Genomic DNA, 144,179 nt, shown 5'->3' with positions numbered 1-144,179 from the left:
AACCACACAATCACATTTTTGTGGCCTCCTGTGATAAAAGGTGTCCATATCTGCAGTAAATCCAGAGTGTTTTTGTATTTTAAGATCAATATTATTTAAATATCGTCCATACTTCTTGTCTTACTCTAATTGTTATACTCAAGTCGGCACCTTTTCATTTTGGTATGCATGCTTAGAGGTGAAACGATGACTGTGCTTTATGTGCTGTGTACATGATAATAAACATCTTAAACTACTTAATAATGTTTACCAGATGGATTCTTTATTTTTTCAAGTTGAAAGTGTAAAAGTATTTTGAGTGTAACTTGTATTAGATTTGAACCATGGTTTTACTAGCAAAGGGTGATGAGTGTTGAAATAAACCAGTTATGGTGAAATCTGCTTTTCTGTATTGTCCTTAATGCTGATATGAAGTAACACAGAGTCTCTGAGATAAACTGCTCAGATGATTTAGTGATTACATTTAGGATGAGCAGACCTTTTCCTGTCTGTTAATCGTTGCAGGTAAATGATGTAAGGAGATCTTCAGGGTCAGCTTGTGCTGGAGCCCATCTGTGTGTGTGTTTCTGTGTGTGTGTTTCTGTGTGTGCGTGCGCGTGAACTCTTGCCCAGTCCTATTGACAGCTCTCACATGATGTCCGCCTTCTGTAAATCAGCTCATCCATTACAGTGAAATACTCCATCAGCAGGCACTCAGTGAGTTTTATAACTCCAGTAAAAATGAAAGACTTTTACAGCATTATTGTTTTCAGCTAACAGCGTAGGTGAGCAAGTATTTTATAGGTACTTTATGAGGAATCTGATGGTTACAAATATAATAAAGAAACAGACTCTCACGCAATATGCTGTGACCTGAACTGACTTGAGGACACTGAGGACCTCCACTTCATAAATGTGGTACGATTAGATCGCAAATGAGCTTAATTGGTCGATAAAAACCTGAATGAGAGAGCCAGAAATACTTAAAGTACCGGTCAAAAGTTTGGACATGAATTCAATGGGACAATGTTTCCAAACTTGTGTGGTAAAGACAGCTTTGCTCCACAAGGCCTCAATAAGAAAACAACTTAGCTAACAGGTTCAGGTTGGTCAACAATATTTTGTAAAATAACTAGCTAATGTCTTCTTTTAGAATGATGGATAAAGAACAAATCTGTTCCTGTCAAAAATCACTAAATGTGCAAAATAGAACCAAATCATCCTTTAAAACATGTTTGATATTCCTTTGAATTGTCATCAAGTGTTTTCAGGTGAAAAGGAAACTTCATGAACATTTTTTTGCACAAATAAAACCTGAATAGCTGTCCTGGACTCAAGCGGACTGGGGCCAATTTTAACGGAGAAAATAACTATGGGCAAGTCAAGAATAAAGTCAAAATGTAGAGATTGAAGTTGAAATTTCTGGAATAAAGTTGAAATTTCAAAAATACAATATTGTAATAAAAGGCAAAGGTTTGCTAACGAAGTCAAATCTACGGAAGCTGATGGGGGCCAATTCACCATATGACAACATACAACAAATCGTGGCCGTCTACAAAACGCTGTGTATAGATTAATGCGTTAAACTATACTTCAAAGTTGGGTTTAATAACAAAGAGATTATTTCTCTTTTAGCTCATTAATACAATGTTGTAATCTCTTTAAAGCTGCAGTTTGTAGAATCCTCTCTCGGCTCCGTTTTGGAACCAAAACCAAAACTCCCTTACCGGTATGTTTTGTGAATGCTCTTAGTGACTTTTTTCTCAATAGAGACTCGTGACAAATGTAGGGACATTATCAGTTTTCTGATGTTTTAGAGACTCTATCATGAATGCACGTAGCACTGTAGGTACTGTCCAAAGTAGCAGCTGCTGCCGTTGGCTCGTCCCTGCCGCAAGCTCACACAGGTGGCTGTGATCCCAGCAGCTCTAAGCGGCAGCCGCCGCAGATTGACAACCATCACTACTAGGGGTTGAACGACTGCATAATCTTAAAGCTCGACTCTATGTGCATACTAGTTGAGTCGATGTCGGATGACGTCACCAAGAGCCGAAGCCGAGCCGAGTGGCAGCCGAGTACTGGTGTTGTGCCAAAATCTGACACTTACTCCCCCTTAAACACGTTTGTAATTCTTCTCCAGTCACTTCACTCAACGGAACGTCATGTTTAAGGGGGAATAAATAGCTTCTTAATAGCTAAGAAGAGGTTTAGCACTCTTCTTCTCTACCATCGAGAAACCGCAGCGGTCACAGATTTTTTCGGGTCACAGACTTTGGCACAACACCGGCAGCCCCTGGAACACAGGACATGCTATCGAAGCTAGGTAAACCCAGGAACACTGCTGCTTCGCCTACCGTGAGTCTACGGTAACTGTTAAGCCCCAAGGCTTCCTCAAAGCTGGGAGTTTAGACTTTGTTTGGGCTTTTTTTATGGTAGCTTCAGGTTCCTTCACCGAAGACGATGTTGTGCCAAAATCTGTGACCTGAAAAAATCTGTGACCGCTGTGCCTTCTCGGCACAGCTATTCAGGAGATATTTACTCCCCCTTATACATGACACTCTGGTGGGTGAAGTAAATGCAGACTGGAGAAGAATTACAAATGCCGCAGGGGTTGGAATTGTTGCCATCTCAGGTCACAGATTTTTTTCGGGTCCCCGATTTTGGCACAACAGCGGTCTTCCCCCGCTAACGGCGCCCCCGTCCTGCGCTGCTGATATTTTCCAGATCTGCTTAATACACAGACATGTTACCGCTTTAGCTAACGTTAGCATGTATATTAGCCGTAGTATCTGTCTACCAGCTGCAGTTTGAGGAAAAACACTTGATGTTGTGCTGCCTTGCCTGCAGGGGTTCTAGGACCCTTGTTTGCTGTATTGCACCGCCATCTTGGGCAGACTCGCGAGACAACACTAAAGTCGACTAGTCTGTTCAACCTCTAATCACTACGCATCCAGACTGTAAAATGAATTCACCGTGAATAAGCCGTCTGTTATAGCTCTCCCTCTGACACCAGTACATGCGGCGGAACCTGTACAGTCACGGAGGTCCGCGAGAACTCAAAGCGGTGCGTTCCTCCTCAGTACGTTTGTGACTTTACTCTGTTGCTTCTCCACCTCGGTCTGCCTTTTTCCGCTTGATTTGCCGTGTAACTGTTGTGCTTAACGCTGTGATGGAGACTTTGCACCTATACTACCGAGGGTACGTTAACGCACCGAACTTCACTCGAGAAGCCAATAGAAATGCCCAAAACAGTCCATGGAGCACATGTTTGTAGAAAGATCTCTGATTGGCTGACATCCAGCGTCACGCCCCTGGATTTATAAATGTAATTTACAGAGCCAGGAGAAGGAGAATAGATTCACTGTCCACTCAGAACACTTTGTATTACAATATGCTCAAAGGTGATAGTGGATTTTTGACCAAATGATGCAACAAAAAAAACAACTTACAAACTGCAGCTTTAAGGACTTTGAAGAGATATTGCCAAAAACGTCATCTGTTCAGAAGGAAAAACCAGTCAAGTTTTGATAAGGTGGAGCATTCAGTCCATCTGTGGCTATTGAGGAGATATGGAAGAGAATTAGGGCTAGTTTGGATGGAGACTGATTTTACTTTAATAGCAAACCTTCAACATTTGACTTCATCTTGTCATAAAATTTCAACTTTAATTTCAATGTTTTGACTTTATTCTTGATTTGCCAAAAATTATTTTATCAATCAAAAATGGCCCTAAGTCTCTTCCGTAGCCATGTGCAGTATTTTTTTTGCTGTTTTGTGACTTTTGTGTTTTTGTGTGTTACTTTTTAAATCATTTTGTGTGTCTTTGTTCTTTTGAAGGCTTTTGGAGTCACACCTGTGTATTCATTTAATCTTTTTGTGCATTTTTCTTGTGTGTTTTTGTTGTTGTTGTTTTTTTTCCCATTCCAGAAATATGGAACCTTGATGATGATTTCCCTCTTCTGATCATTAAGTTATCAGACTAATTATTCTTGTCCATCCCTCTTGACTTTATTTTTGACAACATGTTATGATCTCACTTCAGATACATTATAACCAACATTATTATTGGACACTTTAAATAATCATGTTAAATTCACAATGTCACACAAAACAATCCATTTGAAGAAATGTAAATACTAGTACTATTAAATTATTATTATTATTATTATTATTATTATTATTATTATTATTATTATTATTATTATTATTCATTTTAAAACCTTTTTTTCTGACAGTCTGTGCAGCAGCTGCCTCACATTCCCTAAATCACTATAAACTCCAAATAATCCATAATCCACGAGTTGATTAAACATTACTAAAGGATTTTATAACTTCTGCCTTAATAACAGGGATAAATATTTTTGAGTTTTAAGATGGGAAAAGGTGATTTTACACACACACACACACACACACACACACACACACACACACACACACACACACACACACACACACACACACACACACACACACACACACGGGTAAATAACTGGTTGAAATCTGCATGAATTAATCACAGCCATCAACTGCTCGCAGTCCAATGAAAGGGAATTAATTAATCACTATTAATTATTAATTTATATTCATTTAAATTGATGATGAAAGTCTTTTAGTGATTTCAGCTCACCAGAGAAATCTATAAATAAACTCAAAGAAGATCAAATAATTACATTTACAGTGTTTGTTAATCACAAACAGGCTCTGTGATGTTTTAGGAAGACTTTTACTGTGAAAATCTCTCTCTCTCACACACACACTCACACACACACACACACACACACACACACACACACACACACACACACACACACACACACACACACAGAGAGAAGAAGAGTTGGACTCTACCGCCCCCTGTTGGTGGTAAAGGTAATTTATTTATTTATTAAAATTATTTTAATTGTGTGTGTCATATATTAGAACAAATGTGTATTTTACTGTAGTCTGGGAGGTTTTTTTTTATATTTAGGACACAATGCTGAATAATCACATTTTGGACATTTCTTTGGTTGATCATGTGACACGAAGTCCCTCCAAACTAAAGAACAGAGTGTTATGGATCTGTAGGAGCTGAGGAGAAACAATCCATGTGATCGTAATCACAGCTTTAATGTCTTCATGTCAGGTTTTGTCTGTTAACACTGATCCAGATTCAGACAGAGATGAAACCACAAACAGATTCCACAGCACTCCTCTGCACCAGGTACTGTATATACTGTAAAGCTAATGGACAAGGCTTGTGATTTTTGTCTCACAACCAGTGGAGGACTGGGACAAAAATTCAACCCTGACCTTTTCTGTCCAGACCAGCCCACTACATTGTCAGTGACACCATGTAGAAGCTGTTATTAGGTCAGTGATACACAGCAGGTGGCTTTTCATGTCATAATTTTAATTATTATTCCCCCAGAGAACCTTAAAAGGGGGAACTTTTAAACCCCTCTTTGCCTATTTCCTTTCGCCATTTTGCAACTTCCTTTGTCCCATTTTTGCCCCTTTTCATAAAGTTCTAACACTATTTTTTGTCCATTTTTGAAAGTTCTTTTTGACACTTTTATCACATTTTTGGGCCATTTTTCATCCAAATAAGCTCACTTTTTTCCATTATACTGTATACCACTTGTTTCCTTTCATTTAGCCTCTTTTTGTTCCACATTTTTGCCCTTTTTCACTATTGTTTATCTTATTTTGCCCATTATAAAGCTACCCTTTGCCATTACAAACCACCTGGTTTCTCTTTATTTGCCAATTTTTTGGCCCATTTTATTAACTTTTGACTCTTTTCTTGCCATTTTTGGACCATTTTTGGCCACCTGTTACCATGTCTGCCTCCACTCGCTCATTCAAAAAAACCGCCAGTGTCACGGTCTGAGTTTACCTCCGTACTGAGATTATAACTCTAACTCTAACCCAAACATAATCCAATAAACAAACAAAACATGTGTCCGTTGACTTTGAAAACAAAAATAAACAAAATGTATTTATTTTTTTTAAGCAAATATTCATTTTTCGGTAGTGTGCATGTGTGCGCATGCGCATATATGCACATATACAATCTCAGTACAATGTGAACTCAGTTCATGACACAGGCCCACTTTGGGTCGACGGCCCACCAGGATGATGCCTGGTATGCCACACGTCCAGCCCACCCCTGCTCACAACCTCTTGTTCCTTCTTGCAATGTCGTGTCTAACAATATTATGTATAATGTACAATATCTTGTCTAATCTCACAATGTTCTGTCCTAAATCCTGTTTTGTCTTGTCTTGCCAACACATTAATTCTTGTCTTTTCCTAAAATGTCTCATCATGTCTTCACTTGTCTCTTATCCACAATATCTTGTGTTTTCTGAAAACATCTTGGCTCATCAGGGTAAAGGAGAGACATTATTTTGTTTGTTAGCAGGATTACTCCAAAGCACTCAATAGTTTTAGTCACAATTTTAACCAAAGATAAACCTTATGCTACAAAAGACTTAATTACATTTGCCAGGGTCAATATACTGATTCTGGATCAAAAATATCTCAATATCGGGGAAATTTCAGAAATTCAAAATACCAATACTTGCGAAAATTGGCTCAGTTATGTCGGGCTGGTTCCTCAAATTGCCTCACCAAGTCTCATCTGGATTGGATCCAGATTGCACATTTCACTGCAATTTTTGGGGGAAAAAATGTCCATACATTTGGATCTACTGTATGGTTATTAATCACTGATCCAGATAACTACCATGTTTGTCACTTGGTGGAGGTTTGTGTTCTCTGAGTGCTCTGGTTTCTAATTTTATAATGTCTAAAAAAAAAAACTTATCTTTTCCTTACATTGTCTTAACTTGTCTTGCAATGTCTTGTCGTCTCTTTCAATGTAATGATTTGTCTCCTGTAGTCTTGTTCTCGCCTAAAATATCTTGTTTCTTTATATTCTAGTTTATAGTTTGAAATTAACAAATCAGTTGTTTAATAATTCCTGTAATCCTTACTGGTAGTAATATATGCTTCATTAATTTTAAAGAGGGGATTTTTAAGTAGTTTATTGCCCGACTTCACTTTATAGTGAGAACATAAAAATACTTTTTTTAATTCTAAATTCATTTATTGCATTTTTGCTTTTGCATTTTGGTCATTAGTGTGGTTTTGTTTGTTGCCTCTTTGTTTTTGTTTTGTTTTTTTTAACTTTTTTCTTTTTCTTTTTAAGTTTTTAGAAAAAGTGATGAACATGAAAATGCAAAAAATGAAGCATTTTTAAACACATTTTAATAATCAAAGTTTTATTTTGTTGTCATCTCGATTTTCTTTGTTATCTGATTGGTTGTGTTTGATTGTAATAATGGATCATTGATTGTTTTTTTTTTCTTTTCGTTTCAACACATCACACGAGGTTTCTGTGAACTGAAAGCAGGACGACCATGGAAGGAGGAGGAGAAGAAGAGGGAGAAGATGTGGCGTCAGAGCGAGTGGCGACATGTGTTATTTATTTCCCCGTGTAAACAGAGCGCGAGCGCAGACATAATCAATAGGAAACTGCAGATTGTAAATAGATGCTCTAATAGTCTAAACACTGACCACTGCAATTCCACTCACAGTGAGGAACGCATCTGCCTTATTTACCAATAAAGACTCCTAATGAGAAGATAAACACGGAGGAGACAGTCTGAAGGAGGGAAGTCTGAGCTCAGATCTTACACGAGTTGAGGGAGAAGATGTGAGAACTCAGACTGAAGCAAGAAACACATCACATGAACCAGAAATACCTTTAAAAACTCTTTAAAATGTTAAATAATGCTGTATTATCACCTCGTTCACATCACTTTCCTACAACATTGGCCACGGTTACATGATGTTTTTTAAATTCGGAATTAATTGTTCTGAATTGATGTGTTTTGCTTCATGTATTTACATGGAAATAGTAATTCCAAATTGAGGTGTACATGGAAAACAGGTTTATTCGTCTTTATTGAATTCTCTGGGGGTCGGGAAGGGTTCTGATTGGACAGGGGGCAAACGTGACGTATCACGTCTATTGCAAAAAAAAAACACACAACAAACATTTTCTTTACTGCTACAACATAGAAGACCACATGAGAACTGTTTTCACTTTTATTTTCGTTGTAGTTTTGAAGCAGCAGCTCAACAATAACACACGGTTTCACTTTGATCAGCGGAGCAGGAGAAGAGATATAAAAGTCCGTACTTTGGCCGTTCAAAAACCAGCGATTAGTGCAACAGCTGCTCTACCTCCACTATACAGGACGTTGAGTGAAAAATTCACTTGATAATAATCCACATGTCAATAGTGAAACTCTGGTACTTCATTTCCCAATGAAGCCTGTTCCGCTTGCTGATGTCCGTATGTGTAATAAGTCTGTGTCCATGTGAACGTCTGCATTTTTTATGCTTCTGTCCAGGCAACGTTTACATGGGAGCCTTAATTCCCCTTTAATTCAGAATAAAAGTTAATCCTCTTTAAACTGACCCTGTAAACACTTAATTCCAAATGAAAATGGCCATTCTGATTTAACTTAAATCTGAATTACGTGGCTTGTTAATTCCTCGATCTTGTAAACGTTTAATTCCACTTAAATTTTCATTTTTAATTTTTTGTTGCATGTTTTGTTATTGCAATTAAATAATTAATTTTATTGCATAATTGTGACCATCACCAGCCCTCCCTGAGGTAAGAACCACTTTATTATAGGGAGGATATAAAAAGAGAGGGCACCGTTCCTTTTTAATCCCACTTTAAATTAATTCAGGTCATGCTTGGCCTGTAGCGATGACGCGCTGGTGACGACATAATCCAAGATGGCCGCCCAAAGCAAGCATTGGACTCGAGCCGAGACAATTTATTTAATAAGAGCCTTAAAAGATATGGATATAATGAAAAGAGTGAATGGACAGACGCATAAACATGCAACATTTACGCGGACATGTTACACACACACACACGGACAGCAGGAAACTGAACAAGCATCATTTGGGGACATGAATCCCTCCACCAGGACACAGAACTTCACTAATGTTGGGCGGGTCGTTTGAAAATTCTCCTTTCACTCATCGTTTGCACTAACCGCTGGCTTAGATTGGCCAAAGTACGGACTTCTATCTTTCTTCTCCTGCTGTGCTGACCAAAGTGAATCTGTGTATTATTGTGGAGCTGCTTCTTCAAAACTACGATCAAAATAAAAGTGAAAATAGTTTTTATTATGTGGTCGTCTATGTTGTAGCCGAAAATAAACGGTTTGTTGTGTGTTTTTTTCTGGATACATAGATGTGATACATTACGTTCACCCCCTGTCCAATCAGAACCCTTCCCAACCCCCAGACCTAAAGCGGAATTCAATAAAGGCGAATAAATCTGTTTTCCATGTAAACCTCAATTCGGAATTACTATTTCCATGTAAACACAAAGCAGAACACTTTAACTATGAATAATTTAATTCGGAATAATTAATTCTGAATAAAAAACATAATGTAATCGTAGCCATTCACACTTTGTGGCTGCATTCACACAGCGTGTTCCCAACATTCACAGTGTTTTTACTGCTTTCACGTCACAATTGACAGGTTTTGCAGGACGCTAACGCTAGTCCTCTCTGCGTTCTCATAAAGCTCGCTGCAGTCGCACCAGATCAACACTGCATTCCCACTGTTTGCACCACATTCTCAAAGCGTGAACGCTCTACTTTTGGTGAGATTTATCAAGAAACTTTAAGACTGAGATTATTTAGCACAGAGATGTCAAACTTGTTTTAGTTCAGGGGCCAAATACAGAGCAGTTTGATCTCAAGTGGGACACAGATTTTATGCAAGAAAAGTAATTCCAACATTATTGTGCCATAGTTTGCACTTCTACGTACACATAAAATACTGAATATGTAAGAAACCGACCTTATCCAAACAATAAGTAATAGATAGGAGTCAAGACAAGATCTATACTTAAAATTTCCTAGATTTTGTGACCTATTAATTAAGGGAAACATTTAGTCATAATTTGAGGAAAATTGAAGGAGTTTGTAGACATTTTTGTGTTTTTTTTGCACTCTTTAACATAAAAAAAATTACTTTAATCATGTGATATAAGCACTGGGAAAACTGTGAGCCCCTGCAAATATTGCTGAGTTTCATTTACACTATGACTCATGTTTTCTCTGTCATTTTAACTATTTCCTGTTGGCCGAATGGGATGCTCCAAAGGGCTGGATTTGGCCCCCGGGCCATGAGTTGACATGTTATTTTAACAGCTTAAAATTAATGATGTAGTATCACTACTTTGTGTCTTGTTGCTTGTGTCAATCTTCAAAGAATGATGTTGGTTTAAAGATACAGAGCAGAAAACCCAATATACAGTATATACTGTATACTGTATATATACTGTATATATACATATGATTTAGATTAGTTTGCTTTGTTTTTTAATCATCATAGACAAAAGTATGTATTTAATGTGTATGAAACAAAAAACATCCAGTCATTTTATTTCCTTTTGCATCCTAAATATAATTCAGTCTTACTTACATCTCGTCTGAAAAGTGAAACAGGAGAAGTCTGACTTTATTTCTTGAGATTACTGCTCTTTTCTTGGTGTGATTTGTGAGGAAACGACCACGGATGTGTGTGTGTGTGTGTGTGTGTGTGCGTGTGTGTGTGTGTGTGTGTGTGTGTGGGTGCGTGTGCGTGTGCGCGTGTGCGTGTGCGTGTACGTGCGTGTGCGTGTCAGGAGTCATCAGTCTGAGGCGACCCTATGACCTCCATCACAGATTACAGATCAGACCTCCAATTCCTCTGCTGCAGCTCATAAAGACAGGCTGAGGATAATCACAGCTGAAGGAAGAAAAACTCGCTGTGAAACAGAAACCAGCAAACACACACAAAGTTACCAGCACGTAGTTTAACTTAAGCCCAGCTTTGCTTGGTTGTAGTTTCTGTTCGTCTTTAGGTTGAAACTAGTGATGGACAATACATGACTAAATGCTAAAATCATCCTTTATGGTACATTTAACAAAGAAAAGAGAATTGCATTGATGACAGACATTTCCTACATATATTGTCAGGCTTTTACTGACCGTCTATGCTGCTGCTGTTTCATATTACTTTCTAACTCTTGATTGCATCTTTTCAGGTGATGAGGAAACTTAAATGTAAAGGGTCATTCCATATCATTTCAACAAAAGGCCCACGCACTTTAGTTTAAAACAATTCTGAAAATGTTAGTAATTGTTCGATGATCGTATGAATGCTTTTTAAGATATGGACAATTTAGTGAGTGTTTTGAGCGTCCTTATTTTTCTTCCATTTTCAGCTTCCAATATCTCAGGAACTACATAACTTACAGTACAAAACTGAAATTTGGTATATTAATACAGCTCCACCTACTCTCTCAGAATATACAACAATATCTGCTATACATTCTAGCTGGTGGACATACCGGCACCTCAAGATTGGGCAAACGTTTGTGTGGGTTTGGGGCTGGAACATGTTTGGGCCTTCAGTAAACAACTTAGCATATGCCTCAGCTCCCTGTAATTTGATCTGTTTACATCACTAATCATTAGTCAGATATGTATGTTGGTTCTTGGGTGAGAGTCTCTTGAAATCTGAAAAAATCTGATCTCTGTTTTAATTTATTGTATAAAGGTTACTCTTTCTTGGGATATAAAACAATTTTTCTTTATGCGAAAAATGAATTTTCATTTTGGAACCCAACTTTGGGTTATTTCACCACTTATCTCCAAATATTGGAAATCCTTTAAATGAGGCCATTGTAGCTTTCTTCTGTGTCTTATAATCATTCAGTGTTTATTAGTTTTTCACTAGTAACATTCCAAAAACATTGCATCAGAATTTTTTTTTTTTAAATCACAAAATTTCTTCTGAACACATTTCTAATGTTCTCCATTTTCTCTTTTTTGTGGTGCATTGCTGGGACGTCCTCAACATTTGTTGAAATGACATGGAATGACCCTATAGCAGGGGTCACCAACACGGTGCTCGTGGACACCAAGTAGCCTGCATGGACCATGTGAGGGGCCCTCAGGAGGTCTAGCCACCAATGGGCTCCACCTAAAATATGATTTACTTTCCAAGATTCAAACTGACCAAGATGAATACATATGGGAGATGTAGTATGTACTTAGTACAGTTAAATACTGCTGATGAAGTTTTAGTTTTAAATAAACCATCTTTAAATGTTTATTTTCACTGAAACATTGTGACAAATGCTTTTAAGTGTTGCAAATCTGGTATTAGATCAGTGGTATGTTATTTTTCCATGATATATACTGTATAAGATGTTTTTCTTTTTTAAAACGCATGGTGGATTTTCTATCAAATTGAATGAAAATGAAACAATTGCATAAATTAAGAAAAACAATCTGTTTCATGTTGTAATTTAAACATTTCCTACCTTTTTAAGTTACTGCTAGCCTTCTTTAATATATCACCCTCGAATTAAATGGAAACCATGAAAATATAGTACTTAAGAAATGATTTTCTAACTGGTAGCCCTTTGGACTATACGGCATAGGCGGAGTTTGAAAAATAGAATTAAATATATAGACAGTCTTGAGGTGTGCCACAATGTGTGTGACATATACAACAATGCAAAAATGCGTTGTTTAATGTAAATTCCTGATAAAATAAGCCCGGCGGCCACTTTTTGCTTAATTTTTGCTGCAGTACCACACATGAACTGCAGGGCGCAGTGTCGCTTCACCATCTACATTGTGAAAGAGTTGATTACTGTAAAGTGAGATGTGAAGTTGTAGGCGTGAGGCTTAACTATAATGGTGGTGGCTGTGGACAGAGGGAAGGAGTGAGTGGTAATACCTGAAACAGGTATTTGGGATCAATGTGTCTAAAGTTAAGCCCACTACAAGTTTTATCCCACAGTCCAAGGCATTCTAGTGCATCGTAGACCAATGTATGTGCAAGATACTGCTACTGTAAACCCAAGCGCTGCCCCGGACTCGAGGACGCAGCCAGAATAGCAGAAAGAGCGGGGCCAGGGAGCCCAGGCAACCCCCCCCCGGCTGAGCAGGCCCCCCAGACGCCCCCAAGACACCAAGCCGAGAGGCAGCTACCGCCCCCCACATACACCCCCCCCGAAAGCACCTAGAAGCCGAGGAACCGGCGCACTCCGCCACTGCCCCCAACCCCCCAACCCCAAGGCCCCCCACTGACAACCACCCCACCACCCCCACCCCCACACCCAATCCCCCGAGGGGAGGGCCCAGAGAGCCCCCGCAGAGACCCCATCAGAGGGGCCAAGGCCCACGCCCAGCAGACGGCCAGAACCGCGACGAACGGGCAGCCGGCGGGCACCCGTCAGTGGGCCCAGAGCCAGCAGGCCAGAAGGACCCGGAATAGAAGCAGCACCGGGAGCAGCACGCCCGAGGACAACGACCACACCCCCGGCCGCCCTGGGCAACGAGGGGACACACTTTTGACCACTAAGGGGGGGGGCAATGCTCCCCCTGCCCCCCCAAAAACTCCGTATATGCTATACGGTACCTATGAAGTAGCTCACAGTTTCAGAAAAGTTGGTGACCCCTGCCCTATAGCATTCACTGTGACCCCTTGACAGGGTGTCACGTGATCTGTCACCTCATCTATTAAATCACTGTGTAAATAATTACCAGAACTGAAATTAAATATGCAAAATCAAATTTTCTGCATGAGCTTTGACATTATAACACAAGCATTTTACATCAAAATCTCACTGTAGCCCCACGCACGCACACGCACACGCACGCACGCACACGCGCACGCACGCACACGCGCACGCACGCACACACACACACACGCACACACACACACACACAGCTCTATATATGAGCTCTTCACATTGTCCAGACGGCCAACGTCAGGCAGCCAAATGAATGGCTGTTTATATTATCAGGCTGGTTTAATGAATTAAACACAGAGAACAGACTCAGAAACACACACACACGCTGTGAGCCGCCTGATTGGGTCCTTTGAGACGCCCGACGGCGCCCCCTCAGGACGGCCTGCTTATTTACAGAGGACGTCTGGAGGACTGTGTATACACACACACTATGTAACAAATATATAAACCAGTGACGTGCAGTCAGCAGAGCAGAGCCTCCATCATGGAAAGAAAAAAATCTAATAATAGTAAAATCGTTCAGCTTAGTTTTATATTTGACAAAGACAATCACATCACAGTTAGCTAACGCCTAATCTGCATCTGCAGTCCCAACTAAATGTCAAGATAGAAATAAAAAATGCAATTACCCAAACTAAAGCTACAAAATACAAGAATAACCACATAATCACAACCTAAAACTGCAGGTGACGATCCGTAACTTGTAAGAAAAAAATGTAGGCCTACCTGTATTTCATCCAAAAGTTGTCATTCACTACTTAAGCCAATGTGCCTCAAAACGCAGCTAAAGGGACATTTCTGGTGTTTTATTGGAATGAAAGTTGTGCCAAAACAATGGAAGATGTTGATTTTGTGGTTTTGCTAATCATTGTCTTCCTTGTCTAGTGAAAAGACAAGAAACTACAGTGAGAATGATGTAAAAACATCAGAAATGTATCCTGTAAAATTCTATCATAAATTCAGCGTAATAATGTTACGCATTTCATAAAAGTGGTGGTCATACCAGCCTGTCAGTGCCCGATCCCGTTAGATTTGGGAAGCTAAGCAGGTCTGGGCCTGGTTAGTAGTTGGATGGGAGACCACTGACAATTCCAGGTGCCACAGTGGGGGACAGTCACCCCAGTGGTATCTGTCATTGTGTCCTTGGGCAAGGCACTTCACCCACAATGCAGCCAAGATGTTGTGTTTTGTCCCAGCTGTGACTGTCCAGAGGTGATCGTCCTCCTCCATGTAGTCTTTGAAAGGCAACTTTGGTAATCCACTGTTGGGCCATGAAAAGGACGTGTCCAATAGTCTTCCCTTGCTCCAATATCTGATCCTGCTTTTGTTTTTTTTTAATTCTCAGAAGATAGATCGCTTCTTCGTGTTGCTTTGTATCATTCTCTTGTCCTTCTGAGCCGTATGACATAATGGACTTGACGTAACTCTTGTAGATGTAGGTCTACGTATGTAGCTGATTGATGTTACGTTCACCCCCAAGTTTATTTTTGGTTATAAATCTTGCCATATAGTAAACATCTCATGTATAAACTTAAAAAGGAAGTGACCAAATCTTGCACAAACGTGATGTCACAACATACGGGCATTTCCTGACTCGGTGCCATTGCTGTGGGCAGCTGAAACGAGTTAGCCTCTGTTTACAGCCAAAAGAGCACAATATGGTAGTTTTGTGTTGGGTGAATGGTGCACTAATTGCCACGATAGTTCAGTTAAACGTGGATTCTTTAGTAAGGGAAATCAGCAAGTTAGATCCGTAACTTCGGGATAAGGATTGGCTCTTAGGGCTGGGCTCGTGCCGCGGCTATAGTCTATGGGCTGGAGGAGCAGCCACCACCGAAACACTCTTCTCCCCGCCGCCGGAGACCTGGTGCTTGGTCCGCATTGATGGCGCCTCCCCACTATTCCCTGGCCTTGCCTCTGTTGTCGGCCCCTTTCGCCGAGGGTCGGAAGGGACGGGCGGCCATCGCCCTGACCCCCGCCGCTGCGCCGACTCCCAGCAAACAGGGCCGATGACTGCGGCAAGGCCGGGGAGTGGGGGGGGGGCTCCACCGACATGGCGAGAAAGGCCAAGCACTGGGACTCCAGCGGCGAGGAGAGGAGGGCGGCGGTGGCGGCTGCTCCTCCAGCCCATAGACTGTAGCCGTGGCGCAAGCCCCGCCCCACTTCGCACCCCAGCCCTTAGAGCCAATCCTTATCCCGAAGTTACAGGTCAACTACTGTCTGCGTACACAAACAAAAGACAAGGGAGGCTGGCCCGACTGACTGTTTGTTGATTTTTGCGACAGTGCTGTGGCGCTTGTGGCCACTAGGGGCTGCTTGCGTGAAAGTTACCAGTCTAGCGCCCCTAGTAGCCAAACGTTACACAGTGTGCCTTTAAGTATAGCTACATTTATGAACTCTAAAACTGAGAAAATAACCAGCATTCAATGCTGTTTTGGCGCAGTGCATTACGTTTAATCTGATTGGTCGGCTATGATGTGATGCATTTGATTGTTGTCTAGTCATTTCATTTTTTGTAGTTTCATAATGGCAGATGATCGTTTTAAAACAAGACATGAAAATTTACTCAGTAACGGTTGGGTGTAAAAATGTAACAATTTACTTAATTTACATTAAATCGTACATAAGTACAAGTAAAATGACTGATTTAGAAATATACTCAAAAAAGTACAATTACCCATAAAATCAACTCAATGACAGTAATGTGAGTACTTGTAATCCATTACTTTCACCTCTGACTGTAGATTACTCTGCTCTCAGAATCTGAACAAACTGACATTTTGAATTGAAAAGAGAATACCATATAACACAATTCCCTCGTGTTACTGCTGCTACTCAAACAACAACAAGTCAGGAAAATAACCATAAACGGTTAGAATTTTATTTTGATTGAACTGATTCACTCTGAGAATCTTGGAAATACCATGAACCAGAGATTACAAGTACTCACGTTACAGTAATTAAGTTGCTTTTCTGGGTACTTGTACTTTTTTTGAGTATATTTGTAAAGCAGTAATTTTACTTGTACTTAAGTACTTTTTAAAAGAAGTAAAGTAATTTGTTACATTTATACACTCAACAATTAGTGATTAAAATTATTTTTTGTTTTAAAATGATCAACGGACACTATAAAACTACAAAAAATTTAATGACCAGACAAAAATCAAATGCATCACATCATAGTCGACCAATCAGATTAAACGTAATGCACGGTGCCAAAACACCATTTAAAGCTGGTTATTTTCCCGGTTTTTAGAGTTTATAAATGTATCTATACTTAGAGCCTGAGAAGAGTTTTATTTTGAATTGAATTCATTGGTGTTATTTTATTTAAGAAAAAATGATAATAAAATTATACATTTTGACAAACCTTTTATTTTATACAGATGCCTTTGTGCGGAAAAAATGAAGTTTCAATTGTAAGATTTGTTCTCTTCCTTTTTTTAGTTTATACATGAGATGTTTACTGTACGCAAGGGAAAATAAACGCAGGGGTTTAAAGTAACTAGTAACTTTTGTTTTATGTGCTATTTAATTAAGCTATTTTTTACTTGTACTTGAGTATTTCATGTATGACTTACTTGTACTTGAACTTGGATAGGATATATCTGTACTCTTTACACCTCTGGTATTAATCAGAAACACCCAGGACTCACATATTCAGAAGGTGGACGTATGGATTTTTGCACAAAAAAGCATCTTCTCAAGACTGTTTACTTGTCACTGATATTTTGTTGTAACAAATATTTTTTTTTTTTTTTCTTTTTAAATCAAACCTCTCCAGTGCTTCTATGTATGTTCGTAAACCTGTTTCTGAAAGTCAGTGAACCTCACCACACGTCCGTCCTCATCTCCATCATCTGAGCCGCTGATGCTCAGCCTGAGGACAGACATGACCAACAGATGGTGAAGAGGAGGATGAGACTGATCCCCAACATGTCCAGATATCAGGAGAACCTCCTACACTTCACAATCACCAGTTTGAATATGATGCAGTGTCACACTCACTTTACATCAATTTGAACTAAAGTGGTTCAGATCTGAAAAAATCACAACATAATGACCTATAAATTATGACTTTTTACATTTCAGTACAAATCATTTAAAGTATATTCTAAAAAGGTTTACATTTATTGTCTTTTTTAATATATATGGTTGAAATGCACATGTTGCATATAAGATAAGACTGAACTCAAGATAACACATTTTAGCCAGATTTTATTGGTATTTTCTCCTTATTGATTTAATTATTCTTGTTAATTTTACTTTTTACTTTTTTCAAGTAATTATTTTTTTTAAATTAATTTTAAGACAGCTCTTTTCAAAATATGCTCTCACTACATTTGTTATTTCATGTGAACGCTGCAACATTATTCATGGTCTATTGTGCCAATGCAATGCCTTTTTGCTAGAGTTGAAACTAATAGATTACAAGTTACTGCAACTGAGTCATTTTCTGGCCACTTTTACCTTTTTGGGTATATTTCTAAATCAGTAAATTTACTTCTACTTAAGTACATTTTAAAAGAAGTGAAGTAATTGATTACATTTATACACCCAACCGTTACTGAGTAAATTATATGAAAAATGATACCTTAAACCACAGTACTGTACTGATTTCAGGTCAGCAGTTTATGAATCCATATGGTAGTCATGCTATTTCTGATCAAAGCCCAGCCACTCTCTTGGGTTCAGGTTGGGGTTTCTACCTATTATGTTGGTACCCACATGGTGCATTAGGCATGGCACAGTTTTAGAATTCAGTAAATGTAGCTATACATGAGTTTTTTTTTAATTAATGTATTTGGCAATTGGAAATTGCTAAGTTCTTATTTTTCTTCCGCAACTCGTGGAACTCCTCCTCAGCTACAGTATTAACGCAGCACTAATGACATGTCATCTAATAGGGGCAATGGTCCAAACGCTGTGGTTTTAAAGGAGTCTTTCAGGCAGAAGGTGAACGTGCTGTCTGACAGACACCTTTAATGCTTAGGCTGATGTTAAAATCTTTTTTTTGTTTTGTGTAAATCCTACAAAGTAGAGTTTTCTGCTCAGATAAGATCATGTTGATTAAATATCCTGTTTGTGATTATTTAAGACATGAGACAAAAGAAAAGGTTACAAAGCACTGAGCTCGATAACTTTCTCCCTTTGAGGCCTGAAAGTAAAACTTTCTTTCCACGCTCCGAAACAAAAAGCACTGAAAACCAAAGATGAAACTATAAACCACGGATCGTTTTTAGCGCTCGTCTCCTCTCGCTTTCTTTTGTCGTATCCGTCTCTGCCACTTGTCCTCGTCTCTAATTGGCTCAGCATGCAGCAGCGCGGTCAACTCTGCGGAATTGCTTTTGTCCCCTTTGTGTGTGTCAGAGTGTGTATGTGTGTGTGTGTATATCAGTTTGTGTGATTGCTGTAATCATGAAGTGCTACCTCTTCATTAAACACTCAGTTGGTGCTCTGCTTTACAGCATTTAGCCGTCAATTAAAGCAGCGCAGGCTATTAACATTAGCCACATTAGCTAGCAGAGTCCGCCAAGGAGAAAAGAAGATGTGGCGATCATTTTAGGTGCCGACCGATGGGTCCAATCACTGCGGGAAACAAACGAGAAGCGGAGCCACTGTGAATGGCTGTGATTATAATACGATGTGTCTGAAAATGGAGATTGCTCTGTTAAAGAGAAAAAAATGAGGGGGAGGAGGGAGGGTTAAGTTTTGTGGTTGCTTGTCATTATCTATGCATGATTCATGAGCGTAGCAGGATTTGGTGACAATAGGACTTCAGGATGTAATTAGGAAGTGACACTTTGTGTCTCAAACTTTATGGCATCGTCAGGGACGACTTTTTACTTTAACCCCAAACATCTGGATTCACATGAGGTTCTTACATGTAAACAGGGTCTGTTTTACCAGAACAAAAAAGGTGCTTTTGGTTCTGGTTCCCAGGATCAAAATACCTTTAACAAACTCGCTTGACCGGAATCATTAACCAGATTATCTAAACCAGAATGGCCACGGTGACATGATGTTTTTTTAATTTGCAATTAATTATTCCAAATTACATTATTCGTAATTAAAGTGTTCTGCTTCGTGTGTACATGGAAATTGTATTTCTGAATTGAAGTTAACATGTAAAACAGGTTTATTTGGCTTTATTCAATTCTGCTTTAGGTCTGGGGGGTTGTGAAGGGTTCTGATTGGACAGGGGGAGTCCAATCAGGGGGTGTTTTTTCCCGATAGATGTATCACGTCAGGTAATTCTTCTCCAGTCTGCATTTACTTCACCCACCGGAGAGTCATGTTTAAGTGGGAGTAAATAGCTCCTCAATAGCTACAGAGAGGTTTAGCACTCGCACAACACCGGCTTCGGTGAAGGCAGCCAAAGCTGCTATAAAAACCGCTCAAACAAAGTCTAAACGCCCGGCTCTGTGGAAGCCTTGGGGCTTAACAGTTAGCGTAAACCCACGGTAGGCGAAGCAGCAGTATTCCTGGGTTTGCTTAGCTTCTATAGCATGTCCCATGTTCCAGGGGCTGACGGTGTTGTGCCAAAATCTGTGACCCGAAAAAATCTGTGACTTCTGCGGCTTCTCGGTGGTAGAAAAGAAGAGTGCTTCGTCAACTGCATGAACCTCTTCGTAGCTATTAAGGAGCTATTTACTCCCCTTAAACAAGACACTCTGGTGGGTGAAGTAAATGCAGACTGGAGAAGAATTACAAATGTGTTTAAGGGGGAGTAAATGTCCGCCGCCGAGAAGCCGCAGGGGTTGGAACTGTCGCCACCTGCGTTCACAGATTTTGGCACTTTTTTTTTTTTTTCCACTCGGCTCGGCTTGGCTTCGGCTCTTGGTGACGTCATCGACGAGTCGACATCGACTTAACTACTGCTCCGGTCTACTAGGTAGACCTTGGGAACTGGACCAGAGCCACAAGGAAAAGAAAACCCAACACCATGAACATGAACAATATGAACTAGAATGCTCTGACCTAAAGGAAACCCAGAACAGCCTGAACATGAACGTATTGAACCAATAAAGCACTCACTGCATTATGGAGGCATGAACCTAAATGGCCTTCACCAGAACCAAAACTTAAACCAGAAGGAACTGATCCAGAACTCCCTGAACCAAAATGTTCTGATCCTGAAGTAAATCGCACTGAATCTAAACTGATTGAAGCAAAATACTGTGAATTGTACCTCAGATCATTGTGATTTGTTCCTGCTGACCAGTTATTGACTATATACTAAGGGTGTAACCATTAATCATTAGATTGATAAATGGATTTATATTCCTACGATTCAACTACATCAATCTGTGCTCACCAAGTTGTCCGGATGACATTAATCAATCTAAAATTGTTTTAAAAGGTAATCAATCAATTGTATCGATATAAGAAAACACCGCATTAGATTTAAGCACAGCAGATTTTATATGAATATGTTTTAGACATTACGGCCGACTCTGTCAGCATACTGTGACGTCACGCGGCGTGCACTGGGAGACAACAAACAAAATGGAGAAGCCATTGGTTTAACCAATGCTCATTTAACCTGATCAGATCTTGGTTGCATTGATTATTTATATTAATATTGTATTGTGAGCAGAAGAGTCAGGTAAACCTAATAAGTGAAGTGTTGGTTGGACTTTACTCAAATAAAATGTGAACACATTTGTCATTAAATGGTGTTTACATATTTGTTTATGTCCATAAGTAATTTATAGACAATTCCCTTACAAGAAGCATCAAGAATCTATGAAACCTGACCTGTACTGTCCAGTATCCAGGGTTGTTTTTTTTCACAGTCACACTGGTTGAATTATTATTTTGGCTAAAAGGTTAACAGAATCAATTCAGATCGAATTATTCAAAATTAACCAATATCATCTATAAATCGGCAACAGTGAACAGTGATTCGAATTAAAGCTTTGCTAAAACGAATCAGCTACATGCTGTCCTACATGCACTGGTTTCTGACCAGTCTTTAACGCTGAGATGAACATGATACGGCTGGTTATGTTGCATTTCATCAACTGAACACTGTAAAACATTGTCTTTATAAATATTTATTGATGATCACCTTCTCTATGACTTCTTGAATGAATGTAAAGAAGAAAATACACAAAGAGTGAGAATTCTGTTAAAAACACGGACTGAACATTCAGAAGCATGTCAGCCAGCATTTAGCAAGTAAAAACCAAATCAGAGTTTTTTCCAATGTAACTTTTCCATTAAGGTATCCCTCTGAGCCGTATTTAATACCTCGCGTCCGATAATGTGTGCACTGTAATTGTTCTCCAGCAGAGGATGAAGCATGCGGCGCCGTTGTCTGTCTGCCTTTTGTAGTTAGTTAAAAGGCAGATAAATAAGATGCAATTTAGAGACTTTTAAGAGGTGTGTTTTCCTTAATCACTGTGAAATTACCTCTGGGTGAGGGCTGTCATTAAGATACAAGAAGCACTCACTCTGTGTGAGCGCGGAGCACTAATCGCACCGCGGCGAGAAGCTGCTTATAGCTTTAACTGAGAACTTCCTCTGTTGCTCGGGATGAAGAAACAGTGTGATGTAGAAAAAGTTCTGCTGGGAAACATCGGTTCGACCAGGATATGGAAGTTTAGAAACCGATCAATAAACTCATCATTTACAACTTCTATAGCTGGACGCTAATTATGTTTAGAAATTTATTTTCTCCCTGAATTCTGGCGTTTCTAGAATATTTACAGAGTTCTGAGGCATGTGTTTGGTTCAAAACCTGTAACGGTTGAATCAGTTTTCTTTTCAGGAAAAAAGGGAAAAAAGAAAGAAAAAAGGGGAAAAGGAAATAGCTAAGAAAAAAAGGGAAAGTGAAAAATTTAAATTGAAAAAAAAAAAACAAAGACAGAAAAAGGAAAAAATAGGGGAAAAGAAAAAAAAAGAAAAAAGGGGGAAGATTCAGAAAAAAGGGGAACAAAGAAAAAAAGAGAACAAGAGAAAATCATTTTAAAAAATCAGTCAATATTTTTGACGTTATAGATTTTGTTATTGGGCAACCCTCATCTTTTGAAATTGTCATGCATTTCCAAAAATTACCAACAATCTTCAAAAGCACGGGAATCAACAATGAGAAAATGGACACCGCCCCATTAGGGTGACATGTTATAGCGTATGTAGCGACCGATACGAACCTCGACAGTCACATGTCATGTGTTGGAGAGGAGACAAAACGAAAACGCTTTTCATTTAAACGGGTAATTGTGTGTACACTGTGTCCACATGAAAAAAGCAGAAAACGCTGTAGTAAACATACAAGGCCTATATGTGGCGCTGTAATGCTGCGCCGTAATGCTGCGATGTAACGCTGCGATGTAACGTTGTGATGTAACGCTGCGATGTAACGCTGCGATGTAACGCTGCGATGTAACGCTGCGATGTAACGCTGCGATGTAACGCTGTGTTAAAAGAAAGTGAGTATATGCCTTCCACACAGAGGAGTAAAGAGTACTGACATATCCTACTCAAGTAGACGCACTGTTACTTAATTTAAATTGTACTAAAGTACATGTACAAGTAAGTCATACATAAAATACTCAAGTACAAGTAAAAAGTAGCTCAATTAAATAGTACTCAAAGTAAAAGTTACTAGTTACTTTCACCCCCAAGATTTATTTTTGGTAATAAATCTTACCACAGCTCCCTTACATACAGTAAACATCTCATGTACAAACTTAAAAAGGAAGAAACCAAATCTTGCACTTTTTTCCACAAAGGCATCTGTATAAAATGAAGGTTTGTGAAAATGTATATTTTTCTAATAACACCAATGAATTCTAAATGTAAAAAATGATCAGGTTACATTTATGAACTCTAAAACTGAGAAACTAACCGGCCTTCTTTTATCTAGACTATACTATACTATAATGTGATGCATTTGATTGTTGTCTGGTCATTTAATTTTTTGTAGTTTCCCATTGTCTGTTGCTCATTTTAAAATAAAAAAAATAATAATTTACTCAGTAACGATTGGGTGTAGAAAAGTTATGAATTACTTTACTTCTTTTAAAATGTACTTAAGTAGAAGTAAGATTCCTGATTTAGAAATATACTCAAAAAAATACAAGTACCCATAAAACCAACTCAATTACAGTAACGCGAGTACTTGTAATATGTTATTTTCACCCCTGCCGGTGGTTGGCGTTTACAGACTCCGTTTCCCACTCCAGGACCCGATTTCAGAAGTTCTCGTATTCAGTTTTCAAATTGCTGCTGCCGTGTTGATTCAAGGCGTCAACGATAAAAAAAAACTCCACCATTTACATCAAAACCAGTCTCCATGTGGGCGGGGCCAAAGACAAGGCTCGGCAAAGACGAATCGCTCATTATTCCGTAGGAATGGGAAGAACCACGTCTAAGGATGTTTTTCAGCAACGCCCCGTGTCACTATAATAGATAAATATTTGTTGCCAGTGGCCCTCAGTCTGATTCTTTATTGGTAGCATAGTTAACCCCTGCTCTGACCTTCGTGTCCAGTTGTCTGAACGAAGCTACCAGAATCAATATGACCTGGACGAGTGAGAACCTTGACAGACAAAGACGGTTCTTTTTCTTTTTGAGGCGTTCACAGCAGAAGTGGGTCCTGTGCTCGTCCCTCAGGGCCCCTCCAGGCTGAAGGAGCTGAAGTGACGTGACCAACCACCCCCAGATGTTGTGCTGCATTAGTGGCTGACAGCCTGTCGTGTCCCTCCCACGCCTCAACACAGTCCATCAGTTCCATCTGCTGCAGACGTCTCCTCGGGGAGAGGCGGAGGCTCCACAAACACATCACACTGCTGTGGAGCAGCTTCCAAAGCCACCATCAACCTCTTACTGACAAGCTGAGACCCAAACCCAAGTATTATTTTAGGTTCTAGCAAACAGTTACACACAAACACATAAAATATGAATCATAAGATCTCTGTCCATCACATAAGCAGCTGTGCAATAAACTTTGTAGGATTTACTGATAGCACTGTTACTAAGAAAAGAACCAACATTGCACTATGGAGAAAAATCTGTATTTATGTATATATTCTAAATATATACATTTTCAGTTCCACATTGTGTTACAATTTTTAATTTAAGGTACTAAAAATAACTTTGTTGACTTAATATTCTCAGGCCTCAATAAACCCCAGGGAGCTATAGCACCCCTCTGTGGCAGGTGGGACACAACATTAAGAACCACTGTATTAAAGTGTGCTACACTAAAAATAAAAAAAGTGAAAAAAACAATGGACCACAAATCTTTTTTAAACATCCAAATAGGCACTCCACAGGGCTCTATACCGGGACCATTGCTGTTTAGTCTCTTCATAAATGAATTGCTCCTAATCTGCCCCGGTGTCAGCTGCCAACTTTACGCGAATGATGAAGTTTTTTATGCACCCACTAAGTCACCTTTAGCAACTTGTGCTTTCTCAAACTAACATTCAAATGTATCAATTAATGCTCAACGATTAACCTTAATCGCATCGATTTTTACGACTGCGATAACCTAACCTCAGATGCTGAGGTTTTTTCTTCTGTCTCCATCATTTGAATGATATATATTTTCACCAATCAGAATTGCCAATAACTGCCTTCCTGGGCTGCTGGCCAATCAAAGATGGTTACAGGACACAAGCTTGTATGCCTGCAGCAAGTCTCAGTCAGTGCGCTAACAACAACTACACTAGGGCCCTATAAAATCCATGTTAACGGAATCGCGGACGGAATCACGGAATCAATCAATGAAAACGGAATCTACTGTTGAATGAGGAAATGGACAGAATCGGGATGAAACGCCGTCACCATGAGGCAAAGAACGTTTTTTTATGGGGAAATGTTTCTGGGGACCGCTTATTAGATCCACCACCCTCCCCTCTCTCGTCCTGGCCGCTTCAAACACCACCTAAACCACCCAAAACACTGTCTAATCTAAAAAAAACTCTGCGAATCATCACTGACTCCTAAATCAGAGGCAACCAGTACCCGCTTAACTTTACTGTGTCTGTGAAGCTCCATCCGTTTCTCGTCAAGCGCAGCGGCGCTCCATGACAACATGAGTCAGCTTTAATTAGCTTTACCTGCTCACAATGTTTGATCAACATCTCATCAGAGCTACAGAAGATCTGTGGGAAAAGTTGTTTTGTTGTTGTGGACGAGACCATCGATTATAGTCTTAAACATCGTAGATTAATGATAACTTCTAATACTTTTAAATATTCTGGACCCGAGTGGTGAAACAACTGACGCATCCTTGTGTCCATGTATTTTTGTTTAATAATTATGGTCTGGAATGATGTCATCAGGATCAGTTGATCAAAACTTAATCAATAAACCTGCTCAGATTCAGTAAACCATTGATCCCTGAGGGGAAATTGGGTGACATTAATGCTGCTCTCATACATCTTTATATGACATGAATAATTAAAAAGGAGCAGTCAGAATAATCCATGTCATTACAACTTATATATACCTTTTAATTGTATCTTACTCATTATTTTAAATTACATTTTTATTTTTGAGATACATTTTTGTTTAATTATGTTTTTATTTATTTATTAGTATTTATTTTGTTTCCTCAATAGAGTTAAAAAGTAATATTTTTTGGAAAAAATTGATTAATATTTTTGAAAAAAACAAAATTTTAAAATGTGTGAAAACACGGAATTTGAAAAAAACAAAACAAAAAAAAATGCATATGCATTTAAATTTATTAAAAAAAAATAAAAAGTTGTAAATTGAATCGCAATTGCAACATCTGTCAGAAAAATCGCAATTAGGCTTTTGGTCAACTTTGTGCAGCCCTGGCATCAATAACCTAGTACCTGAACCACTCAGTTCTTTTATCCAGAGATAAAGTGGCAATAACAGAGTCACCAGAGCTTCCTTCAATCATAATGTCAGATCCCACACTGCAGGACTTCATTTGGTCAGTCTGCATTCATCTATGAAACTGCCAAGCTGTGGAATCCACTACCAACAGAACTCATAACCATAGCCGTTTTTAAAATGTTCACCTCTAGGTTTAAGTCTTGGCTGAAAGAAAACAAAATTACACCCATCTCAAACGCCTCTAAACAAGATTTCTGAACTGCAGCAGAACCAGACTCATCAAAGCACTACGGAAGCAGATTAGGGCCTATTTTGATGGAGAAAATAATTTTGGGCAAATCAAGAATAAAGTCAAAATGCTGTGTATCAATGAATGCGTTAAACTATACTTCAAAGTTAGTTTAACGCAGAACAGAAACCAACTTCGGCTTTGCTCATTTGTTTGTCAGGTAGAGGTGAAATTGGTTCATTCTGGATTTACTCACTGACATGTAGCGCACGCTTTTCCACGATCGGACTTTTTTGAGTCTTTCTTTGGGCTTTGCTTGTTGTGCTCGCAGATCTCGATGTGGGTTTAGGACAAATAGTTGGGACAGGTGAGGGTAGAATCACCCTCCGTTAATACACATTCAATCCCAAACTTTCCTTTTTCTGAGCCACTTAATTGAAGCAATTTTCCTCGAAATCAAAGCGTCTGATGCGTCCATTTATCGATCGTGTCGGTTCACTTGCGTGGTTCACTGATAGCGTCGTCTTTCGGAAATGTGAACATGATTACTGCGTCTGCGGCACGACGAGAAACAAAACAACAGAATATCAACAAAAAATGTAGCGTAAGAAATGGAATACTATATGCATTTACTGTGTGACAAAGAACATGTTCTCATCGTGACGTCTCCCTGTCAACATTCAAGCATGTACTGCATCTAAAGAAGTCATGGCAAAAATAATCAGATTGACATGAATACTGTAATAGCGTCATTTAACCTCTGATATGCAGCTCTTTAACTGGAATGAATGAAGGACGTTTCTGATCATATGAAACATCAGCATTATTTGTTAATTAATTGTTATAAACTAAAAATCAATTTCATTGTTTCCTCTTACAGTCCTTTTTGTAATTTCTAAATCTACTTGTTTATTAACATTACATTAACATGTTTTATTCAATATAGGTTGCTCATGTGGCCTTTTATAATATCCTTTAAAGTGCCATGTTTTCTCTGAATGATTTTTTTTTTTTAAATCTGGCAGTGGTTCCAAATATCTTAATGTTTTAGCTCCCCCTGCTGGAGGATCAAAGCAATATAATGAAACATGATGGTTTAATGTTAACTAGTACAGTGACCGTCGGAAGTATGCATCCATATAGAGGGAGGAGCTTAAGTAGAGTTGTCAATTATGGCCAAATGAGTATGAGGTTGGATGTACAAAGAGGTGTACACACTCTTTACTCTGTAGTGTTATAAAGTGGTTCATTTGCAGGTGCAAAGTAAAATAGCGTGTGCGATTTCCCTGGTTTAATTCTATGAGACATGCACATGATAAATGTGTTTGTTATTTTTGTTATTATAATGTTATTTTCTGTAATGTATGTTTTTTGGAGTCATATTGTGTATTTTTGGAGCCTTTTTTATATTTTTGTGCATTTCTGTTGTCAATTTGTGTATTTTTTGTATAAATATCTGGTTTTGTGTATTTTGAGGCTTTTTCATATTTTTGTTGTTGTTCGGTGTATTTTTTGTAATGCATGTTTTTTGGAGCCTTTTTGTATATTTTTGTGCATTTCTGTTGTTGTTTTGTGTACTTTTTGAAAAAATATTGTTTAGTTTTTTTTTTTTGTTTTATTTCACCCATTTGCAACACCAAATTACTCCAAAATAGCGTCTGGGAGATATTCGCTCCACACACACACACACGCGCACACACACAGAACACCAGAACATTCTTGCTTTTATAGGTAGAAGGTAAATAGGTAGATTGAGGGATAAAGATAATAGTTAATGCAGTTTTTGAAGGGGTGAGTGTATGAGCCTTCATATTATAAATACCTGTCTAATAATATGTTTCCATTAAAGAAAAACACAAAGAATTTACGGAAACTTTAAAAAAAAAAATTGATTTACTAAACATATATTATGACAGTAATGACTACTATATTATGAACTCATTAAAGTAACATACATAATGTATACATAAAATCCAGAGTCCTCCACATTGCACCAAATAGGTATATAAAATACCAATGTCCTTAGGGAAATCACCAAAAACAAATAGTTACTTTATTTATATGGATTTATTTTTTATAAAAAGCTTAGTCGCACAAAAACACAAGATTCAGATTTGGTTATATTAATCTAGGTCACAGCGTAGACATAATGAAATGAAGAAACACACTAAATAACACAAAGTTTGGATTCAGAAAAGATCACTTTATTAAGTCAGCAGTAAACACTGTTTTTTTTTTTTTTTTTTAATTTATTTTTTTAGCTTGGAACATTTATCATGTAGGAAACACTGTAAATTTTCAAAATAAAAGCAAGGTCCAGTTAATATCCGTAGCTTTTTAAACCCCTTTTCAATAAATATCTTTATTTGGTGGTTGTGTTTTCAACATTTCTTTTTAAATTCAAAAACATAATTACAGAGAACGGTTAGGGACATAATTCTTTATCAACAGTTAGCGATGTTAGCAGTGTTAGCACAAATGTTGCTGATTAAACCGTAACAACCTAAAACTGCTTCACGAGTGTCTCACACACGTTCGTCCACATCAATACGATGTTAGTGTGTCTCGGCACATTTAAAGTACGACCGATTTGACTTCCAATAACATCAAACAAAGAGGATTAGCTAGAGGTTAAAAGTCCAACATGATCCTAAACACAAGTCTTCAAAAAATATATCATTTGTTACTTTAAAACCATTTTAACGCTTTTAATTTAAAGTGTCTCACCAGTGCCGTCACTAAGAAAGCTAGCAAAGCTTAGCTAGTCCTCTGCTGTCATTAGCATTCACAGCACTAATGCTAATAGAACCTTATCCTTCACTGGCTGAGTTTGTTTAAATATGAAGGTATGAATGGAAACTAAATATTAGTTTGCTCTGAATGGCTTCAATGTGTGACCGGGTTTCATTGTGTAGCTTTAGCATTAGCCAAAAAAAAAAAAAAAAAACATCTGTATTGGTGACTATTTTCAAGGAAAATGCACAATGTTGATCTTTAAAAGGTCCCAGATAATGTAATTTCTTCATATTACCAAATAGTGTCAATGTAACTCATTAAATTAAAATAGAATAAATACAAATATGTTAACGTAACAGTCTGAAAACCTTAGTTGAACCTGATCTTCTACAGTCCAGCTAAAAGGTTTTCCTGTCGTCAAAAAATGAAATAAATAAACAAACGTTAGTCTAAAAAAAGAAAACAGAAATCATGCTGTAATTTAAATTGTTTTTCACCACTGTTGTTTCTCAGAGTGAACTGTCATTGGTATTCACATTATTTTAAACAACATATTTGTTCTGTGGCTAAGTTGGAAAAAATGATGAAGATCTGAACTAAAATGCAGATATAAAAGTGTTTTGTTTGGAAGCTCTTCATTGACTGTCTTTTGTTGTGTCTATTATTAGCTGTTAGCGATGTCAGGTAGAGGTTTAAAGTCCAACCTAATACCAAGTTAAAACATGTTCCTTGACCATAAAAGACATTGTAGCTAACTATTTTGAGTCTCAATTTAGCATTTTTCAGCCCTACTCTGCTCAGAATAAGCAAACAAAACTAAAATCTTATTTTAAGTTGCAAGTTGTATGTATTTTTTATGCTTTTATTTTAGGAAACCTACTCGTGTTTCTAAACTACTAATGTAGTCCTGGTGTAATTAAGAATGTGGTGGATAAAATTGGTTATAGTCGTTTGCTTCTATTAGCATTCACAGCGCTAATGCTAACTCGACAAATCTATTATTTTTTGGCTAAGTTTCTAAAATTTTGTAAAATGTGAACTAAAACACAAGCAGAATGTGTTTTATGAGAACACTGATATTTTTAGGTTAAATGTAAATGACATATGACAAATAAATATCTCAGACTTAAATCTAAAATAAGGAAAAGACTTAAAACACTTTAGACTTATTTTGGGATTTTGGGATGAATCCATTTATGGAAGTAAAAAAACACTTTTTTGTTGTTATCATTTCATGATTTGATAATGATGTGGTTCTTTTTTTTATTGGCTGAGTTTTGATAATTCTCACTAAAATAAAACCTTTCTGACTAACATTAAGTTAGGATAATATTTTCCAATGTTTGTATTTAAACCTGACATTTTATAAAGTATTAAATGTAAATTTAAACACAAATATAGTTTAATTTGCACAAAATAAATACAAATTTACCTGCAATGTATTGGGTAAGATAAAAGAAATGTTCTCTTATTATTTGTCATCGTCTCATATGGTTTGTGACATTAACTAAGAAATTTAAGGACATATTTGGTTTCTAAAGTGTCTGTACACGTATCAGCTGACTGTTTAACACGTTCACATTCCATTCACTTACACTCATTCATTCCATTTCACATAACGAGAACCTGCATCTGCCTCCACAGCCAACAAACAACCACCACCTGTTCCAAACCCGTACACAGTCCATCTGCCCTCAAGTATTTACCACACATTTTAACAAAAGAAAATCTAAATGTTCTTTACTTGGTCAGTTTTTCCCTTTTTTCCATCCTTTCAACAACTTAAATCAGCAAAACCGAAAGCATGTCCTCAAAGATTTGAGCCAAACATGGAACTTCTGCGTTCATTCCTTTACAGACTAAAGCTAAACTAAGACTAAATTAAAGAGACTAAATATTTACGAGTTGTGAAGTTTGAAAACAATTACAGGAAAAAGGTAGAAGAAGAAATCCCATGTACAGTATTCATAGCCTTTTCCTATAACTCTCATCCTTGAGAGTTTTTAGCATCTTTGGAGTCGATTTTTGGACATTCGTGGAAATTTGAAGAAAGGACAATTGCTCACCGCTAAAATATTTACTAACCGTGTCCATAGCCCTAACTGTAATCACAAATAAAAGTTATTTATGTATAATGTAAGCTTAATTGTTATACAGAATATACAGTCATGGCCATAAATATTGGCACCCCTGCACATCTATCAGATAATGCACTACTTTGGTCGCATCTGTCCACAGGACGTTCTTCCAGAAGGATTTTGGCTTCCTCAGGTAAGTTTTGGCAAACTCCAGTCTGGCTTTTTGGTAAAGTACATCATTGTACTGTTTAGACAAAACCAAACGAGGCCTTCAAAGAAAGGAACAAGGTCCCTGCGGTCAAACATGGAGGAGCTCCACTGATATTTTGGGGTTGCTTTGCTGCTTCTGGCACCGGATGCGTTGACTGTGTACATGGCATCATGAAATCTGAAGACTACCAAAGACTTTTGGGGCACAATGTAGGGCACAGTGTCAGAAAGCTGGGTCTCTGTCAGAGGTCATGGGTCCTCCAGCAGGACAATGCCCCAAAGCACACTTCAAAAAGCACCCAGAAATGGCTTAAGACAAAGCGCTGGAGAGTTCTGATGTGTCTAGCAATGAGTCTAGAACTAAATCCCATAGAACACCTGTGGAGAGATCTCAAAACAGCAGTTGGGAGAAAGCACCCTTCAAATCAAAGGGACTTGGAGCAGTTGGGAAAAGAAGAGTGGTCCAAAATTCCAGAAGAGGTGTAAGAACCTCATTGATGAACGCTATTGATTTCAGTTATTTCTTCCAAAGGCTGTGCTACCAAATATTAAGTTGAGGGTGCCAATAATGGTGTCCTGTCCATTTTTGGAGTTCTGTGTAGAATGATATCAGATTTGGCTTTTTTCCTCTAGCTTTTTGTGTTGTTCCAGTGTAAACAAAAGAAATAAACAGGCGAATACCAATGCATTTGTAATTTCAACAATGGCTGAGCCCCCCTTTAAACACAAAGCCCAAAAAGATGAGGGACAGAGAAAGGTCACTGACCAAGAGCAAAGAAAGGTTATAGGAAAGAAGAGAATTGAGAGCAAAAGAGAAGAAAAGAGGAACTTAAGAGAGGAAGTAAGGAAGAGAATAAGGAAAGTGTAGAAAGGAAAGATAGCGGAGGAGTTTAAGAAAAATTGAAACCGACAAACACAAACAGGAAAGCACCAAAAATTAGAGACAGAAGAGGGAAAACCAAAGGTAGGTGGAGTAAAGACCCCACGACGTGATCCAACGAGCCTGAGGAAGGCCGAAACGTTGCCTGTCCTCTTTGACCGATTATCAAGTCTAATTTCTTTAACCTTCACCACCTTTGGATGCTGGGATTACTTGCAGTCTGGAAGGACCGGAACTGGAACCTCCATAGGAGCACTGTCAGGAAGTCCGGCTTATGTCACAGATGACGTTAGCGGTAGTAAATAAATGGGCACCATTTTGAAATGGAGGAAAATTACTCGTCCGTGTCCAGTATGTTCGATGACAAAACCAGCTTTATTTAAATACAGTAAACCCTCGCTAAAACACGGTTCACCTTTCGCGCCTCGGTGTTTCGTGGATTTTTTTTTAAACTGCAATTTTGCAAGCATTTTTTTTTTTTTTTTACTGTGTATGAACGCGCATTGTGTTCTGCGACCTGATTGGCTGCTGCGTTCACACCGGATGCGTCACGAAATGTCCATACGTCCAGATTACATACAAAGTTAATGGATAGATGCGGCCCAGATGCGAAATCTTTCCTATCTTTCCAATCCGCTTGTCATTTGTTGACGATGATGTCAGGCCGTCAACACGGACGCTGGTCTGTTCACCCATTCAACCATGGATTAGAAGCTGTGTGTGACCACCTGGAGCTGTATGACACGGCCTTTATAACCGGGACCGGACTAGGAAGAATTTGGCGTGGAGGAAAATTAGCGAGGAGGTGGTAGTAGCAGGTAAAAGTTCTCTCTGTAGCACTAAGCTAGGATAGCAGTAGCCGCTAATCACACCGGCTTTTTTCACTGGTGGTTTATGTTCATGAGAGGAGAAAAAGGAGAGCAGCTCCTTGTTTCAGCAGGCAGTCAAACTCACCGAGTTGGATGTGTCGCTGGCGGGCGGTGCTTTGCTTGAAACTCGCATATGAAGCGAATGGGGACATGTTTTTTATTCTGCGCAATCTGAAGTGCTGTATGTTTGCAAGTTTTCTCCCCGACAAAACCCACAATGTCGACGTCTGTCTGAGAAAAGTGTATAAAGTGTATGGTGAGGGGTTTTACAGCCTTAAAACATGTATAATAATTGTAAAAAATAAAGCTGACTACTTCGCGGATTTTGCCTATTGCGGGTTATTTTTTGAACATAACCCCTGTGATAAACATGGGACTACTGTACAGGAGTGACTTATAAAATGACATACAATTATGAAGACACACTACCAAAAAAGGCCAGCAGACGAGATAAGGTCAAGTTATTAGCAGCTGGGTTTCCATTGCAGAGTTTTGCAAAATAAAAGCAATATTTCTATATGTGGACAAAGTATAGTTGTGCTTTCAATGTGTTTCCATTGAACGTTGCTTTGGGCTGGAGCCTCATAAATCCTGTGAAATCTCATCCTGTGAGACTTTGCTGCAGAAAGACAGACGCTCAAAACCTCCTTATAACACTCTGTATTCCTTTGTTGTTTCACGTCTAATCGGACAGTAATAATTTTTAAGTATAATGCTAATGTCCTGGTCTCCTCTTCTCTCCACACGTACCGCGTCATGTTTTCTCAGAGAGAAATGGTCATGTGACCAGGAACGTCACGTTCTGTGATGTGTATTTGCGGAAAAAGTGTTTCCATGGCGCTTTTACGACACATTTCAATATCAAAACGTCTAAAATATCTCCTCATGAAAGCATCAAAACTTTTTAGCGATATTTGAGTGTTTTTTTGAAATTCCGGTGTTTCCATTACCAGTTTTTATTGTGCTATTTAGATTTTGGACATTTCCAAGGATAATGAAAATACAGCTAGTGCTAGCAATATCTGAGTGCCCATACAAAATCCCAGCCAACACTTGGATAAACAATCCATTGGTTCATGTTCACCAACCCAGATCTTTACAATTACTTCATAAATAAACCCAAAGTTATTCTGATTACCAGTACGTCATGGAGTATAGAAACTTAGTCAAAAACATATTTGTGTATGTAGCGCTATGATTTTCTTTTATGAAATATCATGCAGTAAAATCCTCTTATTCACAGTGTACTTTTATAACAGATATAAATCCAACATATTGCTATCTAGAATGAAAACTAAAGCCAACGAGATGCCCCTAAAATCTCAATCCTCATTTCAGATCATAACTGTTCATGTAGAAAGCATGACGCATAGTAATGGGACGTTTTTGGAGACCAGTTTTTTACCAAGCCAGCGTTTCCTGCAATTGTTCTCATTTGGAATTTAAAAAAACTTTATATCGGAATTATTTTTGCCATTGGACGAACAGCCAAACACACAGCAGCTCTTCTGCATGATGAAACCTCTTCTGTTACAATGGGAGACAACACGTTGTAATACCCCAAACAAAAATGATGACAGGCATTGGGGGGGCAGAAACTACTACTACTTACCCAGATGCCCGACTTCCCGAATGCTAACCCTTGGATTTACCAGGTTTTACTTTGAGCAACGCATTAGTGGTGGACAAATGTCCCTTTGTTTCCCATTGTCCTGTCTGGTGGACAAACGTCTGAGCAATGGAGTCATCATGTGGTGATGGCACACACCTGTCGATGTCTATATGAGGTCCAATGGTTGAAAACAGACACCAAGCAATGAAGTCCATGGTCTGCAGACCTCTGATACAAAATTGTCTCAAGGTAGACATTTTCCGCTGCTTTGAAACTCCCAGTAAGACCAGTGGCCTCCATCATCTGCAAATAGAAATACTGTGAGACTTTTCCTTGGAACTTAAACCGAGCAATCAAAGAGAAGGAAGGGCCTCAGTTATGTTAGGAAGGGGGTCAAGAACCCGTTGGTCACTCTCTCAGAGCTCCATAGAAACTCTGTGGAGAAGAGAACCTTCCAACTGTAACATTCCACCATCAGGTCTGTATGGGAGTGACAGCCTGACGAATGTTTGCCAAAAAACCCCTGAAGGAATGACTTTGAGGCTGTTTTAGTTGTCAAAGATGGACCAACAAAGAATAATAAGCAAAGGCTGTGAACACTTTAGTACATGAGATCTCATAGATTTCTGTTTTTAATAATTTTACAAACTTAAAAAAATAAATAAATTCATGTAAATATGTACATAAGCATCTTGCATTCAGTTGAAAAAAAAATCTGTTTTTTTCTGAACAAGTTTTTTTATTTTTTCATTTTTTGTCATGCTATTTTTTTTTTTGGAACATGCCAGATCTGTCCAACTCATCCTGGAGAAACGTCACTATGTCTCGCAGATCTAAATGGGCTTTCCTTCTGAACAACCGCAAAGTTCTCAGGTGCCTGATGCGTAAAGTTCATAGAATAATTGTAATGCCATCAATATTATGACTTTAAGAAAATAGAACTATCTCCCACTGTCTTAAAAATAAATGCATCTGTTGTTTCAAATGCCAAAAAATGCACGAAAAACAGAACAAAATGTGTCCAAAAATCATTAAAAAATTGCTTGAAAAACTGAAAAAAAATTACTCCAAAAAACAGAAGAAAAAAAAAGGAAAAATAGCCCAAAAACAAACCAAATAAATGATTCAGAAAAAACTGATTTTTTTTTTCAAAGTGAAAGCAATATGCTTCTGTGAATATGAAATGTTGAAAAGAATGAATATATTATATATATATTTTTTTTTTTTCTGCATGCAAACTAAAATTAATCAGTGGCTAATTTTGACTAAATGTCAATGAATTGAAACAAAAACAAATTAAAATTTTGACAATGAAAGTAAGACAAGTTATTTAATTCTTATTTTTCGACTATTACTATTAGATTGTAATTTAAAGGGACTTTTTAACTTTGTACTCATTGGAAATGGCAAGAAATTAAAAAAAATCTTTACTTCTACATTTAAAAAACAAAACAAAACTATTAATCAACAAAAAAAAATTCCCCAAAACATGTACAAATGATCATGACCTCTGTACATGCAATTAAATTAAACATTACATTTTAATAATAAAAAAAACATTCTGATTTCAAGTTTTTACATTTATTTTACAAAAACCTTTTTAAAGTGGCTAATATGGAGATAAAGTTACAGGTTTAAAAACTTACTTAGGCTTAGAATAAAAACTTTACGTCTCGTTTCAGTGGTTCAACTCTTGATGTGATTGGCTCTCGGCAGAAATTTGAACGGATCATGCGTCATTGAAAGCGGGAGGGCTTAATAAATAGTTCTGGCTCATTTATTTAATAAATAGAAGGATTTATCAGAAGTTCCATGGCTGAAGAGAGTAATACTAATAAAAATAAAAATCATATTCAAAACCTTACATTCCTAAAATTCTTTTTTGACTGAAGTCAGTCCTTTAGGTGGATTTATTACTGATAGACACTTTGTTTATAACAATAACATATTCATCATTGTGAAAACTTTAGAATTCATCATGTTCTTTGGTTTGGGTTAAAGCTCGTTTCTAAACCCTGACAATAAACGTTGACTTTTAATTTATCCCTGAATCCAGGTCATTAAAATATTCTGGTGGGTCTTTAAAAAGTTTATTTCACATAAAACACATTAAAACAAACTACTTTGAATCATCATGAATGGAGCTTAAATAAGCAGCTAAAACTCAGTCTTCCTGTAGTTTAGTGTCTGTGTCATTAGAGGGCGCTCTTTACTAGAATATTCTGTACCTGTTGTTATTCAGTAGTTTAAATTCTCCTCGTCTTGGTTAACGTGTTAAGATTAGTTTCACACCAACAACAAGAAGCACAAAAATTACAAAACTTTAGTTCTCGCAAACTTTCAGGACTTCTTTTCCCTGTAAAATAGTCAAATATCCAAAATGCTAAAAAGTTGGACTTTTCAGGTCATTCAGACTCGGAACGGTAACGTTTTCCTACATGGAAACTTTTGACGGTGTCTTTTAACAGACTTTGAATAAATGACCATTTGAGAAAAGTCAACCAAACTCGACATGAACTGAAGTTCGTTTGGATCGTTGACGACGTTCAGACTCTGAACGGGACTTTTTTCCGATACGAGAACTGCTCGACATTTTTTTAGGGATGGAATAACCTGCGTCTACATCAGACGGATTGTTCCTGTGACTCCTTCATAAACTGTAACAGACTGTAAATAACCATATTCTCATATCCGCCCGTTTCCGTGCGTGCTGCCGCGGCGCACAGCGTGAGACGCGGAGGAGGAGTAGTGCAGCTCTGCGTTAGTGAGGGTGGAGGAAGAGGAAGAGGAGGAGGATGAAGGTGTGAGTCCACAGGCCTCGCAGGCCAACGCTAACTGCCTCAGGGCGTCCAGGGAATCCATCTTGGCTCCACGCAGCAGATCAGTTTGACCCTGAGAGCAAAAAATAAAACCCATCAAAAACATCAAACCGCGCAGACATCTTTAACGTACTGACGCATCCATAAGAGATTACCTATTTTTTTGTGCTATAACTGACAATTTTACCAAAATTTTGACTTTGAAAAAGTATCCCCGAAATATTTTAGCAACACCCTTTTCACATAACAAATGATAAAGTAAATCTACTGTAGTATGCAAAAAAACCCAGAATGTAGATTCACAAAAAAAGAGAACAAATAGTGACAGAAAAAAAATGTATCAGTAATAGTAACATAAAAATAAACATATTTATGAAAAACAAAAAAGGGAATACGCTCAAAACATTTTAACATAGAACCATCAACTCATTCATGCCTGTTTCTTTTTTTTTTTTTTACAGTATTTATTTTTGGATTTAGCAAAATGTCAGTTTGACAGTTTGTCTTTGCAGGGGCTATTTCATATTCCTCGCAATGACGTCTACATAAGTAAGGGATCAATCTTAAAGATCAGAAAGTATGCAAATACCAGTCAATGAGTTATCAGACTCATCTCTACGCTGTATCGCTATCCAACAGTTTTTATTTTGCTACTAATTTTGCTCAAAAATTGCAATGTAATTTACAGAAGATTCACAATTTAATGAAAGATAGCACTTTTTTAGGAATTTGCTAACTATTACAGCAATCACTTGACTGCCCTTATGTTTTGGTTAGCCCAGCACATAGCGGCTCTGGCGGAGCAGGAAGGAAAAGAGCTATTACTTGGTGGTACTTTCTAGTGATGCTTGAATCTTTTAAAAATGCAGTTTTTACCCTCAATTACAAAATGTATGTCGGGAAGTAGGTAGTTACTGTTTATAGGCTGCAAGTATCTTTATTGTTTTTATTGAAAATTGTAATGAATAAATATGATGTTTAACATAAAGTCTGTGTAAAGCAGAAATAAATTTGTGTTATGAAACATGAGTCATTCACCGCTGAGCCAAATTTGAAAGATGAAAAAAATCACAAGTATATAAAATTAGGTCTCAAAATCGTGGAAAAACAAGGACTCCGAATACACAATCGTGGTGCAAAAAAGTGCTAATTTCATGGAGAATGTGGCATCAGCAGATGCGTTTTATTCCCCCAAGTCCAAATACAATATGTGGTTTGTTTTTGGCTAGGAGCCGAATTGCACCCACTGGAGGTCAGGGTCAGGTTAATGCTAATGATGGCTCTGTTACGTAACGCAGCAATGATTTCTGACCCGCCCATTAAATCCTGAACACAGAAATTTGAAAAGCAGTTTATGAAACCAAGCTCCACAATTAAATTATAAATGGTTGAATGGCTTTTTACAGGTTTTCAGGAACACAAAATGTGTTTAGAAGAAAATGGCTGAATTTGCTTTACACAGACTTTAAAGTATTGTTCTTACTTTGTACAAGCAATGATGGCCAACAAGATAAAAAGTGCAGAATAATTCTGGGTGTTAATTCCACTACAGAAACTAAACGATCTCTAAACATCGGTATCGTTATAGGCCAAATGAGATGTAAAATATTGGCGTATTAGTCACCAATCCTACATCGTGTATCCCTAGTACCTTCAGCACGGTGATGTTCCAGGTGAAACTCTCCACAGCTTTGTTCAGCTTTCGTCCTTTTAATCCTTCCTTTTCTCCAAGCCGTGAGAGCTCCTCGTGGAAGTCCATCCCTACAAAAACAACATCGGCATTATTATTATTGTTTTCATATATTATTGTATTTGGCAATTGAAAATTAATTAATATACTGTTCTCGTAGGAGTTCATATTATTTTTCTCCCACAGCTCCTTTGTCGTGGAACTCCTCTTTGGCTATTATTGCGGCACAAATGACACGTATGTCAAGGTCAAGGTCATGTCAAGCGTAAAAAAACAAAATTTTCCATATCTCTACGAATATTTATTGTACAAGTTCGATTTATGAAAAGCTCATCTCAAGTGGAGTGTTTTATTTAATTGGACAAAAGCTGTACGACCTGTCAGTAAAAAGATCAGTAGGGGTCAAAGTTTGTGACGTCACATAAAAAACTATTATATATATATATATATATATATATATATATATACTTTTTTCCCTATAACTTGGCCGCTGGTACCATTGAACAACATTTCCTTTCAATGTGTGACCTTGGCCTTCAGTCAAGGTCATATAAAACAAACAACACTTTTTTCCCTATAACTTGGCTACACATTGAGATACAGTACTCAGACTGGTATCATAGAACAATATTTCTTTTCAATATGTGCCCTTGACCTTTGCTCAAGGACATATTTAAGGTCAGGGTCAGTGTTCTGTTTTTCCTGCATTATTACTTTCAATTGCATTAGTAAAACCAACAAACTTGTCAACAAATCCAGATACAGGTTGTTATTTTTGCCAATTTTCGATTAACAAATACGTACTTGCCTTGCGAATACAGGTCTCGCCTAGTTATTACCCACGCCAAAAGCAAAGCAACACTTTGCGCAAGTGAAGAGCAGTAAGGTTATGTTTTACTCTCCGTTTGTCTGTCAATCATAATGTTAGCAAAACAACTTGAAAAGTTATGAACAGATTTGGATGAAATTTTCAGGAAAATTGATAAATTGGACAAGAACAGGTGATTACATTTTGGTGATGTTCTTGCTATCAAAAGAAAAAATAAAGAAATATATATATATCCCATTCATTTTCATATCCTTTTTCCGAGTTTACCATGTTACCGTGACCGGAGCGTGTTCGCTGAGATCTGTGCAGTCCGAGTGCTTTTCTAGTTATTGTTTCTTTAATTTTCTTTATATGCAGCTTCCTGCCTTTCTGATTACCCCACGGGGATAAATAAAGTTTTTTTGAATATATAATTATATATCAAATTATGAATATAAATATCCAAAAATAAAATAACCAATATTCTCAAAGATAGAAATGTTTTTGCACCTTTTTATTAACATTTATTCTATTACAGGGTTTCAAAAAATCTTCTAATTTAAAACCAATAAATGAAACTACGGAACAGTTTAGATACTCAGATAGTACTGAATTCCACCAAAAACATATGTGGTCACTCTGTTAAAAAAAACTCATTTTAGTTGAATTTCTAACAAAAAACAACAACAATAGCAGTTTTATCTGCAAACTCACAGTAAATGCCACAACACACAATTGAAACATTGGTTAGAAAGTAATACATTTGTGCTAATTCTACCTTCTCGCTGCACCTGAGCGATCTTCTCCTGCACACCGTCTGCATTCTCAATCAACTGTTTCTGTGCTGCCATCATCTGAAAAGAGGAATAATATACTGTTTGCTTGATTTATGTAAAATAAATCTACACTAGTGTTGCAACAATACAATTCTTTTTAAACTAATACAAAAACCAATCATTTTTCGATTCTAAAACCAAGAGCTGGGAAAAGAAACAATATCTACCCCCATTTTCTAGTCAATAAAAAATGTCTAATATATTTATTTTGTTAGTTCGGTTTATTATTCTAACAATATAACATGAATACACAGACGAGCTTCTGTGTGTTTACTGACCGTGTCATAGGCTGACAGCAGCTTCCTGGTGGTCTCTGATAGGCCGGCCTGGGGCTGCAGACAGGGGTACCCGTCCTTCAGCACCAATGAGGCCCCCATGGTCCCCTCAGGACTCTGCAGGCGGGGGGCCAGGCTCTGGATGCACTGCTTCAGTGTGGCCACAGGGGGGAGCCCACACTGCTCCTTGAAGCTGGCTATGGTGCTCTGAAAGTTCAAACACAACACATGGAATATCATCTTTTTAGGTGTGGGATAAGAACACTGGATAAAAACAGTCATTTTGTGCTGAATAGTCTTTTAGATACAGTACTGCAGATATGTGCAACTGGCAGCCCCAAAGTGAATGCACACATTTACTTAAAAAAACAAAAAAAAAGCACATGAAACAACAACAAAAACATGCAAAATGAGAGAAAAATATACAAAACGGGAACAAAAATGACTCTAGTATAGGGTGTGCATTGCCATGAATCTGACAATCCAATTCACGATTTGCTGTCACGATATAATATATCCCGATACTAAACAATACAATATATATCGAGATAGATTGCGATATCAATAATTACAAATTTCACCTTTACAAGTACAAATTAAAAACTTGCGAGAACAAGTAAACGGTAACTAATATAAAAAACAAGTGGTATGTTCATCAAACTGTCATTACGTTTTCAAAAAAGTTTAACTTTTGCTTCTACACCAGACTCTAAGTTCTTATTTTCTTAAAATAAAGTTACCACAAACATCTATAAAAGTGTCCAGTATTTTTTATGAAAATAAAGTCCAATCAACTTCCAATCTAAAATGCATTGAGGGGTGAGGTAGTTTAACAAGGTCTGATGTGGTTCACTGACACCCAGTGACCGGACGTTTATGTACAACGCATATGTTGGCACAATCAAATATTTTTTTCCATTAAAAACATGATTAAAAAAAACGATTTGGACATTTTTTGGATCGATGTGATAATTGTGCGGTGAAATACTGCGATATGTCGACGAATCGATTTTTTCTTACACCCTTACTTCAATAACACATTACAAAAAAAACACAAACAAAAGTTAAAAACATACAAGTAAAGTAAAAACACACAAAACCCTATGTTCTTTCTTGTATTAACGCACAGATTTGTCATTACTGTAAATGCTGACCTGAATGTTAATCATGTGACCCTCAAATCAGACAATCACTTTTTTGTAGAGTACTGAAATTGTATTCTTTGCATTAAAGTGGTTTATTCACATGAATGAAGAGACTGCACTTCCTGTCTCACCTGGGCGTCCTCCCGCAGGTCTGCAGCCTCTCTGATTGGACCACTGGCCTGTTTAAAGGCCTCGTCCACAGCTTTGATGCTGGTGTTCCTCAGAGAGACGTAGTCCCTCCCTCTCCGTACCCTCCGCACTGACAGGCCGCGACGCTGAGCCTTTCCACCTCCTCTGCGGTTTGTGACGGTCACGTGCACCAGCAGGCCGGCGTGGGGTAAGGAATCTCCCGCCAGGCCCAGCAGGGGCACGTTACGGTAACCAGGCTGAAGGCACTCAAAGGCCACGCTGTACTGACCGATGAAGTCGTCTCCGATGTAGTCGTCGTCCAAAACCACGAAGCGGAGCAGAGCCAGCTCAGGCATGTTGACCTGAACACAACAAAAGCCATTAGATTTTAGATTAGATGTTAGATCTCAGATTAGTCCTTAGATCATAGATCAGTGAATAGATCTTAGATCAGACTTTAAATCTTAGATTGCTGTTAAATTTTAAGATTAGCGTTAGATCTTAGATTGGACTTAAGATCTTAGATCAGTCATTAGATCTTAGATCTGCTGTTAGATCTTAGATTTTGCCTTAGTCCTTAGATTAGACTTGAGATTTTAGATCGGCCGTCAGATCTCAAGATTGGTCGTTAGATTTTAGATTAGTTTTAAATTTGACTTTAGATTTTAGATTGGACTTTAGATCTTGCATTAGTCGTTAGAGTTTAGTTCAGCCAATCTTACAGAAACACACGAAAGGTAAATGTGCATGATTGTTATGGTAACTTCTAAATGTAATGACGGCTAATGTCTCATTTTTTTTAAATGCACCCCTTTGACCCTGCTTTGCCAGCATACGGCAGACTGAGGTAACCAAAACATATTCAACTTGTCAGTGGTATTTAGTTCCTTTGCGGTCTCAGCAGAACACATTTACAGTCTGCAATACATGGAACGCAAAGATTCACAGAGGAAAAACATCTTCCCGCTTCCTTTTTATTTGTAGACCCTGAGTGAACCTGCCACAATCTCCATCAAATTCACAAAATCCTGTAAGAAACCTATTGAAAGCTGGAAGGAGATCTTCCAGTCTCACCTGAAACTCAAAGGTCTCGTCAAACAGAGGGTCATCCTGGTTCTGTGCAGCGGTTCGTGTTCGCTGCTCTGCGCAGTCTGCTGGAACGCCGTGAAGCTCCAGGACTACATAGGGATCGATGACCTCTCCTTTTGCTCCTGAACCCTGAGGTTTGGGCAGGTTGTGAGCACTGATGACCTGCAGGGGGCGCACAAACATTGACTTGTATTTGTACTGCATTATGCGTGACTAAAGTCACTGAGATGGAGTGGGGAAACAAATAACACTAATATTTCAATATTTGGGTGACAGACTTTGAGTGTTGGTATATGAACTGTGTGGACTTTAGGACCTTGATGCGTAGCATTTGTGGCGGGACTCCTGGTACACAGCCTTGAGTGTGAGCACTGAAATACGACACCTCATCTCTCATCACGGTGGGTCGCAGGACGTAACCACACCCGCCATTCTGCATGAAGCGACCCCGGTGAAGGTCCAGCATGGCCCCAGGAGTCTGATGGTTCAGGGCCACCAGCTGGACCCCTCCCTTCCAGTACCCCTGAGGGTTTGGGTTGCTGGAGTCCAGTCGCACCGAGCTGGGTCGCACACGGGTCAGCGTGCGTTTGGTGAACGCCACCAAGTCCTCGGGATTCTCGTTGCTCAGCCGGCCAGCCTCACCCTCACCCAGCGAACATAGTGTCCAGTAAGGCAGCTCAGGGGGGTTGGGGGTCCCTGGGGAAGTCGGGGTGGTGGGAGGGGATGGGGGCGGACCAGGCCGGCAGCTTGCTCTTTGAGCATAGAAGCTGCGGCTGGCAGTGCGAGCGATGGCCACCAGGTCGGAAAGCTCTTTGTGCAGACAAAGCCTCCTCGGTTGGGGGGGTGGGGGCACTACCAGAACAACGCCCAGCTCCTCCTCCCCAGGAATGGTCATCCTCCTCCCAGCCAGGGGGCCCCCACCCCCAATCTCCTCATCCTCCTCTGATACCTCTCCTTCGGAGCCATCTTGGTCTGGAGGAAGCTTCTTCCCAACGATGAGGATTCGACCCTTCAGCTGCTCAGGGGAGGGCAGCGTCGGTGTTCGGCCCCCGAGGCCGAACGTGTATAGCCGAGAGCCCAACACCTCCTTCAGGATCTTGGCCATGGTGCGTTGCTGGGCGGGGGAGCAGCGCTGACAAAGGTAGACTAGCAGAGGGCACTGTGAGGTCAGAAAGGCCAACTTGTTGATCGTCTCCAGAGCAGATTTAAAGCTGACTGGACCATGAGATGTGTTGTGATGGTGGTGGTGGTGGTTGTGTCGGGAAACATCCGGACAGTAGTCCACTCCCAACAGGGGCTCGCCCTCCGGACCATCGGTGACTCCCAGTTCCAAACACCGACAACCGGCCTGCAGTGCCCGGACCAATCCGCCCAGGTCGGCCCGGCCATGGACCTGATCATCCAGCAGGTAGGAGCGATACGAAGTACTAAGAGAGGAAAGAGAAACACTAATCATTCAAAAGGAATTTTAGTAAAATCAGAAAACCACTGAACTTTAAAGCTTTTTTAAAGCAGTATCTGTATGGCATCCAAAAGTTGTTCTCATCCTCTCCTGATGCAAGTGTGAACCAAAAAACTTGATCAAAGTGACATTTCTGATGTTTTCACGGATTGAAAGTTGTTGACAAAACAATGGTCGATGTTGATATTGTGGCTTTCACGAAAACACTGCAATATCGCAGAAATTGAAGTGATCACATATTACGGTAACCATGTTGAACAAAAATGACCAAATACAAGATCAAGCAAATCACTGTCATCTTCTATGATGAAGAAACACAAGAAATCACAGTGAGAATTAAGTAAGAACACTTGTTAAAGAAACTTTTCCGCTTTAGCGCAGTCTTCGCCTTCCTCAACGGGACTCAAAACCCCACATTGCAATGAATGAGACTTTTCTAAAGTTCAAGGCACATAGCCAATTGTCTGCAACTCATTTGTTTATGGTGTAGACAACAAAAACTTTTGAACAGAAACCTGTTGTAGTTGTGTAGAGGCTCTCGGACTGAATGATGTAGTAAGCTGGACAACCTTGGTCGACCTGGCAAAGTAGTGTGGAGCTATCCGACATGATGTAGTAGTGTTGAGTTGTGTGACTGACTTGAGTAATAAGGTGTAACTCCCTGACGCACATGGTGTAGTCCAATGGATCTCTGTGACGTGATAGTAGTATGGATCACTCTGATCTGGTGCAGTACTATGGATCTCTCAAGACCTGGTGTAGTCCTATGGATCTTTGTGATCTGATAGTACTATGGATCTCTTTGACCTAGTGTAGTCCTATGGATCTCTCATACCTGGTGTAGTACTATAGACCTCTCTGACCTGGTAGTACTTTGGATCTCTGTGAACTGGTGAAGTACCATGGACCTCTCTGACCCGATGTAGTAAGTGGGAACTCTAACCTGATGTAGTAGTGCGACAGCGGCTGGTTCATGTCCTGACACACTCCCTGATGTTCAGGATCCATCAGCGAGCACTCGTTGGACTGCAGGTATCTGGTGAAGCCGTCCAGGCCCAGCATTCCTCGCTCTCGGCCTGCGGCCGACGGCTCAAAGCGCCGTAGAAGCTCCAGGCAGCCGTCGGCAGTGGCCAGAGGCAGGCCCTGCTCCGTCTCCAGGAAGAGACGCAGGTCCTGGGCGTCAAGGCACTCATGGTCTTTGGAGAGCTGCACCAGCAAAAAGTAGACATCCGGCCGGGTGCAGAGCACGCAGTAGGCCTCCCTAAACTCCTCCAGTGTCACATGGGACGTCAGCTTCTCCTTACTGCGCTGAACTTCCTTAAAACGCAGACGAACCTGGACAAGTAACAAAAAAGACCTTGAAGCCGAGCACATGATCTGCAGACACATTTTCAGTGGCAGGTGGGTTTATGTCTGGGCCCAATGCTGCAGAGTTCTGATTCTGCACAATTAAAAGGTTCTATAGTTTCCATATTATAAGTCTCTACTTTTGATGATGTTCATAGAAAACATTTTAACACATTTAACGAGTGGAAGGCAGCAGTGGCTGAACCAGTTCGGCCGAACAGAAACACAAACAGAACATGAAGGTAAGTGACTCAATGTTGGCACTGTTTTATAGATTTTTCCTTCTGTAAAACAATAATAAAATACACTCATACTGACTGGGTTCTGGGTTAGTTTAAAGCTTTGAAATGCTCAGTTTGAATGCAAACCAAGACAAATCAAAGCAGCCTAACATTGGAGAATATAGATAATAGCCAAGAACAACTTAACTGTCAATTTATACAAGAAAATCATACATGTTGTGTCAGGCGACTGATATACAGGTGCGACTTATAGTCTGGACACAAGATGGTTTAAGTTTAAGTCGGTGGAGAAAATTTTTTTTCGTCAGATGAAAACAGTGTAGGTCTCAGAGATGAATACATTGAATACAATTTGCTCAAAAAAAGATGTAAAAGGTTGAAAATTCTGCTCGAAAGTTTGTTTTCATCTCCACTGCAAACACTCTCCCGTTGACATTGTCTGAAAAGTTTTGTGCATTGCATTGTGGGATGTGGAGTCCAATGAAAGATGAATTGTGTTTTTACTTAATTCTTTCTGATTCTTTGTGTTTGTTCTCCATACAAAGAGGACAGTGATCACCCTGACTCCATATTTGTTTTAGTTTGTTGATATCACCTCACTCCGTGAGACATTCAATGTTGGCCAGATTCAGATCGTTCTGTTTAATCCCTAAAATAAACATCCAGCATTGTTTTGCCACAACTTTCAGTTTTTGAAAACACAAGACATATGTTGGCAAGTCACTTTGGCAGAGTTTTTTTTGGGGGCAAACATGAGAAAAAATGAAGTACAAACAACTCTATTCTACAGGACACCACATCCCACAATGCAATGTGCAAACATTTTCAGACAATGTTAGGATAAGCATATGTTGCTAATTTAGGGATTTGTTGATAAAAGATACTTTGAGCAAAGTTTTTGTCTAGGTTCAGTCATTGAAGTTACTTATTTAGTTAATTCAGTGATATTTATTTCATTCAAAGGAGCAGTTTAGAAACAGGTTTAAGACACTGCTGAACAGAAACCTCATACTGAAATGTTTGCTCCTTACTTTGCCCTCCTTGATGCCTGGACACAGTTTACAGATGGTGCTGACGGCCACGTTCTCTGTCACAATGCCGTATCCGTCCTCGTCCACCTTAGAGAACTCCTCCGTCAGCCACTCGCTCCTCATCCTGCTGCCCACACTGCCCTCCATGGTCAGCCCTCCTCCTTCACTCAGTCCTCCTCCTCCTCCTCCACCGAGCAACGACGGGTGAGCGAGCAGGTAGCGCAGCCCCGTCACCCAGATGTTAGCCACATCTGCCGACAGCGCCACCAGGTCTAAGGACTGAGAGCAGGGAGAAGGCTGTGTTATAATATTCAAAACATCAGCCCTATATTCAGAGGTGAAAGTAATGGATTACAAGAAAGGGTACTCACGTTACTGTAATTGAGTTGCTTTTTAGGGTACTTGAACTTTTTATATTTCTAAATCAGTACTTTGACTTGTACTTAAGTGCATTTTAAAAGAAGTAAAGTAATTCGTTACATTTCTACACCCAAACGTTACTGAGTAAATTATATTTTTTTGTTTTAAAATGATCAACGGACATTGTGAAACTACAAAAATTAAATGACCAGACAACAATCAAATGCCGACCAATCAGATTCAACGTAATGCATGACACCAAAACAGCATTGAATGCAGGTTATTTTCTAAATTTTAGAGATAATTTAGCTATATTTAAAGCCTGAGAATTGTTTTTATTTTGAATTTAATTGATTGGTGTTATTTTATTAAAAAATAAAAAATAAATACAAATTTTGACTAACCTTTTATTTTCTACAGATGCCTTTGTAGAAAATAAAATAGGTTCCAATTGTGCAAGATTTGGTCTCTTCCTTTTTAAGTTTATACATGAGATGTTTACTGTATGCAAGGAAACAGTGGCAAGATTTATTACCAAGTATAAACATGGAGGGCTGAAAGTAACTAGTAACTTTTACTTTGAGTACTATTTAATTGAGCTACTTTTTACTTGTACTTGAGTATATTATGTATGACTTACTTGTACTGGTACTTGAGTACATCTACTTGAGTAGGGTACATCAGTACTTTTTACACCTCTGCCTATATTACGTGGTGATGTTATTAGCACTAATATTAGCACAATATATGATACATGTCGACATCAGGTTTCCTGCTGATAATGATTAACTCATAAAATAATGCCTGGACCTGAAGTTTAGTACAGAATCTTAAAATAAGTGTTGAACAGCATCAGAAAAAAATTAAATATTAAACAGCACACTTTAAAAGTGATCTGATTTTTTAAAATTTTTATTTTAAGCATGTAACAATAATATTTTTTACGATTTGTTTATGTTATGTAACACACAAACAAAGTAGAGAATAGAAATAGAGAATAACTTAAAAAGGTCTCCAATCATGACATTTATATATCTCATTAAAAACACAGACCCTTTAACTTGTCCTGAAGCACTATTTTTCACTGAACTATTGTAGACAACCTTGTTTACTAATGGTATTATGAAAAGACCAACTTTTCTTCATCTAAAGACCAACTACGGTACTCACACTAACTAAACATCCTGTGATTGGTTACTGACAGAAGTGTCTCACTCAACTCATTAGTTTTTAGCTGTCTGTGTGAAAACAAAGTGATAAGTTTAACTCTAAATGAGTATAACACTACAATAAATTTAAAATGAAAAACAAATTTAATGAGTATTTAAATGCAAAAGTGCATTTTTATAGCACTTTTCAAAGATATTTGACACAAATGGCTTCAGTGTTGAACGCAGTACAAACAAAAAATTATAGTGATGCCCAACTACAAAAAGGCAGCAATAACAAGAGAAGTCTTTAGCTGCTTTTTGAAAGATCCAGTAGTTTGATGTCCAGGAAGAACCACCAGACTTTGGTCAACTGAAGGATGCTCTGCCAGAGTAGACAGTGATACTTTCAAAGTAACACCATTTACAACCTTAAAGTGTTCCTGTAGTTAATTTTAATTGGAAGCTCTATTAAAAGGTGAAATGTAATAGTAGAGGTTTAGTCTGGTTTTCTTTAAAAGTATCTTTTGAGAAGCCAGGAGCAGCCTCGACACTACCACAGACCATCTGATCAACAGCACCATCTCTATAAGGATTGGCAGGGGAGCGGGCAGCAGCCAAGACAAACACAGGCGCATTCTTACCTTTATTTAGTTAAACTTAAAAGACGTTATTGAGGCTAAAGTGCAGTTTGAAATCAGTCAGACTTGATTATTCTCAGGATTTAAAAAAACAAAAGTGTAACCTCTATATCTGTAACAGAGCTACCATTAATAAAAACAACAATAATAATAATAATAATAATAATAATAATAATAATAGGAAATTTTTTAAAAAAAGATATGAAACTGGAAGAAATATATATTTAAAGATCCAGTATGATGCTATCTCAGTTTGTTCTAAGAACCCCAACAACATAGTATTTGAGGTTTATTTTCCCAAACTCACCTGTTTTCTGGAGTTTTAACCCTCTGAAAAGTCACTTTCATGGCGCTTCTAAAAACAGGCTGTTTTGGGGCCTTCATGCATATGCATGAGTGGGCGTGTCTGTAGACACTGAGAGGGTGATCACCATAGTGATTTTCTTTTGCTATCCACACACTCTTGTTATTGTTTTCAACCAAAAAAACATGAATAAAGGATATCTTACCTCATTTTAAAAACTGCACATTACAGTAAAGCACATGGCTAATTAAGCGGCTATTGTGATTTTGAGTCAGACAAACACTGCTCCAGGGTGTGTGTGCAGCAGCAGGAGCAGCGGTGTCAGTCAGCTGTTTCAAACACTCACCGGGGTGTTAAGCTGCCAAGTTGCTCTCTTGTCATCGTCACATCTCCTAACCACAGGAATAGTGCATTTAACTCATTCACTGCCAGCCATTTTCAGAGCAGCCAACCCCATATTGCCAAGCGTTTCAGATGACGATCTGAAAGCTGAAACCAGATTCTGAAAGATTGGACTCTCTACTTTCATAAGAACTTTGTTTTTGTTTTTAGCTTGTTTCATTCTTCCATAATGAGCAGTTGAAGAGAGGCAAGTTTCACACAAATCGCAAGTTTGTGACAAAAAACCGAAAAAAAACCTGTCAGTGACATTGAAGCAATTTTTTGTGTGTTAGTGACACCTCAACATTGGTTTCCTTCGATAAAACTACAAAAGCAACATATTTTGCTATCTGGGTCAGAAGTGAATGGTTTGCTTACTGTATTTTGGCCTTCCTCCAAGTCTCTCTCCTCATCATTCTCCACACACGCAACTTCCTCCTCCTCCCAGACATGCCCAGTGTCACCAATTGCCCCGTTTTTTTTTTTATTGTTTTCTCTCACCATCGTGACACTCAATAGTTCACTTAGTTCCACACATGCTCTGGTCGAGTGTGCGCTGCTGTGAGCTGCTGTGAACTTCAGCATCAACTCTCATAGCACCATTTTCTGTCTTGTAAACTGTTTTCCTCTCCCTCTGAGCTCTGCCCATCACGGGTGATCTCTCATCCGCTGCTGCCACCTATATGTCGCCAGTTGGTCACTATATCATGGTACAAGCTTGATATTCACAAGAGAGTTTCGTCACACGGTCTCCTAGCAACCCCAGCCGAAAAACACAATTGACCGTCTTTAGACGTCTTTGGCAGTCAATGAGTTAAGGTGATAATCATTTGTTTTGTCCAACCGCTGTGTCACATTGGGTCACAGAAACGTCAGATCATGTCAAATGCGATACAATGCAATATAACGGCTACTAAAAGTGGAACCGTGAGAGCTCATGCTGCCCTTCGGATTATCTATATGATTCTCTATATACTGGTTTATCTATATATTGAACGTAAATATATTATCTGTGGATACAGGGACTATTGGTTAAGGGAGGAGGCTTGTAATGGTAGGCTCATTGTTTCTAATCTCCCTGGTCCATCACTGTGGGATGTTGATCAGTCCCTTATATTAACCCTAACTGCTCCCTGGGTGCTACACCGTGGCTGCCCACTGCTCCTCAGGGAGGAGTTAAATGTACAGAACGCATTTTGTGTATGTAGCTTTACATATATGACAACAAAGTATAATGTATATTCTATATTAAACCACAGTGTTTGTTTTACCTGGGAGGTATTTTGAGAGGGAGGAGCTCACATTCTTATAAGGTAGAAGGAAGCAGGACTGTCAGGAGGAGGAGTTTCTGTGTTGTGACATCACAATGCGAGAAAAATCCAACTCGCCCATTTGGATTTAACTTTTTACAAAATGTGAAATAACGAGAGGAAGGAAACAGAACTTTTCAACTTAGGCCCTCTGAATGAGACTAAAGGAATGTATATCACTGTAGCAAAACAGCAATGTGATTTTTTCATAATACTGCCTCTTTAAATACAAAATAACTCAATTAAATAATGAAGACATGAATCATCACATTTATTAGAAAACTAATAGATACACACTGACTGTTAGTTATGACACAATCAGTGTGTACATTTGCTTTGTGTGTCTCTCTGTGAACACGTTGTGTGTGTGTGTACCTGGTAGTCGTCCCCATGGATAATGGAGAATGAAGCCTCCTCAGCCAGCTGTTCACACAGAGGTCCGTTATGGAGGAACGTCTCTGTGCTCTTGCCCGTGCGGACCTCTCTGATGGTGGACACATCCAGCCGTGCTCGCTCCCCATCCTTCTTAGATGGTTCCCAGTGTAAGCAGCTCAGGTCCTGGTCCAGAGTGTAGAAGCGACAGTAAACTCTTGAGCTGGGGCGGATCTTCTTCAGCTCACAGCCTCCCTGCATGAAGGCCAGGCAGTCGGCAGCACTGCTCACCTGTAGCGCACACAGTTTATTACGGTTTTTTATGGTTATAGCATTTATTGTATCTAAAAATATATATATATATATATATATATATATTAAATGTTGCAACAAACAATAAGTCATGACAAAAACAAAAACAATATAAATGATACACAGACATAGTACAGTTCAATGAGACAGTAGATGAGGAGTGGATATTTACAAATGTATGTGTGTGTGTAACCCGGTGCCCAGACAAACATAGGGGCCCATCCAGAACCTAATTGCACGGGGGTTGGGGGATCGTGGGATCCAGCTGCTCCTTGTTTCCTAATCTTTTGTTTATTTATTTTTTATTTATCTATTTTCTCTTTTCGCCCTTTTTTTTTCTTTTGTACTTCCCTGTCCATGTGCCTTGGGCTGCCTTCAGACTTATTTAGGGAAAAACTAGCCCAGCGCCGTTTAAACCCCCACATGGATGCAGCTACCAGACCTGATTGGGAGGAAGCCTGCCCTCCATGTTTATGATGAACCCAGACCAAGAAATGCCCAAGATTTAATCGTGAGAGGTCAGCCAAGCCCCTCCTATCTATCTATCTATCTATCTATCTATCTATCTATCTATCTATCTATAGACCTATCTATCTACAGACCTATCCATCTAGCTATCTATCTATAGACCTATCTATCTATAGACCTATCCATCTATAGACCTATCCATCTATAGACCTATCCATCTATCTATCTATCTATCTATCTACAGACCTATCCATCTATCTATCTATCTATCTATCTATCTATCTATCTATCTACAGACCTATCCATCTATCTATCTATCTATCTATCTATCTATCTATCTATCTACAGACCTATCCATCTATCTGTCTATCTACAGACCTATCTGTCTGTCTATCTACCTATGTGTCTGTCTGTCTATCTATCTATCTGTCTGTCTATCTATCTATCTATCTATCTATCTATCTATCTATCTATAGACCTCTCTATATATCTATCTATCCATCTATCTATCGACCTATCTATCTGTCCATCTATCTATCGACCTCTCTATCTATCCATCTATCTATAGACCTCTCTAGCTATCCATCTATCTATAGACCAATCCATCTATCTATCATTTATCTATCTATAGACCTATCTATCTATATATAGACCTATCTATCTATATATCTATTGACCTATCTCTCGAGCTATCTATCTATCTATAGACCTATCTAGCTATCTATCTATCTATCTATAGACCTATCCATCTAGCTACAGACCTATCCATCTATCTACAGACCAATCCATCTATCTACAGACCTATCTATCTATAGACATATCCATCTATCTACAGGCCTATCCATCTATCTATAGACCTATCCATCTATCTAAGGACCTACCAATCTATCTATAGATCTATCCATCTATTCAATTAAATGCAATTCAATTCAACTTTATTTATTTAGCGCAAAATACAACAAAGTAATCTCAAAGCATTGAACAAAATATACAGTCCATAGTAAAAAAGAAGAAAGAACCCAACAAGATCCACATGAACAAGCATTTAGTGACAGTGGGAAGAAATCTCCAGCGGAACCATCTATCTATCTATAGACCTCTCTATCCATCTATCTACAGACCTATCCATCTATCTATCTACAGACCTATCCATCTATCTATCTACAGACCTATCCATCTATCTCTCTCTCTCTCTCTCTCTCTCGCTCTCTCTCTCTCTCTATCTATCATCTATCCATCTATCCATCTATCCATCAATCCATCTATCAATCCATCTATCTAGAGACCTATCCATCTATCTATAGACCTATCCATCTATCTATAGACCTATCCATCTATCTATAGACCTATCCATCTATCTATAGACCTATCCATCTATCTATAGACCTATCCATCTATCTATCCATCAATCTATCTACAGACCTATCCATCTATCTATTGACCTATCCATCTGTCTATAGACCTATCCATCTATCTACAGACCTATCCATCTATCTATCGACAGACCTATCCATCTATCTATCTACAGACCAATCATCTATCTATCTACAGACCTATCCATCTATCTATTGACCTATCTATCTGTCTATAGACCTATCCATCTATCTACAGACCGATCCATCTATCTATCTACAGACCAATCATCTATCTATCTACAGACCAATCTATCTATCTATCTACAGACCAATCTATCTATCTATCTACACACCTATCCATCTATCTATCTACAGACCTATCCATCTATATATCCATCTACAGACCAATCCATCTATCTACCGACCTATCCATCTATCTACACACCTATCCATCTATCTACAGACCTATCCATCTATCTACCGACCTATCCATCTAAATATCCATCTACAGACCAATCCATCTATCTACCGACCTATCCATCTATCTACACACCTATCCATCTATCTACAGACCTATCCATCTATCTACGACCTATCCATCTATCTACAGATCTATCCATCTATCTATCTATCTATCTATATACCTATTCATCTATCTACAGACCTATCTATCCATCTATCTACAGACCTACCCATCTATCTATCTATCTACATTTTTATCTATAGACCTACCAATGTATCTATATACTTATCTATCTATAGACCTACCAATCTATCTATAGACATATCTATCTATCTATCTATAGACATATCTATCTCTATCTATAGACATATCTATCTATCTATCTATATACTTATCTATCTATCTATCTATAGACCTATCCATCTATCTATTGACCTCTCTATCTATATCTATATTTTACTACATACTTATCCATCATCTTAATACAGTGTGAATTAATGATAAATTGTATCAGCTTGGTACTGTATCAAACATATATATATATCAAACTGAAGCTTTGAAGCTAAACTTCAAACAAGTCCAGTTTATTTTGTCTTCTATAAATAAAGTGACCAGGACAACAGTTCATAAACCCCACAAAGGCTTTTTATCAGACAGGAACACTGTGAACTCTGCTTTAGTCAGAGGTGAGAACTCATCCTACCTTCTTCTCTGATGGCATGCTGCTGAAGGAAACCGTCTTCTTCCTGCCTCCTCCTAGCTTGTGCATCGAAGGATCCTGGAAAACAAAGAGTAGATATTAAATACACAACTCCATAAAGCAGTGGTTCTCACACATTTTGGCTCTAGAACCTCTCTCTTACTTTTTACTCATGAAAGTACCCCTTTATGTCCGGCTGTTACATTTTGCTGAGAATAATATGAAAAAACAACTATAGAGCATAATGATGTAATGAATAAATGATAAAACATATCTTAAATAATCTCATTTTGTAAATAAATGGAATGAAACAGTATTTAGTGTCTCCTGAATAGATTTATTTCCACAACTTTTGATTATTTCCACAGTCATCTCGCTCCTGTTGTGGGACCAAGACAGTCCCTTGTATTTTAAGTTCATGTTCTCATCGAAATAACTTATATCATCATTTTGTGTGTTTGTGTATTTTGTTGTTTGTCTGTTCTTTTTATTATTCAGTATATTTTTCTCTCATTTTGTGTGTTTTTGTTGTCGTTTTTGTGAGTTGTTGGTATTATTTAAAATATTCTCTTCGTGTGTGTGTTTTTGGTGTTGTTTAGTTGTTTCTTATGTTGTTTTGTATGTTTTTCGTTATCTTTGTGTTGTTTGTAATGATCTTGTCTGTTTTTCTCTCATTTAGTGTGTCTTTTGTTGTCCTTTTGTTGCATGTTGCTGGAGGGTATTTCATTAAACCCAGCTCAGGGTTAAGTCCAGGTTTAATCTGAGAGTCCTGCTCCATTAAACCAGGCTCTAACTGGAACAGCGGTTTCATCAACGAGAAAACACCTTAGTTACCATAGTAACAGAGTCCGTGGGTCAAACCTGCTCCTGACCAGGTTTAAGCAGCAGGCTTGGCTTAAGCTGCAGACGCACTCTCATGAAACCATGTCATCATTATTAAAGAAGTCATTTAGTGATGCTTTAAAACACTCAATAAAGATCTACAAAAGGAAAAAGAAGTCAAAAAGACTTTTTTTTTTAAACACAGCTTTAATACGGCATTTTAAAAGGAAATTGAACATAATGATATAATTAAAAGGAGAGTGGCATTAGTTATTATTTTAGCAATAGGAACAAGTGCGTGCGTGTGTGTGTTGAGACAATAGGTGAAATATTAACACAAAAGCTGTTCAAACATGCAGCCCTCACATTGCCTTTGTTGGTGATTTCTGATTGTTTGCTTGTTTGCTGTTGGGCTACTGAGCGATTGATTGGACTCTCATTAACGCCATGTGCACAGAGTGTGATTTTAAGCTTTAACGGAGACAATCTGCAGTGACAGCAGGGCTTTGTGGCTGCTGGCTCACACAGTCGGACTGGAGGTGTAATTACGCTCTCAAACCAACAGCCTTGGATGTGGGAATGGAGCAATGATGGAGGGCAGGTGATAAAAAACACCCACACAGCAAAGCATCTCACATCACCATCACACACATCCCTCACCTCAGCAGCAAAGAGACAAACTCTCAACATGTGCTTCAGGAAAAAACACCAACGAGCAGCGCTTTTACAGCCACTGACTGTTTAAAGATCAATCTTAGGTAATAAAAAATCAGGTGCTTTAATAATCCGTGTATCCTTTGTTCTTTGGTTTTAAAAACAAATCAGAATAACAAATAAACAGTGTGGTTATTTTGTTTTACCGACTTAAAATTAGGGATGCACTGAATATTCGGCTAAATATTGCAAAAAAAAAAAACAACATTCAGCCTTCAGTTTTGTGAGCTAAAAGCAAGGCCGAATAGTAGCGTGTGACGCAATGACGCAATCAAACAACGTGCGGTGATTTTGAGTCAGAAAAGTGTGTGAGCGTTGCTGCAGAAATAGCAGCAACTCCTCCTTTCCACACACAAACACAGCCAGACTGTCTCCTTACCGCTCTCCGCATAAAAGTTGGAAACCGTCCATTTCCACAACCGACTCCGTTGTTAGTGCTGAGTCACAAATCCATAAACATCCCCATCGTTTCCTCGTACACTGCACCGGATCTCGCTACATAGGCTGGTGTAGCATTAGCATGGAGTGCTAACAGCTGATGGGTGTAAACAATGGGTCCGTGGCTCCAAGCAGTGACTCCCACCACGATCGGCAGCAGAAAAAGTAGTGCAGTTTGGGCGTCCAGTAGTACAGTTTGTATTTACATATATGACAATAAAGAATCATTTGTATACGAACAGCAGTGTTGTTTTAGCTGTTAGATAGTTGGAGAGGGAGGAGCTCACATTCTAGGAGGCGTGTTAGGTGATGTCACCTGCCAACGTGGGCAAAATCCAACTCGCCCGTTTGGAGCTGACTTTGTTTTTACATAATGTGGAATAACAAGAGAGGGAGGAAACAGAACTTTTTCAATTCTGTCCCTCTGAATGAGGCTAAAGGAATGTATATCACTGTATCAAAACCATTATAATGTGATTTTTGTATCATACCTCCCCTATAATGCACTTTAGCTTTTTTTGGATGCATGTTTTGTTTTATTTGAAGAGCTAATATAAATGAAAAACTTTGTTGTGCTTTTAATGAAAAGCAAAGGCTGCTGGAATATTTAATAAATGTCATAATATTCAATAAACATTTACGTTCTTTAAAAAAAAACAAGTCTAAAAATGTATTCTAGGCTATTTATGCACCACAAAAAAAAAAATGTTGAAAAACTTAACAACCGCATTCGGGATTCAGCCAAGCATTTATATTTTATTCGGCTTCGGCCTCAAATTTTCATTTCAATGAATCCCGACTTAAAACCAAAACAGAAATACAGAAAATCCAAAAACCAGATAAGCAGCATTTATCGGTTTTAAAATGAAATCTTGTGAGATATTTGGATATTTACGGGAAACTATGATGAGCACTTCATGTTTTAATCTCACCACACAGATGGTACACAGATGGACTTTAACTCCTGGACAAAAAAGCAGCAATAAGTCACATTACTGATGAACTAGTGAATTAAAACATGAATATACTGTATGTATTTATGATGTTTCGTAAAACATGCACATCATAAGTGATTAAAGGAACCAGAGGTGGTGTAATGAACCTAGTGGTACGCTTCGTTTCTTGTGATCAACTTCCGTGTGTCTTGAGAGCTGCTGTTAGTGGCTAGCAGTATTATAACGTGCAAAATAACATTTTTTACTGCCCTCAAAAAAGCTGTAATAGTTTTTGCAAAAGTATCAAATCATAGAAAGTTGTAACATCTATTGTTCTTCACACCATCCTCACAGTCGATAGTCGGTCCCCAGTTTATTTGGATACTATTTGTACGGTGGCCCAGAAGGGCCAACAACACAACACACCAACAAAAGTGACAACACAACAGTAAAAGCCACAATACTATAGAAATAGGGGGATTCTTTTCAAAATAAAATACTCTGTGTTCAAGGCGGATTAACAGAGGTTAGCCTGTAGGAAAACACCGACCTTCCGGAGCCTTCAGCGGGCCCATTTCAGGCTCTATCTAAAAACTAAGCACATATTCGGACTCGGGAGGACCAGACTTTTCCGGTGGTACCACGCTTGGCCCAATCCGAGCACTTTTAATACAATTTTAAAGTTTTGAATAGAGTCTGAAATGGGCTCGCTGGTAAATTAATATAAATAATAATAATGATAATATGAAATAAATAATTCACATAATCAGTATGGTTTTAAATACTGAGCAAAAGTCCAGTAATATTTTCACAAATGTTTGCTATGTTTTCCTTTCTGAAACGGAGCTGACAGACGTATGGCTCCATAGAAAACACTGGGCAAATGACTCATATTTCTATGCTCTGAGAGGCGTGTGCGTAGGATGTCTAGCATTGCACATTTACGCTTTTGAGTGAGGCTGGGTTGGGACTCCACATCCCACAATGCAAAGTGTGAAAGTTTCTGACAATGTCGAAAAGAGACATTTTTTTTACAGTGGAGATCAAAACAAAGGAACAGCAATTTCAACCTTTTTTTAAAGCAAATTATCATTGATTGCTATTGATCTATGCAGTCCGTATCTGATAAAAAAAATATTGTCTCCAGCAGCTTTAAAATTAGACATGTCAAATGTTTTTCATCCAGATCTTTAAAGTGGGTCATGAAGGGATGTATGCAGCACAGCGCTGCGTTTAAAATTCTGAGTGAATTGAATTGTTATATTCAGTGTGTTTTCCATGTTGAGAATACAAAAAGTATATAAAGGTAACATTTTTACATTGTATTTATTAAATATTACAATTTAAATCTTTTACTTTTCTTTGCTATATGGAATTCACTTGATTATTTCAGATAAAAACTGATCTGCATTTACATTAAATAAGCTCAATATCAGAACTTAAAAATTCACCTTTAAGAAGTTATATTTAAGACTTTTTAAAACCACCTTAAAGAAAATTTAAGACCAAACTTACGATAGAAATACAGACCAAAGGGAAAATATATTATTTTACAATTAAAGGCATTGATGTCAGTTAATAATGTACAATAAGGAAAAATGAAAATAGTTGTTTGAGCCCAAATGATATTTATTGTAACACAAATCTCACAACATTTAATATCAGTGGAGAATAACCCAGAAATCAAAACTGACTGGAACCTGTGAGCAAACCAAACGCCAAAGTGCTTTTATCAGATCCTTCACCGTCTAATGCCATGAAATTAGGCCTTCTGAGAAAATTGTCATTTTCCAAAGGTCAAGTTAGCGAGGAGGCAGCAGACTTATTGCGTCACGTGATCTAAATGAATGGGATGGGATGAGAAGAGCTTTCAGTCCGTGCTCACCAGAAATTCTCGTGGTGACGAGACTAAAGCACATTTAAGACCTATCTGATCTGAATATAAGGCATTTTATTTGTAAACAAGTTCAAAAAAAAAAAAAAAAAAGTAAACAAGTTCTGATGAACTACGTCCGGGCCAATGAAACGTCTCCGTGCCAAATAGCATGTACCACATTCCCAAGAATTCAGTGAAATGATTCGGTTCCACCGAGTAAAACAAGTGAAATTGTGCAACGTAAAATCATAGTCTATGTTGAACTGCCTTTGAAACAAGGTTGGCTTAAACCTCTAAAATGGCGACACACACATGTACGTAAAGCAATATTACAAGTTTGAGGCTAAAAGTTGATAAAAGACAATTCTGACATCAATTAGTAACATGGTTAATTATCATTATTATTATCATCATTATTCCGATTTAAACCGATCATTTAAAGGGCATTCATGTGATGGGTATGTTCTCATTTCAACATACTTTTACTATCATTCAAGAATGGCTTTTCAGTACTTTATACAGCACTAGTGCAGACTGTATAGGTCATAACATTCAGGATAATAAAACCACTCTCTATTGGCTGATATAATAAATAATTGAGAGTAATTTGCAGGTGTGATGGTTTGATATCTCTGCACTGCATTGCCTGTTTTCTTTGTTTTATAACAATGGAGAAGGACAAACACAGCCGTGATTACCTCTGACCTCCTCTTTTCACACTCACTGCACAAACACGGATTGATTTCCACTGCCAATATTTCCATTGCTCCCAGTGTTCCCACAGGCTGACCCAGGCTGGGAGCTTTTCTCTGCCACCTCTGAGTTTGTTTCTGCTGGAAGTTTTATTCCTCTTTTTTCCTCCACATCGTCACTGATACTTGTTCATGTGGACATGTTGGACTTTTTCATTGTTTCATTAAAACATAACTACATTAAAGACACTAAAGCAATGCAAAAACAATATCAATATAATGTAACTTTAGGTAGTAATTAAAGGTTTGATATAATACATACAGATACTGTAGGTGAATCAATATCTATTTAGATTTTCTAAATTATTAATGAGTGATTAAAACTGGTTTTAAAATATTCCTAAATATAGAATAAGTTACATCACGTTCTTTTGAAATTGTTTCATTAATTATAATCAAAAATGCACAAAATGACGGGGGAATTAAAATAACTATTTTCATTCTTGTATTTAATCTAACCAAGTATCTCTTTAGTATATATCTATAAATCACTTTAGTAAAAATTCTGTAAAACACTTTGGACTACAATTGAATTTGTATGAAAGGTATTAAATAAATAAAGTTTGATTGACTTGACAGTAAGTACTGCATGTATCTATCCATCTATTTATCAATATTAATTTATATCTATATTGTTTATCTTCCATCGATATTAATTTATATTTATACATATCTATATTGTTTATCTTCCATCGATATTAATTTATATTTATACATATCTATATTGTTTATCTATCCATCTATATGAATATACAGTATATATATGTATCTATATTGTTAATCTATCTGTATCTAAGTATATAGCTATCAATTAATTTCAATTTAAAACAGCTTTATTTACATTGCCAAAGCAAGTGTGACATTGTACACACAAAAGATTAATTGTTAAAAAATAGCCACATTTGTGACGTCCAAAACAATAAGATAAAATAAATCTATCCATCCATCCATCTATCTATCTGTCGATCCATATATCTATCTATCTATCTATCTATCTATCTGTATCTATTGGGGGTGGGACAATATTTTTGGGAAGGAAAAGCAGACTGAAAAATGACCATGCTTTTAATTGACTAGCTCTGGGCAGATCTACATACTCTAGATTCAACATGAAATAATATATAATATATAATAAACAATAACATGACTGACCATTCATGCCAGTCTAAAATTACACACACTGCATAGCACAAAGGGAAAAAACTCAAGTAGAATTGTGAACATGTAATGATAATCATCTCTGTGGGGTGAACTGTCCATGCAGGGTTGTTGTGTGTCGTCAATGGAAAGTCTGAATGATTGAGGTCACAGCTGTGCTCTCAACATTTGTCTGCGTTCTTCGACCAGCCTCAGCCATTGTTGCCCAATGATTGAGAACGTGCTCCACCTGTGTAGCTCTGATCTCATCAGGAACATGCATATAAGTCCTCATCCTCTTCTGTCTCCTCCTTTGTTGTACGTCTAACTCCTCTACCACGTAGCCTCACTCTCCTTCCTCTTCTCCTCTCTGGATTATATAAGCCCATCCAATTCAATATCCTTCTATTGTCAGATATAGTAGCATTGTGTTTTGGTTGATCTATAGAACTATGCATGGCATATTATGACAACCCATTCAATCATTTTGCATGTAAAGACTTAGAAATAATACATTTTGATCAACATGATGTGTTAACAACGCATCACACAATTACCGTAATAATGAAGGACAAAGCAGATAATTGTACTTATTCATTGGTATGGATGTAGCAAAGCATTTGCTAGCAAAGCATTTGCTACTTGTTCAAATAAATCAGAGACTGTTTTTTGATGTGCACGAGTGACAATGATGTGAAGGTTGAACAAAAAATTTTTTTTTTAGAAGTTTAATTCTGAAATTTACCAAATAGACAAGTTCTCTTTCAACAATAGTAACATTACTACATTTTCTAGTTTCCTAAATAGATTTGATTTCTAGCTGCAATTTTTAAATTTGGACAATACCTGTCTTCTGCAGTTGTGAAGTATCTATCTATCTATCCATCCATCCATCCGTATCTATCTATCCACCCATCTATCTATCTATCAATCCATCTGTATCTATCTATCTATCTATCTATCCATCCGTATCAATCCAAGTATCTATCTATCTATCAATCCATCCGTATCTATTTATCTATCAATCCATCCGTATCTATTTATCTGTCCATCCATCCGTATCTATCCAAGTATCTATCTATCTATCCATCCATCCATCCGTATCTATCTATCCACCCATCTATCTATCTATCAATCCATCTGTATCTATCTATCTATCCATCCGTATCTATCTATCTACCCATCTATCTATCTATCTATCAATCCATCTGTATCTATCTATCCATCCATCCATCCATCCGTATCTATCTATCCACCCATCTATCTATCTATCAATCCATCTGTATCTATCTATCTATCCATCCGTATCTATCTATCTACCCATCTATCTATCTATCAATCCATCTGTATCTATCTATCCATCCATCCATCCATCCGTATCTATCTATCCACCCATCTATCTATCTATCAATCCATCTGTATCTATCTATCTATCTATCTATCCATCCGTATCAATCCAAGTATCTATCTATCTATCAATCCATCCGTATCTATTTATCTATCAATCCATCCGTATCTATCTATCTGTCCATCCATCCGTATCTATCCAAGTATCTATCTATCATCCATCCGTATCTATCTATCCATCAATCCGTATCTATCAATCCATCTATCTATCTATCTATCTATCTATCTATCTATCTATCTATCTATCATCTGTATCCATCCATCCGTATCTATTAAAGTATCTGTCTATCTATCTATGAATCTACAGTATCTATCAATCCATCTAGTTTTCCACACATGTTTTTTCTCTTTGACTCAGCTTGTTTTCGTTCAGCTAACAGTATGCTGAAGGTTTATGTTAGCGGCTCAGTTAGCCTAGCAGCTTAAAGAAAGCAGGTCAGTTGGTGGTTAGGCAGGCTAGACCCTCGAACGTGCAAGGCGGTCCTTTCTAATCCAGTGTACGTTCTGTGTGTGCGTGTTTCTGCCATCCAGGAAACGCAGTGAAAGCCCCTAATGCAGCGTTTGGCCTAAAAAGGGAATCGACCAGTCATAATCCAGGCTGGCTTTAAGCTAGCTAAAGTTTGTTTTAGTTGTCTGCTTCCTTTAACAATAATTTAAATCACTCACTGAAGGGGAGGAAGCAACAAACAGTTGGTTTGACTGCTTTCTGCATGGTTTCCAACTAGTTTTTACAGAACATGCATTTAGCCTGATATTTTTCTGGCTTTTAGGGTATCTAAAACCTGGTACCTACCTTCTCATAATGTCGCCTCAGTTTTTATCTTACGTTCCAACTGGTTTCAGGACTACATCTAACCTGGTTTTCACCTACTGTCTGGCCTCTAGTTTAGCCTAGTTTTTGGGGTAGATACAAAGAAGGTACAAGCAAATATCAAACTTTTTTAAATTAGTTCTGCCTGACTAGTCTTTGATCTAAGCGTAACCAGTTTTTTGTCGTTATCTTTTTACTAGTGTTTTCTCTGCTTTCTTGTTGTTTTTAAGATTAGATTTAGTCTGGTTTACAACTAAAAAGTATTCTGGGTTTGGCTTATTTTTCATTCTTCATATAAAGAAGTTGAAAGCTGACATCTCGCTTGTCTTTTCGGCTTTTTGTAGTTTTAGGTCCAAGTTAGGTCAAAGTTGTAATTTTTTTGAAGTTCTTTGAGTCATTCTGGACTAGAATTAGACTGGTTGTGAGTTATATCTGGACTGTTTATAGCCTATTTTGTTTTAAATGTGTTTTAGAGTGATCTAAAGAGTGTAAAAGCTGACTTTTGTCTGTCTTCTGAATAGTTTTTAGTGGGAGTTTAACCTGGTTTCTAATCCATGCATTTGTTACATCTAGATTAGATTATTGTAACTCTACTGTCAGGGTGTCCCAGTAACTCACTAAAAAATCTCTAGTTAATCCAGAATGCTGCAGCCAGAATACTAACAGGTACGAACAGGAGAGAGCATATTTCTCCAGTGTTGGCTTCCCTTCATTGGCTCTCTGTAAAATCTAGAATAGAGTTTAAAATCCTCCTGTTAACATACAAAGCTCTACATGATCAAGATCCTGTGTATCTTAGATACCTGTTACAGCCCTATAGTCCAGGCAGAACACTCCGCTCTCAGTCTGCTGGTCTTCTTGAAGTTCCTAAAGTGTCCAGGAGGCAGAGCATTCAGCTACCAGGCTCCTCGCCTTTGGAACCAGCTCTCAGTCTTAGTAGGCTGCAACTCTCTCCACCTTTGAGGCTAATCTCAAAACCTACCTTTTTGCTAAAGCGTATACCGTATAATAGCAATAACCTAAAACAGACTTGGTCTTGTTGTTTTGGTCACAAACAGACCATTACACGCAATGGTCAGCACCTCAGACCACTGCGAGACACAATTACATTCAAAACCTACTTATTTACTAAAGCGTACACCGTATAATTGCGATAATTTAAAGCGAACAAGGTGCCCTCTGTAGTGATTGCTGAGATCACTACGTGTGGCCAGTACAAGACGAAACCTCGTCTGCAGTGGTAGCATTTCATAGCATGGTGGAGGCCGCAAACCATTTAATATTAATATTAACCTAACCACTAGGAACGAGTGTATCATGATACACTCCGAGGGCTCTCTTTTCTGTTTCAGGTGTCTTGATGTTGGAGCTGGTGGTTCCTGATCGATGGTTCATGGCTCAACTAACCTGGGACTATTTTTCTATCTTATCCTGTTTGCCCTTCTGTTCACTTAAACCCAACCAGTCGAAGCAGATGGCTGCCACCTCTGAACCTGGTTCTGCTGGAGATTTTTCTTCCCACTGTCGCTAAATGCTTGTTCATGTTGGGTTCTTTTTCTTACTATGGACTTTATATTTTGTTAAGCGCACTGAGATGACTTTGTTGTAATTTGTGCTATATAAATAGAGTTGAGTTGCGTTACTAGGGTTAAATGTAATTTTTTGCAGGTTTCAGGTGCCTGGTTTACGAGTAATATTAGGACTAGGTTTAGCCTAGTTTTTGGCTCAAATTTAATCTAATTATAATAAAGATAAACATTGATTTTATCTTTTCTTTTTTGGAGTCCAAGGTAAATCCTGGCTTTTACTAGTGTTTAGTCTGGTCTCTTGCTGGTTTTGAGTCATTAGCTTGGTCTACAACTAATATCTGACCTGTGTTTAGTCTAGAAGTCAAAGCTTATATCAGACTTGTCTTTTTGGGGATTTGTCTAATTTTTGGGTCCAAGTTAAAACTTGAATTTTACTGGTGCTTTGCCAAGTTTTGAGACTGCACTCAGCGAAGATTTCTAATATAAATTTGGTCTGGTTAACAGCTTATAACAGCTGTGCATGTTTCCAGTTGCACTGTGATTTAATTTACTTTGCTTTTCCCACTACCTCTGAGGAAATCATTCACTGAAGGAAAGGAAGCAGAAAACTCTGTATCAAAGAACAAACAATAAAAAGAAATCAAAGCCAATGCTGGACCAGATGCAGAGAGATAAAAACTGAGATTTAAAAAAAAAAAAAGGTTGTGATGGGATAAACCAAGAAAAAGCATACTGACAAAGTAAAATGAACAAAGTGACTCTCAGAGATAAAAGGATAACCAGGTTGAGAAACAAAGCAGAGGAACAATAACAGAAACAGACAGTCAGTGGCCACGGTTACATGATGTTTTTAATTCGGAATTAGTTATTCCGAATTAAATCATTCGGAATTAAAGTGTTCTGCTTCGTGTTTACATAAAAATAGTAATTCCGGAACTGATGGTTTACATGGAAAACCAGTTTATTCGGCTTTAGTTAATTCCGCTTTAGGTCTGGGGGTTGGGAAGGCTCTGATTGGACAGAGGGTGAATATGACGTATCACGTCTATCAGGAAAAACAAACAAATTTTGATTGTAGTTTTGAAGAAGCAGCTCGACATTAACACACGGTTTCAGTTTGGACCGCGGAGCGGAAGGGAAATAGGAACTAATCACCAGTAAAAAGCCCAGTAATACTCTGGAAAACAAATACCAGGAATAAATAGTTGCTCCCTGGTAAATATAGTAGCTCTAACAACAGATAAAATCATAAATATGATATTACAGCCTGTACAAGCAGTACAGGGACGCATTTACTCTGCCTCCGGGTCCTAGTGCCAGCCTGTTCCGTTTACCAAGGTCTGTGTGTGTCTAATAAGTCTGTGTCTGTCCGTGTGAAAGTCCGCATGTTTATGCCTCCGTCCATCCACTCTTTTCATTTTATCCATGTCTTTTAAGGCTCTTATTAAATAGTTTCGGCTGGAGTCCGGGCTGCCACCAACTTGGGTTATGTCGTCACCAGCACGTCATCTCTGCAAGTCGTGCAGGCGCAAAACGATCAAAATGAACTTAAAGCGGAATTAACCAAGTTTGTTTACAAGAAAGAGGAATTACCTAATTAAAAATAAGAATAAACCAGCCACTTAATTCGGATTTAAGTTTAATTTGGAATTAAATTAGCATTAGGAATTAACTGTTTACAAGGTCAGGTTAAAGAGGAATATCTTTTATTCTGCTTTAAAGAGGAACTAAAGCTCCCATGTAAACGTGGCCATTGTGTGATGAAATGATTCTTTAGAAACAAGCCCCTCGTAACTGTAGAAGATACTACAACACCAATGTGGTGAAGTACAAATTAATCAGAAGGTAAAGTTTCATGTTCTCTACTTGAATAGATGAACCAACTCATTTCAAAGAGTCCAGTCTTCAGTTTGGTTTCCTTGCAGAGTTTGGTCGAGGTTATTTGCCCACCATTCCATCAGCTGAATGGTGTTTTTTTTTTACATTTTGTTTTTGTTTGATTTTTTGTTTTTACTAGTTTTTCGGCGGTGACATTTCTAACTGGTGTTTTCCTTCATCTCAGAGCTGTTGAAGTATAGCTTTAGACTGGACTCTCACTGGTTTATCAGGTGGATATCAGAGCTGTAATCAGATTACATTGATACTGACCACACATCAGCTCCTGAGTGTTGTTGTGATACTCAGTGGCCATCCTAGATTAGAGGCTGGGACTCAGTGAGGTGCCAGATCGGTAATCTACTGGAATAATCCACTTCAGATGTGCCGAGGGATCATTAGCTAGATCTCAGATCAGATCGGTACTAGATTTATGTAAGTGGAAGGTGTGTTAGGGGGTGATAGAAACCAGCAACACACAGCTGTGACTGTGTATTTGCAGCCCGAGTGGCAGATCAGCTACAAAACATCCTAAACTAAAACCAAGAAACCAATTAATCTGAGCTGTAAGGCAGCAGTTCCTGACCTTTTTATCAAGCATTCCCCGTTAGCACACATACACAGACTAGGGATAATGACCCAATACAAATTATACCCTTTAAAAGGACTATGAAACAGCTCAGCACAGACTGTCAGAAGAAGTCCTGAAAGATGTGGAGGAGATAAGAGGCAGATGCAAACTGCACTGAACGACATTTTAGCGATGGAAAAATATCTCCACAACTTCAAGGCTTTTTCACGGACAGCCTGGGCAACAGCTGTTTTCTATTTACCAAATGCTGCATCTTGATGGCATTTTTTCAGGTGATGGATTGATAACTTGGAGATGTTTTCCCTATCCCAAATAAAGAGTAATAAAATGTGTGCACACAAAACCAGGTTAAGCAGAGTGGCCACAGGCACAATGTGTGATTTTGGAGATTTTAGTAGAAGAGACGCGTAAACATATTCTTAAAATACATTACATTTAAAAAAAATACATAAGCACGAACAAAGGTAAACAGGCTCCTTGCACAATATGGGGATCGCTGACGCTCAAGCTGGAGTGTGCGGGCCCAGTACTTCCATTCTAAATTTCCTGTGATTTTAATCAGGAGAGTGGGAGCTAGCAAAGGTAAGAAACAACAGTGTTCAGACAGTTAAATCTGCAAAAATGAGCGTTTTTAGTATTTAAGTGAGACATGGATTTCACAGAGTAGGAACTTCAGCACATCATTGCTGTGTGCCGTTGCGTACCATGTCGTCATGCTACAAAACACTGTTTTCATTCATTCCCCTTTGATGCTGCTGTACGAGCTGAGTGGATGCAGAAGTACAGTGGGATGACTTTTTAAGAAGACTGATTTAAATGTGACTCCGGAGGGCATGAAGTAGCTATAGAAGGGAACTGTACCCATTTATTTAACATGGAATGGGTACAAACCTACGCACAGACCGAGCGTGTCCCGGTCCAGAGCTACACTCGGACTCGGAGACAGAGACTGAAATGGCTTTGGATCATGATTACTGTACGGTCCCTCAAACAGCAGCAAGGGCATGTATTTTGGTCGAAGAGAACAAAGCTCTGCGTCTCAAGGATACGAAGCTACAACAACAGCTGGAAGTCTTCAAACTTCTCAGTTCAGTTTATTATCCATTTGCAGTATAAAAACCACATTGGGAAAAAAATGTGTTTGGAGCTCAACGTGCACAGTCAACATTTAAAAAGACATTACACAAACAAAACACACAAATGCCATATAAAATAATATAGGGTAAAATACTCCTTACAAAATGAATGTGCTTGTTTAGAGTCATCACAGCTTGTGGAAAGAAACTGTTTGAATGGCGAGCAGTAGAACATTTGATAGAGCGATACCTGTTCCTTGAAGGAAGAATTTCAAAAATGACCTTGGCAGGGTGGACTGAGGTGTCATTAACAATTTGTAAACTTGATTTAAGAATCTAGCTTTATGTGTGAGCGAACCACTTTGTTCAAAGTATTTTTTTTCTTTCAGAGTGACATTATCAAACCACACAATAATATCATTGGTAGAAGTTTAAAAGAATCTTAGCATTTTGAGTAAATTCACCACGCTTGAAGAGCCACTGTCTTCCTTTCTTAGCAATGTTACTGGTATTAGAGCTCCACTTCAAGTCATAAGAGTCACGCCCAATAATTTACATTTTTCAACAATTTGCACATCAGAATCATTGATAGTAATAGGCAACTGATTCCTTTTGTGACAAAAGTCAATAACAAGTGCACATGTTTGTGAAGTGTTCAAAAGCAAGTTGTTTTCTCCTCACAATAATGTGATTCATCTTTTGAGCTAATAAGGCCAATGATGGTTGTATCATCTGCATTTTAAATTATCACATTACTTTCATCAGATGCTACAAAGTCGTGAGTATACATTGTGAACAACAAGGGGCTCAAAATACATCCCTACGGGGAGCCAGTGCTAGCATACAGCTCATCAGAAATACAACCATTGATTTTGACTCTTTAGGGTCGGCAAGTCAAAAAATTAAAAATCCATTTACAAATGGCATCATAAGCTTTGTTGGGACCAATGTGTTAAAAGCTGAACTGTAGAATGATCGTATATTTTCCATTATTTTTGTAAACAGAGTTCAAAGCAAAGGAAATGGAAAATCCTGACAGCACACAGGAGAGGTCTTGCGACGGCGCCTTGCCTCAGTGCAATCTTGCCAATCTTCTCCAGCATTTTGAGATTGAGCGCCTGTCTGCATCAGATGATGAAGTGCGATTTTATACGAGGATTGCATCTTACAAAAGTTTCATAGCATTCTGGACATTAATTGGACCTGCTGTGATCCACAAGATGGTTCGCATAACCAGTGCCAAGACAGCCTCTGTCAGTGTCAGCACAGTCCAGCACCACCAACGGTAGGCAACAAATAAGGTAACATTTGTTGGTAAGTCCTCACCAAGATCCTTTGTACCCAGCCATGAGCAATGTATGTGTCTGTGTATGTGTGGTGGGTGTTTGGAAGCACATTTTAACCTCGCAAATGACTTTGAACTGCATTTTTGTAAGAAAGTTGCTTGATAATTAAAGTATTATTATTATCGATACTTAATAGTTAGTATTTTGTATATATATGTAATAATATAGTAGTTAACTTAACTTTATTATTACTATTAACAAGGCGTGCACATCAGGAGCAGTAGGCCTAATAACGTTGGCATCTCACTTGCCCAAAAGTAAGCAACCGCACACTCAAGAAAGCAGAAGCAAAAAATAAAAAAAGAAGCGGACGCAGTACGGACGTGGAGTTGTGCATGAATATGGGGGTATGTGAGAAAGTCAATGCTGTGGGGAAAACAAGAACAACAGCAGATGACGTCAAGGAAACAAAATAGATGAACAAGTTCTGCCTACATCTTCTCATCGCAACAATATCGGCAGCCATCTGTGAGTAAAGCTGTGACGGTTACGACGTGCCTGGCAAACGTGTTGAATAAATACACACAAGCAGCCACCACAATCAATTCCAGCTTTGCTAAATCACAATGTGCACTCTAAATAATGTGAATGCATTTTCTCCTCCCAATATTTTTCAGAAACACCCAGATTACATATTCATTAGAGAAAAATGTGCTAAATACCAGAGAGCACTGGTGTTATTTCGCGTGTCTCACACAATCCTCAATGTGCCAAGTTAGTAGATCAACTACAACACGTGCCACCTTTGGTGCCAAGTTAGCTTACATTTTTACACCCAAAAACCTTTGGGAAATCAGGCCCTAAGTCATTTAATTTTGACAGGAGCAGATCTATTCTTTATTGATCTGTGGCAAAGGTGAGGAAAGCATATTTATGGGACAAACTGAGCACTTTTATCTGCTGAAGCATTGTTATTAAAACAACAAGATACATGAAAAAGCATTATGCTAAGTTTTGTGTTGTGTTACGAGGGATTTTATAATTATTTTTGTCCACGTGAAGCTCAACGTGAACGTTTGGATATAGTGAGGTTACAGGTCTTTTTTTTCCAACTAACCAACACAAGTTGGGCTGCTTCAATAAAAGCACATTGTACTGTTTCTAAAGGCTGGCAATAACCATTGTTAGAGGACACTGTAGATCTTCTGCCCTCAAGAGTGTGTGTGTGTGTGTGTGTTTCAGCCTGATTGAGCTTGTCTATTCGCTAAATTGCACACTGATGGGAACATGAGCTGTGACGAGGAAAAGATGGAGCCCTTCAAGAAAAATCAGAGCTACATGTTGAAAGAGTGTGAATGATTAATTCACATAGGCGATGTACGTGTGTGTGTGTGTGTGTGTGTGTGTGTGTGTGTGTGTGTTTCAGCGCTCGCCCACTGAGTGTGGAGAAGTAAAAGGTGTTGTGGCTTGGATTCTGTGTGTGTTACAGACTGTTCTCTATCGTTTCTATTAAAAAACACACGTCAGGTTTATGAAAATATGACACCTGAGGACTTTTCAGATTCAAAGTTTAAACACAAACAGCTGTATTTTACAGACAAAAACATGGGTTCAAACATGAAACTCAAGTGTCATTGCTATTTTGTGGTTATACTGTGGCGTCTGCCTTTGTGTCGATATATTAGTATTTACAGTAGGTTTGGCACTAGTGTTCCTAATAAACATTAGGTGAGGTTTAGCTCATTTTTTGAGCCACTGCTAGTTTGCATTTTTTCCTTACATTAGGCGCTTCTACCGCACAGAGGCTTAATTGGCATGATTGTGTTTATATGTTCTTATTTGAGTTTATACTTTCTTTCTGACTGTTAATGCATTTCTATTTTTTCTTTCCTTTTTCTTGGACAATGCCGCTTTTCTTTTTGCTCGTGGTAGGCGTGACCAACAACCACAATTTCGTACTGTATATGACAATAACAGGATTTTATCCGAAAATTGACACGTGGGGCCTTTTCTACGTAGCTAGATTTCCTCTTATCGCACTAACTTCCGGGATTTATTCTGTGTGTACTGTACTAGTACAGTACTGTACAAGTCACTTCTTCTCAAGTAAGTCTCATGTCATGTCACTAAAGTCCCAAGTCAAGACAGTCAAGTCCAAGTCTAGCCAAAAGTCATCAACTTTAATTTCCAAGTCTTAACAAGTCATAAGTACATAATGTATCACAGCTAATGCCATTTTATAGAGCAAGTTTATTCAACTAATATAAACAATGAATTACATTAACAGAGTACATATTTGCCTAATAATAGTGACATAACGCCTTTACAAACAAATCAATCCAGCATATTTTAAAATTTGCACCGTTCCTCTGTAAACCAAACATAGAATAATCATACTGGGAAGTAGAATGAGGTATATTTTTTCCAAATCAATAATTATTATTATGGCATAATAAAGAAATCCAAAGGACAACACTCTTGGAATCATTTTTTCTGCTAGTGCGCAGACGTCTCAGCCTAGCTTTATGTTTTCTGCTGCATCCTGATTGGCTGTCAGTTTGTTTAAAGGTGGACCTGTCCATCAAAGTCTGTTTTTGGATGGCAGGGCTTTGCGCAGGCTTATTGCTTAGTAATAATTGCATTTTATAAAGTCTAAGAATTTCAAATTTTTTGTGATTTTGTCGAGTCTAAAGTCATCAAATGTGTGAGTTGAGTCCAAACCTCTGCTTTATACTGGGGTAAATCTCCATGGTAACTTATGCTTAATGGCTAACCTGGTTGGGATCAGGTTTTATTCTGGATAATGTATCAGCGGATATTAAAGCCCCGCCTCCTGACCACTCACTTCTCTTGATAAATGACCAGATTGAAAACCCTAGACTTAAGTAAACATGTTGATAATGTCCTCGTAGTACAGCGGCTCTGGGATTGTGAATGTTTGGTTAGGTGAAACCTGCTAACAGAGAGAGATATCCTTGATATATTCATCCAGCTTTGTAGTCCAATCCATTAGCGTTTTCACCGAAGTTGGTCCAAGTAGTTCCCCTCAGCTGGTGGTTAAAAATCAAATATGCTTATGTACTGTAGATCTAGTTTGGGACTGTTGGCAGAGGAGGCTATCAGCAGCTTTGCATTGTGAACTGGAGGAGCATGGAAAGATAAAACTGCCTCACACACTTCCTGACAACTGAACAATACAGGTTATTTAACACACCCATGTCAGACAGTCAACTAATCAGACGGCAAACAAAACATTCGGTTTGCCCATCATAAACACACATAAACAATAAATAATCAAGAGCACTAACTCAACACCCCCAAATTGCTCTCACATTATCGCATCAATTCAGTTTCAGTTATTTTCCAAACATAAATTCGGAAAAATTATTCAACTTAAATTTTGTTGCAGGTTTAGTCATCAAATCTATCATCTGGTCAGTAGTACAGAACTCGAAGAGTGTTTTTCTTTTGTTAACTATGGACCATATAAATGATACTTGGTGTCCACATGCTCACACCTTTGTCTACTAAAGAAAACCATGCCTTGGTTATCCTCCTCATACTACACCTTAGGTCAGGGGTACCCAATCCTGGTCCTCGAGAGCCCCTATCCAGCATGTTTTAGATGTTTCCCTCTTCCAACACACCTGATTGAAATGACCAGGATCGTTATCAGGCTTCTGCAGAGCTTGATGGTGAGTTAATAATTTGAGTCAGGTGTGTTGGAAGAGGGAAACATCTAAAACATGCTGGATAGGGGCCCTTGAGGACCAGGATTGGGGACCCCTGCCTTAGGTAATGAATATTGAGGTTTATTGATTGTTTTATTTATTTTGGTTGATGTAGTACAGTGATACAATTTAAACATAATTTGTCTTGAAAAAAAAAATAGGCATGAAGCCTACGCTTATTTTGAGCCTATCCTTTATCTATATTCTCTGACTCAATTACAATAGTGAATTTCCCATTTTCATTAATAGAAAGTTCTTTGTAGCATGTTTTTAATAACTTTGAGACTATGTAATGACTGCGGAATAAAAACCGAACCACAAGCTAATATTAACGGCCGACATTATCCATGTAATCATGAAATCACCTTATTCCAATTTTACAAATATAATGTAGCATATGTAACTCTAAATGTCAAAACATCCATGGCCTATATACATCTTATATAATGTATAATGTTTCCATGATTATTTGCAGTATGTCCTTGCTAGATGGCTCCGGAGGAAATCTTGTGCTTACATGCAGATTCCTTCCTCAGTCTGACTTATATTTATAAGAACAGGGTATGTGATTGGTTTGTCTCCTCCCAAACCACACCCATGAATATTGAGGGTATTTAATGTCCGTGAAAGAAATAACCGCAGTTCCAGAATACAAAGTTTATGAGGCCCTGATTTTACACAAGAACGTTTTCTAGTGAAAATGCAAAAGTTTTTGTTGCGTTTTGGCGGTGCATTTACACAGCAACGGCGTTTTGGTGCTTGAAAACGGACTCCGGAGTGGAAGTTTTTGAAAAAGCTATCTCCCCACTGTCCATGTAAACTGTATCACAGGCATGTTCACTGAGGCTGCAGCGTCTCAGATGTTAGCTTTAATCAGACCTACAAAGTTAGACCTTACCCAGCCCGTAGCCGTCAGAATATGGCCTGAACCTGAATAAAGCCAATCTTTCTTTAATCCTGAATGAAGTGCTGTGACACTATTCACATCTGTGCTCAGCGCATACAGGTAGGCAAGTTTCTTTAATATCCCAGCTTTATTTAATAGTAACTCAGTCGAAAATCCTTGAGCCTAAAAAAATCTGTGAGCACAGGGGGCGACAGTTCCAAGTCTGCTATTTTGTAGACGGCATGAAGAAGAGAAGAAAAGCTCCGGTTGCATGTAAATATATACATTTGTTTATCAAATTTCGGTAAACAAAAGAGGTTTAGATAAACTTTTTTAACTTTTACTGATTTTTAGAGCAACCCAAAGCAGCACAATTTGTCATTTTGATTGAAAAATCTGCTAAATGATTCTGAATGCCTTCACGCCTATAGAACTCAATGGGCTGAAGGGGTGATTCGCGTCATCAATGACGTTATTTCAACAAGGCGGCACACAGGGTAAAGTAGACCTAGTTTTGAAAGTTATTAAAACTAATATGGTGCAAAATAATATGTTTTGTTCGGCATAGATCTTCTAATAAGGACATTTCAAAGATTTTAGGCCAGATTTGTAAAAACAGTGGAGGATCCCTTTAAAAAGATAGAAATTAAGCACAACCTCAAGTTCAGTCAAATATCTCTCAGTAGGAGTGCAGCTCTGTGATTGGTCAGAATCTGGTGCAGGCATGAAAAACATCTCCACTGATCCAAGTGATGGTGAAGTAAATCGACACTTTGGATTTGAACTGAATTTCTCCAACAAAGAGCGACGCACAAAAACACATGAACACATGTGACTGCTTATTTTGATTCATTGCAAAATCATAACGCCATCTATTGGCCTGGCATGTATACTACATCGTTTTTTTATGCTTCAGAGAAACAAGAGATCATTTTGAAAACGTTGCCGCGTGAATGCTGAACATTTTGGAAACAAAAATGGAAACAGAAGCAAAACGTTGTCGTGTAAGCTGGCCCTTAGTTTCTCCTCAAGTAGGTGGTCACACCTTTAAAAAGTGTCAGTGGTCACACTTTGAAGAGGTGATGATGACGATGGTGATTATGATGGCGATAATGTTGATTATGTTGATAACAATGTTGTTAAGTATGATGAAGTTGATAACAGTTGATCAGCTTTCTGCAGTGAAAACAAATACTTTTTTTCTCACAGTGAATAAACAAAGGGCATTGAATCAAACCAACAGTTTAACCTCTGAACTCCTCCTCTTTTCCTCCTGTTTTATCCTCTTTGCCCTTTCTCATCACTCCTGTTTATGTCTATTGTTCCTCCTGTTGTCTCTCTCTCTCTCTACTCCTTTGAGCCGTAGAGCTGTTACATCAAACCTCAGAGGATCCTTTGGGACTCATCTAAGCACAGACTCACTTCAAGTCAGTGGGACCTTTGTTATGTAACATTTTAAAGCTTAACGGTTCTGTTGTGGAGCATCTCTGATATCTGCAAACAAAAACACAACTCTCTGAGGGAGCGAGGGGATTAAGGAAACAATCAGATCAGCCCCATTTAGTCTGCTTTTACCACATGGCCTCGGACTCTGGCACGGATCAAAGAAGTGACTCCAGTCCTCTGACAAATGAAGGTTGAAAGTGATTATAGCATTGTAACAGTGGACATGGTTGGGTGTCAGACATGGAGTAATGAGGATTTTTGTAGATACTTCCATGGAGTTGAAAGCATTCCGCACACAGAGTGGATTCTGTTGGACCAAACAGGACCAAAAACCAGGTCCCCAGGTCCTGGACCAGGTTGGAGAGGATAGGACTAATGGTCCAAAAGTCTGTTTTCTATGTATAAAAATACATTTCAAACATTTTTAGATCATTTATATTGGAATGATTGGATAGTTTTGACAATTTTGCACTAAAAACAGTTATTCATGCTGCATCAGGGACCTAGCTACCACCACCTTTAAAACAGTGAAAATGGTACAACCCATATGTGCACGCTGTGGCAGGTGGTCTTGAACTGTGGATGTGACATGGAGTGGGAGATAGACAGCAGCAGGAAACCATGTTTTTCCTCAAGAAAGGAAAACCAGGTTACCAAAAACGCAAGGTTAGAAAGGAGAGGGAGAGAAGGTGAAATAAGGGAAAGCAACTGCTTACTCAATTCTTGAGCTTTAAAACACACACATCTGTTTTAGTAGGGCTGAACAATTTTGGAAAATAATCTAATTGCGATTTTTTTCCCTCAATATTGCAATTGCGATTTATTATGCAATTATTTTTTCAAGGGCCTCTTGTCATGTATTTTTCAATGAACACAAGCAATAAATCTGTTACATAATAAAAACATTTCAGATTTATTTAAACTTTGAATAAATATGAAATGTACATTTTAAAGCACAGATTACAACAATAAAGCAAACAAATCTGTGGCTTTACCTCTTCAACATTAGGAATGGGTATACTACTACTCTGATCGATCCAGTACTTTATCGATGCCCTTCTTAAATCAATGGAAAAACAGAAAAAAACAAAAAAACAAAAAACAAATAATGAACATCAATCTGTTTATTTTTTTAACATTATTAACAATATGGGACACAAAATATATGGAAAATACAAAATAAATAGTTCTAAATAAAACACTATGAATGTATAAATATAACAGTAAAAAATACAGTATAAATATTTTTATTATATATATTTTTTATATTAACAAAAGACTAAACCAACTATCTATAACCAACTAGCAATACAAATATTCAAATCAAGCATATCAAATAACTTAAAAATGAAAAATTGTGCAAAAGAAGACTTAGTGAGCTGCGCCTCTGATGGCTGTTGCTGCACTGGCTCGTGACAACAAGGCTAACTATGTTGATTTACCCCTGTTTTGCCATCTTAACTCGCAGCGTTTTAGCTATAAGATAATATATGATCGCAAGTCACTACTTGAACTAAACGTTGCTGGCAGCAGTGGGTTACTGCCCCAACGTTACTTTTGACAGTAACTAGAGATGTAACGATTCACTCAACTCCCGATACGATTCGATTCACGATACTGGGTTCACGATACGATTCTCTCACGATTTATTTTACAAAATGAGACTGTAGACAAATTTTTTTTTTGTAGAAAAAAACTAGAAAATGCTGTACTATTTTCCTTTTATTTTTCATTGTCAAAAGAATTCCTTGATAAACTATTCAAAACAATTCAATTTAACTCAAAATAAATCTTGAATGAAATAAATAAAGGAATAATACAAATGAAAATGAAGCCTATTAATTTAAATTCTGGTTCTATAATAAACAATGCAAAACTGTATAATAGTTCTTTTTCTTTTAAAAGTGCAACTGAAAATGTATTGTGTGCCTTAACAATTGGACTTTAAAAAAAAAAAAACGATTGCACTGATTTACGTCATATTTGTTTGGACCAGCAGAGGGCGCTGGTAACACAGTGGTCGGTTGGCATGCAGCTATCTTGCAGTGAAGAAGAGAAGCTATGCTAGCAGACAGAGCTAAAAGAAAAGCGTGACTTTTACAGATATTCAAGTAATATTACAGATATTCTGTCGGTGCTAAAGGGGTAAGGAATCATTTATTAACATATTTAAGAGTAGAAGGCAGCCAGAAAGAAAGTATTAGCAGACTCCGCCCGCCGCCTACACTTGTGGATAGCGGTTAAAAAAAGTACTGCGATTCAATTTTCAGAAAATCGATATCAACCGTGATACCTATGAATCGATTTTTAACTGCCTTACGATTAATCGTTACATCCCTAACTGTAACGCAATATTTTTTTAAAGAAATAACGCCGTTACCGTTACAATATGGTGCGTTTGTCAGTTACTTTGCTAGCTGCAGTGTACTTCCTGTTTACAGTGACGCTACATATTTTTGCGGGACGCCGTGCCAACCACGATAAAACAGAAGAAGAAGAAGAATTGTCAGCGTGTTTCTGTTTACATCACGTGCGCCAATCATGAACGTGCTTCTCAGTGTGGAAATACGTGTATTATTTTTGCCTCCAAAAGATGCATCTGTGAAGCAAAGCTAACGCTGCGTTGGTGGACGTGATGGAAGCCTCTGCACCGAAACAACAGCGTATGGACTTTAACGGACTGTGACTGTTATCCAGGGACAGATCAGCCAAACTATTGCATGATATGTTGTTGTAAATATGCAGCCTGTCGCTGCTTCTGAGTCACCGCGAACAGCAGCTCGTTAGCCTGATATGTTTAGCATTGTGTAGCGGAGAAAAATGCTGTGAATTTTTTTTTCCACATTTATTTTTATAAGCATTTTCAACAGCAGAATGTGCACCTGGAATACGCACAGCTTACTTTACATTACTGTGCTAAGGCTGAAAAATTACTGTTTAAATTTTGAGCAGCTGTTTTGTGCTTTATATGCACATCATTTATGGTTGTTTTATAGCAGTTTTTGAAAAGCAGAGTTGGTCAAAATGTATTCCGAATGTTATTCAGACTGCTTTCATTTATTTATTTTAGAAGGTTTTTTGTGTTCATGTTGAACATTATTGCTAGTTTTTCTATTTAAGCTGTAAGGGAACATTCTAAGGCTAAACACAACCGTTTTTATGATGCTGAGGCCACTTTAATTTTTGATCTTTGATTTTTAATAATATTTAGGTTGTTTTGTGTTTTATTCATTTCACAATTCCTTGTAACATGTTCAGTTTCTGCTGGTCTCAGGTAAATAAACTGGTATTGAAAGAATGCTTAGTGTTTCAGTCAGATTGGTGTTTGTAAAGATTAATACTGAATGTAAATGATTAGAAACTGTAGGGTTGGATACAATAACATTTTATTTATCAGAGGCTTTTATCTAAAGCAATGTTAATACAGGGGCACAGTTGATCAACAGTGGATTATTATATTATTAGTATTAGCACTGATATGAAGCTGTATGGACACAAATGACCCAAAATAAATAATACATTCTTTAATTCTAAGTAACTCAAAAGTTACTTTTTTCAGTAACGCATTACTTTTTGGTGTAAGTAATCAAAATAGTAACTGAGTTACTTTGTGAATGAAGTAACCAGTAACGGTAACTCATTACTTTTTTCCAGTAACTAGCACAGCACTGACTGGCAGCCAAGGCACGGTAGCAGCCGATGTGCGGGGAAACCTACTAGGACTGCTACGCCGAGACGACCCAGCGGCCCACGAAGCAGCGAGTTTGCCTGTCTGCACTAGCCGCCACTGGAGCAGACGGAGGCAGCACGACAGACGGCAGAAGCGTGGCTGCCACGGAGGACTATCGGCTAGGCTAAAGGCTAAGAGAACCTCGCACGGCGCACACACACACACATCTGCTTCTACTGCTCTGGTTCTACAGCGGCACACACTTTTCTGACTCAAAATCACAATAGCCGCCTACATAGCCATGTGTTTTAAACATTCCTTTTGCACGTCAAATTATAATTAGAAATGAAAAAAAAAATATTATTATTTTGACGACCACCAAGTCTTAGGTGGCCAAAGTGTCCCCATGATTCTAATCATTCTCTATTTACCTTTGTACACGTTTGCTTTGTGTATATATATGTATATATATATACTTCTTTCTTTAGTTATGTCATATTGCTCTTTATTAGAAATGTGTCATAATTACAACTACTTTATTCATCCCCAAGGAAAAAATGCTTTCGTTCCTATTGGTTCCCATTCAAAGTGACAAAAAATATGAACATGAGAGATCCTGTATATCAGAATCAGAATAAAACTTTAAGTATCCCTGTGGGGCAATTAGAAAGGCAAAGAGTGGTAAATAAAGACAATTTACAGAAACAATAATAATAAATGAAACAACACAAATAATAATAATAATTATACACACCTCGTAAGGTAAACTGAATAACAAGGTGCAAATGCATGATAAGGTGCCAAATGCTTATGTATAACTAAGAATAAAAATGAAGAATAATAATAATAAGGTAAGTATATATATATACATGTGTAAACAGATTTTTATTTTTAGGACAGAGGCAGACCAGCTGTCAGATACTCTGAGTCGCGGTAAAAAAGAATGAATATTAGTGTTCAGGAGGACAGCAGCATTGGGGACAAACGTGGCCCTCTTTCTCTGGGTCTTACAGACTGGACAGCGTAACCTGCGTCCTGAAGGGAGGAGCTCAAAGGATGAGAACAGAGCATGTGATGCGTCACTGAGAATGCGACGAGCTAGGCCACATGTCTGCTGTTCATACACAGTGCTCAGGTATATAGGCATAAAATCAATGTAACGCAAGAGTGAAAAAAAGATCTACTATCAAAATAAAATTGTCATAAATACTTAATGTTAGCATAAATCTAAGGTAAGGTAAACAATGTAAAACATATTTTAGTATTTAAATGCGTCTAAAAATTTACACCTCAAGACAAATATGAGTCTAAATCAAAAATGTGCAAGCAAAAAGCTGTATGAATAACCCAGAACAGACATGGGCAACTCTAATGTAAATGCACAAAATGACTCCAAAAACACAGATAATGACAGAAAAATACACATAAAGACTAAGAAAAATAATAATAATGGAACTAAAAAAAAAAACACAATAAAATTAACAAATGGACACCAAAAATACACACATTTACTAAAAAAATTAACAAGACAACCAAAGATATACACAAAAATAACTGAAAAATATAGAAAACGACACCAGAAATACACAAAATAACTCTGAAAAACACAAAATGACAACAAAAATACACAAAACTACAACAAATACACACAGAAACCATGTGTTTGTTTCTGTATTAATGCTCAGATTGGTTATTATTCTAAAAGCTGACATAAATGTTGATCATTTTGAAAATCACGTTTTTGCGGCCCCCGTTGTGATAACACTTGCCCACCTCTGTACTGGAAAAATAAACATGGCGTATATGCACAGGGTGTGACTCAGGGAAGAGGAATTATCACCTATAATTTAAGGATATGTGCATGTTGTTGACAAAGTCTGTTGGCGCCTGCTAGCTTTAGCCTGCTGTCCCAACAAACAACAGCATAAGGATAGCGCTAGCTAAAACACACCAGTAATACAGTTAAAAAGAAATGTCACAGCTAACAGATTTCAACCAGAAACCAAAACACGAGTCCAGTGTTTAATACAGATTGCTGTGAACAAGTGAGTCCTGGCTAATCAACAAGCTGGGTGTGTTTCCTTCCTGACAAATATAAGTTACAGCACATCAAACACCAGCAGTTTGCACATTTGAAAAGTGTGGTCTGAAAACCAACCAAAAAAAATCAGAAATGTCAGATTTGCTCACAGTCAAACAAATCCAGTTGATCTTTGTGTGAAAGTAGTTTAAGGATGCATGAATTTTATTGACAGCTGTTCCGTATCACGCATACATCACCACGTGTTCTGCGCATTGTGTACGTATCATTGTGTGTGTGTGTGTGTGTGTGTGTATAGCATGAGTACACACACACGCACGCACGCACACACGCACACGTTTGTGTGGTTATTTCTACACAAACCAGTGCCATTCCAGGTCACCAAAACACAAGCTGCTTTATTCCTTTTAAGGACTGACATATTAAAATAATAGGTTGGATGGATTGGACGGATGGATGGATGACAAGCTGTCGTAACTAAGAAACCAGGAGTAAATACTTGAATGGTTACCATGCTGCAGCATCCCTCCATCACCATGGATACGGACCAACAGATTTCAGCTGATTCTCTACAAACATGACGATTTAAATCCAGGACAAGCTTAACCACCTGTGTGTGTGTGTGTGTGTGTGTGTGTGTGTGTGTGTGTGTGTGTGTGTGTGTGTGTGTGTGTGTGTGTGTGTGTGTGTGTGTGTGTGTGTGTGTGTGTGTGTGTGTGTGTGTGTGTGTTAGGCGTAGCAGCAGACAGTCCCACCCTGACAGACGAGGCAGAGACAAATGTTACGCAATGAAAATCAGCGTCCGTGCACATGTGTGTGTGTGTGGGCATTTGGGTGTGCTCTCCCTGCGTGTCTTCATCTCTGTGTATATCCTTGTTTGTGTTCATCTGTGGCCAATGTGCATTTGTGCACCACTTAGTGTACGTGTGCACACATGCACACGTACGCGTGCGCGCACACACACACAGTAATTGTAGCTACTATTGCAGCTGCTGCTTAGCAACCACAGGTGAAGGTCAGCAGATGGACTGAAAATAAAATGATTTCTCCTGCTTTATTTAGTTTTTTGTCCTTTTCAGCGCAGAGCACCAGTGTGTGTGTGAGATAGTCTACGTATTTGTCTGATAAAAATATTAAAAATCATATCTATAGTTGTATTATTGTTGATATAATAAAAACTAATAAACTAAATGTTACAAACTAAAAGTTTAAAGTCTGAATGTTTCTTAATGGTATAAAGCAGTGAAAGAAATGTGTTTGTTCTATATATGATTATATTCAGCTGTTCAAGCTGTTGGTGTGTGAACAACTGGAGGAGTGCAGTGTGATTTTTATGTTAGCTGAGAATGTACAGAGTTATGTCATTTACAGTATATGCTAACTATTAAAATATAGATCATTATGTAATGACAATGTTTCCTTAAGATGTCTTTTCCTGTCCTTTGTTGACAGACAAATGAAGAATAGAACGGTTCCTGCTAAAGTGAAACGTCTAAATGTCCAACATTTAACACTCAGCCGTTTAATGGGAAAGATTAAATGTAATGAATGATGGGAAAACAACTCCTCCACAGCATTTACAGCTTTTCTGAGTCTGTGCAGTGGCCAGTCTGGTCCGCTTTCACAAATTCTATTTGCCAAGCGCACCAAACTTTCTGAACAACGTCACGCAGGCAAAGCGGTCGGTCGCCTCTTGGACAGAATCTTTCAGCCTCCATAGACTTCTGTCAGAAAAATGCATTTTCCAAAGGAAACCCTCAACAGTTTGTGTGACTGTTTTGAGCCGCTGCCCTGTGCGCCTATATTTGGTCCTTCTTCCTATGTTTTCCAAAGGAAATCCTGAAACAAATCCTGCAGAAATGTCATTAATATTAATTCAGAATAACCCATAATCACACAACCTGTGCTAATGCGCTACATAAACACAGCTGATGCCGCGCCGTCTCACACCTATCGGCGCTCAGAGGCGTCATGTCACCTGTAACTTACCAGTAAGGATGTATAATGTGTGAAGATGTCAGAATGTATGAGCAGGGGAAACATAGAGCAGTCAGGTGTGCAGCCATCGCTGACCATGTGAACAGTTTGAGGAAGAGAGAGAAGTGAAATACTGTAAATGAATGACGTGGGAGTAATACGGAAGAGAGTGAGGAAATGTTTGTGACGTGACTGTTTGTGTGGTGACAAAGTGAGTCTGAGGATGGATGGATGGATGGATGGATGGATGGATGGATGGCCTACTACACACTACTATATACATGTACTATAAATATGATTAGGATGGTGAGCGTACAGACTGAAGTATACTTCCAAGTTTCCCAAGATGCATTTGGAACCTAAATTGATAAAAAAAAAAAAAAAAAAAAAAAATGTAAATGTAAATAAACGTAATCAGAGACTTTCAGAGACCCTCCATTGTGCTACTGACAAAACTTACGGTTCACTTCAAAACAAGAGCCCTATTTACAAAAGGGTTAAAAAAATAATGGAAGACAAGAAGAGATGCTTTTATTTTGAAAAGGGGATGTTCGATTTTTAGCTTGAAGCTGGTCCCAGGACGATTGCATCATGGGACAGTTGAGTATGACTAGTGTGCCCACCGTGCATACTTCATAAATGCACCATATAGTATACATCCAGGTATTTCTCACATACTCAACCTTTTCATACAAATATTATAATTGATGAAAATATAATAAGAGAAAAATTTAAATATTGCAATATAAAAAAGGTAAAATAAAATGAAATAATTGAATAAATTATTGCAAAATAAAACACAATTGAATTAAATATTGCAAAATAAAATTGAATTGAACAAAAGAAAATAAAAATGCATGAACACTTCTTAGCCTCCCTCCCACCAGGAGGCACTAATGTGACCCTCCTACAAAAAATGTATAAAAAAAATGAATCCAATCAATCAAAGACTTACCATACAATTACTAACATATACAGTAGCAGGATATGGATTAAAAGTGATGGACAAGTTACAGAAGACCCAATAATTATTATAGTAAAGAGAAACAATCTCAATAGTGAACTTTAAAGTATTCCCATAATCGTTTTCTCTATCTTCACCTTTATTGTGTTCTTCCAAGCTTTATTATTATTATTATTATTATTATTATTATTATTATTATTATTACTATTGTTTAATATCTACACATGAATGACATAAACCAGGGGTGTTAAACACATTTTAGGGCAGGGGCCAAATACAGAGCAGTTTATCTTGGGTGGGCCATAGATATTAGGTGTGAAAATGAGTAGTTTAATCATTATTGTGCTCTAGTTGGCACTTCCAGGTAAAAAAAAATTATAAAATATATACGCAACCAATAATATCAATGCAATAAGTTACAGATCCATGCAGGATCTTCACTTTCAATTCATTTTTTTTGATTTTGTGGCCAATTTTTGTGTAATTTGGAGAAATTTTGTGAAATAATATGAAAAAAGGATTTTGGAAAAAATAACAGTTCTTGTAACAATATGAAATGAAAAATGACTGCGATCATGTGATATAAGCATGGGGAAAATGTGAGCCCTGCTCATATACTGTGGAGTTTCATTACATTTGTGAATTATTTTGGAGATATCAAGCAGAGATATTTACAACTGAATTTGTTTGATTTGCACAAAAACTCATGGTTTCTTGAACTTTTTTACCTTTCTGCTGCAGGCCGAATTGAATGCGCTAAAGCAGTGATTCTCAACTAGTGGGTTGGGACCCAAAAGTGGGTTGCGGACCAGTACTGGGTGGTCAAAAATAAATAAATATTTAAAGTCTCTCAGGTTGGGTTTTATTTTGAAATAAACTTGTCTTTTGACTGGCTTGTTGTGAAATGCTTGTAGCACAGGCAAATATATAAATTTATGTTAAAAAAAAAAAAAAGATTCTATGAATTAATAAGATTAAATTCGGTTGGTTGAATTGTTAAAAAAAAAAAAAAAAAGTGGGTGACGGTGGCAAAATTGGGTCGCAGGGTGAGACCAGTTGAGAACCACTGCTCTAAAGGGCCGGATTTGGCCCCTGGGCCTTGGGTTTGACACGTGTGACATAAACTGAGTGAGAGAACGTTGACTATGGTTTGAGTGGTTCTTTAATAGGGCTTTGCACTGGTAAATAACCATCTCCTGCTCCTGTTTATCATAGAACAGCTGCTGCCTGCTTCTATTCTGGCATTTCAAGGCCACGTCTGACTTTGTAGCACTTTGTCCTGTTTTTACTGCGACCTTCGGCAGGTATCTTCAGCTTCAGATGATGCCTTCACATAAATCGCAGCACATGTGAAATCTGCCTCAGCAGCATTAACACTAACACTCAGTGACAGAGAGCCGGAATGTTCAGGAATGGTATGGAGAACAACCAGTTTGACTCTGGATTCCAATATCTTAACCCAGTGCCCAGTTCTGGATTAAAGAGTCTGACAACTTCCTCATTAATAAACATCAATTAGAAATTAATGAGGATCAACTAATGTTTTAAAGAAGGTATGTGCGTAAATGTGTGTGTGTACAACATGAATGATTGCGCTGCACACACCGTTTGTGTCTCATTGTGTTCACCTCTGAATTGTGTGACCTTGTGTCCTATATTTCTCTGTAGTGTGTGTTTCTGTTGGTAATTGTGCATTTGTGTGTGTGTCTATGTGTAGTATCTTCAATGTGTTACATAAGGAGATTAAATTATGTAATCTTTGTTTTGTTTTTTTTTCAAGGAGAGTGAACCATGTGCGTGTGCGTGTGTGTGTTTGTGTGTGTGTTTGTCACTGGTTCCATTTCCTGGTTAACACTCGCGCCGTCCTGCAGGGGTGCATGCTGGGAGCTTGGCAATTTGTCTATTTTTAATCACATGACCTTCAGTCCTGACATGTCAATCACGACATGTTGTGTCTTGTTTACTGTTAATATTTTAACATGGACCTGTCAATGAGAAACAAAAATATGTAGTCAAACATGTCATTTAATACTGGTTCAATTAGAAAAAATACATCCAGTCCCAAACCAGGTTTATAACTAGTTTAAACCCCCTTTAAAACCAGGTTTATAACTAGTTTAAACCCCCTTTAAAACCAGGTTTATAACTAGTTTAAACCCCCTTTAAAACCAGGTTTATAACTAGTTTAAACCCCCTTTAAAACCAGGTTTATAACTAGTATAAACCTCCTTTAAAATCAGGTTTATAAAAAGTTTAATTTGGTCATGGTTTACAAGTCAACTTTATACTTTATAACACATTAAACCTCACTTTAAATCTAGGTTTATAACAAGTTTGAACCCACTTTAAACCTAGGTATATGCCACGAATAAATGCACTTTAAAACCAGATTTATAATAAGTTTATACCAACTTTGAAACCAGGTTTATAAGTTTAAACCCCCTTTAAAACCAGGTTTATAAATAGTTTAAACCACATTAAACCCACAGTAATAATGAGTATAAACCACTTTAAAACCAGGTTTATAACTAGTTTAAAGCCCCTTTAAAATCAGGTTTATAACTAGTTGAAAACCCTTTTAAAATCAGGTTTATGACTAGTTTAAACCCCCTTTGAAACCAGGTTTATAACGAGTTTAAACCCCCTTTAAAACCAGGTTTGAAACTAGTTTAAACCCCCTTTAAAATCAGGTTTATAACTCGTTTAAACCCCCTTTAAAACCAGGTTTGAAACTAGTTTAAACCCCCTTTAAAATCAGGTTTATAACTTGTTTAAACCCCCTTTAAAACCAGGTTTATAACTAGTTTAAACCCCCTTTAAAATCAGGTTTATAACTCGTTTAAACCACATTAAACCCACGGTAATAATGAGTATAAACCACTTTAAAACCAGGTTGACAACGAGTTTAAACCCACTTCAAAAACCAGGTTTACAACGAGTTTAAACCCACTTTAAAACCAGATTTACAACGAGTTTAAACCCACTTTAAAACCAGGTTTATAACTAGTTTAAACCCCCTTTAAAACCAGGTTTATAACTAGTTTAAACCCCCTTTAAAATCAAGTTTATAAAAAGTTTAATTTGGTCATGGTTTACAAGTCAACTTTATACTTTATAACACATTAAACCTCACTTTAAATCTAGGTTTATAACAAGTTTGAACCCACTTTAAACCTAGGTATATGCCACGAATAAATGCACTTTAAAACCAGATTTATAATAAGTTTATACCAACTTTGAAACCAGGTTTATAAGTTTAAACCCCCTTTAAAACCAGGTTTATAACTAGTTTAAACCACATTAAACCCACAGTAATAATGAGTATAAACCACTTTAAAACCAGGTTTATAACTAGTTTAAACACTCTTTAAAATCAGGTTTATAACTAGTTTAAACGCTCTTTAAAATCAGGTTTATAACTAGTTTAAACGCTCTTTAAAATCAGGTTTATAACTAGTTGAAAACCCTTTTAAAATCAGGTTTATGACTAGTTTAATCCCTCTTTGAAACCAGGTTTATAACGAGTTTAAACCCCCTTTAAAACCAGGTTTGAAACTAGTTTAAACCCCCTTTAAAATCAGGTTTATAACTCGTTTAAACCACATTAAACCCACGGTAATAATGAGTATAAACCACTTTAAAACCAGATTTACAGCGAGTTTAAACCCACTTTAAAACCAGATTTACAGCGAGTTTAAACCCACTTTAAAACCAGGTTTACAACGAGTTTAAACCCACTTTAAAACCAGGTTAATATCAAGTTTAAACCACTAGGTTTATAATGAGGTTAACCTGCCTTAAAAACCAGATTTATAACAAAAGTTAAAATGAACAAGTTAAAGGACCCAGAGCAGAAATGCCTGGGCTGGGCTCAATGTTAACAAAAATTATAAAATGTTCTCATTTACTAAGCGTTGGCATTAACATGTCCTCAGATGTCCTGAAAACAAGCGCGTAAACACACACACACACACACACTGTCAGGTATAAGTGTGTGAAGCCACATATCACACCGTCCTACATTCACGCCTCAATGTTTGCCCTATTTGTCACAGCAGCGACCTGCGCTCAGCTTTAGACTCATTAGCCTCATATTTCACATTGTGCACACACGGATAAGACTTTATATATAGGCCATAATAATCCATCTTTTTCAACCCAATTGGTCGCACAGCCTGCCCAACTTGGCGTTATATTCGTCATGCAGGGAAAATGCATTTGCTATTCCGAGAAACCTCCTCCGTTATGTTTTCCTTCTTTTTTATCTTATCAGCTCCGCACCACAGTCAGTATTCTCACTGCATGGTTAAAAGAAGAAGTTTTCATGAGAACCAAATAATAAATAGATGAAGCATCCACAAGGAGAGAGTGTGAACTGTAACTGTGAGGCGTACCACCCGCCTTCCTTACAAAGAGTCAAAAGGAACATTTAAATTTGTTTTTTCCTTTTGCATTGGACGACGTTTAGAAATATTGATGACAATGTTACATTTTCTTTATAAATCACTTTTCAAACAAAGTAAAAACTGCTTTATACACAAGCAGAGTCAAAATGTATTTCAGCTGAGTCTCCCAAGGCGTTGGCATTTGATAATCTTATCCCTACTTTGATATAGTTGACACCTCCAAAGAACAGAAACAATTCTTCGGTGTTGCCCTAAGGCAGATGTGTCGAACTCAAGGTCCAGGGGCCAAATCTGGCCCTCTAAAGCTCCCAATCCGGCATGCAGGAGAAGTAAAAACTGATGGTAAAAACAAGACTGATTGTGTAAATCAGTGGTTCACAATCACAACAAGCCCCAAAATAAAGGTTCCAGAGACCGGGGACCCCCACTGTATCTGAAGGTGGTTGAACACAAACATGAACAATGAAGAACAGTCATGTGGAGACAGGGTCATCTATAAGGGAGAATAAAGGAGAGCTTTTTGGGGTCCATCCATAAAGTCAGTAAAATGATGAACCATTGTTCTATGAATCTGTGATAACCACATTTATTTATTTACCTGAATAATATCCTCTGTTATCCAGGAAGTTTATTATTGCTTGTGCCATATTTTGTAGTCATCTTAAAGACGTAAATCATTGTTTTAATCAGAAAAAAAATAGTTGGGATTTTAGAAATCACAGAAATTGGCTAAAGTTGCAAATTAGAGTGGCCAAAAACAGACAGAAAAAGTTGTAAATAAAGTTAAAAGTGTCAGAAATGGGGGGGTTATGGTAACTTAATTAAATCATTCAGAACACATTACTTAAACTGGCAAATAAAGGGCATGACAAATTGTGAATGGGGTTAAATTAGCAAAAATAAGCATGAAATATGGTGAAAACAGGTTTTAAAGTGTCAATAATGTGTTAACAAAGGTGGCGGAAAGGATTTTAAGTGCTGAAAATGTCTTGAATGTGAAATTTGCAGAAAAGTCATTGAAATTTGATGGAAAAGTGGCAGAAATGGGAGAAATGTTATAAAAATGCAATAAGAAGAACAAAATATGGCAAGAAAAAGTGATGAAAATAGGTTAAAATATGACAAGTTTGGTTTAGTTGCAGAAAAAGGGTAAAAATGGGTTTCTTGAAGGCATCTGGCAAACCCCTCCAAGTGTCTCATGACCCCAAACGGGGTCCTGACCCCAAGATTGAGAACACCTGCACTAGAAGGCTGCTACTAAGTACACAAAATATGTAAAATCAGCAAACTCACCATAAACATGGGGGGCTTCAAGTATTAGGTTGAACTGCTTCCTCATCGGTATCAGAAGCATCCGTTAACCAAACGCTCTGAACTCCAACGATCTGGGCTTATAACGAGGTAAAAACTGAAATAAAAAATACATATACTGTATATAGCACTGATTTACTCGTGTCGCCTATTTAATTTAATTTAATTTGTTTATTTATTGAAAGGAATTCATTTTTGTTTATTTTGTCTTTGAATGAATATTTCCCTATTTTGTATATGGGCTGTGTCCTTTGGAAGTGTTATTTTATTAAGTTTTGTTTATTTAAATATCATACAATACACCATATACAGGAATGTGTATGAACTTTGTTTTGTTTCAAAGTAAAATAAAATGGTTTAAAATGAAAAAAAAATGTAGCTCTCTTTCTTAATCCCTTGCTGTTCTTTAAAATGTACTTAAAATACTTAATACTGTAAACATTTTAACAGACCGGGCCATCAGAACCAAACCGAACCGTGACCTAAAAAACTGAAATTGAACCGTGGGCTGACGGTATTGTTGTATCTCTAATACATACATCAATAAATGTTTAACTTTTCTCCCACTCATACATTAAATAATAATGTACAGGCCTGTGAAAAAAAAGAGTCAAATTAAATATGTTCTCTCATTAAAACACAGTCCATTTAATTAACTTGTACTAATGTCAATCGATAATACCTTATATTGCAAATATCGGCCGCAAATATCAATATTGGTGGACAGAAAATATAGTGCGCATCTCTAATTCACTAAGTAATTCATTCTGTAGAAGAGGATAATATGATTGTTTGTGTTAAATGCAGGTATAAAGCTTTCTACCTCCCTTCTTTCGTTTCTTGCCTGCTTGCTTTCTTCTTCCCTTCTTATTTTCATGTTTGGGTATTTTGTGTTTTTCCTATTTATCACAACATAAATATTCACAACAAAATGTATCACTCTCAGGGATCATTGTATAAATCTATGTTTATACGCGCTAAGAGAGAAAACATTAAAGATATAGTGGCGTGTATGTTGATAAGTAGGTACTCTCAGCCTCTTTTGTTCTTGGTTTCCTCCTCTCTCGGTTGGAGGCGACACACACTGGGCGGTAATGAAGCTGGCTTTACAGGCTGTAGCCATGGAAATAGCGGACACCACTGAGACTCTACAAAGGTGCTTCCCATCAGAAACGACATGCAAAACTGTCAACCTCAGTCCTGCAGGTTTTAGATCCAGACATCAGGATGAGAATCATCCTAATGCCAAAAATGAGCAAAAAAAAATTCCCAGATGGACGACGGCTTCAAGTGTCCTCATGTGTCACCTGGAAAGACGGCATAAGAAAGGCGCCCTTTGGAAAGAATAGGAAACGACTGCTGTACAGACTGTTAGAAAAACAGTCTGAAAGATGTGGAGGAGACGTCAGCACAGAGGCAACACTCACCTGTGTTGAAGCATTCTGTTACAATGTGTGGTTGTACCCTATGTAACACCCTAACCACAGTCCACCTACGGGCATAACATTACTCACTTTTCATACAATTCACTTCCTATTGTAGAGCAGTCTAGTCTGAACTTGTTTAAGATATTGTTCAAATGCAAAAAAAAAAAAATGCTCAATCACATATGAAATGATAATTAAAGCAGCAACAACGAATTGATAAAATTGATAAAAACTGACTATTAAAAGCATTGGCAACAAATTTGTTGCTTCATGTGATTTATATTTCACTGACTGTGATGCGGAGCCGTTTGATTCACCTGCAGAGCACACGAGTGTTTGTGTGTGTGCACGCACCACAAGTGTTTGTGTGTGTGCACGCACCACAAGTGTTTGTGTGTGTGCACGCACCACAAGTGTTTGTGTGTGTGTGCACACGAGTGTTTGTGTGTGCGGCGTGCGTACAGAGTTTGTGTTTGTGTGTGCAGCGTGCGTACAGAGTTTGTGTTTGTGTGTGCGGCGTGCGTACAGAGTTTGTGTTTGTGTGTGCGGCGTGCGTACAGAGTTTGTGTTTGTGTGTTTGCGTGCAGAGTTTGTGTGTGCGTGCGCACGAGTGTTTGTGTGTGTGCGTGCACGCACCACAAGTGTTTGTGTGTGTGCGCACTAGGAGTAATTGTGTGTGCACGCACTAGGAGTGTTTGTGTGTGCGCCGTGCGTACAGAGTTTGTGTGTGTGTGCGCGCACCACAAGTGTTTGTGTGTGTGCACGCACCACAAGTGTTTGTGTGTGTGCACGCACCACAAGTGTTTGTGTGTGTGTGCACACGAGTGTTTGTGTGTGCGGCGTGCGTACAGAGTTTGTGTTTGTGTGTGCGGCGTGCGTACAGAGTTTGTGTTTGTGTGTGCGGCGTGCGTACAGAGTTTGTGTTTGTGTGTTTGCGTGCAGAGTTTGTGTGTGCGTGCGCACGAGTGTTTGTGTGTGTGCGTGCACGCACCACAAGTGTTTGTGTGTGTGCGCACTAGGAGTAATTGTGTGTGCACGCACTAGGAGTGTTTGTGTGTGCGTGTGCACCACGAGTGTTGGTGTGTGCACGCACCACAAGTGTTTGTGGGTTTGCGCACACGAGTGTTTGTGTGTGAGCGCACGAGTGTTTGTGTGTGTGAGCGCACGACTGTTTGTGTGTGTGAGCGCACGAGTGTTTGTGTGTGCTTGAGTGCGAGCGTTTGTTTGTGCGTGAGAGACTTTTATTTCAGTTTAATCAGCCGAAGCAGGGTTTCAATGTGGTTTATAAATTAAAAGCATTTTTATTAAAGAAATCTGATTCATTGAGGGGACTTGCTTAACATCCCACATTGATGGGCCAGGTTGGATTAAACTGGTGACCTTCCAATTATGCCACCACCGCCTTCTGTGATTGGCTTTCCAACGAGCTACCACCAAACTTATGAAATAATGAGATGCCGCTGTTTAAACCTGGAACAATATAGGCTTCAATTTCTTGCTCCTTTGAAATAAAAGTCTGGTCAAAATGTACCTTAAAAAACAGCAGGCAGCAGTTTAAATCCCCTTGTTTTAATTGATTTAAACCAAACAAATAAAACTAAAATAATGGGATTTTGTGCAGCTGTGTGATGGAAACGTGAGGGTGATTCGCAGGTTAGCAGTGTTTTACTGACAAGAAAAGGAAAATAGTTATGACATGGGCGAAACCCTCACTGACTTGTTTTGGGACCATATCAATGGTATTTTCCCCACAAAACAGTGTCTAGCAAAGTGTAGCAAATGAACATGTCAGATTTCTTGTGACGTAATATTGTGTGAGTTCCGCAAAACAATTTAAACCAAACAAATAAAACTAAAATCACATACAAAATAACAAGAAAAACACATAAAACAACTACAAAAACATACAAAATTATATTGAATTAGATTATTCTTGCTGCTATCGTGTGTGTGTGTGTGTGTGTGTGTGTGTGTGTGTGTGTGTGTGTGTGTGTGTGTGTGTGTGTGTGTGTGTGTGTGCGTGTGCGTGTGTGTGTGTGTGCGTGTGTGTGTGTGTGTGTGTGTGCCATTAAACCTTTTTTATGAATTAATTTGCATTGATTTAAATCAAATCAAATCAATATATAGCATATAAAATATGAATGTTACATATAATAGGTATTACAGTATTGGCCTTTCATAGAAGAATAATAAATGTGTCTCATGAAGGACATTGTGCTGGTTTCTCTCCTCTGAGTTAAACTGAAGTCAGTTAATAATGAAATTATTTAGAGGCAGAGATTGTGAAAATATGAGGAATTTTCCTGCATTGGAACGTCACTGAGAGCTCAGTTCAGATATTTCAAACAACCATCCCGTCTTCAATAATTATTGAGGATTTGAATGTTGACTTTAGATTTTGAAATGATCCACATGAGGAATGATAAACATAATAATTGCTCCAAGCATCTTCAGCCCAGATTCCACTTATTATACAGCTCTAATGTCTACATGATGTTAGCTAAAGTATTCACTCAGCTGTATTCATATCTGGCCCAGAGTGACCTCCATTCCTCAATCCACATGCAGGAATAAAGCTACTCCAAAAATAACAAAACTAAAATACTAAGGCTGAGACTTTCACGCATTAATTATGATTTATGTAATTAATGAGGATGCAGAAGGCAACCTCACTAATTATTATCTTTTTTCTTTCTTCCGTCAGTCGTTAATTCCAACACCGTTTGTCCAGTTCTGACAATTAAGCTATCAAAATGTTCAGATGCTCGTACTTTTATAATCATTTGTAACTTTTAAACTTTTTGAGTTATCAAATATTTTGTGAAACTGCACTGACTTTTCAGCTCCGATCCCATTTTTAAACTGGACAGCTGGTTAAGCTAGAAGGGAAGTGCTCCAGTTTTTACCTTCAAATCTTAGCAAACAAATGACAAACATTCAACCTTCAACATGTTCAGCTAATACGTTCAACACAGATCAATCTTATTGCTAAGTTAATGCTTAGCTAATACTAGGTTAATGCTATTGCTTGGTTAATGCTATTGCTTGGTTAATGCTATTGCTTGGTTAATGCTATTGCTTGGTTAATGCTATTGCTTGGTTAATGTGAAGTTAGTGCTAATGCTAAGTTAATGCTATTGATAGATTAATGCTAGGTTAGTGCTCATGCTAAAACAATGCTATTGCTAGGCAAATGATAATTGTAGGTTAATTCCAATCCTAGATTAATGCTAATGTTAGGCTAATGCAAGGTTAAAACTATAGCTAGGTGAATGCTAATGTTAGGTTAATGCTAATGTTAGACTAATGCTAGATTAACGCTAGGCTAATGCTAGGTTTTTGGTAATGTTAAGCTAATGCTAGATTAAAGTTAGGCTCATGCTAATGCTAGGTTATTGCTAATGTTACGCTAATGCTAGATTAAAGTCAGGCTAATGCTAAGTTAATGCTAATGTTAGACTAATGCTAGATTGACACTAGGCTATTGCTAATGCTAGGTTAATGATAATGTTAGGTTAATGCTAGATTAAAGTTAGGCTAATGCTAATGCATCTTAATGCTAATGCTAGGCTAATGCTAGATTAATGCTAGGCTAATGCTAGGTTATTGCTAATGTTAAGCTAATGCTAGAATATAGTTACGCTAATGCTATGCTAATGCAGTACGATGAGGGCCAGCACCTGCATCCTCACTTGCGTTTTCTTCAGGAAATGCAAATATTCTAATTTAATTTATAATAATATCGAATGGAAAGCAAAAGCCGAGTTGCGAGCAAATTGTGCAAGAAAGAGTTTGCCAATCACCGCAGCCTCTGCTACCACCTCAATGCTAGCTCTAACGTGCTCTGAAAAGGCAGCGTCTCCAATCCACACTGGACAAGATGACAGGGTTCAGTGTAAGAATGTGCGATGTTATCATTTATGATATATCGTAAAAAACATTCTCCAGTAAGAATATGTAATCCCACAATAGAAACAATAAATTCCCATGTCGGAAAATAGCCAGGGTAACGGGCCATTTGTCCCACAATTTAGCCAAGAATGCCCCTAAAAACCTTGTTCCACAGGCCAAAATTGCCCCCAAGATTTTTGTCAACAACTTATTATTATCTGGAGTGGAGCGCTGTTCACGGGACTGCGGAGGCTACGTGGTGTGCGCCGCCACTGCCCTTGCCTCTCTCACACACAGACGGAGGTGATCGTTATATTTCATGTGTTCACAGACAAAGCTGGTCCCATTATGTAACTATTGAGAATATTACACCAAAATATACTGAATGATTAAATCATCAGCTTGATCTGGTTTAATTATAGGAAATCATTAACCATAACTTTATGTAACTCATTATCAGTGAAATGAAACAAGATTCAGCAACAGTAAAAATACTATTGGATTCATCTTGGCTTTTCTTTTCTATTTTTTTTTTTAAAATAATTCAATTTTAAATGAGGAAATAAATGAATTACATACAATAACACTAATAGAGTGACCCACATTCACAAATATGTTCTATAAAATATCAGCTCATGAGTTCTTTGAGTCAGCAACTACTGCAGCTATTATTAATGTCAATTTAATTTGTGTTTGTAAGGAACCTGTTTACACTTTAAGTAGGGAACAGTTTTATTTATGTATTGTTTTTATCGTATTTTTATCATTATCGTGATAAAACCAGAATTTATCGGGATAATTGTTTTAGTCTATAACGCCCATCCCTAGTTCAGAGCCAGAATGAATAAGTCCATGAGTGGCAAATGAACAAAGTCAGTAGAGAAATGATTGCAGTGGACAGTCGACCACTGTCAGTGGTAGAGGATGTGGGCGGGGCTAGAAGCGCTGCTACAGATAGCGTTGTCTGATCCAACTTATTAACTGCTATGTAGAAGTTGCTCTGTTTATTTCATGCCACACATATTCAAATTATTTTTCATTGTTCAGTTTCCAATTCTCTGGAATGTTCTGTACTAACTGCTGTTTTTTTATTTTAATAAACAAAAATATAATATAATTAACAATTTATTTATAAACAAAATTTTGCTCCAGAAAGTTAACAAAAAAATCCAGAAAATAATTAATGTCGCTCACTTCAATTTAAGTTTGTGCTTTGTGAAAAATTCAATCATAATATTCTTTATTCATATTGGACATTACTGTATGTTAGCACTCATTGATTAAAATAATAAACACAATTTATGTACTTATTGTTTTCATTGATTCAGTCAAAGACCAAAATCAATACAAATTGGAAAATGTTGCTTTTTGTGTCAAATATTGTTAATTAATGAATTACAGTCTCTAATTAATTAGATTAATTGTTTTAATCGAGTCTCACAACTAAAAAATGCACACAATGACTCATTACAACAACAGAAAGATGCAAAACAGCAACAATACCCAAAATGACAATAAAACACACAAAACAACAACATAAATACACTCAAGAAAATGTGAAAAATGACACAAAACGATACCGATAAATACACACTTTTAAAAATAAATTAACTCATGCATTTTCCTCCTTAGCAGAGAGCTGACAGCGTTCCTACAGTGGGATATATTGAGATAAAAACCTTGGATTGTTTCACCTCTGCAGCCTGATCCCTCACGGTTAAACTGGATTACTGTGTATAAAACCCTCCTCATCCAGCTGTGTAACCAGCTGTGAACCACGTGTGCAGGATTTACATGGAGGCCATGAATCATGCAGCATCAGCAGACGCACAAATGGGGAATTCATGTTCGGGGATGTCATTATGAGGAGACGCACTTTCAGCTCAGACTAAAGTCAAGTTAAAAAGCAGAGGAGTCCTGAAAATAGAAACATCTGGAAGGAGAACCTTCACATTTCACATGACTTTGGGGGTATTTCACAAAACCTGAAGTGACTGGAACTGACGTTTCCTCAAAAAGAAATCACATTGGTTGCCATGGAGATCTAATCCATGCTTCTGACCAGGATTAGTTTATTCTGCTTCTCATTCAGTGGAATTTTCAAATGATCTCACAGAATTTCCTACAGTTATTTATATAATATCAACTTGTTAAGTGCTTATTACTGTACAGCATAATTCTATTTTTTTTCTTTTTTCTTGCCATTATTTATTGTTTAAGGGATTGATTTCTACTGTATGTGTATTAAACTAGTTTGTGTATCAATATGCCCATCGCAAGGGGGGAATGGACTTGAGGCATAAGCGGGGGATGTGTTTGCATAATATAACTGTAAACTACAAATTAGACTGTAATCACTAATGAATAAAAAGTTAATCACAAAAAAAACTTGTTAAGTAAGAATTCAAAGACACGTTAAAGTGAGCTTCAAAACAAAGTATATTTCTACACTTTATGTTTGTGTTTATATGAACTTATATCCAAAAATAGTTAGGGACTTTCTGTGTTTACAGAATTTGGATGGAAAATGCGTAATCTAATTTTAGTATTTATTTTTGTTGGTTGTTTGTTTCAGTATTTATAGTTTGGTTTTAGTCTCAGCATTTTCAATTATTGCTCACGAGGTCACTTTAACTGCTGTTTTATACATGCACTCTGGCTGCTATATACTATTTAAATTATAAAGACATCTCAGGGATGTGTGTGTGAGTATGTGTGTATGTGTAGTATGGGAGTTGTGTGTAGTATGTGTTTAACTGGATCCTGGAGAAACATTCTCTCATGTCATTGTCTGCACTACTGGGTCTGTTCAGCAAAATGATAATAAAGCTCTATTTGATTTGATTTGATTTGTAATTCAGATTCTGAAATGGAAAAAGGAATCTGAAGTGTTTTTTTCCCCTTTATTTAAAATCTGCCCCAATATGACACATGCATGTTTTTGGAAAAATATCATACATTTACAAACAATTTTTTACCCAGAAAACAAGTGACTAAATGTTATAATATAATATATAATATATATAATATAATATGATAAACTGCAACAAATGTCAAATTTTACTCATAATCTTGTTAACAAAATAAAATTATGGTTAAATAAAAATAAACTATTCTTGAATATAAATAAAACAAAATGTATGTATTTTGGAAATAAAACAAATAATGCTGAAATGATTATCTTGGTTACAAAAGTAAATGAAATTAGATTTTTAGGTGTTATTATTGAAAATCAAATCAATTGGTTATCACATGTTAAATACATGCAAAAAAAGGTTTCAAATAGCGTTGTAGTCCTCAGTTAGATAAACAAAATCATTGTATATTATTTAATGTTCAATGGTACTGTCACCAGGGCCGCTGAAAAAATAAAATTAAAAAAAAAAACGGACTGAAAAAAAAGTAGAAAAAAAAAGATTTACTGTATTTTTCGGACTATAAGGCGCACCGGATTATTAAGATACATTAAGCAAAATAAAATAGTCAGATAAGTCAAACTTTATTCACTCACTTTTTCAGTTCAGTATGTTGAAGCACAGTAGTTAATTTCATACATAAGGTGAACCTGATTATACGGCGCACTGTCGATTTTTGAGAAAATTAAAGGATTTTAAGTGGGCCTTATAGTCCGAAAAATACGGTAGTTGTTTTTCAAACTAGTCAATGTGTATTTAAGGTAAGGCTGCAACGATTAGTCGAAATAATCGATAACACAAACTACAAAAATTCATCAACGCAGATTTTATATCTTTGACGCGTTGTTTAATCTTGTAAACAAAGGATCAAATTTGGCGCGCAGCCAATTCCTGGGGCAGGTCCGTACATGAACTGCGGGGGGCAGTACCACTCCCACCTGACCGTTTAAATGGTGGAAATTGGAAAATGCAAGAGAGGAATTATGGCGGACCAAAGGGTTGAAGAAGCCCGAAAGCTTCGATCTCAAGTTTCTAAAGTGTGGGAACATTTTAGCGAAACAAAATAGATGTAAACTATGTGAGATACGACTGGCTTTCCATGGTAGCCCTACAGTGATGCAGGAGCACCTTAAAGCTGATTCTTTTGAAATGAGAAAAAATACCAAACTAGTCTCTTACTATGGTCTACTGCCGGTGGTCATTGAGATACATTAATGTACATTCGTCCTATAGACCCCTATACAAACAGAGCAATAAACACAATGATAAAAACGCAACCTTGTTTTCTTTCCTCTATTAATGCCCAGATTGGTTATTATTATAAATGCTGACGTCATAATCGGATCAGGGAATCACATTTTTGTGGCCGTCACCGTGATAGAAGTTGCCCATTTTTGCCCTAAACTAAACCATGCTAAGCTAACAAAACGAGCACAAAATTTTACATAAAAACAAGAAGAAAATGGGCAAAAACTTTTCTTCAGGACTCGAAATAAAGGGGAAAACAAATACCAATTCACATTTTTTCTAATCCTTAAACCCTTGAAATTCTTATCAAAAACCCTTTCTTCAGATGTATATTAGATTCTCTGACAGGACTCATGAATACATATTTATGTAAATGCATTTTTGACGCCTGAAGCTTTCTGCAAATGTGGGTTAACCAGTCATGAATTTAAAGGAACACCGTGGACTTTTTGACCTAAAGAGTTGACCCATATGAGTTATTTTAAACGATTCCTGAGGCCAATACACAGCGTTTGACAGTATCAATGCTCCTAGCGGGGCTTCCCTCTTGAAACACAGAATATGTAAGTTTAGAGAGACGGACCGCCTTTCACCAGGTCATGTGACCTGGAGAATGCCTGGAGAACATTTCACTTTACAGCAGTCACGTGACCATAGTCTCGGATATACAACGTTCCCACGTGACGTCACAACATAAGGGCATTTCCCGACCTGGCGTCATTGCCGTGGGCAGCTGAAACGAGTTTCGCCTCTGGTTACAGCCAAAAGAGCACAAATGGTAGTTTTGTGTTGGGCTAATGGTGCATTAATCGCCACGATAGTTCAGTTAAACATGGATTCTTTAGTAAGGGAAGTCGGCAAGTCAGATCTGTAACTTCGGGATAAGGATTGGCTCTAGGGATTGGGCTCGTGCCGCGGCTACAGTCTATGGCCTGGAGGAGCAGCCGCCACCACCGCACTCTTCTCCCCGCCGCCGGAGACCCGATGATCGGCCCGCCTCGCCACCTCGGTGGCGCCCTTACCCGGGGGTGAAGACGAACGCCACAATGCAACACAAAACGAAAGCGCATACAAATACAAACCCAACAACACAACACAAAAGCAGTCCAGTAAAAATCCACCAAGAAGAGTGACAGAAAGGTGCAGGCCTGTGAAAGGATCGGGCACTGATACCAACGTTAACGTCACTCTTCTTCATGGATTTTTTAAAGTATTTCCGTTAACGTCACTCTTCTTTGTGGATTCTTTTATGTACGTCTGTTATCATCACTCTTATTTGTGGATCTTTACTGGACTGAACTGTGCATTTGTTTTGTGTTGCATTGTGGGGTTCTTCATTTTGTGATTTTGTGTTGTGAGCTTTTACAGCCACCATAGGACACACTAAAACATAGCTTTTCTAAACTTCTTAATACAACATGGATGCACAAATTTAATTCAGGAACAAAAGAAAATTTGGTGACACACAAACTCTACCAATTTAACATTGTGGAAATATGACTCATAGTTTAACAAAATCCAAGTTGGAGTTTTTTTCTTGTCAGTCCAAAAAAAAAAAAAAGAAAAAAAGGAAGTGATCCAAAACATTCAAACCAGCAAAACATCATATTTAGAGAATAACAGCAGAATGAAATCCATGCAGAGGGCTGAGGGAATGGCGCCTAAATCACGAGATGCGTGTTGAGCTAACAGCTTATGCAGAGCTTTTTCCACTAAGAACATTGTTTTTCATGGAGCTGTGCAGGTCAGAGATCACATTTGAGGTGGAAAACATTACTACTTAATTCATCTCAGGCTTCTTTCTGTCACAGAAACCACTTTTTTTCTGTTTTCAGAGCAACAAGTTGATTTTTCTTAGCAGCTGTGATTTTCTTTTGCACTGCTTTATTCCAGCAACGAGTCTCTATAGAGAAAACCAGACTCCAAAATGTCCTCAGAATGTGCATAAAACCAGTAGAACACACATATCTGAGCTGATGAGGAAGTTTGTTGAGTTTCTTGTGTATTTGGTTACCACAGTAACAGACGTGTGCAGTGCCAGGGAGAGCTCACTGGTCCGTGAGAAGTCTGATGCACACACACACGCGCACACACACGCACACACACGTAAAGCACTTTGAGTTATGCTTTGTATGAAAAATGCTTTATAAATAAAGTTTGATTGTATATTTATGTATGTATACATTACATGTTTACACTGTGTAATATAATTATTAGGCAAGTTGTAATTTTAAGGAATAATTTTGCTCGTGAACAAGTCCATTGAATTCATTTCAAGTTGCAAAATTGAGAACTTGTAATCAGGAATTTGGGGAGAATTATTTATTGGAATTAATGTGAAACAAAAAATTTAAAAAAAAATTTAAAATGATGCTGACATTTTAGAAGATGCTGAAGTATTTTTTTCAAAACTGGAATATTTCCAACTTTGGGAATGTTCTGATTTTTAATTGTATTATTTTGCATGAACGCTAATATTCATGTTTTATATCCATCCATTTTCTTGCTCCTTTTCCTCAGGGGTACGTTTAATATAGTTATTTAAAATTACTCCCGATTTGGGGGGTTAATTTCAATAAACAACGCCAATGAAAAGTTTCAATGTTCCCAAAATTAAAGGGCTAAATTCCTGTGGAAATTCACCAGAATATGTCCGCCCCTTTCCTACCCTAATCTTGGTTAATCCAAAACGTTATTAAGTATTATGCAACCAAAATAAAGATCCCCTATCTCAGTTTTTGTTTTGTTTGAAATTGTTAAGTTGAGATAATTTAATAATGACCTAAAACACAACAAAAGAAGAAAAAATTACATTTCTAATATTAAAATAAAAGACACCCATGAAGTTGTTGATACTGTATGTTGCTGAATAACATTTTCCCAGGAGCAACCACAGACGATGTCTAGGGTCTTTCCATGTAATTTCAACAAAACTTCAGGATATCCCACGCACTTCAGTCTCAATATTTTTTTTTTTTAACCAATTGTTCAATGCTATCCAACAGGCACACTGTACATTTTCAGTTTGTTTGGATGAATACTTTTTGGAATATGGACAATTTAATGAGGGGGATATGTGTAGATTTTCACACATCCTTATTTTTCTTCCATTTTCAGCTTCCAATATCTCAGGAACTACATCACATAGGAAACTGAAATGTGGTATAGTAATACAGCTCCACCTACTCTCTCAGAATAAACAAAAAGATCTGCTATACATCCTATCTGGTGGACATGCCAGCCTCTCAAAATTGGAAAAAATGTTTGTGTGGGTTTGGGATTTGAACATGTTTGGGCCTTCAGTAAATGTCTCAACTCCCTGTAATTTGATCAGTTTTGAGCTATGTACATAGACTGTTCACATCACTAATGATTAGTCACATATATGCATTGGTTCTCAGGTGACAGACAGTCTCTTGAAATCTGAAAAGAAAAAAAAAATATATATATATACAGTATATACAGTATATATATAATTTTACTATTTTCATGGACTCATAACTGCATGTGGAAATGTAAGAAAAATCTGATTTCAGTTTTAATTTATAGTATAAACATTACTATTTCTTGGGATATAAAACAATTTTTCTATATGCGACTTAGACCTCAACTTTAGGTTATTTCATCACTCACAAAAATGTCCTTTACATGAGGTCATTGTAGCTTTCCTCTGTGTCTCATAATCATTTGTTGTTATACATAACCATAATATAACCATAACATCAGAAAAAAAACATAACAGTTATGAACATATTTCTCATGTTCTACATTTTCTCTTCTTTTGGAATATTTTTCCTTCAAAAAGAACTGATTCTGATATTCAGTTTATCTGCAACCCACATAGGTCTAACCAGCTCATCTCTAATATCAGTATCCAGTACCCAACCACCACCTTACCATTGTCCGAGTTAAAGTGGAGCTATCTATCTGCTTCATCAAAAGACTCTCTAATCTCATCAATCCTTAAAACCTTTGAAAAACTGGGTTTCAGATATTTATGATCCCGTCTTGATGTTTTAGTTTATGCGTTTTTAAGTAGCTATTTGCATCTTGCAACTAAACATTTGATGGTGCATGATCTCCCCCCAGTATCCTAACAATGCCCAGCATACTGCATCCCTCTGAGAGACTTTTCAGAGCTTTTTAAATCTCTATTCTGCCTGAGAAAAAGAAACTGCCTCCTATTCAATATAAGGTGTTGATCGGCTTAAGCCACACCTTTCCTTATTACACAAATATTTATCACAGGATACGCTGCAGGCAAAGGGAGAGGCTCAAAAACAACACAAAACCATGTGTTTATTGTGAAATCAATTCATTAAAATCTTATATTTTCATCATCTTCAACGACAAGATGTTCTCCTTCTAAATGATAATAAGACAGACAACAGCCAGTGGTCATAATGTTTTGACTGACTAATGTTAGTTTTATATTTCCTATCTGATATGAAGTTTTGGGTTCAGCTCCAGTGTATCTTCCAAAAACCAACAACTGCCTGGTCATTACAGATAAATACTGTATTTGTTCCTATTTTGTAAATATATTTCCCCTATAATTAATCCGTTAATAGTTTTTGTCAATTTAGACATTTTCTTGTATTATTTTTTTAGGCAGTGGCTATTAGTACGGTTGGCGTATCAATATACCAACATTCTATCCGTACGCAGCGCCCCTCATTTGCCAGTTTAGGTCATGTGACTAAGACTAATCCTAACCGCAACCCTAACCCTAAAAATCATTGCGATATAGGGTTATAACCTAACCCTAACCCTAACCACGTGCACATCGGTAAACGTACAAATAGACACAATTTGATTTTTGTCTAAATTTACAGAATTTTCCGAATTATAAGTATTTTTTTTTTTATTTTAAGGGCTGCTGGAGATTATTTAGTTTTTTAAAGATAAAGACATAGTGTAGGCCTCAAAGATCAACAACCTGAACATCAGTTAAAAAAAAAAAAGTGGAAACTGTCGCTAGAAATTATGTTTTGATTTCTACATACACACTTCACATTGTCGGAAAATTTTCATGCATTGCATTGTGGGATGTGGAGTTCTGCAGACGGGTGCATAGAAGTGTTTTTCTTTTATTCTTACCGTGATTTCTTGCGTTTCTTCACAAAAAACAAAAGACAAACGCTGGGTTTCCATTACTCTCGGAAAATGCACAAAATCTAAATAGTGCAATAAAAACTGGCAATGGAAACAGAGTTTTGAAAAAACACTGAATTGTCGCTAAGAATCTTTGAAAAACTTCCTCATGAAAGCGTCAGACGTTTCAATATTGAAATGTATCGCAAAAGCGCAATCGAGACAATTCTTAGCATTTTACAATTTTTACTAGGGGTGGGAAAAAAAATCGATTCACATAAGAACCGCGATTCTAATCATCCGCAATTCTAAATCAATTCATAAACTTCAAAAATCAAGAAAAAGTCTGATTCAGTAAATCCGCTTGTAGTCTTTACTCAGGAAACACTGTAAACTGAACATACAAATACATATGAGTGTTCTCATAAATAGAAAATACTACCATACAAAATGTCCGCTAGCTTCATGCTAACGTCTATGGGAAAACCCATGTATATGCTCATCGGTGGTGATTTATATAACACACCGTTTATGCTTAACTTTCACAAACACAATCTTAGGAGTGTTATCACTAGCATATGTTTTTTGAAGCTGAAAATAGAAGAATTTAGTAGAGACTAGTAGGCCAGAGGCTTTATGGCGACTTCTGACTACTACGGCAACAGTGTTAGGCCTTTGTGTGATTACATCAATGGAATCACTTTATTTAAAATGATCTTATACAAACAGTAATTTCTTTGAAACGAATCGTGAACCCTAAGAATCGAAATCGAATCGTGAGACACCAAAAAATTCACATCCCTAATTATTACTGCCACAATAGAAAGCAAACAACAAAGGAATGTGGAGTGTTTTAAGGTGGTTTGGAAAGTCCGTCTTCCTGCATCAAAGTCTCACGGGATGAGATTTCACGAGAGTTACGAGGTTCCTACCAAAAACAATGTTCAATGGAAACACGTTCAAAGCGCAATTATACTTTGTCAACATTTAAAAATATTGCTTTTATTTTATGAAAATCTGTAATGGAAACACAGCAACAGATGGCATTTTGGGCTGTAGACAGCGCAATAAAAACTGGTAATGAAAACACCTGAACTTTGAAAAAAAAAAAAACACTCAAATATCGCAAAAAAAGGAGGTTTTTCCAGACGTTTCGATATTGAAATGTGTCGCAGAAGCACATTTGGTCACTTAACCTATTCTCTCAAAGAAAAAATGGAACAGTTGATGTAAACAGAAGAGGAGACCGAGAATTTCGGCTGGATTTGGATCTTCGGGTTCAGTAAAAAGCTCCAAAATAAACATCTGCCATTGTTTTGCCACAACTTTCAGTAAAAACAACAGAAATGTGTTTGGCAGAGTTTTGGGGACAAACACAAGAAATCCCAGTTTTTAAAAGACTTATACTAAAACAGAAACACAAAATGAACAACTTTTTAGCGAGGCTGCCCCATTATACGAGATCATTTTACCTACAGGTAACTTTTACTTCCTGAAGGCACCATGTTGGACAAACCCAGCTTAGATCTTCTGGTCATCACAACAATGACGTGTCTTTGGTTGAAATCATTCCACTCGTCTGCTTGTGGTGGTCCTAATGTTGTGGCTGTCTGTTGTCTATGATGACACGTTGCTGTGTCTGTGGGAATGTGAGCTCTCAGTGTTTTCATGGAGACGTTTGACTCCAAGGCCGAGTCGTGATAACAGACGCTCCGAGCTGTTTGTGCGTGGAACGTTCCCAAACGCCACAGCAGCTGGAAAGGGTTTGCTTTAAACAGATGTGGTACCAGGGGCTGAGGGGCATGTAACACACACACACACACACACACACACACTTCCATTGTTGTTCCTCACACAGTGAACAATAGGAGCAAAGACAACAGTTAAACTGTGAACATTCCCGAGTGAGGGATGCATGACAATTAGCTGAATAATTAAACAATCTCAACCAATAATTGGATCTGATATCATAGCCCCACCCCTTTACACTTTGACTACGTACAGCCAAGCTAAGTGCTAAGCTAACATATACAATATTTTAAAAGATTTTATGTTTAAATGATTTATATTTAAATAGAAATAAAAGCAAATATATACTAAATACTTCAAGTAAAAACTATCTAAATGAAAATATGAAAAATCTAAATATTTTGTGCAAAATATACATATATATTCGTATAAAATATTACAGAAATAAGATGTAAATGAGAAGAAAGTTTATCAAAAAAAAACAATAAATAAAAGCAAAATTAAAGAAATTGGTTTTTGAAAAATATTTATATGGATAACATCTTTAAATATATAAAACATATTCAAAAAAACAATGATTATAAGAAAAATATTTTATTTATTTATTTCTACATAATTAGATAAATATGTATATAAATAGATAAAAACAAGACGAATGTCATAAAACAAACACGCATTATAAGAAATACACAAAACAAAATATTGAAAAATATTTAAATATATCTATATCTAAAGTGAAAGATATTGAAATGGAAATGTGAAAGAAAGACAAAGAAAAAAAACGCGACATTTCTGAACTCGTCTGAGAGCAGCTGAGTAATGTTTGTAACTAGTGGCTCTGAAAGCTAAAAACACACGTCATGTTTTACTAAAAACACTTTGACCATTGTTTATACAGCAAAGCTAAGTGCTAAGCTAACCAAAACATTGGGGACCGGTTGGTAGTATAGAGTTCCCCAAAGGAGGAAAATCATCTTTAAGTTTCCTTATTCCTCCACTGAAAAGATGTCTTAAAAATAGGGGTGTAACGATTTGTTCTAACGATTCATTTGAAAGATTCGTTCTAACGATTCATTTTAAAGATTCGTTCTAATGATTCATTTTAAGGATTCGTTCTAATGATTCGTTTTAAAGATTAGTTCTAACAATTCGTTTTAAAGATTCGTTCTAACAATTCAAATCACGATTCGTTGCTGCTGAGGATGATAATGATTAATTTAGAACGATTCCATCTGAAACGATTCAGTGACTTTAGTTTAAATAATAATTCAGCCAGTGTGAGTAGAATAAATCCCTGAATACTGTACAGTGCAGGTGAGGTTTCATAGATGTTTTGTGTTCTCTAATGGGGGTACGTGTAGCCCTAGGGGTACGCGATGGTACTACAGGGGGCACTAGAGAGAGAGAGAGGAAATGGACAAATAAAGTATCAGTCTTGGTTCCACCCCAGGCCTGAGATGACCAGAAATGATACAAACTATAGAAATTAATCTATTCAGAAGCTACAAATCAGTGTTTTTCAACCTTGGGGTCAGGGTCCCATGTGGGGTCACCTGGAGTTTAAATGGGGTTGTCTAAAATTTCTAAAAAATGAAAATAGGTTTTTGAAATTTTATAATTATTAGCTTTTTTTTAATTAAAACAACACACAATCTTAAACAACTGTATTTCTATACTTTCACCTTGTGAAATTTAAATCTAGTTCAACTAAAATGTAGTAAAAATTAAAAAGAAAAAAAAAAAAATGTATATCTGAGTTGAAACATGATCAGAAACTAATTTGGGGTCACCAGAAATTCTTCATCTGAAAATGGGGTCACGATCCAAAAAAGATTTGGAACCACTGCACTAAATATTGTTTCATTCCACTTATTTATAAAATGAGATTCTATAAAATGTGTGTTATCACTCATTCATTCCATCATTACGCTCTATCGTTGTTTTAAATAGTTTTCTAAGAAAAATGTAGTTGTCAGACAAAGGGGGGGCTTGGATTCAGAAAGAAGAGAAAGGGGGTACTTGAGCCTAAAAAGTTTGAGAACCTCTGTGTGAAAGAATTGTCTATAAATGTATCATGGGGCAAAAAACATAAACAAAACAAAACAAGTACACAACATTTATTGGAAAATGTATTCACATTTTATTGGAATAAAGTCCAACTAACACTTCAGTTTAAATTAACAGGATGTTAACTTTTAATCTCTCATTTTTAATGCTCAATACGTTTTCAATCAATATATGTATTTGGTTTATCTGACTTTTCTGCTTGTTTTTTTAAACATACTGTAAACATAATACAATATTAATGTAAAAAATCAAGTGCAACCAAGATCTGTTCAGGTTTAATGAGCAGTGGTTGAACCTGATACTTTTCATTTTAACTTCATGGTGAGCCTGAGGCTTCTGTAGAGCTAATGCTAACATGCTAACGCTACTATGCACTGGACCCCAACGGTGGATTATTCATCAGTTTCTTGCTCGCCGGCTCGTAGCGTCTTTAATATTAAAATTGCTTTCAAAACAAATTCTGCCATGCTTAAATCCAATGCGTTATCTCCTTGTATTGATACAATCAATTGATTACATTTCGAAACGATTTTAGATCGATTAATCACATCAGGAGGGCCAACTTGTCAAACACAGATTGATGTAGTTGGGATCGTAGGAATATAATCGATTCATCAATCTAATGGATGAATCGTTACAAATATACTTAAGTAAGTTATTACTGAATGGAGTTTAAAAGGAAGATGAAACCGCCTCTGCACAGACATCATTCAGTGAATTTCTCATCCTTTCAGTTAAACAGCTACATGTTAGATGTGCCTAAATGAGTGATTTTGTTGTAGTTTGAACATTTTATTTTGATAGGAACAGATCTAGTCCTTATCCGTCTGTCAACTTTGGACAGGAAAAGCTCATTTTGTGGAGAAGCTGCCATTAACTATTGAGAATGTGAACAACTTTAAAAAAAAAATAAACAAAAACAATACAACATATAAAGCACAATTTATTAATTTTTTTGTTATATTACAACTATAGTTAAAAAATACTACTTTACAAAAACAAGCATGAAAAAAACAAGAAAAAAGCTAAATGGAAAAAAAAATTGGGTTTTAAAAAAGGATTTAAATGAATAATGTTTTCAAATATGATTATAAACAAATATATAAAATATATATATTTCAAGAAAAAACTATTTAAATGAAAATATCAAATATATATATATATTTTTACAAAATCTCATAGAAACATAATACAAAAATATTACAGAAATAAGAAAAAAGAAAAACCTGAAACAAAATTAAAAAAAAAAAAAATTAAATGAATAATATCTTTAAATATATCAAAAAAATATTTCAACTCAACAATAATTATATGAAAAACATTTTTAAATTTTAGAATATAAAATATAAAAATATTAGATACATATTTATATCAATAGATAAACACAAGACAAAACAAACACATTATAAGAAATACACAAAACAAACAAGAAAAAAAATGTTTTTGATATTGAAAAATATTTATGATGTGCCATAGTGACATTTCCGAACACATCTGAGAGTCGCTGAGTAACTAATGATTGTAAATAGTGGCTCTGAAAGCTAAAAACACACGTCATGTTTTACCAAAAACACTGAGTTTAAAAACTGAACCTGGTTCGTGGTTTGCTCCTGTGTGTGCGTGCGTGTGTGTGTTACTTTGCTATTATCAAAGCACAGAAAAAGGAAGAGTTATTTCTGGCTGTGACGGTCAAGAGGTCATGACAAGCTCAAGGATCGAACACACACGCACGCACACACACAAAATATACAGTATATAAAGTGATGGAACGTAAAATAAAGACAACAACACAGATGTTATGTACATTATTGCTAATTTTTCTGTATCAGTTGTTTATTTTGTAAATGGGTTTGTTTTCCTTCTTTTTCCACTTTGTTGCATTTGACTTATGTTACAATATTACCAGCACAAAAGTGCTTCAAGTGCTGCTGTTTTCCCAAAACATTCACTTTTCACATTCCTTTGACTGCGCCGACTTTTGGTTTTCGTAATGTTAACAATTTTTTTTGCCCAACTGCTAATTATCAACTATTTACATTGTTACACCATTTTATTCTTTGTAAATTTTTGTTACTTTTTCCGTATCAGTTGTAATTTTGATCTTTTCTGTTTAGCTTTTATTCAATTATGTTTTTAAACTTGGGTTACAAAATTGCAACAAAAAAAAAGAGTTTCATTTGGTTTCCAAAAATATTCGCACTTCAGCATTCTCTCCTTGGGTTTAGGAGCTATTTGTTTTGTTGTCATAAAAATGAAGCTTAAATAACACGGAAAGAAAAAAAGAAAAAAAAGACAAAAACAAAGGAAATGTAACCGGACAAAGACAAGATTTCTTTAAAAAAAAAAAAAAAAACAAATAAGTAGTTCACTATTAATTAAACTAGTGCGAGATTTCATGAAAACATTTTTATAAAATGTGAAATCGCACATAGCAATGAAATCATCGACTTTAAAAGAAAAATAAATACATTTTTACCATTTACCAGCAGCTCAAGTAAAAGCTCAGAAGGCAAAAACAGAAAGAGTGTGACCTAAACAAAGACTGCTTTAATTACTGCAGGTGTGTGTGTGTGTCGGTGCGTGCGTGCGTGCGTGTGTGTTGATGCAGTAATGTGAGCCATGCTTCACCTTCGGCCCACTGCATCCTAAACTGAGAATCTTCTCATGTGGAGCCGAGCATGGTTTTTACAGAGAAAAGGGGGGACCCCGAATGCATCATTATAAGTGCATTGATTGTAGAATGGTTTGGTTCTGGTTTAGAGATTGATGTGGGTGTGGCTAATTATGATTTGGTGTCTGTTTCATTCTACTGGTAGAGATTCAATTTAGTTTTTAGTCGTAAGATATTTATTAAAGCTGAAATTAGTAGAGTTTCAGTAGAGTTTTCTCTTTTGTGTGGTTGGTTGTCAAGGAACAATAACTGGAAATAAAAACACAAAAAAGACAGAACAAAAACAAATAGACACAAATGGCCTGTACTATGAAGCTGAATTTCCTCTTATCGCGCTAAATACCAAGTTTTATTTGGTGTGATGTACTACGACGCTGGCTAACTTCTTACCAGGCCAAATCTCCATGGTTACTTATGCTGAACGGCACGACTGGTCGGGAGTAGGTTTTGTTCTGGCAAAAATGTTAGCGAGTACTAAAGTCCCACCTCCTGACCAATCAGGTCTCTTGGAAAATGAGCTGTCCATTGTTAGAAGATCCTGGTTGATGCAGATCTGACAGGTATGTTTAGGAAAGAAAGATTATTAATGAATAAATGCAATCCTTTCATTTACCAATTACATCCTTTAGGAAAGATATAGATTTATAACTGATAGACTGATCTACAGTCAGCTGATGAATCCAGTATCACGGACGGATAAACTCATTTATTCTTTCATTCATGCATACACTATAGTGACACTAGCTGGTTGCCATAGTAGTCAGAAGTCACCATCTTAAAGCCCATGGCCTACTAGTCTCTACTAAGTTCTTCTATTTTTGGGTTGAAAAAAACATGCTCGTGAGAGTGTTTAAGTGTACTGTTTGATAACACTCCTAAGACTGTGTTTGTGAAAGATAAGCATAAACCGTGTGTTATATAGATCACCGCCGATCGCCGTAAATATTAGCATGAGCATATACATGGGTTTTCCCATTGACGTTAGCATGAAGCTAGCAGACTTTTTTTATAGTGGTATTTGTATGTTCAGCTTACAGTGTTTCCTGAGTAAAGACTCTAGGTGTGTCAGGTTCTGTGTGGTTTGTGTTTAGCACTTTTGTTCTGAGCCTTTGTTTATTCTGTGTTCTAGTTTAACTCTCGTCTGTGTTTCAGGTATTCCTGCTTGTGGCTCCACCCCCCAGTGATGTCTGTGTGCTTGGTTGGTGACTGATTAGCTCTCTCATGTTTCCACCCAGGTGTGGCCCATTCCCAATCAAGTTTCCCTCACTATTTAGCTGAGCGCTTGGACACAGTATGACTGCGGGATCATTGTTAATGTCATGGTCTTCCCTCCTCGTGTCCTGCTGCGTTTTGGTCCCTGCTCTCTGATTTCTTCGTTCTGCCTTTTTGGATTTTGGATCAACTTTGGTAAAATAAACATGGATTGGTTCCGAGAACGCTACGCTTGCATTCTGCCTCCTTCTCTCCTTGCATTTGGGTCCACACCATCCACAGATAATTAGAATCAATCAATCAATACATTTTTGCCCCCACCCCACTGAGAACACCTTTTCCGCAAATACATGTTACTTGACGTACATGGTCACATGACGTGAGGTACCTGGTCATATGACCACTTGTCTCCGAGAAAACATGACGCGGTACGTGTGGACAGAGGACACGACGGGACATTTATTAGCATTATACTTCACATACTTTATACTAATTATTAGTAAAACATTAGATGTGAAATAACAAAAGAATACAGAGTGTTATAAGGAGGTTTGGAGCGTCCATCTCCCTGCAGAAAAGTCTATATATTTTTTAAGAATTATTCCTTAATTGTGACGACAGTGGCTCTACACAGTTTCTCCATGTTTGTGATTGGTCTGATGCTGCAATCTCCACCCATTTCACGAGAGCGCACATGTAGCCTGGCTGAATTCACCTGGCTTCGGTGAACATATTTACTGTATATCCTGCGTCGTAGAACGGGGCTCTCTGACAGAGAACGTCTGGTTAGGTGAAGTCCGCTAACAGAGATATCCCAGATATATTTATCAGGATACACTCATCCAGCTTCATAGTACAGGCCCAAAACATCTACACAAGTACAAAACTGAGAGTAAAATTACACCAAACAACCTCAAAGACACAATAACAGCAAATTGACTTCAAACATCACAAAGTTGAACCAAAAACACACGACAACAAAGAGACAATAAAAAACATACAAACTGATAGAAAACTTGCACCAAAATGACACATAACAGCAAAATGGCAACGGTAAGATGTGAAACCACAACTAGAAACTTAGTCAGACACAAAAGAAACAGCCACAGAAAAATGCAAAATGACCAAGAAAGCAGCATAACTTGTGCCGTTGAGTATTGTCTAGTTTGCTCCATTGTTGACAGAGTAACACTAAACTCATTCTTTAATGTTGCAGTAAAACTTGAGTCAAACTGGGCCCTGTTCCAAGTACCTGGATTAATAGAAATCCTGGCCATGTTCAGGCTAAAACAAGGCAAATACAGGACTTCCAAAACCCTGGATCGCCGTAACCTCGACAGTGTTGCCATGGTAACTTGTTCTGTGAATCAAAACTGATTCCTGGCAGGTTATGTTCACATTTAGCCTGAGAAATGATCAAAGTATGGATGTTTTTACCAAAGTGTTGATAAAAATATTGGAACTTTTTAGTTTAACCACTGGAGAAAGTTTTGGGCCCTCGTTACAATGTCTAACATCCCTAAAATGAACATCAAGGCCACATGTGGCAAACTCAAGGCCCGGGGGCCAAATCCGGCCCTTTAGAGCATCCAATTTGGCCGACAGACAGAGATAACATGAATTATTGTGTAAATTACCAAATAATCCAGTTGTAGACCAATTTAATGAAACTCTGCAATATTTTTAGGGGGTTGCAGTTTTCTTTTGTTTATATCACATGATGAATGCAATTGTTTAAATAGCAAATTGTGGAAAGAATTCCACAAATCTTGCAAATTCTCACACATAATTCGACAAAATTCCTCAAAATTACACAAATATTGGTTATAAAATCAAGAAGTTTTGATCTTTTTTTTCCCACCTAAAATCTGTGGCCCACTTGAGATCAAACTCGTCCATATTTGGCCCCTGAACCAAAATGAGTTTGACACCCCTGATCTATACAGTATCACCTGTATTTCTCTCACCTGTCTACTTCAATATTACTCATTATTTTAAATTACAATTTTATTTTTGACATACATTTTTGTTTAATTATAGTTTTGTTTCCTCACAGTGCAACTTATATCTAGCTTTATTTTTTACATATATTTTTATTTATTAATGTTTGTTTTTTTTTTTAGTTCTTAGTATTTTGTTTCCTCACAGGAGTTAAAAATGAATATTTTCTGTAAAAAAAAATTTTCATATTCCAATTGATGTGGAAAACAGAATTTTCATATGCATTTAAATGTATAAAATAGTTTTAAAAATCGTAAATTGAATGAAAATTGCAAAATTTGTCAGAAAAATCTTTCGTTTTTTTGTCAAAATTGTGCAGCCCTAATTATAGCCTAGTCTGGTTTTTCTTTCGTGTTTTTCCCCCCGCATTTATTAATATGTTTAATTTCTCTTTTTAACCATAATGGGAATTAAGAAGTTGAATGTGGTAGAATCTTTTTAGTCCATTATTACATGGTTTTAAACAACAGTGATGACAGATGAGTCAGTTCTCCTCCTGCTGACTGATCCTCAAACACTGAACCTTGTATTTCACATTGACACACTCTGATTATATATATTCCTCCTCATCGTATCACTCTGTTTATAGTCGCAGAAGACTAAAACGTGATTATATAAAAATTCATAAAAATATCTTATTTTCCCACAGAGTAATGAAGTGTGTTTATCTCTGCTATCTATCATTAATAATCAAATTATCTACTGCAATCTACTCATGATGGGTTTTGGAGATTAGAAATCATGCACCTCCCTCAGGCTCAATATAGCTTTTATCTTTAGCAAATTCATATCACATCCTCTCCGTGTTTGATGAATAGTTTTTTTTTTTTTTTTACACCAAGTTAAATGACACATAATAAATCATTTATTATTGACTTTAGTGTGTTAATGAACAATTTCTTGGAAGTTAGTTTTGAACTCATGAGCATGGAGGGAGCGTGTCACGTTCTGCTGATAAGGAATATGATATTTGTACTAAATTCACTTTTTAAACACATCTGTGCAGAATGTTTAATGTGCTTCTCTGAGAAATAAAAAAAATTAATAAAATATTAAGGATGTCTCGATTTTTCACTTCCGATACGATATCAATATTGCAGCCTTGGGTATTGACCAATAGCGATATTGATCCGATACAATATCAGCACAAATCATACATACTTTTATTACTTATTTTGTAGTGTAGAATGTAGCGCTGGGCGATATATCGAGATTGAAAATTTATCGGGTTTCCTATTTTGGCAATATAGAAAATTACAATATCGTCTATATCGATTTTTTTTTTTTTGTAGCTTTTTTTGTATCAAATATTTATTTTAGGAGGCGCTGTTTTTGCTACTTCTCAGAACAGCATGAAAAGTACAGTTAGATGGATTACTAAGTGCGTCCCAAGCCACACCACAGGACTCACTCACACGTGCTGTCCCTTACAAGGCAAAAAGCCAAAAGTGTCACATTTTGTGCAGCTATTTGTTAATCAATGTGTCTGTGTGACTTTTTTTTTAATCAGCAAATTTAACCCAGAATTGTCTTTCTGCTAAGACTTTATTTGAAATAAAAATTATTATCGTATATTGCTGTTTTGAGAAAAAAATATTGAGATATGAGTTTTGGTCCATATTGCCCAGCTCTAGTGGAATGTTAGTTACGGCTTGATCAAGTGATGTTACTCAGAGAACAACAGTAGGTATGAGAAAAACTGACCCATTCATTTATTTTTTAACCTTTATCTAACCCGGAAAGTCGTAATTATAGGTTAATAATACAGGAGATTAATAATCTCCTGTATTATTAACCAATTGGTTACATAAATGTTAACCTTCAACATAATATCTATAGTATTCTATAGGTGTGTCCCGATTCAATATTGATATTGGAGATTTTAGATGCAGTTTGATAAAATCCGATATTCGTTTTCTGGCTGATATCGGACCGATATCCGATATCAATATCGGATCAGGACACCTCTATAAAATATAAATAAAACCCTTGTGCATTAATGACATGAATAATAAATTATTGCACTGCACGGTTTCAGGGGGAAATATTCCTCTGTGCCTTCAATGACCTATGACCCAATGATCTAATCTTTATTTTATTTTTTTTTAAATAATCGTTACTGTTGAGTATGCTATTTTCATGTTCATAAAAAATATAAATATTTTCTCAGTGAAAAAAAAAAATGCAAAAATAAATCTCTGTACAGTGATGCAGTTTATTAAAAAATGGACATGAACATGAAACACAAGAATACTCACTGTAAAGTAAAAAAAAAAAAAAAAAAAAACGGCAAAAAGACAAAAAAAAATACAAAATTAGACCTGAATACAATATAATAAAGACACAGAAAACAAAGGGTGCAAAACAATTAAATGATACAAAAATAAATATACCATTTTTTTCTTTTAAAGAAAATAGAAAAATGATAAAATAAGACCAAAAAACACAAAATAAATAAAAGAGCAGCAATTTTCAGTAAATGATTATAAACTTTAACTAGTGCTGGACAATATATCGTGAGATCAAATTTTCTTTTTTTGGCGATATAGAAAATGACAATATCGCCTATGTTATGATTTATACAATGACAGTACAAATAACATGATACAATATTTAATATTATTCATAGAGTAAAAATATTATCCTTCTTTACAATGTTTCCATATTTCTGTGATATATATTTTATTGCTTATTTTGTATTACAATACTGGTTTTAGGAGTCTGCTTTTGCTACTTCTCAGAACAGCATGTTCTGTAGCCACACTACAGAACTCACTCACACATGCTGTCCCTTATAGGAGAAAAAGCCAAAAGTGGCACATATTGTGCAGCAGTTTGTTAATGAATGTGCCTGTGTGGAATTGTCTTTCTGGTAAGACTTTATTGAGTTAAAAATATTGATTAATACTGTATATTGCCAATTTGAGAAAAAATATCAAGATATGAGTTTCGGTCCATATCGCCCAGCCCTACTTTGAACCACCAGGCTGCTAAACATCACCCAGAAATGCTATTGAATGTGTACATTATATATCAATAATATTTATATAATTAATTCAATATATATTCATGTTTCAGTTTCTGATAAAAAAAACAGACTGGGGACCAAAGCATTACGTTTGCTCTGAGCGTGATGGTCATCCTTTCATGGTTTTCCTCTGAAAGGACTCAGTGTTCAGAGACGACAGTGACGAGTTCAGAACTATCACCACTGTCTCCATCAGTACTGACACACACACATCAGAGACCCACAGCAGGTTCCTTCTCCTGTTACTGACCAATGGGACAAACCAGAGTCCAGTTATTAATAAGCTTTAATCCCGACTTACAATTTTCTCTTAAATAGAACTCCAAGTTTCTTTAGGGAATTAACAAAGTACTATAATATATTTTAACTCCATGTAGCTTAAAAGGGCAGTATTATTAAAAAAAAAAAAAAAAAAAAACACTTTATAATGTTTTTTCTACAGTGATATAAATTCCTTTAGCCTTATTCAGAGGACCAAAGTTGAAAAAGTTCCTCCCTACTTTGTTATTCCACATTTTGTAAAAAGTCAGCTCCAAACGGACGAGTTGGATTTTTCTTGCATTATGACGTCATAATGCGGAAACTCCTCCTCCTGACAATCCTGGCTCCTCCTACCCTATAATAATGTGAGCTTCTTCCTCTTTAACTACCTCACAGGTAAATCAAACACTGCGGTTTAACATAGAATATATATGTTGTACTTTGTTGACATATATGCAAAGACACACAAAATGTCATTTAACCCCTCCCTGAGGAGCAGTGGGCGGTCATGGTGTAGCACCCAGGGAGCAGTTAGTGTTAATATAAGGGACTGATCAACATCCCACAGTGATGGACCTGGGGGTATTTCATCAAACCCAGCTCAGGGTTAAGTCCAGGTTTAATCTGAGAGTCCTGCTCTATTAAACCGGGTTCTAACCGGAACAGATTTCATCAAAAGGAAAACACCTTGGTTACCATAGTAACAGTCCGTGGGTCAAACCTGCTCCTGACCAGGTTTAAGCAGCAGGCTTTGCTTAAGCTACAGACGCACTCATGAAACCACGTCATCATTATTAAAGAAGTCATTTAGTGATGCTTTAAAACACTCAATAAAGATCTACAAAAGAAAAAAGGAGTCAAAAAGATTTCTGTTAAACTTTTTTTTTTTTCAAATACTGCTTTAATTTGGTATTTTAATAGAAAATTAAACAGAATATCATGGTAAGTGTTTAAATATGATTTTAAATTGATACAAATGACGATAGAATCATTGTCTTATTACATGTTTAATGTGTACTGTATTCTTAATGAGATATCACAGTCTCCATGTGTTTAAACCATCAGTAATAATATATAAGGATACGTGCGTATCCATTGCCTCCGTTAACCACACGGCATAAATGTCCATTTATTGATCTGAGATCAATAATGAGAAACCTGTGGATATATAGAGAGAGAGGCTGTTCAGGGACAGTCACAGGGCAGAGCACTAAGGCTCCCTAATGACTAAAATACACTATCGCTTTTTTCGTCCACAGTGTTGGATGTGACATCCATCGGCGCACACAGCACCGCTGTGCTGCTCCCTCCATTCATTTGAAGTTAACGTTTAGTGCTGAGTTCAACAAACTATTCATCAAACACTCACAAGTCTCATAAATTACATATTATTTAATAGTGAGTTACATCATCTCTTTTATTAAACGCTGACAGGTGTTAAAAAACTTATCAAATGCACACGATCAGTGTGTAATCCCCTGCTTCAGTGATAAATTGACTAAATAACACCATATTTAACTCTTTACTACTTTTAAAATGTTCAAACCAGACACTTTTTTTATTCTCACTGCTCAGTAACAGATGAAGTCACGTCCTGTTGGTCTCAGCAACGTTTCTATTGGCTGCTTATTCACTCACTCTCTAATCATTAAATCTGTGATCGATCTCATGGGTCTAATGAAGACATGTATTTAAGCTAAATACTGTCAGCTGATTGGCTCAGCTGGGGAGCTTCAAGCTGAGAAAAGTTTGATGAAATGGGAAAAGCCAGAATCAAAGACAGACCAGCTATAAGAATTTAAAAAAAAGTGTTTGTAGGTGTGTTTAGATTTTAGAAATTGGGAATTTAACAGATGACATCCCAACTCTTTCTGATATAAAAGATATAAGGTGATAGGATATGGTATTTAAAAGATAGGATACAGAACAATAAGACACAACACAACAATGCACTGACAGAACAAGAAAAGTATGGACAGCGTGGGATGATTAATCTTACTTTAAATGATAATTTCTTTACCAAAGTTACCAATGTTCACTGTGTTCGATCCAATTGATCCATCTTTGGAATGCAGACATTAGTAATTTGTATCTTCCAGTATTATCTGCTTACTTTTAATCATCACTGAGGAGATGACTGTTAATCTTTGGCTGTGTTCAGATGGTTGTCTGTCCCATACTCATGATCACGGAAAATAGAATTCATGTTCGTAAACAGAGAAAGCAAAGGGACCTGCTCAACATCCCACAGTGATGGCCCAGGTAGGATTGGAACCGGTGACCCTACGATTACAGTCGCTAGTAGGAGTTTGACAATATCTCGATATGGCGATAATATCACAGTTTTCTCGCACGATTGATTATCGATATACTCTCGCTATGTATCAATGCTTTTATATATGGCCGCAATAAATGGCTTTGTTCTTAATGACTTATAGAGCAATTACTTGAATGTCCGCCAGGGGCGCGCGAGTCACGGTAGCAGCATTAAAGCGGGTGGAAATCCCCAGTGAAGAAGACAAACAATGGGAGAGAAAATGGCGTGGTCGAGTGAAAGAAAAAAGTTGAGAGATGCACCAGTAGCATTGAAGTCAAAAGTGTGGAGTCATTTCAGGTTTTACAGTAATGAGGATGGAACAAAGCTGGAGAAGAATAACACCACGAACATGCACAGCCACTTGCTACGGCACCACCCAGAGCTAGTGAACCCAAAAGCCATGGCTGTTAGCAACCCTGCACGGACCAGCATGGAGGCTCTATTTCAAGCAAAACTCCCCTATAACTCTCCCAGTGCCAAGGCCATCACACACCGCATCTGCAAAGATCTCCAGCCGTACAGCGTAGTTGAGAATTTTAGCTATGACATACCCAGAAGAAAATATTTCACAGAAAAGAAAATACCAGCATTGTACGAGGAGACCAAGGCTGGAGTAATGAATGCTCTCGAGTCGGCAGAAAGAGTGGGACTTACCTGCGATAGTTGGACCTCAAGGGCCACGCAATCTTACATTACGATCACTGCACACTTTATTAGCGATTGAGAAATCAAACCATACGTTCTTCAAACTCGTGAGATGCAAGAACCTCACACTGGCGTCCACATTGCAGAAGTACTTCAGAAAGCAGTGGACGAGTGGAAGATTGACACAAAGCAGCCTGTGGTCATTACAGATAATGCGTCAAATATGACTGTAGCTATGGAGCTAACCAGCTACCAGCATGTACGGTGTTTTGCCCACGTGTTAAAACTTGCATCACAACACGCACTGAAGGTAAACACTGTAGCCAGGCTTCTTGACAAGATTAGAAGGATCTCAAACTACTTTCACAGAAGCACAATCGGAGCTCAAGCACTGAAAAGGAACCAGTCACTCCTTGGCCTAACCCCACACAAGCTAATCACGGACATGTCTGTTCGTTGGAATAGCGCCTATGAGATGGTCTCTCGGTTTCTCAAACAACAGCCAGCCATCTGCGCTGTTCTCTTGTCACCTGAGGTAAGACATTTTAGTTATATAATCATTGTGTATGAGCTGAGCTGTGGCTGCTATTAATGTTAGCTGGTGTCTAGAAAGTAATCGTCTTCATATTAGCTGTGGACCTGTTTCTGGTTATTTTTGTTATACGATAATTCATTCATTTGTGCATTTATGTAATGTAGATTATAATGTCTCTGACACAATTAATGTATAATGTGCCCATGTTAAAATGAATAAATATTGATGAAATTGGATCCGAACAAATAATATTCAACAACACACATTCAACTCATAAATGAATATACATTTTGGCACACACATTTCTACAATTAATGTAAGTATTAGTATCTTTTTTCTCTTGTGTTTTTAAGGTGAGAAAGAATGTAATTGACATCTCAAATGCAGAAGAGATAGTGGAAGCGCTCAAACCAATGCTTGTGGCAACAAACATCATGTGTGAGGAAAAGAGTCCCACCATTTCCATCACTGCCCCACTTCAAGCTCAACTGCTAAGTGACACTGTCATAACTTCTGAAGATTCACCTCTGGTTCGAGACATTAAAGGGGGTATTATGTAAAATCGACTTTTTCAAGATTGATATCATGTTACTATGTCATTCCCTCATTCAAACATGCCTGGAGTGTTGCCTTGCCTCATTCATGCATATTTGAGTAATCTTTAAAAACTCTGACAGTATCCATTTTAGGTGTACAGTAGTCCCTCGCTATATCGCGGTTCACCTTTTGCAGCCTCGCTGTTTAGCAGATTTTTTTTTACAGTGCAGTTTTGTATGCCTTTTTTTACAGCGAATGAATGCGCATTGTGTTCTGCGTCCTGATTGGCTAATGCTGCGTTCACCCACCAGCCCACCAGCGACGCATCCAACTCAGTGAGTTTCACTGCCTGCAGAAACGAGGAGCTGTGCTCCTTTTTCTCCTCTTATAAACATAAACCACCAGTGAAAAAAGCTGGTATGATTACCGGCTAATGCTATGCTAGCTCAGTGCTACAGAGAGAACTTTTACCTGCTACTACCACCTCCGCGCTGATTCTCTTCCACGCCAAATCCTTCCTAGTCCAGTCCTGGTTATAAAGGCCGTGTCATACAGCTCCAGGTGGTCACACACAGCTTCTACTCCATGGTTGAATGGGTGAACAGACCGATGTCCGTGTTGACGACCTGACGACATTGTCAACAAAGACTGAATGCGTTCGGCATCAATGTCTGATCACTAGCAGTGTGACTCTGAAGCGCTGTATGTTTGAAAACAGGTTTATGTTGTAAAATCTACAAAAGTTTGAACTTTGAGAGTGTTTAACCAAGAGAGAAATGTTGATTCCTGTCTGAGAAAAGTGTATAAAGTGTGTGATGAGGGGTTTTACAGTCTTAAAACATGCATAATAATTGTAAAAAATAAAGCTGACTACTTCGCGGATTTCGCCTATTGTGGGTTATTTTTAGAACGTAACCTCTGCGATAAACGAGGGACTACTGTAAATACGCCTGAGTCCTCCAAGAAACGCCCCCACCTCCTGGAAATGCCTCTGACCTTTCGTCACCGCCCATAACAGAGCGCCTCTCACCCGCATCTTGAGCAGACAGCAGCAAAGCGTTTTATTACAAAACATAGCTTCATAATGATGTAATATGGGCGACCATGGCTCAGGTGGTAGAGGGTCGTCTTCTGATCGAGAGGTTGGGGATTCGATCCCAGTACCTGACTATGTGTCGAAGTGTCCTTGGGCAAGACACTGAACCCTAAGTTGCTCCCAGTGGTCGACTAGCGCCTTGCATGGCAGTCCTGTCCCACTGGTGTGTGAATGTGAGAGTGATTGGGTGAATGAGTTGATATGTAAAGCGCTTTGGGACTGCTTCAGTGTGGTGATAAAGCGCTATATACAATCAAGTCCATATGTGATTTCATAGCAACATGTAGCTTCATAATGTAACTTAACTGTTCTTAGCCAAACATCCAGCTCCAAAATTGAACTATTTATGTTGCTTTTAACAAAAAATTAATTGTTAATCAAATGTTTAGCTGTTGCCCTTTATGATAAAAAAGATTGTGCATTTTATGTTATATTTATGATTTAATTAAACATAGTTTGATTATATATTACAGAAATGCAAAATGTAGCTTCAAAATTAGGTATATTTATTTATTTATTTATTTATTTATGACAAGAATGTTGAATATTACCAAGCAGAGATCTTGTAAGAGCCTCTGAACTCTCTCAGGTTTGTCTTCAAAGTCATTTTCCAGGTCAGACGCAGGATCAAATTCGTACGTATGCACAATATCCTGCATGGCCATTGTTCACAAAGTGATAAAGTGTAGCTCCTTTCCAATAGTCAAATTAAAATGTACCAAAGATCGATAATAGTTTCAAAGCGTGTGGAGGAGATGCAGTGGTGTTGTGATGATGCCACAGACAGCGTGTCAAAGGGGCATGTCGGAACAGGTAGGAGCTTCTTAAAGAGACAGAGGCCTATTTCAAGGCCATGATGATACAGCCATGATGCAAGAGCAAATGTATTCAAAGCAGTTATTTTAATTTACTGTATTTACAGACCAACATAAGGTTGCATCATCATTGTAGTGTGCTATAGAATGATATGTGATTGAAAAAAGCACAATACCCCCTTTAAGGGTGCCATTCACCAGGATCTCCTCAAGAGATGTACATTTTTGGAAGAAAAGGATCTGCTGCACATCTCATCAGACCTTGACCCACGATTTAAATCGCTGCGCTTTATGTCACCTGAAGAAGTGCAAGACACTTACGCCAAGCTACTGTCAAAGGCTGTAGAATGTAAGGAGGGTGCACAAGTACTTGGGCAGCAACTACAGGAAGACTCTGAGGAGATGCCTCACACAAATGGTGACAAGGACAAAGCGGACTGTGAGCTCGTTGCACAGAACGCAAAGAAGAGAAAGTCTGCACGAGTGGACCTGCTGGGTCAGACCTTCAAGAACGATTCATCCGCATCGTTTCAGTCAGAATCAACCAGGGCCCTTGCGGAGAGAGAAATAAAACAATACCAAGATGCTGCGTCTCTTCCACTGACTGAGGATCTGCTGTTATGGTGGAAAAGTCAAGCCCATGTCGACCCTCTTCTGTCCAAACGGGCACAAATGTATTTGTGTATTCCCGGCACTAGTGTAGCAGCAACTGTGGGAGACAACATCAATGATAAAAGATGTGTGCTCACTCCTGAACACGCTAACCAGCTGCTCTTTCTTAAGAAAAACATGCACATTTAACATGGGCAGTGGGCATGTATCTGTCCAGTGAATCCATTTTGCAGAAAGGTTCACAAGAAAAATAAAAACAAAAAGCTTTTGTTACATCAATCTGAAATCTGTTTATACCATATGCACTTTAATTTCTGAAGAATGTGAATATTGATTTTATTGTATTTAAGATTTATTTTATTATATTCAACACCTTTTGTGCTTTTTCACTAAAATGTGCTGGTAAGTCACTGGTAAGAAAGACCCTATTTTTTGTTTACAGAAAGCACTATTGGAGATACTTATTTGTTTACATTGGTATGTTGACACTTATTTACAAAAATGTTGCACTAAAATAGTGTCACTGTTCATAGGACACTTTTTCAACTTATTGTCTTTCGGAGATATAAAATTAAAAGTGTATTTTTTTGTTTAATCTTTTTTGTCTTGTTGTGTCATAGATTATCGTAGATTGATTTCTGACCAATATATTGATAATTGCAGTATGTATACATATCATGAGATAATCATTATAGTGAGCTTTGTATCGCGTATCGTATTGTATCGTGTGGTATCCAGAGGTTCCCACCCCTAGTCGCTAGTATGGAGTTCTCAGATAAAGATGTTGACATCTAAACGGCTCTAGCCACGTGCCAAAACACTAGTCGTTTTTGTTTGTTTTTTCAGTGACGGAATAAACCAACAGTAGCATGAGTTATAAATAAATGTAAGTGTGATATATATATATATATATATATATATATGCAATATACTGTATATATAAAGCAACTAGTGATGTACCAAAAATTCAGTCATTAAAACACTTTTGTCACAAAAATAACTTGTTGGAAACAGGATGTTGTGTTGACACAAGCTAAAATGGCCACCAGCACGCACTTGTGGATGTATTAGAATTAGGGATGTAACGATTCACTCAACTCCCGATACGATCCGATTCACGATACTGGGCTCACGATACGATTCTCTCACGATTTATTTTACAAAATGGGACTGTAGACAAATTTTTTTTTTTTGGGAAAAAAAACTAGAAAATGCTGTACTATTTTCCTTTTATTTTTCATTGTCAAAAGAATTCCTTGATAAACTATTCAAAACAATGCAATTTAACTAAAAATAAATCTTGAATGAAATAAATAAAGGAATAATACAAATGAAAATGAAGCCTATTAATTTAAATTCTGGTTCTATAATAAACAATGCAAAACTGCATAATAGTTATTTTTCTTTTAAAAGTGCAACTGAAAATGTATTTTGTGCCTTAACAATTGGACTTTAAAAAAAAAAACCGATTGCACTGATTTACGTCATATTTGTTTGAACCAGCAGAGGGCGCTGGTAACACAGTGGTCGGTTGGCATGCAGATATCTTGCAGTGAAGAAGAGAAGCTATGCTAGCAGACAGAGCTAATAGAAAAGCGTGACTTTTACAGATATTCAAGTAATATTACAGATATTCTTTCGGTGCTAAAGGGGTAAATAATCATTTATTAACATATTTAAGAGTAGAAGGTAGCCAGAAAGAAAGTATTAGCGGACTCCGCCCGCTCTGCTGGTTAAAAAAAGTACTGCGATTCAATTTTCAGAAAATCGATATCAACCGTGATACCTATGAATCGATTTTTAACTGCCTTACGATTAATCGTTACATCCCTAATTAGAATTGATCTGAGCACTAAAGACTCTTCGAAGCAGACATAGCACTGAGTGAAAACAGTGATTTTTGTTACTGCATCACGTAGACCAGGGGTCGCCAACCTTTTTGAAACCAAGAGCTACTTCTTGGGTAGTGATTGATGCGAAGGGCTACCAGTTTGATACACACTGAAATAATAATTAGGGAGATTTTCAAAAGAGCGGTGGGGGGGGGGGGGGGGGGGGGGGTGGTAGTAGTAGAATAAATAACATAAAATTACAGAAACACTTCCCTACACATGGTTGGATTTGATTTCCTCCCGATTTCCTCACTGACATTGTCCGGGCGGACCATCCTTCACTGAGCGTCGTTTCCGGCCGGACAATAATAACGATTACACCTCTTCTTATGCGGTGTAATCGTTATTATTATTACAACAATATTATTATTACAATAATATAATTAATTAATTAATTATATTATTGTCCGGCTGGAAACGACGCTCAGTGAAGGATGGTCCGCCCGGACAATGTCGGGCAGAAATCAGGAGAAAATCGGGAGGGTTGGCAAGTATGTATTAAACACAAACAACACTTTACATTTTAAGTGTTTATATATATGTATTGTCATTTCTAAGTTACATGTAAGTGTGATTTAAACAAGAATAGCTAAATAAATAAATCTATATATATATTGTGGCAGCCATGGAGGGGAAGCCGTCTGCAAAGGATTGTGGGAGTGCACAATGGTGTTCTGTTTTAGCACTTTAGAGTGGAATTGTGCACTTTGTTTAGCCATGTTCTGAAGTGGCTGTTAAATATAAGTTGTGTCTTCATGTTATGTAATGAAGAAGGTGCGTTGTGTTTGCACCGTGTGTCAGGTCTGTGTGCGCAGCAGTGACTCTGCACACTGAACGCAGCGGCACGACTTTAAACAGGGACCAAAAAGCGTGAACACATCACCCCAATCCTTGCTTCTTTGCATTGGCTCCCTGTTAAATTTAGAATTGATTTTAAAATTTTATTGTTTGTTTTTAAAGCTTGGAATGGACTGGCCCCTCAGTATATCACAGACCTCATCCAAATTTACCGACCCCCGCGCGCTTTGAGGTCTGAGGGCCAGCTCCAGCTCGTGGTTCCGAAGGCGAACCGTAAAACTAAAGGGGACAGAGCGTTTTCCGTTGTCGGCCCTAAGCTGTGGAACGCTCTGCCCCTCCACATCCGTACGGCCCCCACCGTGGAGTGTTTTAAATCTCGTCTCAAAACTCACTTTTATTCTCTGGCTTTTAGCACCGCGTAAGTTGTGTGGTCCTCTGTGTCTTTTATTTTATGTTTTTGAGTTTTATTCTTATTTATAGTTTTTAATGTGTTTTTATTTATATTTATTCTTTTAAACTGTTTTATTTTTATTTATTATTTTATACTCATTTAGTGGCAGAGCTCATTTGTATTGTTTTGGTTTTATTGTTGTGGTCGCATGTTCAGCACTTTGGAAACGTTTTGTTGTTTAAATGTGCTATATAAATAAAGTGGATTGGATTGGATTGGACTGTGCATGAGTAGAAGCTTAATTAATAATAGCACCACCTGCAGGTTCAGGTGTGTGTGAAAAGTAATCAGTAGTCAGTGTCTCGTGCCTCCTCATCGATCGCCACAATATAAAAGCTCACTGGCAAGTGCCGCTATTTGAGCTATTTTTAGAACAGGCCAGCGGGCGACTCATCTGGTCCTTACGGGCGACCTGGTGCCCGCGGGCACCGCGTTGGTGACCCCTGACGTAGACACTGTAGCTACGTGTAGCCCTCAGCGTCGACACAGACCCCTACGCCGTAGCCTCACATACGCCTTGATCCGCGTTATAAAGATAATTACTGGAACGTGGGAACAAAGCAGCGCACACAAGCAATGAATTATCATTTTAATTTATTTCAGTTTTCTGCATACAGTATGTTTATTTTTGGTTTTGGACAAGAATTTTACATACAAGTCCTAGAGTGTGTGCTCACAAATAAGGTTTGTATTATTTGTTTATTTGAGTGGGACAGTGTGCATTAATGTACAGCCAATTATGTAAATACACAGGATTTAGCTAAACGCTAATTTCCATCCATAGTCCCATAACAAGCGAGGGACATAAAAATGAGTGTATTGGAGGTGTTTTTAATCTAGTGTAATATGTCAATGATTACATGCTGCTCTGTTTGTATGAATATGTAGTGAAAGTAGGACTGGGAGATTTTGCCTAAAAAAAAAAAACTGTGATTTTTTAAAGAAAAATTCGAGTTTCGATTCGATTTTTGATTTTTTTTTTTTCCAATGTACTTAAAAATGACTGCATACATCAGATTAGGGGTGTTGAAAAAAATCGATTCTACGGTATATTGCGCTATTACGTCACTCGATTCTGAATGCATTCATATCAATTTTTTTAATTGAAAAAAAAAAATAATATATATATATTTTTTTTTTACATTTATTTTTTCCCTTTATTTAACCAGGAAAGTCTTTTCCATTGCAGGAGACAATGTAACTGCACAAAGAAGTGCACTGAAACCTGGGCATGTTGACCAGCTTGTGTTTTTTCACTAAAATCTAAAAGGAAAGTTCTAACTTTCTGCATTTATTTGTTGTTCTAGGCATATACCTCAGTAAAGTCACAGTTGGTTTAAACACCACAGGCAGATTGTATGTTATTTTTATTATATTTTAAGTTGTTGGCACATGGCATGTTAAAGCCAATGTTTTGAGTGTAAAATATGCCAATAAAATATATTTCATACATAAAGTTCTAATGAAGGTTGTTCCTTAAGTCATATTTATAAAAAAAAAAAAAACTTTACTATTGGGATCATATCGTGACCTATGTATTGGGATGCGAATTGTATTGCCAGATGCCAGGCAATACACACCCCTACATCAGATATATTGTGAAAAGTCAAAAGGCTCCTGTAAATCCACCACAGAGATACAGTGAATCTCCAGGAGACCAACCAGGGTCTGAATCTCCAACATGTTTTTAACTTCCTCCAATGACAGCTCCTTCATATGTAGAATTTCTCTGCCCCTTTCACGATTATCTTAATATTTTCCATCTTCTGTTTGGCCTGGTCAGTGGAATTGATCACATATGCAATAAATAAGACTAACTTATCCAAAGTAATGTTCCACTGATATCCTCCTTCCTCTGATTGATCAACATTGTTAGTTTTTTCCCTCTCCTCTCTCTGTTCCTGCACTGTTTGCTTTGCTTCTGTTACAATCTTTCCCATTATCTCTCTCTTCTTTTTCCTTCTGCACTCTTTTCACTGTTTCAGCATAGCTGATGTCATTAAACCTTTTTCCTTTCTCCACTTCCTCTGCTTTCTTCCTTATTTCACATTTTCTGTCCTTAACTCGGTGCTCCCGTCCACAGTTGCTATATTTGGCCTGCACACCTTCAATGCATTCCTCAAACGTGTGTTCCTCGCTGCAATTTGGACATGTCTGGCTACGGTAACCCACAAGGACGGAACGCAAAAAAGTCCAAATAAACTGTCGTGGGAAAAAAAAAAAACAAACTTGAATTTGCAAAATAAAAATTTTAGCTCCAAATTTGATAAATCGATTAAATAGATTTTTTTGCCCAGCCCTAAGTCAAAGCTTCTCCTCATCTGTTGATGCTAAAAGAGACCTGGAAATGTTTTATCAGAATCAGAAAAGTTTATTTAGCCAAGTACAGTTTTAAAAAACAGCACAGGGACTCAGTAGTCGGTGTGCAGAACAGAAAACACAAAACACAAGCCAGTAACAGTAATAATAATAATGATAGGTATACATGATAAATAAAGGATAGATAGAGGATCAGGATAAAGGATAAATTGTTTCTTTTTCTACTTTTATCTTTCTTTTTTTTCAAAAAAAAAAAATATATATATATATTTAAATAAATATAAATATATAAACATATATACAGTGGTGCAGGTAATATTGACTTTATTGAGAGCTTAACAGTATTCCTGATGACTGATTTATCATTTGACTATTACTATTTTTTTTCCCTTCTTTATATTGAGCTGCCATCGTTTAATTGTAGTTAAACAATGTAGTTGTAGGACTGTTTACTGTCGAAATGTTTGTTGTTCACTGCTTTAAACTAAATAAATACTTGGAAATACCATACATTGATTCTACTTCCAATGGTTATTGGTGTCTTTTCAGTGTGATTTGCCTCTCTGTCTCACAGTGTGCACATCTATGTAGTATTTCTACTAAAAAAAAAAGCTGTGTGTAATAATTGCAGCAAGTTCTTTTTATAATAATGTGTTATGGTTTCATTTATTCAGACTACTTCGTTTCAGGAAATTCACTTTGAAATTTACTTTGATCTCCTGACATGTTTTGATTGCCAACTGTCAGTCTTTCTCAGAGGTGTGTGCTGATCGCTTTGATGTGTCCTTATGTGTTCTTTCTTCAAAGTAAATTTCCTGAAAAAAGTTGTCTGAATAAATGAAACTGTAACATAAAAACTTGGTATTCAGATGAAGATTTCGGATATTTTCAAATGTTTTGCCCTAGTAGTGGAAAATTTTGTGCTTAAATTTAATTGTTTTTGAAAAACCTCATGTGTAGCGTTAACACATTCTCACTCCCAACTGGTCACATATTGGCGTTCAGCAGGGTACCTATGGCGTCACTATCTGACGCTAAGGGTCTGCCTTTTTTTATTCTAGTGAGAATTTTAACCATAACTTAGGGTTTAGTTTAGGGTTAGGTTTAGTTTAGGGTTGGGTTTAGTTTAGGGCTAGGTTTAGTTTAGGGTTAGGTTTAGTTTAGGGTTAGGTTTAGGTTTAGTTTAGGGTTGGGTTTAGTTTAGGGCTAGGTTTAGTTTAGGGTTAGGTTTAGTTTAGGGTTAGGTTTAGTTTAGGGTTAGGTTTAGTTTAGGGTTAGGTTTAGTTTAGGGTTAGGTTTAGTTTAGGGTTAGGTTTAGGAGGCTTATTTTAAAAAGTTGCAGTGAAAAAAATCTTACGAACCCTTAGCGTCACATAGTGATGCCAAGGGTAATTCCGGAATGTCGATATGTGACGAGTTGGGAGTGAGACTGGGTTGGTAGAGTGGTCAACTAGTTGATAAGGCAACACCAGTGAAGTCCACAAGGAAAACAGTAAGTTAGCAACATCCCATAGTCTCAGAGGAAGACGGACCATTTACAGTCAGTACGTGGAATGCAAAGATTCCCAGAGGAGGGAAAACAACTTCAACTTTACTTAATTTCCCACCTGAAAAAACGCCATAGAAACATTAGAAGGAATATGAAACAGCAGCTGCACACACGATTAGAAAAAGAAGACTATCTGTAGAAATGTCAATTTCAGTCTTTAACTTTCTAGGTAAACAGCTGCATGTTGAAAGTGTCAAATGGATATTTTGGATTTTGTTTGTACATTCCACTATCTTTATCTGTCTGTCTACAAGGATAGGAAAATACATTTTTAAGGTCATACTGTCAATAACTAATGACCTTTTTTTAGTTTGACATTGACATTTGTCATATTTTATGTAAACATTTTAAGAAGACCTTTTGTCTCAAAAAGCTTTTTCTTTCTTTGAACGAGGGATAGATGTTTGCTACTAGATTATAAAACATTAACTTCTAATTTTGTGAATACTAAAGGTTAGCAAAAAATCTTTTGGGATTCGTTTCACATTTAAATTCAAGGAAAAGCCATTGTTTATTTCCAAGAACTCTGCCGGAGGAGTTTGAAAACAATCAGATAAGTAAATGCCAACGGCTAAGAGTGCATCTCTACTCCCCGTTTATCACATAACCATCTACTAATAACAAATAATGGGCTGATTTAGGACTGAGATCTACCCATTTGGCTGTTTCTGAAGTGTTACAAAGAACCGACTGTTCCGTTCTGTAGCTTTTCAGAAAGTTCTGTTGGTTTTCATCATGTAATCACCACAGTAGTTAAAAATGCAGAGCAGAGGAGGCGCAGAGTCACAGAATCAGATGAAACTCAAGACGCTGCCCGTTGGCCCACTTACAGTGACGGACTTATTTACATTTCTCAGGTGGCCGAGTTGAGCGGATACATTAGACAGTGTCGGTGACCAGTGACCTGTCAAACATGACCCTCTGTGGGTTTGTGACCTGCAATCTGAGCTCAGACTGGGAACAGGGCAAATTACCAGTGGACAGGGTCCCAACAGCCCCCAATAGTAGAATGGTCCAAACCCCAGTCTCAGCCACACATTTAAAACAAGGCGTTGGCTTTTGATAATCTTATCGCTACTTTGATATAGTTGACACCTCGAAAGAACAGAAACAATTCTTCGGTGTTGGCCTAAGGCAGATGTGTCAAACTCAAGGTCCATAGGCCAATTCTGGCCCTCTAAAGCTCCCAATTTGGCATGCAGGAGAAAGTAAAAACTGACGGTAAAAATGACTCATTGTGTAAATCACTGGTTCTCAATCACAACAAGCCCCAAAAGGAAAGGTTCCAGAGACCGGGGGCCCCTACTGTATCTGAAGGTGGTTGAACACAAACATGAACAATGAAGAACAGTCATGTGGAGACAGGGTCATCTATAAGTAGGAATAAAGGAGAGCTTTTTGGGGTCCATCCATAAAGTCAGTAAAATGATGAACCATTGTTCTATGAATCTGTGATAACCACATTTATTTACCTGAATAATATACACTGTTATCCAGGAAGTTTACTATTATTTGGGCCATAGTATATAGTCATCTTAAAGATGTAAATCATTGTTTTAATCAGAAATAAAATGAGTTAAAAGTGTCCAAACATGGTGAAATGGGTTTTTAAAAACCACAGAAAATGGTTAAAAGGTGGTAAAAAGGGTTCAAAGTGTCAGTATTGAAACAATTACTTTAAGCTGGCAGATAAAGGGCATGGCAAATTGTGAATGTGGTTGAATTGGGTGAAATAAGCATGAAATATGGTTAAAAAAAAAAAAAAAAGGGTTAAAAGTGACAATGACGGGTCAACATATGCATGTTGAGTGGTGGAAAGGGTTAATAAGAGCTGGAAATGTCTTAAAAGTGGAAAAAATATTCAGAAAAGGCACACAAATTTGATGGAGAAGTGGCAGAAATGGGAGAAATGTAGCAACAATGCATTAAAAGGAGCAAAAATATGGCAAGAAAAAGTGATGAAAATAGGATCAAATATGAAAAGTTTAGTGTTGTTGCCGAAAATGGGAAAAAATAAGCAACAATGGACTCAAATTGTCTCGCGACCGCAAATAGGGTCCCTACCCCAAAGTTGAGAACCCCTGGTGTAAATCACCAACTGAAAAGTAAATGTAACCATGTCGGAAATAAACTGAATAAATAAATAAATAATAATTCAGTTGTAAATATATCAGTTTCTCCAAATACACAAATTCTATGAAACTGCACACTTTTTCCAGGGCTCACAGTTTTCCCATGCCTATATCTCATGATGGCAGCACGGTGTACGTTTTAGGCCATCCTCAGGTCTGAGTGAGGCATCAGGTAACAGGAAAACCTGTCACTTATCAGACCAAATGGACTCATGACTCAGCAAAACCTCTCAGGTGAAAAGTCCTCACTTGTCAAACCAAACACCGTCAAATGACACGGCCTCAGGCTTCACAATAAAAGTCAGACTAAATGGCCTCAGGCCACAAAACCCAACATGGCGTTTTATTTTGAAGGAATATCTTGGGCAAAATTTTCATTAGGGGCACCTTTGGGAGGTTGAAAATCATGAAATTTAACGTTTGTAGTAGCTCACTTATGTTAGCTGTGTTGTATGAGCAGTAGTGCTGAATTTTTCATCATTTTCATTTTACACAGCGTTGAATGATGAAGGTCTTTCCACTTCTTTACCTTTTAGTGGTAACGAAGTGAGTGGAAAACACGAAAGTTGATCACAGCCATCACACACTGAGGTACAACTCAATGGCTCCTGTTGTAGTACCTAATGTCTTTCATTGCCTTTTTAAAAATGTATACCAAAAAGTTGTTCTCTGGTTTCCATGGATACAGTTGATGATAACAGAGTGGAAAGGAAAAGAAAAAGAGCTGAAAATCGCCAACTAAACCTGCATTACAAAAAAAAAAAAAAACAAGCAGAATAGGAAAAAAGGATTTTTCTGCTTTATGAAGCAATGCACACTAGATATTTCAGTGGGTAAAATTTCTCCTGAAAACAATGTTAATAAATGCCAAATTTGCCCATATATGAGGGGAAAAATCTAACCGTTTGGAAATCTGTAAATTCCATTTTATGTTGAGATAGCTGATTGCTTCTTACCTCCGTTTATTTCCAAGGACTCCTGCAGTCTGCTCCCTGCTCGCAGGATGGCAGCACTAAGTCACGCCTAACCAAGGGTGATGAGACGTCTACGTATATGAGGTTTTTGGATCAAACCAGGAAGCAGAGACTGTTATTTTATCAGTTAATTATATCAATAGAATGGCCAATGTCTGATACTTAAAGGCACACTGTGTAACTTTTGGCCACTAGGGGCGCTAGACCTGTAACTTTTACATCAAGCGCCCCGAGTGGCCACAAGTGCCGCAGCACTGTTGCAAAAATCAACAAACAGTCAGTGGGGCCAGCCTACCTTGTCTTTTGATTGTGTATGCTGACAGTAGTCGACCTGTAACTTCAGGAAAAGGATTGGCACTAAGGGCTGGGTCGGTCGGGCTGGGGTGCGAAGCGGGGCTGGGCTCGCGCCGCGGCTGGAGGAGCCGCCGCCGGAGGCCCAGCGCTTGGCCCTCCTTGCCGCTTTGGTTGCGCTCCCCCCTTACTCCCTGACCTCGCTGCCATTGTCGGCCCCCTTCGCCGGGTGGCGGTTCGGCGGCCGGGGGAAAGGCGACCCTCCTCAGACGCAGTTTTAAACTTTTTGCTTGCCTCGGCCATGACCAGGAGTCGAACAGGCAGAAAAATACCAGCAAAAGCCTTTAGCCTAATGAGCCTGTGGTCACGTGACTGCTGTAAAGTGATACATTCTCCAGGTCACATGACCCGGCCAAAGAGAGTCCGTCTCACCAAACTTACATAGTCGGTATTTCAAGAGGGATGCCCCGCTAGGAGCATTGATACTGTCAAGCGCTATGAGGAATCATTTAAAATAACTCATATGGGTCAACTCTTTAGGTCACAAAGTCCACGGTGTGCCTATAATTTTAAAGACAACATTGGCCGATATAGAAAACATGCCGATAATATCTTGCATCACTAATCAATCTTTGGGGTTATGTTTACTGGTATTCTGACAACCATGGATTACTGGGAGCAACACAAAGAGCTGCACTCCATCGTGGAAGCTGTTCCCAGCCCTGATGGTTTGATTTGAACGCCCTGTAGTGCCTGTGTGCGCGCTATGATATCTAATTATCTAAAAAATGTGGTCCGACGACTGCTTTCGGAGATCTAAAATCAACAGCGGAGCTGTAGAAACGTGGCAAAAGCAGATAAATCACAAGGAAGGTGCAGAGTGGACAGTGACCCTCGACCCCAAGGCTTTGGAAAACGCACAACATTGACTTTTAAACCCAACAACCTCCTAAACCACAGGCAAATATAGGACACCACAAGGCAAAAACCAAAATGGAAATAGTTTTGTCTTACCTTACCTTTCGTCTGATCAACAATGAACTAATGCTACATATTTTACCCAGTTTTAAAAGTTGGTTAAGTGTCATTTCACTGCTTTTAAAGCAAATATTTGTACTTTTTAGGGCTTGAATAAGTGAATAAATGTAGAAAAATAACTAAGACTTTATCTCAGCAAAACACTGATCTCTAACAAAACGTTTTGTTATGATGAGTTTTATGGGTTGTATCGCGTAAAACAGCCTTTTGGTGGGTTATTGCAGAGATAATGTATTCTCTTGGAATAATATCCTGCAGATACAGAAAATAAAACATTTAAATTCAAAGACAAAAAGGTTTACATCACAGTAGTTTGATACTGGTAAAACTACAAGAGTACAAACTTACTCCCTTTTATATCAATCAGTTAAATAAATAATAATAAGTAACTCTTTTCATACACAAAAAAAGTGATTAACAATAGAAAGAATAGAGTAAAAACATCAACCCAACATCACCCCAGCACCCACGGTTTGCAAAAACAGACAGTGGAAGTAGACAGAAACATGGAAAATAATAATTAATTAATTAACGTTCTTTGGAGTAAAAAACATTAATAAGTTTTGTTCAAAGGTTATTGTAAAAGGTGTGTTTTAAATGAGGATTTAAATATTATCTATAACACTGAGGCTTTCTGGATGCTGTTCTTCTTCAAAATAAAAGCACAGAACCTTTTCGATAAATGTGTGACAGCAGATGCCTAGACACGTCCTAAAAACACGTCCGTGACCCACTTTTGGGTCCCGATCCACATGTTTAGAATAACTGGTCTAAAGGCTGTGAAAATGAAAACTTATTTCTACCCACTTCAATAGATTTTCCTGTTGTAACTTGTTGCAACAACATAGTCACTAAAGTCTTGTTTCTGTGCTTTTTAACATATTTGGACAAGAAAAGAAGGTCAAAGTAAGAAGATAGTGTAACTTTACCTTAATGATGCTGCTCCGACGCGGTGCTGCCTTCACTGACTCCAGCTTCACTCGGTCGGAGTCGGACTCTGGTCCTCCGGGGAGAACCACACCGCTGCGCCGGCCACGGGGCATTCTTGGCGGGATGAAGTCCGGAGCGTCCCCGGAGCCGTCAAGCTCCGACATATCAGCGAGGAAGAGACGCTTTGGGAGGTCGGTGTGTCCAAGTTTTCTTTCTTCGGTCGTGCTCGGACCGCATTAACGGAGAAATGTCTCGGGGTGTGTGTAAAAACGCATCTCTGGGGAGTCCTGGTCCTGGATCCTCAGACCGGGAAGGACTTGCAGGTTTCAGGCTTCAGGCTGGAGCTCTGAGCCGGTCTCCATGCTCCATTCAGCGGGAGCATCAAGCAGAGACACGCAACAAGTCGGCGACGCGCAGACGGAGCCAAGCTGCGATTCTCTGGAGATCCAAAGAACCGAAGATCCAAAAAAGCGAAGATCCAGAGGACCAGCCAGGTCAGTCAAAGTGCACCGGGAGTAACAGACGATGGACCACAGCGTCCGTTTTTGTTTAGTTATTCCGCTCAAATGCAAAACAGCGACTACTGACAAGGACTAAAACCCGACTGACAGCGACTCTGAGTCAAACCGAGCCTCCCCAGCCTCCGCCCCTCCCGCCCAAACGCCGCCCCGACAGCCGACTGACGGCCACACCGACCAATGCGCGCCCCCAGCGGACACTGTGGGGTGGGACGGGACTGACGGTGGAGGTCCGAGAACGCGAGCAAAGACTGGGGTTGACTGAAAAAAAACTTTGTTTGTATGACATTTGTGAATTTTTATTTCACCATTATATTTTTTTTTTTTTTTTTTTTTACAGTTATAACTCTTTTATTTTTACAGTCTTGGAATGTCATTGGGATTGTTTGTACAATATTAGTATATTGTTTGTACAATACAATATCATGTTTCTACAAAGTAATATAATGTGTGTACACTATATTGTTTGTACAATATACTTTTTGGTTTACAATATAATATCATGTTTTTACAATAAACGTATATTGTTTGTACTATATATATATATATATATATATATATATATATATATATATATATATATATATATATATATATATTAACAGTTAATGCCTCTTTTAGTCCTTTTTAATCAAATGTAAAGTGCATTACAAATAAAATGTATTATTATTATTATTATTATTATTATTATTATTATTATTATTATTATTATTACCATCACTTTATTTATATTTTCTATAACTTTCTCACCTGCTGACTCACCACATTCTGCAATGTTTTCCCTGTCATGTCGGGTTAATAATTAATATCATGTACTTTTCATATATATTTATTCATAAAATAAACCAATGTGGATATTATATGTTTGTTTGTTTTCATGTGGATGCAGATACATGTATTGGTATGTACCGTACTACGTTTCTACACCTCAGCCTGGTGTGCGTGTCACACGGCTGAGGAATGTGTTTGGTAGCTGACGCCCATTAGCACATGAAGCCTGGCCGTCACACCTCACTGCTGGAATGATGGACTCAGGGTTCACCTTCGCAAAGAAGGAATCCAACATGTGTCTCACAGAAAGGAACACTGGAGATATCTGTTGTCCCGTAGAGCAGTGGTTTCCAACTAGGGTTACTTGGAAACATACATGAATGTATTTCTAACATAATTAATTGTTTTTTTATCCTGTATGTACCAGACAGTTTTTCCACCCATCAAGCCTCAATTGCATTAATGGGAAAAAAATAATTATAATGTGACCTTATTTTGCAGTAAAACCCTTCCTAAAATGTTGAAGCTTATCAAACTACAAAATAATTAAGCAGATATATTACCAGATATAAAATATGTATGAATGCACTAAAAAGGAAATAGTTAAAGACAATATTTTGTCGCAGGTGTCAGAAAGGGCAAAAAGAAAAAAAAAAAGAAAAATCAATTTTTCTAAATCAGAGTAAACTTTACAGGTTGATATGCATAAATTATGGTTGCTCCAGCAGTAGAGGCAAACATGTAAACAACCTGTAAATAAAATAAGGGGGTACTAATTGAGTGATGGGGGAGTATTTTTGTCTCAGTTGTCTCAATTCCCGACCATGAACGGCAAACGTCCGATGACCTTATGCCTGTGGTCTGAGGTGTGTTAATGCTGTAGTATGTAGAATTGCGGGACTAGAATGGAAACCACCACGTTCCTCCCTCCCCTGGCTGTTTCTAAACCACCAGCATCTTTGGGAACACGCACAACTCTGGAGCTACAGTATTTGCTGTGACTTGACACATTTAGCAATTGTTTTTTGTGTTATTGAAGAGTTTTTTTTATGTTTTAGAGACTGGAAGCTCATAATTACTGTCCTCAAAGAGCAGTGGGTGCTGCCATGAGCCCCTCCCCCATCCCAAAGTGCTCACAGGCGGTCAGATTCCCAGGAGCCCCTGGACGCAGAACTCCCAGCTGTAGCTCAGAGCAGAGAAAGAACACTCACCACTCAGTGTCCAGACTCTCTCCACCTTTTACACACCATTTATTCCATCTGTTATTGGTCTCCCTCTGACACCAGTGTGTGGCGCGGGGTGGTTTACAATATTCTGAAAAGTTATTATGGATTTTTGACCAAATGATGTAAAAAAAAATCATTAAGAGTGAATTTATCCTGATAATCGACTATGAAATGTGTCGGGCCCATATTCGTAAATACTAAACTTGTTTAACATTTACGAGCAAAAATCTTCTTGTGTCTGGGAAAAGCCGACGACTCTTAAATCAAGACTCCATAAATAGGATGAAATTTAAATTGAAAGTTTGATTTAATCTACACTGTAAACTTGTGATTTATCGACTATATCAGAAAAGTTCTACACATTGCATTGTGGGATGTGGAGTCCAGTAGATGAATGCATAAAAGTTTTTTTTACTAGTGGTGGGATTTGATTAAAAAAATTATCTAATTAATTACAGACCTTGTAATTAATCAATCTCCATTAATCGTTGAACAATTTTTGACACTAGAATCAATATTTTTCAATTCAGAGGGATTTTGGTCAATGACTGAATCAATGAAAATAAATGAGTTCAAACAACAAAATTGTGTTTATTATTTCCAAGCGCAATATGAATAAAGAATATTACGGTTGCATTGTTCACAAAGCACAAACTTAAATTTAAGTCAGCTCTATTAATGCTCTTCTGCATTTTTTGTAAACTTTCTAAAACAAATTTGTTGTTGTGTATTAAAATTAAAAAAAAATAGCACTTAGTACAGAACATTACAGAGAAGGGAAACCTGTGCAAAATAGTTAGAACATCCATGGTATGAAATAAATAGACCAACTGATTAAGCTGATGAATTTTGTTTGAAATAGTCTTTCTACATACTGTAGTAGTTGATATGTATGATCAGATGATGCTATCTGTAGCAGCGCTTCTAGCCCCACCCACATCCTCTACCACTGAGAGTGGTCGACATTCCACTACAATCATTTATCCACTGACTTTGTTCATTTGTCACTCGTGGACTTATTCATTCTAGCTCTGAACCCTGTCATCTTGTCCAGTGTGGATTGGAAACACTGTCTGCTCCCACTAGGACTGTTGTCCCTGCTAGCTGCTACATGTTTAGCATTGAGGTGGTAGCTGCTACTTGTTAGCATTGAGGTGGTAGCTGCTACATGTTTAGCATTGAGGTGGTAGCTGCTACTTGTTTAGTATTCAGGTGGTAGCTGCTACATGTTAGCATTGAGATGGTAGCTGCTACTTGTTTAGTATTCAGGTGGTAGCTGCTACATGTTAGCATTGAGGTTGTAGCTGCTACATGTTAGCATTGAAGTGGTAGCTGCTACTTGTTTAGTATTGAGGTGGTAGCTGCTACTTGTTAGCATTGAGGTGGTAGCTGCTACATGTTTCGCATTGAGGTGGTAGCTGCTACTTGTTTAGTATTCAGGTGGTAGCTGCTACATGTTAGCATTGAGGTGGTAGCTGCTACATGTTAGCATTGAGGTGGTAGCTGCTACATGTTTAGCAATGAGGTGGAAGCTGCTACTTGTTTAGTATTGAGGTGGTAGCTGCTACATGTTAGCATTGAGGTGGTAGCTGCTACATGTTTCGCATTGAGGTGGTAGCTGCTACTTGTTTAGTATTCAGGTGGTAGCTGCTACATGTTAGCATTGAGGTGGTAGCTGCTACTTGTTTAGTATTCAGGTGGTAGCTGCTACATGTTAGCATTGAGGTGGTAGCTGCTACAGGTTTAGCATTGAGGTGGTAGCGGAGGCTGCAAAGTCCCGGTGATCAGCAAACTCTTTCTTGCACAATTTGCCCACAATGAGAAAGGTTCCGCACTGTTTGGAGTGAAAAAAGAAAAAGCGATTAACTGCGTTTTTTATTTTTTATTTTTTTGTGCGTTATTTAACTGTAATTAATTAATTGCAATCAACTTGATAAAGTCCCAGCAGTAGTTTTTACTTCATTTTGATGATTGTTGGTATTGCATGAGTAACAAGTTTCAAAAAGTTACAGATCAGATCAAATGTGTTCTAAATGTCCTGTGCACAGAGCCAACAGCCAACAGAGTGTCCCGGTTCCATGACACACATACGGATATCACTGCAGACACACAGATTGGATTACGCACAGACAACTTTGTTTACAAAACCTAATTCTACACACACGGGTTAAAACACACGCACGTATCAAGGTGCAGACACACGGATTGTTTTACGCACACAAAAATAGTTTTACACATTGCAATTCCACACACACACGATCAATGTGCAGACACACGGATTATATTACGCAAATAGTTTTGTTACAATAATGGCCTCATACTGGACACACAATCTACCACAAACACTGCAGGAGGTTTTATTGTGTTCTAAGGTGAGAAGTCCTCATTTTCTGCGAGCTCTCCTGTCTTGGATGGATTCACCTCTTGACCAGTTGACAAACTTAATGCCATACCTAATCGGCTGCTTCCACCTTTCCCTTCCAGATTCCTACTTAATGTTACAGCTCCTGAGATTGGCTTTCAATCTTTCTTTGAAGCGAAAAAGGGGCCTCTCCAGGGTTTCACCGTCCCTCCTTTAGTTGCCCATATAACCGCATCTTTGGAATGCGGCAATCAGGCACCTGAACAATATACCCTACCAAGCCGAGCTGGGACTTTCAATGCTGGGTAAGCCATACCTGTGCAGGACCACAAGGTTTGACACCATGTCCTGCCACTAGATGTTGCATATTGATCACAGACTTCTCTGATGGAACCGTTCTAGTTGTTGGATGCTACAGATAATGGTTATGCCACAATCTCTTTGTCAGTCTTTGAATGGATGAACTGGCTTTAGAGGTAGGCAGCGAGATTTCATTGTCAAGTCATCCATTGTTGGTAACAGTGCTGCTTAGGTAGCAAAATCTCTCTAGGGTTTTTATTACTAATATTATCAATGGTTACTGATATTAAGGGGAGAATTGCAGGGTCCTAAGGGAATGTAGGTGGTTGGAACATGACCTCGGCCTTCCCCAGGATTCTCGTATTTCCACAATGTCTGAAGATAAGACGCCATGCACAAGGTATTGGATGTCATCATGAGTGGTAGCTGCCAGTGTACAGTCATCCACAAAGGGGAATTCCCGCATAAGTTGCCGCTAAAACAGAACTGAATGTAAACACATCTATCGCAGTTTTGGAACACACCCAGCAGCATTGTAGAGAAAGAAGGGTTGGAGCCAGAACGCATTCCTTTTTTCACTCCATTCCTGATTGGAAATGGTTTGGATGTATCGCTATTTTCTTGGACCCTGGTTTGCATTCTATAGTGAAAAGAAGTGATGAGAGAGATGAGCTTCTGTGGGCAGCCAAACCTGACAAGGATCTTCCATCGGCCCCCCATGATTGACTGAGTCAAAGGCCTTGGTGAGGTCAACAAAAAACATATAAAGAGCATTGTTCTGTTCCCAGCACTTTTCTTGCCGACAGGGCCGGCCCGTGACATAGGCAATATAGGCAAATGCTAGGGGCGCCGGCAATCATGGAGGCGCAAAATTGAAAAAAAAAAAGAAAAAAGGTTTTTTTTAACATTTTTTTTAAAATTAATTAAACAATCAAAGCCCTGATATCATTAGAAAACTAAACTTGGTAGTATTATTAATAACTCGTAAGTCTTGTTTTAATGAAAATAAAAAAAAAAAAGTTTTACTCCCGCCCCCCAAATCGATTGACAGTTCAGTTCTGAGGCTTGACGTCAGCTCGGACCAGTTGTTTACTGT

At 37.6% G+C, this 144,179-nt stretch overlaps 1 protein-coding gene and 1 pseudogene across 1 annotated transcript; one reads left to right on the top strand and one right to left on the bottom strand.

Moving 5' to 3' along the window:
* The first annotated feature begins 14,592 nt into the window (after positions 1 to 14,592).
* LOC114455756 (uncharacterized) lies at positions 14,593 to 14,710 on the top strand (annotated as a pseudogene).
* A 22,551-nt stretch (positions 14,711 to 37,261) lies between these two features.
* Positions 37,262 to 138,520, bottom strand: LOC114455560 (inactive phospholipase C-like protein 1). The gene is made up of 12 exons (XM_028436892.1): positions 137,906 to 138,520; positions 55,733 to 55,807; positions 52,435 to 52,722; positions 47,916 to 48,194; positions 46,239 to 46,630; positions 44,150 to 45,260; positions 43,819 to 43,995; positions 42,747 to 43,106; positions 41,474 to 41,677; positions 41,138 to 41,213; positions 39,513 to 39,622; positions 37,262 to 37,934 (listed from the first exon to the last, which is right to left on the bottom strand). The coding sequence occupies exons 1-12, from the start codon at positions 138,068 to 138,070 to the stop codon at positions 37,728 to 37,730; spliced, it is 3,444 nt and encodes a 1,147-aa protein (XP_028292693.1). The 5' UTR covers positions 138,071 to 138,520; the 3' UTR covers positions 37,262 to 37,727.
* Between the last annotated feature and the right edge of the window lie 5,659 nt (positions 138,521 to 144,179).

The sequence above is a fragment of the Gouania willdenowi genome, chromosome 21 (assembly GCF_900634775.1).
Source record: "Gouania willdenowi chromosome 21, fGouWil2.1, whole genome shotgun sequence".
Classification (NCBI taxonomy): Eukaryota; Metazoa; Chordata; class Actinopteri; order Blenniiformes; family Gobiesocidae; genus Gouania; species Gouania willdenowi.
This window is presented reverse-complemented; position numbering and strand designations above follow the sequence as displayed.

Excerpts from the sequence above, each read along its gene's own strand:
- LOC114455560 (XM_028436892.1), bottom strand. The coding sequence starts at position 138,070 with ATGTCGGAGCTTGACGGCTCCGGGGACGCTCCGGACTTCATCCCGCCA. Across the intron at positions 55,808-137,905 it reads GTCGGAGCAGCATCATTAAG|GATCCTTCGATGCACAAGCT; the intron begins GTAAAGTTACAC and ends TTTGTTTTCCAG. Across the intron at positions 48,195-52,434 it reads TCCATGGGGACGACTACCAG|TCCTTAGACCTGGTGGCGCT; the intron begins GTACACACACAC and ends CCCTGCTCTCAG.